Source organism: Spermophilus citellus, assembly GCF_964194105.1.
Source record: "Spermophilus citellus genome assembly, chromosome: 7".
NCBI classification, from domain to species: domain Eukaryota; kingdom Metazoa; phylum Chordata; class Mammalia; order Rodentia; family Sciuridae; genus Spermophilus; species Spermophilus citellus.
This window is the reverse complement of record NC_138188.1, coordinates 92,341,588-92,485,766: the sequence shown is the minus strand read 5'-3', so window position 1 is coordinate 92,485,766 and position 144,179 is coordinate 92,341,588. Positions and strand designations below refer to the sequence as shown.

Here is a 144,179-nt window from a genome sequence, read left to right as displayed (position 1 = left end):
GGAAGAAGCCTGAATCCTGGAGCTACTTATGTCGACTTGAACAACAACAGCAGCAGAGAAGAGCCAGGAAATTAGAAAGGAAGGGTCCTTATGCATGACTGCCTAGTAAGTAATTATCACAAAGATGGTAGGCAGCAACCTCACATAAAAGTCACCAGAACCTCATGCTTAAAGTATTTTTGCAAGGACATGGGCCCAACTGTTCAACCTAGGATTGAGGCCATTCTTGTTTTCAATCATTGTGACCAAGGATTATTGTTTCAGAATATCTGATGTCATCCTCCTCATTTCTATCCTTACAAACTTCCCCTTGTGTCAACTTCTTTGAATACGTCTGTGGTTTACTACAGTACATGTACTATCATGCAATGCTCTGCTACTCCCAAATAAATACCTTTTTTTTTTTTAGAATATGTCTCTGTTTGTTTTAGGCTAACACACTTAGAAGAGAGTGTGCCATACTGGTTACCCAGCTCTCATCAGACAATGACCTGAATGAGAAATAAGCTGTGTGTGTGTGTGTGTGTGTGTGTGTGTGAGTGTGTGTGTGTGTGTGTGTGTGTGTGTGTGTGTGAGAGAGAGAGAGAGAGAGAGAGAGAGAGAGAGAGAGAGAGAATTCATGGATATTTTGGCTTGTTTTGTTTTAGCAGTTAGTGTTAATTTATTGGTCTAAGAAAGTCAATAGTGGTATCTTACAGAAGACCAATAGTTTCCTGATTCTTACTACACTTAGGTTATTGAGGAAATTGTTAGTTATCACCTCTTTATCTTTTTAAAATTTATTTTTTAAATTTTCAAATTTTTATTTATTTTTTTACCTCTTTATCTTATAGGCATGTGATGAAAGTTGACAGAATCATCTTTGTGGTTTGCTTTTAGCCTTTCATGGAGTAGGAAGTGATCAGGGTGAAGCAGGAGTCTCATCTTTTCTAGATAACTGAGTCTCTTCCTCCTAGTCAGGGAGAATTGCCCATTTCTATCTTATACTTGCTGAACACAACTGAGAAATACTCTTTCACAATCCCCAGATAATAAACACAAGAGAAAGAACTAGCACGTTTTCTCTTTTATCATGAATGGCCAAGAATATACTGGATATAATAAACATGAATCAATGAAAGACAAGTAGATAAATCACTCAGATTTTAGATGAATATAAAGTAGCTTGCCTCATATTTAATAATATATCTTATTATTTTTAAAGAAACGTAGGGATAATGTCTATTCAGTATCAGAGACAGACAATGACAAAGAAGTAAGAATACTCCCTCTTGTGGTTCTTTAGAAAAATAATCCCTGTTCTGGGAGCATATTGAGAAAATAGAAATACCGATTCAAAGATATTATCAATGATAACTACAGCTTATCACTATTAAGAATTATCAATGTATAATTGAGCTTATCCACTTCTCTTTGGTCTGTTTTTATGAATCTGAGTAACCACATCAGGCTGTGTTAATGGGGACCCTCTGGAGCGTGTTTGTGAGCTTGTACTGCTAACCTCAGGGAAAAACTGAGAATATGACATGAGGAAAGGACTCTTCAGTCTGAACCAGAAAAAGCCAGCTTTCCACTTGGATTCTCCCCCTGAAGAATAAAAGAGAAGCAGTAATTGTGACTAAGTTTCCTCTTTTTTAAAGTTGCATCTGACTCCCCAGCATGGCCTTGTACTATTGGTCTTGGAGACACTTTGACTTAAAAAGAGAGATTCTGGTGTAGGGACACTCACTCCTTCTAAAACACATTCCTCAGCATTATTTTGTGTGGGGTTTTAATGTAATTCTCTGATATAGGTGTTTTTCCCTGGTTTGTTTTGAATATTACTCAGAAGCTTTGTTTTTCTCAAGGGAAAATTGGCTGCAAAGGTTGGAAATAGGAATTTACTCATTTCTTAAGAAGGAAATAGGACAGCATTGCAATTAGAAGACAATACACATCTGAAGTCAGCAGTGGCTCCATGTGAAACTGCCATTTGTTTTCTCATAATTGATGTTCCCTGCTTTCCTCTTCTGCTGCTTCATCATTAGAAAGGTGATATCCCCCGGTTCCGAGGCAGGCTGACATCTGTGTGTGAAATTAATACATCCCTATATCTGTCTTTCTCTCTCTGGTTCTCTAGTTAGGATGTACATATTGTTCTAGTTTTCCCAGAAAATTCCTGGTATATACTGCTGTCTCAGTGTTCCACTGGATTTAGAAGTTGTTCCTTTTTCAATAAAGATTTTAACAATTTCAATAGTCATAAGATATAGCTTTAAGAACATTAGAGGAAATTTTACAAAAAGATTTAAATATTATTACATTGAAAAAAAAACCCAGATTTTTTAGAGAAATATCTGTGACACATTAGAAGAAATTCTAAAAGGTACATGAAAATGTACCAAGAATATTTATCCTACTTTTGTAGAATAATATTCAACCCACTGATAAAAATGTTTTTAAATTTTTGTCTTATGTTGTTTTAAGAAAGAATTTTGCTTTTGGAAACAATTTTAGGAGGATTGTTTTATTTGTACACTGATATAATTCAAATAATTCCACTCTGTGGTTAAGAAGCACATACTTTGAATTATATACATTATTTTAAACATCCTTTGCATTCTCAACAGTATACATCAGTGGTGCCAGAGGACAATAGTCCTCTGGAGGAAAAGCAGAGAGATGTTTTTCTTCTGCTGCACCAGAATCTTTCAGTGGAACTTTCCCTGACTGTGGAAGAAACATATGAGGAGGTGTCTGTGGTCTCCTGAAATTTTGGCTGTTGAGAAGAGTAAATCCCAATCAATGCCTGCCATCTACCAGTGGAAATGAGAAGGGAAGGTGAACCAAAACCAAACCAAACCAAACACAATAACAACAACAGAACCATGTATAACATGTATCCCCTTAATCAAGAAAACAGCTGAGGAATAGAAGAGCAGGGGCAGTGAGGACCAGACACGTGAGGTCAAGTGTCACTCCAGGATGCCATCATATCTTCTGCTTGACACACTGTGATGAGAAATGCTCAGAATGATTCCATAAGTGGGAACTTTGTCCCACTGGCACACACTCTGAATGTCTGAACCCATGGGGCCTGTCAATGGGCAGAATTATCCAAGTCCTAATGGAAAAATCAGATTTTTTTTCAGTAGGTAACATGAATGTGTGAGTTAGCTAAAGCCAAAACATTCTTCATATTGGTGGAAGATATTTCTTCATAGTGATAGAAAAAGCTAAAATAGAAGGATCAAGAAACAGATGTTGATAGATAGAAATGCTTGGTGGCCACAAACCATGTATTTCTATATTAACTTCTCTGACACTTGCTTAAAATTCAAAAGGTCAGAAGAAATGCAGTGCACTTCCCTATCTACTCAAAGTAGAGAGCAAGATCAAGTTACATTTTGCTTTTCTGTCCTATTAGTGGCTTTGTTCTTCTGGCTTTCCTGACCTCTGCCGAATAGGTTTCAAAGTGTGAAGGACTGAGTACCATGTGTCTTTAGAAGAGAACCCATTATCACTCCACATGCCTTTAGAACAGTGAAAACAACAACAACAATGAATCAATGGAACTTTAACACTGGTTAACATAAAACTACCCTACCCCATCTTCCTGTTGCGCAAAGGGAGGAAATTGTCATGGACCTGGAACTAATACCTCTTTGCTGTAGTTTCCTTGGTAGCAGCATCAGAAATCTGCAGAGGCAATTATATGTATCACTGATTATGCAGCTTTCAACCATCTTAAAGGAGCCATGGTTACTTGTCTTTCATCCACTTTCAATAAATTTCTTTACTTTGGCATTCAAAGCATTGGGTGTCAAGACCTTGGAGGCCTTTAGGATGTTTTGCTTTATTTCTCTAGTCCTCACTTGTATTTAAGCCTGCTTCTAGGCAAAAGTATAGCGTCCATGGCTTGTAAAACTGCAGCCAAGGGGTGGGTATACAAGGGGATCATTTTTCTCAGACATGTGGGATTCACATCCAAGCTCACTTAATTCTTGACAACTAATTGGCTGCTGTACTGAGGGCCTCAGTTCCTCACTGGCTGTTGGCCAGAGGCTGCCATCATCCGTTCCTTACTCTGTGGACCTCTGTAACGTGGCACCTCACTTCATTAAAGGCTGCAAGCTGAGAACTCAACTAAGAGAGTCAACTAGCAGGATGAAGTTCCCAATCTTTTGTAAGTTAATCACAGAAGTCATATGCTCTCAATGCTTTCATATTCTATTGATTATATTGAGGAGGAGGTGGAAATTATACAAGAACTGAGCACCCGGAGGTAGGGACCACATTGGGGTTATCTCAGAGTACCAAGAAAAGGAACTCTATTGTGGAATGTGATCACAACTTCCAGTTTTAATATGACTTACTGATATGCATGGTGTTATTACATAAGCATATTCCATATAATCACTTCACACTTTGAAACTGGTTACTCAGCCTTAAAGGGTTCTTAACCCACATATGGACATAGCCAAGGAGAGACTCAGATGACCCAGTTGGCCATGTGTAGATTCAAGACCCACAGAAATTTTGAGTTAATTAATATGTGTTGTTCTGAGCTTCTAAGTTTTAGGTAATTTATTGCCTAGGAATAGATAACTAATACTAACTCCATTCCATTTTTCAGTCCTAATTCATTTTATACTCTAACCCCATTAGGATGAGGATTGAGCCCAAAGTGAGGCACAAACAATTCTCAATTACTCAATAGGTATATTGAGCATGTGTTTAAAGTTCAAGTAAATTAGGGATGTTTGGGGGGGGGATGTAATAATTCAAAATTTCATATTTTAAAAAGTAATCACAATCAAAATTATCAAGATAGTCATTATCATACCATCAGAATTTTGTTGAAATTCTTCAGATCTATTTTAAGATTAAAAGTTGTTTATATTTACAATTACAGATAGGGCCACCATAATCTTTTTAATACCTAGGGCCTTTAAACGTCTTAATTTGATTTCAGGCTTATAAAGCAGGAAAGCAACACTGAAATCAACTTAGAAGGGCTAGAGGTTTATTTGGAGAGCATGCCTATGAGAGATAAAATAGAGAGGAACAAAGAAAGGACAGGAAAAACCATTAGGTCATGATGCTGATCTGTCCCTCCTGAAAGAAAATGATAAAGTCAGAAAGGGCACAGGGAGCCTCAAACCATGGGGCGGATCTGACAGTCTTAAACAATCCAGCTGGGGCCCCCGGAGGAGAAGTCTCACATTAGGCATAAATGGCAGTTCCTTCTACCCAGTGTGCTCAGCCATTGACCAATGTTACTGAGAAGAGCATGACCTCAGTTCCAAGGCTGAGGCACATCCTGGAGACACTAACAGTCCACAAGTTCTTTTTTAATGAGAGATCTACACAGAGCGTCTCCATGGTTGCCACATAGGGCTGTATATTTATGGCTCCCCTCTTCTCTTCAAGTTTGACCTGTTTTCCTGCTTATCCCTGCAAACTTATCTTCTTTCTTATTTTTGTTTTTGTCTGTTTATTTTTCATGGCTTTTCTGCTTCTCTGTAACTTAATCTTCCTTATAGTACTGAATTGTCATTTAAGGCCCCTTGTAACAAATCAATTTATAGCTTGGCTTTTCTTGGCAAATTGACTTATTACATGTTCTACCTTCAAATTTGTAGAAAAGAGAATTTGGTCAGGGAACTATCCTGGGGCCATCAACTCTGATGGGGATAAAGCCATCCTTTACAGAGACTACTAGCAGAATAATGGACAATTTGCTACTCTCCATGGCATAGCGCAATAAAAGTTGTTGTTTTAGTCAGTTTTTTTTCCCTTCTGTGACCAAAAGACCTCGAAAGAACAGTGTAGAAGTGGAAAAGTTTATTTGGGGGCTTACAGTTTTAGAGGTCTCAGTTCATAGATGTCTAACTTCATTCCTCAGGGTCTGAGGTGAGGCAGAATATCATGGCCGAAATGTGTGATAAAAAAAAAAAAAAAAAAAAAAAGCAGCTCAGGACATGGCACCAGGAAGTACAGAGAGCTCTGCCTAGAACAAAAGACAGAGGCATGCCCCACCCCCCAAGACTCACCTCTTCCAGTTACACCCTACCTGCTTATAGTTGCCATCCACTGATTAGGTTAAGGTTCTCCTTTCCCAATCATTGCCCCCTCTGAATGTTCTTGCATTATCTTAAACACGAGCTTTTGGGGGACACCTCACATCTAAACCATAACAGTTTTTTCATTCATATAACTCTAATGCAGATGTTGGGCAGTTTTCCTGGATGACTCTCCTCCAAGACATAGCAGGGATCCAGGCCTTTTCTCCCTCATAGTGTTGATATCTCTACCAAGGGATTCCACTGTCACTCAGAGGCATAGATAGTATAAAGAAGAAACATGTGCTTTCAATTGCCTCTGGTGGGAAGAGGCACATCACTTTTCTTGACATTACACTGGTGGAAGCTAGCCATATGTTACCATCTTACATGCAAAAGGACTGGGAAGTATAGTTAGTTCTATGTCCAGGAGAAAAAAAAGTATTTGATGTGTTCCGAGTCAGTTTCTGCAGTCTGTACTTCTGGTCTTCAAATATAGGTTTCATGCTTTCTCTCACACATACAAGATATTCACTCTTTTCCCTGGCGGAAAATCCAAGATTTCATCCAGTCACTGCTTCTAACTAAAAGATCAGGATGTCCAGGCGATGGGAAATTTTCTCCTTTAGTCCTGTAGCCCATGATCTAAAAGGACAAGTTATTAGTTTGCTGTTCTCCTCCTCTAACACTCAGTAGTAGGATAATTATATAAACACTCTTGTTAAAAAAAAAAAAAACTGGTAGAACGGAAGACAAATGAAAACCATTAAGCCATAGCAATTCTAAACTCTCACTGAACCAATCCTGTGAGGATCTGCTTCTGTGGGGTGAAAAAGTCTATCCATTGGAGCCAATTTCCATTGTTCTTGAGGATCTCCTGTCTATTGCTTTCTATGGCCCCTGGCTTTTCTTTCTAGCAAGTTCCTCCAAGTTTATTATTTTCCCTGGCCTCCTCTGAACTTGGTATTAGGAGAGAGCACTCCTCAGCTATTACACAACTTTCAGAACTTCACTTGCTTGGGGAAGTTGGAAACCCAAGCTTTTTATAAGACTTAAAAGTCAAACATTTCTATTTCTGACTCCTGATACATGGTAATATATTTCTTTCAAAAATTTAGTAGCTTCCTACCTATTCATTTTTAGTCATTTCCATGTACCCACCAACCCCCCGATTTTTTCCTAGATATAGTTCTCAAGTGTATTTTCCCTACCCCTCAACCCACCCACTCAGCTTGACGGTGGAGCTATCAGCCTTGAGTGGGAAGACCTCGCTCTAGATATGCTCTTTGCTGGGAGGCTGAGTCATTCTATTCAATAGGGCACTAGGCTTCGTCTCTCATTTTAAATCTAATCTTCTATGATTTGGAGTACAAAAATAGTTTTTTTCTACCCAGCAAGCCCATGGCTTTCTGTACTTTCCTTATTCCCTTTAATTTTCTTTTTCCAAACTGATTAGTCTTTCCCTGAACTCACTTCTTTCTTGAATTATCTTGCTTGCAGCAGTCAGTAACAACCAATAAACGTGAGCAATTCTCTCTTTTCCAACCTCTTCCCCTATATCCATATGCTAAGTGGTTACATGGGGTGCTTCCCACTTCGTGGCAGATATTATGTCACCGTATAATATGGCTCTCTAGGCACTTCACCTGTCACAGCTGTGTTCTTACTCCCCACTGTCCAACTGGTGAGCTAGTGACACATATTTCATATTTTTCTTACAGCCATGTCTCAGTTTGTCTTGGCAGTTTCTGTGGCAGGGAAAATAATACTGCTGTAAGAAACAACCCCCAAATCTCAGTGACTTATGATGGTATAAGTTTATTTTCCACCTGGGCAGAGTCATTATAGATGTTCCTGGTCAGGCAGCTCTCTTCTAAATGGTGACCCAAGGACTCAGGCTTTCTCTATGATATCTCTGCCCTCTTCGATATATGGTTGCTAAGATTACCCTGAAAAGGGAAAAGAAATTGCTTTGGTCTGTATGAGACACATCACTTCTGCTTATGTGTCTTCAGAGAAGCAGGTCACAAGGAACACCCAGACATATGGCTGCTGGGAAATGTAGTTGAGCTGTTAGCCCAGCAATAAGAAACACATTTGGGGAAATATCTAGCCAGTCTCTGCCATACTATTTTAAAACAGAATGAATGAAGGGAGGCCATGAAAGACAAAAGCAATAAAAGAACAAGAAAGGTGTTATTTTTACCTTACTGATAAAGGAACTGAGACCCAGAGAAGCTAAGAAAAGTGCCCATGGCCATGAAGTCTAAAAGGATATGAATTAAGTACCAAATATGGGTGTACTTGACTCAAGTCCTAACATTTAACATTATATCCCAGAGTTCTCTTTGTAGTTTTCAGAAGTCACACTTATAGCACTATTTTTATCTTCATGATTAACAGAAGCTAAGACTTACGTGATTTGGGTTATCTCTCATTTTACCCAAAATATAATACTTGCATATATTTTTGGAAGCCATGGCTAAATATAAATATGGAAAGGATTTATATATATATTTATCTGCCAATGATTTAGATTTGATTCGAACTTTCTTTTTATGAAAGTTCATTTTATTACCTTAATTATATGTAGGGAGAAATAGTCTCCCTTTTTCCATGTATCCATTTATTTTAATTTATTTCTGACTTGAGATGATGGAATTCAAAACAAAGTCTTATTAAGATTCTTTCATTTTTCCTGAGTTGAGCATAAAAATATAGCCTATTTCTTGCTCAGAATCCTTTATTAGTTATTTTTTTTGGGGGGGGGAGGGGAGGTGGATAATATAAACCTAAAAGACGTTTCTCTTTATTTTCAAACAAATATTTTTAGTTGCAGATAGACACAATACCTTTATGTTATTTATTTTTATGTGTTGCTGAGGATCGAACCAAGAGCCTCACACATGGCAAGCTGTCTACCATGGAGCTACAACCTCAGCCCAGATGTTTCTCTTTATATTAATCGTTTTCTCCCACCTAAATAATCTTAAGATACAAAAAAGGAAAAATAAAAACCTGAAATTAAATTCCCCATTGCTTTTGTTGGTTCATTTTATCAACTGTTTGTTGAGTGGTTGGTTTAATGGAACAACTCCCTAAGAATATATAAAACTTGGACCAACCTATTTTGGCCATTTTCCACATCTTTTTCGGAAGTCAAGACACAAGATAAAGTTTTTCTTATTGTTAAACAATGAACAGAATGATGTGGATATTAGACTGTGAAGAAAAAAAAAATACCCTGATGTATATTAGGTAGCTTGGATGCTAGTACTAAGTCCTGCATTTTGGAATTACTTTCTGCCAATAGTGAGTTTACCTTATAATCTGTGACCAAAGTTGAAAAAAGTTGGTGGCCTTCAACTTTCCCTCTTACATTTTTTCCTAGCTCCTTAATAATTCAGTCAGAGTTCACAGGCTGTCCATGTGTTTAGAGCAAATTGGAAAAAAACGTGAAAGGAGATGACGAATGTGTCCCTTCCCATAATGCAAACACGAGAATTCCTGCTTTCATTCTTCCATTGTCTGTGCCATACTTTGAAAATAAGGCCTACTTTTTACTTTTATTTTTAAATTTGATTCTGGACCTGTGGACCTTGCGGGTAGAACACTGGAAATTGCTCACCTTGTTCTTTCGGGAAATATATTTGGTTAAATGGTACTTTGCCTTTACCCTTTCTAAGCACAAAAAACCCCGAGGCTTGTCCTTTGAGGAAGCACATAAACTAGGGAAGCATAAATCCCCATTTATCTCAAACTACAAGTCAGACATTTAGCTGCTCAGACATTTAGCTGCTTCTCAGAGAGCAGCAGCTCGGTATAGTCAATGTTCGGATGGACAAAACGCTTGGAGACTCCATATCAATAGTACATAAATGTAGCAAGAAAACAGGCTGTAGGCCAAACTAGAATTCAGTCACATCTGGCACATTTGCTGTTCTGGTAAGGCCAACTCCCCAAAAGACTATTTCCTGAAAGACTGAAGAGATTTCTCTTAGGAAGTATTTGTCCTAAGAGAGGAGTTGTTTAGCCCTGTAACAAAGCCTTAGTTGTTAGGGTGGATATGATTCCAAAATAGCATCAAAATTTGCACTTTGATTTAACTTGTAGTCAACACCCCATTGGATTTGGATTTTGATGCTGTGGAGAACAATGGGTCTTTGCATAAACCTCCAAGATTTGATTTTTCCAACAACTCTCTAGATGTACAAATGATCCTTCCCTAGAGTGGGATATTGGGGTTGGGATAGTGGGATATTGGTGGTGGGTCAGAATCTAAAGATGTCCCTCACCTCAAGATTTCTGGCCTTTGGTTACTCATTTAAAAAAAACTAATCTAGATACTCCTTTGAAGGAATTTTGCAGATGTAATTCAAATCCCAAGTTAATTACCCTTAAAGTATGGTGATTATCCATGTGGGGCTAATTCAATCAGATCAGCTCTTTTAAGGCAGAGAGTTTCCTGTAGGTAGGAGCAAAAGAGGAAGTCACAGGGGGAATTGATGCAATATTGCTAGATTGAAGATGAAGGATCCTTGTGCCCAGGAATGCAGGAGGGTTAAGGAGCTGACAGCAGCCCCTGCCTGACAGTCAGCAAGGAAAGATGGATATCAGTTCATATTTGGCCAACCACCTGATTGAGCAGATTCTTTTCTAGGGCCTCCAAATAAAAGCCTGGTCCATCCAGTGGACACCTTGATTTCAGCCTTAGGAAACTCTAAGCCTGTAACTTAATAGAGGTATGCCAAACTTTCAACCTACAGAAGCATGAGAAAGTTTGTGTTAATTTGTTGTGCAGCAGTAGAAAGCTAATACAGTCACACAATATGAGGAAGCTTTGTATTTGGGGGATCCAGGTCTTGGGCTGTGGTGAGAGGCTCAGTGTTCTAGCGGGTGCCCAGAGGTAAGAGATGGCACACAGTAAGACAGGAGTTGGAGAGTATTTGTGAAACATCTTCCAGTACTCCTAGAAATGCTCCTGGTTGGAGTGAGGAAAACAATGATATTTGGGTTATTACAGTTAATATGAGCCATTAGAATCTATAGGCTGATCCAAACTCAGGGAAACTGTCCACATTTCCATAAGTTCCCATTTAATATCTAGCATCAACTTCATCCACCAAGAACACAATTCTTCTTTGTCTTATTTCTGATTCTCTCCTCCCCATTCCTAAATTCAGGGCCCTAGCCTCTTTTGGTAAATGCAAGATAAGAGATTAGTGAGTATATTCTTGGATGATCAAGACAGTAGAAACAAATATCTCTTGATTAGTAAGTCTTCAGTACTGAGAAAAAATAACAACTTATTCTTGAGAGATAGGTTATATTATGTTTTGGAGGTGAGGTTTCCCCCAAAATCTCATGTGTGAAACAACACAAGAAAGTTTAAAGGAAAAATGATTGGATCATGACAGCCTTAATCCAATCAGTGAATTAATCACCTAAGGGGATTAAATGAGTGGTAATTGAAGGCAGGTGAGGTGTGGCTGGAGGAGGTAGGGCATGAGGGCATGGCCTTGGGATGGATATATATATATATATATATATTTGTATTTGGCAAGTGGAATTCTCACTCTGCTTCTTGATAGTCATGTGAATCACTTCCCTCCACCAAACTCCTCTACCATGTTATTCTGCCTCACCTTGAGCCCCAAGGAATGGAGACTACTGTCTATGAATTGAGACCTCTGAAACTGTGAGCCCTGCAAAAAACACTTTTCTTTCTCTACAATTGTTCTAGTTGGGTCATTTAGTCACAGCAGTGAAAAATCAACTAAAATAGATTATCTCTTTCAGTATAATTAGGAGGTTTTTTCACAAACTTCCTACTAAAAAATAATGAGCAAACATTTTATACTGGTTTTTGAAATTAACTAATTTATTTATTTTAATTAGATATACTTTTTTTTAAAGAGAGAGAGAGAATTTTTTATATTTATTTTTTAGTTTTCAGTGGACACAACATCTTTATTTTATTTTTATGTGGTGCTGAGGGTCGAACCCAGCGCCCCGTGCGTGCCAGGTGAGCATGTTACCGCTTGAGCCACATCCCCAGCCCAATATATGGGGTTTTTAACAAGAGAAACTTGTTCCAACTATGAAAGAACATGGGATTTTCATTTTCAAAGCCAGGATACAGATTAGTAAAGGGATGATTGTTCTATAGTTGTACTATAATTTTATTTACTTTTTGCACTGTAATTTTATAAAAAGTATTGTTGGGAGGCAATTCTCCACAGATCTCTTGTATTTCTGCATATCTTTTAAGCAGACACATTGACAGTTTTTGTTCTGGAATGTCTTTTCAAGTGTGTTTACATGGTAAACTGCCTTGGAAGATAAAAGGTCTCCATCCAAGGTAAAGTGCAGATTTGTTTGCCATCCAGGGCAATAAAGGTAATGTCTCTTTCCAGGACAGAGGGTAGGTAGCTTTGCTGGCAGACGCCTTTAAAAGTCTGTTGTTCCCCAAATTCGGAGTTTCTCACCTACCATCTAATCCCTGTGTGCACAGGCTAACCAGTTCTAGTTTCTAGTTTGCCTGAGGCTGGCATGATTATAGCACAGAAAATTCTGAATTCCAGAAAATGCTTTAGTCTTGGGAAATGGAGGAAGTGGTCACCCTAGTGAGTTATGATTACCTGAGATGCTCCATGTCATCCCTGGGGGATTTGGGAGGCAGGGGAATCAATGCAAGCTAGAAGTTCATGCTGACTGCGGTGGTATGAGAAATCAAGGTTTGTTTTTGTTGTTGTTATTTGTTTTGTTTTGGTTTGTTTGGTTTCTTTCTTTTTTTTTTTTTTTTTCTTTCTCTGATTCTGAAATCTTGTGTTCTCATCTAGCATGCTTAAAGCTGTGGCCGGCTAAGGTGTTGGACAGCAAATAGACAAAAGTCTTAGCTATTTCACAGTTCTTTACAAATATAAACCCAGTAGTTGCTGGAAATGTAGTTGGAAAAAAAGTCTATTTTAGATTGAAAAAAAGGAGCACACCCATAAGCTTCCTCTCAAGTTTTCCAAATGCTGTTCTATGAAGTGGGTAACTCAAAAAAAAATTAACTTATGAGTGCAATTTGTAAGAACTTGTATTTCTTTTACTCATAAGTTACTTAGAAGTATATTTCTTGTATAAGGAATTTTTCTAATTATCTTTATGTCACTGACCTTTTGTTTAATCCCAGTCTGGTCACAAAATATCTTCTGTGATTTCAACTTTTTAAACTTGTTAAGATTTGCTTTTGTCTCTTTTTATAAATGTCTACATGTGTTTGAAAAAAAAAGTGTGCTCTGTGGTTGTTGGCTGTAATGTTATCCATATATCAATTAAGTTAAGGTGGTTTATAGTGTCATTTAAATTTTCTGTATTCTTATATTTTTATTTTTTTGTCTGCTTTTTCTGTCTACTATAATAGTTCCAATTATGATTGTGGATATGTTTCCTTTGCCTTTATATATTAGATTATTCTGAGTTAGGAATGTTTTATCTTCCTATACAGTGGAATCATTTTGGAATATCCATCTCTTTCTAGTTATTCTTATCTTAAAGTCTACTTTTCTTGGTATTCAAGCTAATACTAACTTTAAAATTTTTGTTTTAACTTTTACATGGTATCTACTTTCCCATTTTACTTTTTTCCCTGTGTCTTTGTGTTTAAAATGCATTTCTTATAAGAGCATATAGTTAGATCTTAGTACTTTTTCATTTGTCTTTTAATTCTTTAGTCCATTTACATTTCATATAACTTCAAATAGTTGGGTCAACATACTGTTTGATTTTCATGTCTCCTATCTGTTCTTGATCCTTAATTTTCCCATCCTTTAATTACTTTAAATTAACAAGGTTTTGTTTATTACTCTACTTTCCCACTATTGGGTTTTTTAATTGTCAGTTTAAAAATCATTATTTTAGTGCTTTCCATTTAATTATAATCTATACGTCTATATCCCATTGCAATCTATCTTAAATTAGTAACTACCAGTTACAGTCTAAAAGCCTTCAACTGTTTAATTCCATTTATCCACCTGCCACTATTTGTGCTAGTGTTATCTTATATCTTAACACCATGAGACATTAAGATGAGTTGAGGGAAATTTGAATGTAGCTTTTGTATCCTTCTTTCAATTCCTTTCCTGTCTGAGATTTTGAGGCTCAATTCCAAACCACTTTGGCAGCCCTCAACTCAGACCTTTTTATCCTCAGTCCAATAAGACTGTCATTTCTAGTTTGAGCTATATTCCCCTTCATCATAATTTGAAAAAAAAAAGCCACTGCATGAATGTAGAGCTCACCATATGTGTTTCCCTTCTCTCAGGGACTGAGAAAGCCCGGTCTGTACTGGTTTCTTGCCAATGCCTTCAACCAGTTGATTTATATATGTTACCCAGGTTTTATAGTTGTTTTTGGCAGAAGTATTAGTTCAATGCCAGTTACTTTATCATGCAAGGCCAAGATTGGAGATTTCTTACAACATTTTTATAAACAGAAATTTCCTGACATCTAATGTTTGGTGCTCTGGTGGTAGAGTTCATGTAAATGCATGATTATTCTTGAAATCATATTTTTAAAGTAATAAAATAATTCCCTAGCTTCCCCTAATGTTGACCAGTTATTATTTTTAGTATAGTTATGAACTCATGAATTTTTGTTGTGCTTCAGTCCATTATAGGTATTATTAAAATTCCCCTATTGTTGACTACTGGGCGTTTCTTTATGTCAGTTTCTGACTTAATGACCCTGCCTGCCCTTGGTTCCTTTGTTGGTTAGATATGTGACAGGACAGTCCAGACCTATGTTTTGTGCTTTCTCCCCCAGGCCTGGAGTCATCCATATTTCATGGGATGATGGTGGAGTATGAGAGAAGCATCACAGGTCAGTAGTGTTTTCAGAGCACTGTCAGTGTCAGCCAAAGCTGGAAGGTACAGAGAACAACCAGAGGAAGGAGCTGAAACCAACAGGTGGTAGTTCCAACTGGCAATTTGTGATTTCTACAAGGCAGAGAGAAAAATTCATGGAGACAGGAAAAGGATGAGAGATTAGGTAAAATGAATTGAGGAAAAGGAGAAAAGTAGATGGAGAATGAAAGCCTGATAAATACTGTTAAACAAAAGGGATGGAGATGTGGCTCAAGAGGTAGCGCGCTTGCCTGGCATGCATGCGGCCCAGGTTTGATCCTAAGCATCACATTACAAACAAAGATGTTGTGTCTGCCGAAAACTAAACTAAAATAAAATAAAATAAAAAAGTCATAGGAATCTATTGCTTCAGACTAAGCTCCTGCATGGGAGCCCCAACAGACCAGACTGAAAATCAAAGCAAAGTCACCAAAACCAAAGATCCATGTTCCCAAACTGAGGCTAAATTGTTATGTGATTGAGAAATCAGGAGATAGAGATAATAGCCAAATTTTCCAAACAGGCCAGTTTCAAATGGCATAATGAAGAAGTTTCCTCTGCTTTTATACTTAGGGAAAAAAAGTGACCCAAAGTGAACAAATCAGTTATTTTTCTAATGCTCTGTCTCCTCGCCCACACCTTATGAGGATAATAACTGTGAAACAATCAATCCACTTTTTGTTCCTTGTTTCTGCTTTCTGTAGCCCTTCTGTCTATAAAACCAACCTCTTTCTGCTCAGCCCTGTTGAACTCTGATTCCAATTTAAAGAATGAAGTGCTGCTTGATTTTAGAGTTGCAAATAAAGCCAATTATTACATTTGAACTAAATTTGTTGTGATTTGTCTTTTAACAAGATTAACATTTTAAACAAATCAGTACATATGTTATTATTTCTTGTTCTAAAACATTTCAGTATACCAAAATTATTATTAATTCTTATGTCATTAGTAGCTACATAAACTCGAGCAAAGGAATTGAATGTTTGAGGCCTTTATTTTGATCAAAGATTACTTGGAAAATATTTCTTTATAGAGCTCAGAAAATGTGATGATTTACTTCAACTTGTTATCTAAGTAAAATGTTCCCTTTACTAGTGGAAAGAATTGTCAGACACCGTAAAGAAAGAATGAGTACAATGTACTCTAATTAACTTGTATATTTATTAGTGATAAATCTCTTTCATCTGTGATCACACTATTATTATTATCAGTGTAATATATTTAAACATTTATTTAATGAACATTTACTGTTTACAGTCTTAGGATATGAACTGTTGGGTAATAGTTTCCACTGAAGTTCCTGGGATAGACAATATTATCACTTGCAATGTAATTTTCCTGGGCAGGAGCTATCTGAATGATAAAGTCATGACAATTCTGATTAGCTAATGAGACAAGTTAAATAGTAAAATTATGTTAATATTGACAATAAATTGTGTGTGTTGTAGATGGTTTTGATTACTTTCTTTAGGAAAGTGTCTTCACCCCAAAATAGGACAGATTCCCAGTTAGAGGGATATGCCTTAATAGTTGCAGCTATGAAAGGAATTCAGCACTTGTCAGCTGATCTCACTCTGTGATAGATGAGGCAGTGTCTCCGAATCCAAGAACTTTATTAAGCCTAGTGGTAGAGACCAGTAAGTTCAGAGAAACTATTTAGGATATGAAGTAAGTGCTTTAAGAAAGTACATGTAGCTTCATGTAGTACATGTACTTTCTTAAAGCACTTACTTCATACCTGCAATCCCAGCACTTACTGCATACCTGTAATTCCAGCAACTCAGGAAGCTAAGGCAGGAGTTAAAAGCTAGCCTCAGCAATTTGGTGAGGCCCTGAGCAAATTATCAAGACCTTGTCTCAAAATAAAATATAAAAAAGGCTGGGGATGTGACTCAGTGGTTAAGTGCCCCTGGGTTCAATCCCCAGTATAAGAAAAAGAAAAAAAAAAAGTATGTAGCAGCAGGAGTACTGCAGGCTTCCTAGAGGATATGACCCCTGAGCCTTCTTGTTGGCATTCATCCACAGTGGAAGCATTCCAAGCAGAGGGAACAGCGAACGTGGGGAAGCATGGGGTCAGAGGAATAGGAGAGAAGGCTGTACTGTGCCTGTGACTAATGGGCCTTTGTGCCATGAGGTGGAGTTTGCATGTATCCCCTACCAGAGGGGAGGGGATAAAACACAAAAACCAAAAGCAGTGGGTGATATTAGGAAAGTGGAAGGGAAATTTAGCTAGTAGAATCTACCCAGAAATGTTTTACTAATTAGGTATGAGAGATTAAGGGAATGGATGAATTAAGTGTGCTTTCCAGGTTCCTGATTTTATTAACTGAATGAATAATAGAGTCTAGTCAGGGTGGGGTAGAGATGATCAGGCTGTGGGGGAATGTAAATATGATGAATCTGGTGTTTATATCTCTATATATTATCTATAGTCTTGTGTGAGTGTATCTCTCATGGTATTTTTTTGAACCTTAGAGATCTTGTAAGAAAAACCTCTGTATCTCACAGGTAATGAAGTGTATTGCATGTTTTTATTAGGAAACATTTGTCTTGTCTTGCTGCCCTTTAGGCTGTTTACTTATTCTGCAAGCTTTCATGTGTTCCTTGGATATTGTTATGTAGTCAGTGGATGTCTCTGTAGTGAAAAGATACACATAGAGCTATTTCTCATAGAGCTAATATTACTTTCTTTAGGAAAGTGTCTTCACCCCAAAATAGGACAGATTCCCAGTTAGAAGGATATGCCTTGATAGTTGCAGCTATGAAAGGAATTCAGTACTTGTCAGCAGATTTCAAGTTTAGGGGAGGGAGTTAACTAAAAACCCAGGGGTGGGGGGCGGGGGAAGACCCAGGCAATCTGGAGGCAGACAGGCAGTATATTGAAATGGAAAAGAATACACAGTTTAGGAGACTGTGCACATCCATTTTTTGCTTGCATGAGAATCTGCCAGATTAACTGTGTTTTCAGTCACTTTGCCATTTATATCAGGTTTATTTTCAAGACTGAAATGTTTACCCCTCTGGAAGTACAAATATGGATAGGGATATGGATTTAATTCTTTTTATTTTTTTAACCTGTTTTTGTGGGAGGTAGAAAAACCTCATGGAGAGTCCTGGGGCATCACCGTGGAACCTCACTTGTCTCTTTCTGCCTCGGGGCAGGCTTTCATTACCCTACTTCAGACCCATTGAAATAACCTCCAACCTTGTCGGGGTTCCAGACTTTCTTCTTTCTGATCATTTCAAACACTGCTAGAAAGAACTGTAGGCATTCATCTAAGTTTTTAACAACATGCATGCTCTCTGCGTTTGTATTTACAGCCATACCTCTAGGTTTTATTTTTAACTTCAGTATGGGATAGTGTTTTTGAAATTTCTCTTCAAAAGGCTTGAATGAAGTGTAAATATTTAACCTCAACATTTAAAGCCTTCTATGATCTGATCCACCCACCTTTCCCTTCAGTTGTCATGTTTATTGTTTACATTACCAGGAAGGCTGATCTGCAAGGATTAAAGCAATGAGAAAGTTTTGAAATGAACAAATGAAGGAATCACTTATGCATCATCCATCTATTTGACTATTTCCTCCTCAGTCTCTCTGCATGTCTAAATTCTGTGCTAATTTAAGGTTGGGATCAAATGCCACCTCCTCTATGATACTTTCCCAGGTTCTTTCACACAGAAGAATCATCTTCTCTAAATTCCTATAATATTTTATTTATGTCTCTTTTATTATGCTTACTTTATTCTTGAACTTATTTTTATATCTCTATAATCTATAATATAATCTGTAATATTTATTTTTGAACCTTCCCTAGATGCTAGACTCATGAGATTTAGAACATAAAAGGTGCTTAGTAAATGTTCCTTGGGTCTATTGATTAATAAAGTTGAACAAGAACTTAGAGGTGTGCTATAGTTTGGATGTCTGTCCCCTCCAAAGCTTATGTTGAAATTTAATTGTCACTTTAACACTGTTAAGAGGTGGGACTTTTGGCCTGGGGATGTGGCTCAAGCGGTAGCGCGCTCGCCTGGCATGCGTGCGGCCGGGTTTGATCCTCAGCACCACATACCAACAAAGATGATGTGTCCGCCGAGAACTAAAAATAAATATTAAAAAAAAATTCTCTCTCTCTCTCTCTCTCTCTCTCTCTCTCTTAAAAAAAAAAAGAGGTGGGGCTTTCAAAATCGATTAGGACATGAGGGCCCCACCCTTATGGGTGGGATTAGTGTGGCCTCTTCCTGCTCTTTCATCTTCTACGATGTGATGATGCAGCAAAAAGTCCCTTGAGACATGCTGGCACCTTGATCTTGGACATTCTGACCTCTAGAACTGTGAGAAATAAATTTGTGTTCATAATAAATTAATTACCCAGTCTCAGTTATTCTGTTATAGCAGCACAAAAATAGACTAAGACAAGATGATTGTGGATGAATTCCTAAATCTCTAGAATAGGTTCTGTTTGTACATATATGGATCTCTTTTTTTGTAAATGGAAACCAATGAAAACAAAATTACAGGCAATTTTGTTATAAACACCTCAGTGACTAACAACTTTGACAATAATAACAGTCATGCGTTGTTGAAAACTGACTTAGTGCCAGACAATCTAATCATTTTAAGTCAATTGTTACAGTATCTTCAAAACTACCTTGCAAGGACTATCTCCATTTAGATAATGAGCATATTGAGACTGAGGCTGAGTCTTTTATTTGCCAAGAAACTGAACTGAGAGTATAAATATTGATGTGATTCCAAAGCTCTAGCCACTAGGCCAGCTCTCTGCACTCTTTTTGACTAGGAAATATTTTTGATTAACTAAGTTAAATGTCTTGTGTGAAACTGATGTGGACATAAACGTGACTCAGAAACCTGGGTACCTGCAGTGGCAAGCATTATTCTCCCTAATAGAGACGTGATGGCTTTTTTTACGATAGGTGGAAGAAGGTGCCTTTGGTAAAACTTTTGGGTGAAATCTGAGAATTAAAGTTCATCTTGATCACCATTTTCTATAAGAATTAAATATTGAAACCTGGAATTCAATGGTGAAAGTGAATCTTGAGGGTATTCCTAACTGTGCTACCTGATTATAGCTGCATCCCTAGCTCATGGTCACTAGAATTCTGTTGTCAAATATAATACTCACCTCCTAGGTGTGTGGCTGACTGACTCAAGCTGAGCATCTGTAGTACTGCTATCACTGTGCCTACTTACCTTCAAGTCTTTTTCATCACAACAGAATACCTGGAAGCATGTCCTTTAAACTGGCCTGCCCATGGCTGGTTTTCTTTTATACTCACCACTGAGTACAGCCTAATGTGCAGGACAAATGTTTACCATCCTATTTTCCTAATATCTAGCATTTCATAAAACAGAGATATTGGTGGTCTCATAGATCGTTCAATATTTTAAGAGCTTTCACCCTTTTAAAGAATTCATATGCCATCATTTTCGGACTTCCTTTTAGCACATGACACTTAATTTCCCATGCAAAACAAGATGTGGATATCTTATCTTCTGACACTGGTTTAATTTATTTCTTGTAAAATAACTAGGAGACAAGCAACAAGTAGATCTCTTGTTGATTTGTTTTCTTGGTCTCAAATGTTAAAGTATATGATGGGTTCTGGCATCCAATTTCTTGTTTGGGGAGACTACTGAGAGATCTGAGTGGTGATGTTTGAGCTTGCTTTTGAGCTTTACTGTCAGGGATAGGGTGGCTAACTATGGAAGAGAATCACCCTCATATTTGAAGCAAGGACACAAGCACTCTCTCTAGACATTCTAAATGATAATGATACTTCAGCCTGGATTGGTGTGTCAAATTGCTAAAGTCAAAGAGAATCTATTCATAGTGATTTTAAGGCTTCTTTGAAAAAAGCGTTTAAATTATGCTTCCATTTAAAAATGACCTTTTACATATGGAAAAATAAAAGACCCAGAATAGCAAAGGCAACTCTAAGCAGGAAGTGTGAATCAGGCGGTATAGCGATACTAGATTTCAAACTATATTACAGAGCAATAGTGACAAAAACAGCATGGTACTGGTACCAAAATAGGCAGGTGGACCAATGGTATAGAATAGAGGACACAGAGACTAATCCACAAAGCTACAACTATCTTATATTTGATAAAGGAGCTAAAAGCATGCAATGGAGGAAGGATAGCATCTTCAACAAATGGTGCTGGGAAAACTGGAAATCCATATGCAACAAAATGAAACTGAATCCCCTTCTCTCGCCATGCACAGAAGTTAACTCAAAATGGATCAAGGAGCTTGATATCAAATCAGAGACTCTGTGTCTGATAGAAGAAAAAGTTGGCTCCGATCTACATATTGTGGGGTCGGGCTCCAAATTCCTTAATAGGACACCCATAGCACAAGAGTTAATAACAAGAATCAACAAATGGGACTTCCTTAAACTGAAAAGTTTGTTCTCAGCAAGAGAAACAATAAGAGAGGTAAATAGGGAGCCTACATCCTGGGAACAAATTTTTACTCCTCACACTTCAGATAGAGCCCTAATATCCAGAGTATACAAAGACCTCAAAAAATTAAACAATAAGATAACAAATAACCTAATCAACAAATGGGCCAAGGACCTGAACAGACACTTCTCAGAGGAGGACATACAATCAATCAACAAGTACATGAAAAAATGCTCACCATCTCTAGCAGTCAGAGAAATGCAAATCAAAACCACCCTAAGATACCATCTCACTCCAGTAAGATTGGCAGCCATTATGAAGTCAAACAACAACAAGTGCTGGCGAGGATGTGGGGAAAAGGGTACTCTTGTACATTGCTGGTGGGACTGCAAATTGGTGCGGCCAATTTGGAAAGCAGTATGGAGATTCCTGGGAAAGCTGGGAATGGAACCACCATTTGACCCAGCTATTGCCCTTCTCGGACTATTCCCTGAATACCTTAAAAGAGCGTACTACAGGGATACTGCTGAATCAATGTTCATAGCAGCACAATTCACAATAGCTAGACTGTGGAACCAACCTAGATGCCCTTCAATAGATGAATGGATAAAAAAATGTGGCATTTATACACAATGGAGTATTACGTAGCACTGAAAAATGACAAAATCATGGAATTTGCAGGGAAATGGATGGCATTAGAGCAGATTATGCTAAGTGAAGCTAGCCAATCCCTAAAAAACAAATGCCAAATGTCTTCTTTGATATAATGAGAGCAACTAAGAACAGAGCAGGGAGGAAGAGCAGGAAGAAAAGATTAACATTAAACAGAGACATGAGGTGGGAGGGAAAGGGAGAGAAAAGGGAAATTGCATGGAAATGGAAGGAGACCCTCATTGTTATACAAAATTACATATAAGAGGTTATGAGGGAAATGGGAAAAAAAAACAAGGAGAGAAATGAATTACAGTAGGTGGGGTAGAGAGAGAAGATGGGAGGGGAGGGGAGGGGGGATAGTAGAGAATAGGAAAGGTAGTAGAATACAACAGTTACTAATATGGCATTATGTAAAAATGTGGATGTGTAACTGATGTGATTCTGCAATCTGTATTTGGGGTAAAAATGGGAGTTCATAACCCATTTGAATCTAATGTATGAAATATGATATGTCAAGAGCTTTGTAATGTTTTGAACAACCAATAAAAATAATTAAAAAAAAATAAAAATGACCTTTTAAAGAATATATAATAATATCTGTGATTTAAACATGTGGAACACTTGATGTTTGTGTATGGTGTTTTCTCCTTGTTAAGCACATCAAGCAAGCCTACTATCTTTATTTAGAAAGAAAATTTAATGCTTACTTAGAGAACAGCTAGGATTTTTAAAAATTTTAAGTGCAAATAATTTTTAAGTGAATGAATAAGTTTTACTGTGAAGCTTCTTAGTTAATATATAGAGACATAGAAATTGAATTTATTGGTTACAAATAACAAAATTTTCAACATTTGAAAAGAAAAAATCCTATTTACACAGAAAGTTTGATTTGTAAAGATGGAAATTTTAAAATGAATACCTTCAAGATTTCTTTTTTTTTTTTTTAGTGAGAGAGAGAGAGAGAGAGAGAGAGAGAGAGAGAATTTTTAATATTTATTTTTTAGTTTTCGGCGGACACAACATCTTTGTTTGTATGTGGTGCTGAGGATCGAACCTGGGCCGCACTCATGCCAGGTGAGCGCGCTACCGCTTGAGCCACATCCCCAGCCCCTCAAGATTTCTTTTCTTGTGGAAAGGTTCCTACATGAGAACAGTTTTCTAAAGCTAGTGGTTCTGTTAATCTGCTTTTCTAACCAAGTGTGTTTATAACAAGCTTTTCATCCAGGGACCAGTTACCTGCCTCAGGTGGATGGACCATGAACAATTTAGGTCACTGCTTCATAATACTCAGGCAGAATATGTTCAGTTATTATAAGTTATTATATCCATGAGAACATTTACACAGAACCTTTATTTAAAGAATCTGGGAGTGCTTACTTCTCATTGAATATTTGCCACAAGTCTATAGGGTAAATGCTGTGAGGCTATTTCCTTCAAGTAAAAGCTATTCACTAGATAGAGAAGTCACAGCTCTCGTGTTTCAAGGTATACGAGTATATTGTAAAGGAATGGGACTTCTAGTTCACATATCATGCCATTTCTTCATGTAGATGACCTTGGGGAATCATATTTTTAAAAATATATGTCGTATCCGGAGTAGATAGGAATAACAGATCATTTGCTTCTTGCTGCTCACATTTGCTGAGACTCTTATGAAGATTTTCCCTGGGCACATGAATCAGTTTAATAATGATTGCTGCCAGTTGGTGGCTAGACATCAGACTGCCAGCCTACTCCACAGCATTGCCATCTGCTATTTGGATTCACAGTGTGTTGCTGCTATGCACCACCTCATTAAGAACAGGACCCTTGTGAGCCATAGACAGTAGCTTATTCAAGTGAACTGAAGCCAGCTCCTCCCCAAGCCAAATTTGTAGAGGCTGCATGCATCTCATCTTATTTGGAAATTGCTCTGCGCTGATCATGCAGTCTGATAGCTCATTGTCTCTGATCATTTAGGTGTTAGTCTTTTGGGCCAACTCCTTGTTTCAATGCAACATCAAAATACAAATATGATTATTTCAAAGACTTGTAAAAATATTCAATCCAGTTTTTTTTTTTTTGGTAATAGAGTCACATCTTGAAATGATTAGTTGCTATTGGCTTGCCAAGTACAAATATTTTTGTAAGTTAAGTGTATCATAATCCACTGGACTTTTTTGGATAGATCTCCCAGTTTTGAGAATATGTTTTTTTTTTTTTTTTTTAGTTTTGTGGGATTCCTACTGCACAGTTTTTATTTCTTGGAAACAGATTTTCAAAGGCTTTTGTCATACTTTCTTTTTTTTTTCTACTACATTTCCAAAGGCAGCAGTGAAATGCAAAATATTTTTATTTGTTAGACAGAAAAGAAAGCATTTCATCCAGCAAACACTGATCACCTTAGAGGTTTAAAATTTTTTTTTTCAGAGAAAAGAGAATTTGCACAGATCATATTATATTTAGTTCCTCTCAATTTACCTCAATAGGTAAGGGTACTATGAGTACTGGAGAGTCATTTCTCAAAATTGGGCTGGTTTCAAATTTCAAAGGAATTCATGGGCAAAGATTCAAGGCCCAGACACCCCCACCCCAGACCCCATTCCCCACATAAGGACTTAGCCCAGTTCTCATATCTGCACTTTCTGGCAGCCAGAATGTGTTTCTTAAATGCTATGCTTGTTGGGTACTCAATGAGAAAATGCTTTTGCTGGCAAACAGCATCAGGAAATGGGGGCTCTCAGACTGAGACTCTGAGATATAGTGTAACCTGCTGGATGTTTATTTCAAAGTATCTTTTAGGGCTGGGGGGTAGAGTTCAGTGGTAGAGTGCTTGTCTAACAGGCACAAGGTCCTGGGTTCAATCCTCAGTAATGAAAGAGAAAAAAAAAGTGCCCTTTGGGTAAACACTTGTCGACAAGAGAAGAGACAGGATTTGGTGGAGTGAGAAGCTAGGTCTTAATGCAGGTCCAACAAACATGGAGCACACCACGGGAAGCTCTGGGCTTGGAATGGCCTTCAGAGGAAAACACTGAGCAAGAAAACAACTTTGTATTCCTGCAGGGATCAATCACTGGATATGGACCACCTCTCCAAGGAGTGTGACCTTAGATAAGGTGATTCTCTGCAGCTGAGGCAATTCTGGAAAAGGCTTGACAGCTGTACCTTGCTTGCTAACAGTTCACCTAGCAAACAGGGAACAAGTCCCTGTTTGAAGGGGGATCTGGGATACTCTTCATAATGCTACCACATGGGACAGATTGCAACATCTTTTTGGGAGAGGTGCATGAAACATTCACATGTGAATAACTGAGAATCTGGCAGCGAAGAAACTTTCCAATTTTGTTTCTCTTTTAACATTGACTCTTATCCTATAAACTAATGTTCCATACAACATAATTTGATAAATATCTGTAACTGTACAGTACCTCAAAGGCTGTGCAAAAAGAACTTCATACAGATGGTTTTCTCCTGGCTCACTCGCCCTTCACAGCCATCTATCATTCCTGCCTGAAACTTTGGTGTTGCCATATTAGTAATGGACTTGTAAGTCAAATGCTCAGGTGTAGAAAATTGGCTTTATTTTTCAATAACTGAGTTTATTTTTTAAGTTCTTATTCTGTCTATTGGCAAACACACATACATACTCCCAAATCCTTAACCTCAGATATTTTCCAGATAAATGTAGTCATTACATTTTAAAATAAGTTAATACAATATTTTCTCTTTGTTTTAGTTTGTTGGGAATATTATAACAAAATCTGTACACTGGATAGATTATAAATAATGAAATTTATTTCTCATACTTCTGGAGCCTGGGAAATCTAGATCAAAATGCTTGCAGATTCTATGTCTGCGAGCTCACCTAATTGTTCATGAACATTTTTCACTGTGTTCTCCCATGGTAGAAGGGGTGAACATACCACCTTAGGTTTCTTTTATAACTACACAAATCTAATTCACCTCCCAAAGGGCTCAACTTCTACAACTGTCACCTTGGGGGGCAGAATTTCAACATATGTATTTAGTGGGGGTGTTCATATAAACATTCAGACCGTAGTTCTCTTCTTCTACCCAGAGTTGCACCTAAGCTCCAGGGAACAAGATGATGTCACAGCATCTGATTCTTGGTTGGCATCTATCCATGTTTGGCATCAACTGAGATGAACAGGGTCCTTTCTGGAATTCACTCATATCTCCCTCCCTGCTGACATGTGATGCATTCCAGGACCCCTACAAAGGGTTCACACTGCATCTCTGCCAAGAGTCTCTTGGGTCTGTCAGCTGTTAGGATAATTCTTATGTTCTTAACTATACCAAGAAAATCATTTTCTTGACCTCCCTCCCCCTACTCCACGGTGATTAAGAGGCAGTATAGGATCCATGTCCCAGGGCACTCAGTGCAGGTGTTTCTACCTCAGTATCCACTGCCACCGTGTCAAGGCCAACTATCTCTAATCAGACAGGAGCTAGGCCACAAGTCTCTCCATTGTTAGATAATGCACATTTTCTCTAGGTTTCTTTTAAGTTCTACTTTTGAATACTGAACTCCTCTTCAGGAACTTTCACCAGTAATCACCTCTCCTGTTTTTTTCCAACTGTGATTTATATTTTACCCACTTTAGTGCTGAGATTTTTTTCCCCTTTTTTTTCCTCCTGAGTGAGTTTGGAGGAGTAGGGCCTGGAGAAAATCATCTAGCCAAATATTCTTCCAACCCTGAATTTGAATGCCATGATTTTGGTCCTTGAAACTAAAAAGCCAATAACTAACTTTTCTTTATTTTTTATTTTTGAAGTGAAAAATTAATTTTTTAAAAATTTATTTACTCTAATTTGTTACACATGACAGCAGAATTCATAGAATAATTCATGTGTACTATTCATGCTACACATATAGAGCATAATTTTTCACATCTCTGGTGGTATACAAAATATATTCACACCAATTTGTGTCTTCATACATGTACTTAGGGTAATGATGTCCATCTCATTCCATCATCTTTCCTACCCCATACCCCCTCCCTTCCTCTCCCTTCCTTTTGCCCTATCTAAAGTTCTTCCATTCCTCCCATGCTCCCCTCCCCCACCCTCATATGGATTAGCATCCACATATGAGAGAAAACATTCAGCCTTTGGTTTTATGGGATTGGCTTACTTTACTTAACCTAATGTTCTCCATCCATTTACCTGAAAATGCCATGATTTTATTCTCTTGTAATGCTGAGTAATATTCTACTGTGTATATATACCACATTTTCTTTATTCATTCATCTGCTGAAGGGAATATAGGTTGGTTCCACAGGTTAGCAATTGTGAATTGTGCTGCTATAACACTGATGTGGCTGCATCATTATAGTATGCTGTTTTTAAGTCCTTTGGGTATAAACTGAGGAGTGGGATAGCTGGGTCAAATGGTGGTTCTATTCCAAGTTTTCCAAGGAATCTCTATACTGCTTTTCAGATTGGTTGCACCAATTTGCAGTCCCACCAGCAATTTATGAGTGTGCCTTTTCCCCACATCCTCGCCAACACTTATTGTTGTCTTCATAATAGCTGCCATTCTGACTAGAGTGAGATAAAATCTTAGTTTTGATTTGCATTTCTCTAATTACTAGAGATGTTGAACATTTTTTCATATGTTTGTCGATTGATTATATATCTTCTTCTGAGAAGTATCTGTTCAGTTTCTTCGCCCATTTACTGATTGGGTTGTTTTTTTGGTGTTAAGTTTTTTGAGTTCTTCATGTATCCTAGAGATTAGTGCTCTATCTGATGTGCATGTGGTTAAAAATTTGCTCCCATTCTGTAGGCTCTCTCGTCACCTCGCTGATTGTTTCTTTTGCTGAGAAGAAGCTTTTCAGTGTGAATCCATCCCATTTATTGATTCTTGATTTTATTTCTTGTGCTATACGAGTCTTATTATGAAAATTTGGGTCTACTTTTTCATCTATTAGGTGAAATATTGCAAGCCATCCATGGGCTGTGTGTGTGTGAGCTATGCACATTGTAGCCTTATGAGGGGACAGATCTGGCATTGCATGCTGAATGGGCTGTGTGATGCAAGTGCGCCTCTCCTCTCACTGCCTGTAATCCCACACAGCACCTGAGTTGGGTATGACTTGCCAAGATGTCAATCAATGTACTGACCACAAGACATCATGAAGTAAGACTCCACCCTTGAAACCTTATCCCCTGTGTTATTTGATGAAGAATATACTATTGAAAATCCTTTGTCTTCTTTCCCCTATAAATAAAGGGATTCCAGGTACACTCGCTCTCTTGCCTTCCAGTGTGGAAGAGGACACTTGTGATAGCAGAACAGTCCCACCTTCAATATGAAAATTACTTATGTGCGCTGTGCTTTTTTGCCATTTTCTTAGCTTAATGTTGCAGCTGGCCCTTTTGAATTCAGTTCATCTCATCATCATGAGTCACTGCCGAGAGCACAGGGTCTCTGGTTTAATTCCTAGGTCCTTCTTCCACTTTGAGTTGAGTTTTGTGCATGGTGAGAGATAGGGACTTAATTTGGTGGCTCTTCTGTGGTTTCTCTTTCCCAAAACATTCTTCTTACAGTTTAGTTTGAATGGGAGAGTGAGCTTGGGCAGGGGATACACACTGAAGTAAGGAACAAAGTATTTGCCTCTAGAGAAAAATACCCAGTTTTATGCCTCTATTTTATCCCATCAGTCTGTTATTATATCATTGTACCAAGACTACATGTTCTTAATTTCTGTAGCTTTGTGATAGGTCGTGATATCTGGTGTTAGTAAGCCCTATTGTTCTTATCCAAGACTGGCTTGGCCATTGTAGGTTCTATTTCCATACACATTTTATATTGAGCTTATAGATTTCCTTTAAAAAAGTCTCCTGGGATTTTGATTTGGATTACATTGACTCTTGTCTATAAATTAAGAAGTAAATTCGAGACATTGATCTTGAACTATTGAGTCTTCCATCCATTAACACTGTTTGTACTCTATTCATTTAAATCTTCTTTAATGTCTCAGTAATATTTTCTGGTTTCCAGTGTAGAAAAAAAACGTAAATCTTACAATAGGTTTACTCTTAGGTATTTGTTGCTTTTGATACTATTGCAAATATTAAATATTTGAATTTGTTCAACTGATCCAATGTAAGGATGTGCAATAATTTGATATTTTGACCTTGTTAAAGTTATACAGTCATTCTTATGGCTTGCAGAATATTTTGAGTTTTTACATTCGTAATCATGTGGTCAGTGACACATTTCATTATTTCTTTCCTAATATTTATTCCTGCTTTTTCTTTTATCCTACTTCTTCATTGCCCTGCTAGGACATCAAATGAAATGCTGAAGGGAGGTGATAAGAGTGAACATACTTGTCTTAATCTCAGTGTGGGGTTGGTATGAAGATTCCTTATTTTACTTTTTATTTTTTCTTGTGACATTGGGAGTACACCCAGGGGTGCTTTACCACTGAGCTATACCCCCAGGTACTTTTATTTTGATACACAGTCTTGCTCCATTGTCTAGGCCAGCTTTAAACTTGAATCTCCTGCCTTATTAGCCTTCTATGTTGCTAGGATTACAGGCATATGCCCCTGTGCCTGGCTACCTGTAGGGTTTTAATAGGTTATTAACCTTACCAGGTTAGAAATGTTCCCTTCTGTTTCTAGTTTGCTGATAATTTATATTGTCAGACTGTTGACTCATTGGCTTTCTCTGCATCTACTGATATTATCATATGTTTTTTCTTATTTTATTTCTGCTATATATGAATTAATTTTCAAATGTTAAATCAACTTTATGATGTATTAGTCTCTATTATAGATTTCATTTGATAATATTTTATTCAGTATCTGAGCATCTATATTTGTGATCTTTACAGTCTTCTAAGTAGGAAAGAGTTAAGCAGCTAGCCTCTGATTAATTTCTCTCTGAGACATCTTGGGTGATGTTTCAGGCAAGAAAAAAGTCGTGCAACCTAGGTGAATCTTCTTCTGCATGTATTGATAACAGACTTCATGCAAATAAGGTAACATTAATTCTAGGAGGTAAAATTTTATCTATAAAGTGTTTTCACAGGATATCCCTATTATAGGACTTATTATGAAAATAAAACCAGAATGTATGAACTTATAGAGCATGGTTCTCAAGAAAATATTGTATAAGTTACTTTAATACCTCAATATGAGGAAAAGAAACATCCTAACATCCGAAGATGCTATATGTTACGGAAGGTGAAGAGGCTCATATCATTACATCTTGGACAAAAAGTTCATCCAATACAAGAAAGGACCTTGGAGTCCATGACACTGTTCAAGACCTTTGTCTGCTTTGCCTGTGCTCTATGACTTATATAATCTTAAGATGAGTGTAACCTTATAATGAATAAAATTCCTATTCTTGTGTGTTTTTGAGTCTGATTTGCCAGTCCTTATACGTTGGCTCCATCAATATTCTTTTTTGCAATGTGTCTGTCAGAATTGGGTATCAAAGTTATGCTTGTCTTCCAAAACAAGCTGAGAAATGTTTGTATTTTCCTATTAGGTTGGAAAATCAGTAAACTTGTTATTTTTCCTTCTTAAATGTTAGAACAACTTACCAATAAAGTCATATGTCTAGATAGCACTTTTTGGAAGGCTATATGCTCCCCCCCTCATGGATGATGCCAGAAAGGCCCCTTATTCACAAGGCAATAGGTGGGTGTGTGCTCCTGAGATGCCTCTATCTTCTTTCCTAGTTGCTAGGAAGATGACTACAGTTAAATTCAGCATGAAGTTGGTAGAGAAGTGACTTTTAACATTCCTTTATTTAAGGAGCCAGAACATTTAGTTAGAAAATCAGAATTTATTTATTTACAGGAACTTTGACATGGCACAGTATTTATCAAATATGTGGTAGACTTGAATGCCCCCCCCCCCCGAATTCACTGTCAAAACCCAATTGTCAATGTAATAGTATTAAGAAGTGGTGTGTTTAGGAGTTGATTAAGCCATAAGGCTGGAACCCTCATGAATGGGACCATGACCATTCAAAGGGCAAAGCCCCCTTTGCCCTTCTAACTCTTCAGTCGTGAGAGAACACAATGTTTGTCCCCTCTGAACACTGGTTCTTTGACCTTGGATTTCTATCCTCCTGAATTGGGAGAAATCAATTTATGTTCTTTATCAATTATCTAGTCTCAGACACTTGTTGTTCCTAGCAAGAACCCCAGGGGATAGAGCAAATCCAATGCTACAGCAGGTCTTGGAAGCCTAAAAACAGAGATGGTCAACACTGAAATGCCCACACTGATCTGGTAAAGGGCAGGAGAAGGAATAAAGAGGCTGAGCGAAATGGTCATCCTGGAATGGATAACATGAGGCTAGAAAACCTACAAGATTTTGTTCCAAGGGAGGTCCCAGAAGACACACAATTAACTGAGACCACCAACAATGTGCCTATGTGAGGGTCCCAGTATCACTAGGATAAGTGGATGGCTCTTCTTTTTAGACAGGTCTGATGATGAGGCAGTCACAGAGCTGGGCTTGTTAATATCATTCAGGGGGTAATGGACCCTGAAGTAATAGAGGGCCCTGAAGACTGGAACTTAATACCACAAGCCAAGAGGCCGTAATTAGTCTAACAACTGGTGAAATTGGAGGGGTAGTTAAGTGGGCTTGACTCACAGCATGTTTGTGAGATGATTAATTGAAGGTATCACCCTTACAGGCAGAACACACGAGCAAATAACAAGGATGTTACTTAATACCTGTAACCAAATAACTATAGCCAAATAAGGTAAAAATGGAAAAGAGTTTGAAGATACCACACCAATGAAATATCATGATTTTTTGCACAATTCCCAAACTCGAGAGAATTTTCAGATAAAGAATACACAGATGGAAGAGGTGCTATGTTCCTAGAAGAAAAAGGAAAAGACCTTGTTACAAATGGTGTGTGTGTGTGTGTGTAGTGATGAATCCTCAAGTTCTTCCCCAAATGGACTCATGGTCATTATTAGAGTGACTAAATAAAACACTGGCAAAAGAGAATATCCAAACATTTCTAGGATTATTTGGCCTAGGGTTCAAGTTGACACTGGTGTCTATTCATCTTCCTGGCAGCCAGGCTCAAATGAAGATGTACAGAACAAGGGATTAACTGAGTCATGAAAATTTACCAGTCAGATCTCTTGCTAAGGGGAGCTTATATGACTAAGTGTCCCAGCTACTGCTCTCTGAACCCACTGATATTTTCTTGCCAAGGCTACATCAGAACAATCATTGAGAAAGCAGGTATACTAATGCAAGCTTATCCCTACTATAATTCCTCCAATAAGAAACTTTGGCTTCAGTGTTCTTCATCAGCTGACCTGAAACTTGACTGTAATTGTGCGGCAGCATAATGTCCCACTATTCAATGGTCCTTTCTCCCTTTTCCTTCTATATTAGTCAGGGTTCTCCAGAGAAACAAACAATAGGATCTGTCTGTCCCTATCTATCCATCCATTCACCCACCCATTCATTCACCCACCCATCTAGATATTTACCATAAAGAACTGGCTCTTGCAATTATTGAGACTAAGTCCCATAATCTGCCCTCTGAAGACCTGAGAGCCAAGAGCACTGAGGCTGTTAGTCCAGTCCAAGAGCAGAAGATGGAGTCCCACCTCAACAGTCAGGCAAAGAAAAAAATGTTTCCTCTATCTTTTTTGTTTTATTCAGGCCCTCAGCAGATGGGATGATACCCACCCACACTGGGGATTGGACTGTTTACTCAGTGTGTTCAAATACCATGCTCTGCCAGAAATGCCCTCATGGACACCCCAGAAATGTTTAAGCAGATATCTGGGTCTTCTGTGGCCCAGTGAAGCTGACACACATAAAGCTAAACCTTGTACCTTCACAGGTACTTCTTCTCCATTTCAACTCCCAGAGGCATTTCTCCAAAGAAATCTCTTAGAAATCAAATCCTATCTATATGTGCTTCTTGGAGAACTAGAACTAATGAATTTGGATTTTGTTCTGGCAGGTAGTTACTTGAGGATTGGTTTCATACCATTCAACTTGCTTGTGTGTGTGTGTGTGTGTGTGTGTAGGGGGGCAGAGCAGTTTTAGATAGGACAGTTAGCCCTACCAACATTATATGTAACCTTTCAGGGATCTTGGGTGAATCCCTGGAGCTCTCAGAGAGGACTCTCCAAGATAGCTAGATGGAAATTAAATATTTCCTAATCTCATGTTAACTTTTGAGTATTGACAGGCTTAATACTCAGCAATGGGCACAATGGGATCTCTATGTTTATTTTTTGCAGTTTTTTTCTCTGCATACCATCCACTTCACTGACACTGAAAATTCAAGCCATGCCAGTCTCAACTCGTCTTTTTCTCCTTAACTCGACAAAATTGCTCTGCTTATGTTCCTTCTCTTGCATTGATCCAGAGTGTTCACCTGCAGAAACTGAAGACCACGGTAGGTTTTGCCTTGTATACCTCTCTCAGTTATCAATCCTTTGCTGCCAGGTGTCCAATGTTTGAAAAGTTGCTCCATTTATTTTCCCCTCTGGCTTCTTTAAACAGCAACAGCTAAGATTTGTACGATTTCTAATGTGTGCATTTAGGGCTATAATTTCCTGTAAGCATTTGCTTTCATGGCATTTGGTTTTGATACTGTTTTTTCATTCGAATTCACTTTGAAATATTTTCTAAATTTTGGTCTGATTTATTGTTTGATCCATTGGTCATCAGGCATATGCTCCTTAGTTTATAAGCATTTAGAAATTCTTTTGTTATCTTTATGTAATTAACTTCTGGTTTAATTCATACTAAATATGATTCAATCTTTTGAAATTTGTTGAGATTTGTGATTCAGCTTATGGTCAGTGTTTTTAAAAAATATTTTGGAGTATACTTTAAAAAAAACAGAAATTTTAATGTTTTTAGATGTAATGTTGTATGTCTTATTCATATGTTCAAAGTGCTAATAAATAGGAGCTCAACATATACTGAGTTGAATAACTAAAAAAATTATTAATGGAAATTCCAGACCAATAAAAGTAGATAAGATGATCCTCACAGAAGAAAGCCAAGTGAAATCATGCCATTTCCCCAGAATCCAACCAACATTAATGCCAACCCTATGTGTGATCCCAATTATTTTTCTTCTTATGTTTCTGCCTGTTTCTCTTCATTAGTTGTAAGCTTTGTATCATTAGTGTTGTATGACTGTAGAAAATAGTATCCTGTGAAAAGTTAATAACATTGATTTATAAAGTTCATGGTGATACAAGAAATGGTTAGTTTTATTCTTCATTTTTCTCTAAACAATTCATGACTATTTCTGATATGACAGAAGTTTAGACAGTATCTAATATCTCAATGGTCAAATTTTTTTAAGTACAATCATTTTCAGTTTTCCAAGTTCCACTGTCACTTTCTCTTTTTTATAAACCTGAGGTTAAAACTGGTATAAACATACAACCCCCAGTATGTTTAATCTTCGTATTTAACCCTTCTTTCAAATTTGTTCTGGATAACATATAATGGTTATAGAAAGAAGAGAGGAAACCAGTTTAGACAGTCTAACTGTGTATTATGCAGGCTTAAAAATACCTTTTGTATACTCTCAAATTTTTTTCAACCTGATTCTAGCTGAAGTTCTGGTGAACAGTCTGTAAGGTTTTACTCTGCTTCATGCTGACAGTGCCACATGTCAAGCATGCACCAAGAATCAAGCCTCCTGTCCCAAAGTTTCTCTGTTGCAGCAAGGTGTGATGTCCTGTACCAACCCAGACCGATGGGGGAGTTAATGCAGCTGTCAACACCAAGGAGATGGCTGCTGACATAAAAATACTTATCCCTTTCATCTCTCAGAAAGACAGTTTTGAGACAGATTCTTGAGAAGGTTCTGCATTATATAAGCATTACAGCAGTGTACCACTTGAAAGCATTACCTTGTTTTGCTTCGATCTTTTCCTTTTTCCCCTCTTGGTTTCTCTTTCACTCCTGCTCCCTGGGATCAATTCCCAAAAAGAATGTCATTACCTTTGTTTCAGGCTCTGCTTTTTAAAGAATAACCTAGACTAAAACAGTAGGAAAGTAGGCTGTTGGTAGATTATACAGTGCAGAAGTCTAATTTTCCTTGATTCTGCACATGCTACAAGGAAATACTCATTCAGTAGGCAGCATAGTTGGTGATTTCCATCTTTTTTCTTTTTGAAAGCTCATCATCCATAATGAGCCTGACCACCTAAAGAAAAAAAAAGGTGGTAAAAATTAGCTTATAATAGGCAAATTTCTTTGATGATGTCTCTGAGCATTTTTCTGTGTGAGAGGGTCCTCAGCAACTTGAATACTCATATGTATTATGGAAGAGCACTCAGTCAACTTAATCAGGTAAAGCTTTTTGTTGCTTTGGAAACAAGCATATCACATTTCTTATACTCCTTGGTAGAAAGCTGAATCTTTTACTATTATAAATACTTTTTGTAAGAAACTCAAACATAACTTAAAAATACATGCCTTATTGGACTACTAATAGGTCTTTCTTTATTCATGAAGAACTTAGAAGGAATGCCCTGAAAGATATAGCATTATTGGGAATAAATTTAAAGTTTTCCATATGTTAGCCTTGAGTAAAAACGTTAATAATTACAATTTCTTACTCATTTGAGACACTACAGAGATCAAAATTGATTAAAATTCCTCCCTTATAGAACCTATATTTTAGTAGAACAGAAGGTGAGATAATAAACAAATTAAATAATTAAAACATATTGTAATTAAAATAACGGGTATAGATAAAAATAAACTAGGGATGATATTCCGACTGAATCATATCCTTTCCACAAAATTCACATATTGAGTCATCAGTATCTCATAATAAAGTATATTTGGACATCAGGCTTTGAAGGTGGTAATTAAGTTATTGAGGCCTTAGGGTGGGGATCTAACCTAATCTAATACAAAAGGAAATTTGGACATAGTCAGAGAAAACAAGGGAGTTGTAAACACAGAAAAAAAACCACAGGAGGATACAGCTACCTGTGGCCAACTGCAAGCCAAGGCGAGAAGCCCCAGGAAAAACCAAACCAACCAACACCTTGATCATGGACTTCAGTCTCCACAACTGAGAAAGTACAATTCTGTTGTTTAAGTCATTCAGTCCATTAGCTCTGGCAGTGCAAGCGAGCTAATATATATGGGAGAGAATGTGGAAGCTTTTTTGCTTGCTTGTTTTCATAAATAGGTCTCACAGAGATAATGACATTTGCATGAAGACCCGAGGAAGAGAAAAGAGCATAGAATATTTAGGGGAGGAGCATTCTGAAAGGAGGAAAAGTAATCCTCAGATTCCTGAGTTGGAGAGAGGTCTGTATGGTTTAAGACATAATTATTAGAAGATGAGTTTGAAAAGGTGTAGAATAAGGAAATAGTGGTAGAGCCTGTGACAAAGATTCTCAAAGCAGGCAGGGCCATATTGTGCCCTGTGGGGATGTTCTGAAAAATTGTGAGGACATTTTGACATTAGATTGGGGTGGTACTACCGGTCTTAAGTAAATTTACAGTCATCCTCAGGATAGTTCTATCTAATGAGATATTTTCCCACATTCTATGTGACTTTATGCCCTACTGCTCATTTCAGATGATGAACATTTTCCAAAATTTGACTGTGGGTAATGGTTACACTCATCTGTGAATATACTAAAAAACCCATTCTGAATTGTATACTTCAAATGGATTAATGTATGGCATGTGAATTTTATCATAATAAAGCCATTAAGAAAAAAACGGCCATATAAAGGTTAAACTGCATATTCAAACAACTGAATACCGTGTAGCATAAAAACAATCAAAAAAATTTTAAAAGATTTCTTACATGAAATATGTACAAACTCAAATATAGCATGGAGTGAAAGAAACCAAATACTATAGAGTACTTATTGAATCAAGAATTTCGTGTAAAACTCAGGAACATAACAAAACTCACTTGTGTATCTAAGGTAATGGCTATATTTGGGGAGAAATCTGTGACTGGGCAGGGGCTTTTAACCGTTTATATCTTGATCTGGATTCTGATTGTCAGGGTATGCTTGTTTTAATTTGAAAGCTTACTGAAATATATTTACAATTTGTGTACTTTTTTCTATGCTGCACTTAAAAGTTCGTTTAAAATTTTTTAAAAATCTAGCTGTTCTATAACTTTCTTATTAGTATGCATTTAAAAAGGACTAAAAGAATGCATAAATGTTTTAAGTTATTTTATATGAATTGGGATTGTAAAGAATTTTTATTTTATTTATATTCTTTTCATTATTTTCCAAAAAGTACCACAGTGGACACACATCCCATTTCTCACAGGGGAAAAAAGCTATCAAAATACATAGTCTGAGAGTTCTTGAATTAGTTTTCCACTAAACAAATTTATTCAAAATGTAGGAACTTTGGCTTTTGCTCCCAGATGAGAAGTAACTGTCACTGGTGCATGTGTGTGTGTGTGTGTGTGTGTGTGTGTGTGTGTGTGTGTGTTTGTGTGCTTGCCTGGGGGTTCCTGGTGGCCTTGATGAATACCAGGAACTCATCATCTGCCTCCAGGAGAAAAGGCAGAGTGCAAGTGTAGTATTCAAGAGATGGTGAACTAAGCCTAGGGGTGACACCCAAGCACAACTAAGGGGTGTGTGTGTGGGGGGTCATATTCCTCACAGAACCTGGGTCCTTAAGGTGAGCAGGTCAGACGTGGGCAGTGGTGGGGGACCTCACTGAGTTCTCAGCCTCTGAGCCAGGCAATGCATGACTAGCTTCTGATCACTGTCATCTTCATGGTTTATAAGGCCAGACGCTAAGAGTGTTTTTTTCTCATTTTTACAAGCTTGTGAAAACTAACGAAGACGAATATGTGACAGAGGCAGCTCCTGATCTGCAAATCCTAAAATATTTGATATTTGGCTCGGAACAGAAGTTTGTCAACTCCTTAATTAGAATTGAAGAGGGTATGCAGAAAAATTTCTTAAAGTACTTAAAATTCTTACCTGGGAATGGGCTTGCTGGCGAGGAGCCGGGTGTGGAACGAGTGTGCCAGGCTGCACTTGTACCGTGCGGTACTGCCCAGGCTCGGCAGACTCGGAACTTAGAATCCACTTCAGAGAGTGTCAAACTGCACCTCTGAGGAGTCCAGCCTGGAAGTGGGGATGGCCAGGCCCTTCCTGGTCTGTCCAAAAGGATAAGGATGCTCACCGCGGCTCTCAAAGGACTGCAACGGAGGGTTCCGAGTCTCCCACCAGGAAGGCATCGTTGTCATTCCTGGAGAAGCCAGCGGAGCCTCCACCGGGAATTCTTTCCCGCTCTTGGTGGGTCGTGGTCACTGGCAGGTTGCGAGCGGTGTGCGGGGCAATAGATAACTTTGGGTGAAACGCTTCGAGGGTGGGGCGCGACTCCTTGCGCATGCGCAGGGTTGCAACGCGCCCCCCCCCAGCTCCCCGCGCAGGCTCCGCCCACGCGCAGGCCTGATGATCGTCCTTCCCGCGGGTGGGAAGAGCGCGCCGCTCCCTGGGCGCTAGAGGGCGGAAGGCTGTTTGCAAGATTTGGAGAGTTGTGAGCATTGTAATCCTTTACCCTTAAATCCTGCCCATGTTTGAGCTATACAAAAGACAATTACGTGTGATTCAGCCTAATAGTTCAGGGTGTATACCCTGAGTGTAAGGGGTTTCCTACCTCAGGGTTTCTCAACCACCGGGCTGTTGGCGTTTGGGGCAAGAAGGTTTTTAGAGCGTGCGGAGGGGTCATGTCGTGTAGTAAATAAACAATGTCTAGCGGCATCCTTGGGCTATACTTACTAAATGCCACCAGCATCCCCTCCTTCCCCAATTCTGACAATCCAAAACGTCCCCACACATTGCCACGTACCTGTGTGGTGGTGGCGAGGGGAGCAAAATCGCCAATATCGACATAAGCCATATAACATCGGATTCACGTACAAGGATCATCATTAGGAAATGTGACATTACTACATTACTGTAATCAGGATAGAGTTCGTATATTTTGACTTCCTCAATTGTCTCCAAAATGTCTTTGTTTACTGTTGGTAAAAGAGAAGCCTGGGATTAAGTAAACTGAGACACAGATTACATTTAGTTGTGAAATCTCTTTAGATTCCTTGACTTAGAGCAGTTCCACAGTCTTTGTTTGTTTGTTTGTTTCTTGTTTTTCCTGGAATTGACATTTTTAAAAAAATCTAAGATGGTCTGCCTATTCGTACAGAATATCCTTCACTTTGGACATGTCAGATTTGTTCCTCATTATCAAATTGACAATGATTATATATCACATATATATTTACATATATGTATACACACATATGCATTTTGGTGGTAAGAATACCTAGATAATTTTATATCCAATTTTATCTGTCTTCCTAGGACTATTTTCTATTTTAAATGCCTGCCTTACATTTTTAAAAAGTTCCCCCGCCCCCATGGGGCTGGGATTGTGGCTCAGTGGTAGAGCACTAACTTAGTAGGGGTGGGACCTGGTTCCATCCTCAGCACCACATAAAAATAAAGGCATTGTGTTGTGTCCATCTACACCGAAAAAATAAATATATTTTTAAAAAAAGTTCCCCCCCCAGTGATTTAATAAACTATTTTTTTGTCATACATATGTAAATTTTTACATTGTACTTGAGCCTACATATTTTTGGTTCTTTCCATTGATTATTCTATCCTTTTGCTAAATTTAAGCTATTTTGATTATACAGACTATGATACATAGATTTCAGTATCTGATGAGGCTGGTCCTGCCTCATTGCTTCTTTGTGTGTGTGCATGTGTGTTTGTGGGTGTTTTTTATTCTTGCTTATTTTTTTCTGATTTTGGAATCTAGCTACATACAAGTTAGATTAAAAATTGGCATCAATTTTTATGATATTGCATTTTTCTATTGAAAAACAGTATTTATTTTTCCTTTTACTCACGTCTCAATTTTCTCTTTCAGGAAAACCATAAAGTTTTTCTCCGATAATTTTTTCACATTGCTGAATTTATTGCTAAGTCTTTTGTGTTGTTAGTGTAAATGGATCATCTCTTTTATTTTCCCCTGTAATTGCTCATTGCCTAAAAAAATGAGCATATTGATTTTTACATGTAATTTTATATCTTGCTGCTATATTTAATCTCCTTTAATCGATTCTAGGAGTTTTCTGTTTGCATATCTATTTACACTTTTAAATAATTACTCACTTTGAAGTTCAAATCGCTCATTTTTAGACATCTTCAGTTCTTGTGCTTATTTGATACAACCTCAAGTGTCCCAATGGTGTCCTTGTGACATGTCTTTCACCTGTGTAGTATTGTACATTTACAATGCTTTATTGCTCAAGACTTAGAATCAACTGTTTCATTGCCTTCATGACAATAATAATTGGAGACTACCTTGTGTGCACTTAAGGATGTTCATGGCTAAATGGCTTGTGGTTACTTCTCAGCCTTTTAAATACAAGATCTAGAAACTATGTAGTTTTTAAAAGAAAAAGCAAGAATTTGTTATATGATTTAAGTTTTAATGAAAGACTATATGATTTTTACTTATTTGATTTTGTGTTGCACCTTTTCTCTCTTATGCTGAGAAGCGTGGTTCCAATGATTCTAACATGATTATTTACTTTTCTTCTTAATATTACAACTACTAGTAAAAATTCTAAGTGTAGTTGAATGTAACTAGGTTTGATTCATGCTGCTTTCAAATCTAGGTTTGCTTAATTAAAAGGAAATTAAATCCAAAGTGGGGGGAAAAAGCAAGTGGAATATTTAATTCATTTATTTAATCCTCTAATTTTTATTTCTATAAACACGTCTTTGAAATTTGTTCAAAATGTTTTTTGCTGTATTTTGTAGACTCTGATGCTACATTTTAATTTTTTCTAGATTTTCTCAATATCAGTTGATATTTTCATTGGATTCAAGCTCCATTTAATAGAAAAATTCAAAATTTAAAGGTGAGAAGTCTTTCTCATGTTTTGATAGTCATAAATTGCTAGTTTTATCATAATGGTGTGTGTGTGTGTGTGTGTGTGTGTGTGTGTGTGTTGCTAGGGATTGAATTTAGGGCCCTGTGCATGCTTAGCAAGTGTTCTACCTGTAAACTATACCTCTAGCTTATCATACTGTTAATAGATAATATTATTAAATATAATTTATTGAAGTAGTCATTTGTAAATTATGGAGTCACTTTTAATAAATTTTTTGTCTTGGATTAAGAGCCTGTTATTTGCATATTTCAATTTTTTGACTATCTCATAATTTTCACTAAGTGACTGCTATGTTATTTTATGAATACTTTTCCATAAATATTTTGTTTTCATTTGAATTGTAGCATTATAAGGTTTGTGCATGTGTGTTAGTAATGGTTTTTTGTCTCCACTCTTCTTTCTTGGATTTCAAAAATTTTGATTTATTTTCCTTTTAAATTTGCTTTTTCTTGTTATATCTTTGTCCATTCTTTCTCTTATTCATTCATTTCATTTCTTAATTGTTTTTTTGCTTTATGTATGTCTTGTCTTTGATATAGCAGTTAAGTTTTCCTTTGGGATTAACCTAGTTTTTTTCCCCTTTAAATAATGGGGTTGAGCCTTCTATTGGCTATTATATTTGGTCTGTTATCTCATAAATTATATTAACATGTAATATATGGCATATTAGCTGGTGATAAGTGCTATTGAGAAAAAGAAGAAAGGGAGGGATAGGATATGTTAAGGGGAAAATTCCATTTTAAATAGGTGATCAGGGGAGGTCTCACTGAAAACATGACTTTTGCACAAACACTTAAAGTGGATGAAGGATAACTCATTTGGATGACTGAGGTCAGATTGTTCTTGAGGAAAGAACAACTTGGGGAAAAGCCCCAGGGCACAAGAATACCCGGTGTGTTATCAAGAACGGGAAGGGAGCTGACTGGTGTGACTAGGAATTTCTCTTTCGATAGTGGGAGGAAAGGCCAGAAGGCCAGGCTTGTGGACATTGTATTCTGTGATGCACTAAAATAATACAGCAAAGTGCTTTCATATTTTCTGACTTCAAAAGTTATATTACTAAACACCTTTCCAAATCCATACCATTGCACTTATCTGTGAATATATTCTTCAAATTTTTGATGTTTCAGTTTGTACTTTGAATTCTACCTCCAAACACTTCAGATACAGATCACCGTTATAGCTTTTGGCTATTTATCTGAAGTTCTGTGTTTACAGGGAAAATTTCTGTCGAAACACAAGAATCAATGAAATGTATTTGACTAAATGTTGAGAATGCATAAAAACATTATACTTGGAAAGTTGATTAAAGGCCAGAAAATGACGGATTTTTTTTTTTTTGTAATTGTTTGGGAAAGACATATATTCTCCTTAGATTTAAAAAAAAAAACTTTTAAAAGAAGAAATCTAAGTTTTTACAGAAAAAATGAAATGAGTGTGTATGTGAGGGAGGAACAAAGATTAATTTAATCTGTAATTCAGAAAATCAGTGTACAAGACGGGAAGAGAGAAAGAACAAACTTTACTATCTATACGCAGGATTACTTCTTTCTTGTCTTCTGTTTCATTTGGGACCATTTTATCTTTCATTTTTCCCTTTTTCCCCTTACCTTTCTTTTTCTTAAGCAAGCTGTCATAGTGAAATACATCTCCTATAGAAAACTGAACCGTGCATTGTAAAATAGGACACAAAACAAAAGATTTCATCTGAGCTGAGATCATCTCGCTGGCGGGCGCACACAGACCCGGTGCAGCAATTCAACAATGTTTCCCAGAGCCGGGGAGCTGAAAGGGGTGGTGGTGATTGTGGGTTGTTGGTTGCTTTTCTCGGTGCGCTATTGCCCCCTGCTGTTCACATGGAAGCACTGACTCTACAGAAATTTAGGCTTTCCTAACTGCACATTTTAGCACAATGTTAGCTTAATTTTGGAGAAAGTTGGAGAAGTAGTTTAAGCAGAATAATTTAAGGAATTGCTTTCTAAAACGCCGAATATCAAGTAAATTCCAAAGTAGTTTTTTTCCTACTCCTTGATAGGGTGAAAGGAATGTGATTCCCTTTTTCTCTGACGAATCTAGTTTCATTTTTAAGTTTGCGAGGTTAGCAGAGTCCAAGGTAATTGAAGTAGCTCAGAGATAAATTGACAAAGGCAGAGCAGGGAGTACACAGAGAAAATGGAGGGCAAAATGTGCAAAAAGAGGAGAAAATGAATGCAAGTTTCTCAGGACCATTATGATATAGGTTAGAGCTTTAGAAATGGAGCAGCGACACAAAATCTGTGGAGCTGATTTACTGGTCCGTTCTGCAATGTTTAAAGAGGTGTCAGGGGCTATGTCCTAGACGGAAGTTCACTATGTGCAAATGTGTATATTTGAGCATGGGAGTTAGTGTTAAGTGCTTCCAGTTTCAGAACTCTGTCACCCATGGACTGCTAGCTAATTCTTAGATTCCAATGGGATTAAGGAGTAAAGGTACAGAGGATCTGTAAAAGCAGTCTAGAAACTAGGGTCTTCTTCAGCATTTTGTTTGTGCTTGGACACTTTGTGAGGGACACAATTAGAGAAGCGCTTTTTAATATTCAGAAAATTAAATGCATTCCCATTATGGTAAACCTATAAATGCAATCTGAACTGCTGCTGAGAGTTTTAGTTTTTGCCATACATACCACTAACAGTGTCATTTCTAAAATGTCTGAAGTCTCTACTTCAAAGGCACGAATTTAAGTCTCCTAAGCAAATCAGATACATATTTAATTTTAATAGAGAAAAGGAAGAATTAGGGATATTTGAGGTTTTTTACATATTCTTGAGGGCAATGAGAAATTTTGTTAATAAAAAAGCTATAAGAATACAAAATTCTGGGGCTGTGACTGTGACTCAGTGGCAGAGAGCCTGCCTAGTACATGTAAGGCACTGGGTTCAGTCTTTAGCACCACATAAAAATAAACAAACAAAATAAAGATATTTAAAAAAAAAGAACACAAAGTTCTGCCCTGTAATTACCTGAGGAAGTTGCTTTCTAATGGCTTTCTTATGTTACTAATATATGTTGATTTTTTACATTTCTGTGTGTTCCATTCCTTATCAGATCTGTGTGTGTATGCTTTTTAAAAACAGGGTGGAAACTTGTGTTTTTTCTTAAGTTCCAGAGAACAGATGAATGAGGCCCAATTTTCAAAAGGAAGCTTAAATTTAGTTATTCTTTTAGAATAATGAAGAATGAATTTACCACTCTTTTCATAGCTTATTGGAATCTGTTTTTGCCTTTTTAATTGTTGCAACCCAAGTTGCTCCTATTTAATTGTTTTAAATTATACACTGATCTCAAACAAACTACCAACACCATTCTCTAACAAAACTGTAACTATAAATGATTGCAAAATTTCATTGAGTCATTAAGAAGTGAGTCTCCTCTAGAGGTGTACTATGTGATATACTATAGAGTTATAGTCACAGACTATTCTATACCCTTCTAAAATTCCAGGGATTCATATAGAAAGCTTGGAATTATTTTCAGTTAAATGGTAGTGGTGGGAGTTAGTATAGTGGAAGCTCACAGGGTTGAAGAAATATGTTGACAATAGTTTTAAGGCCTGTTTTATTTCTCATATTTTGTGATTTTCTGAATATAAAACATGCCTAAAGTATATTTTTAAAAAGGGACAACATTTGAGTTTTGTATGTGAGATGGCTCACTGTCTAATATGATTATCAGGAAGCATGCTGTCAAGGCTTCATTGTGTAGGGTGCTAGGTCAGGTGCTGATTAGAATCAGCACCAACTGTGTCCTCATCTCCAAGATGTTTATAATAGAATGTGAGATGAATAAAAAAAAAGTCCAAAACAGAATTAAAAGCAAACGTGAGTAAGGTGTTTAACATTTTAGTAAAATGTCTTATAGGAGCCTTGGTTAGTGCAGGGTAGAGGTTTAAAACTGTTGAAGAAGTAAACATTTGTCTCAAATTATCTACCTTAAAAACTGAAACTCATTATGTGTAGCTCCCCTGCTCAGATAGAGCAAAGAATGAGCATTTTTCCACCGTCCACCCCAATTTCTAGTTCAAGCCCAGATCTTCTCTGTCTGAATGACTGAAAAACAATGGCATCATTAGACTGCCTCACAATTTATCACCTGTGCAAAGCCAGGTGGATAGGTAGTTGAAATGTAGAAAAGAATAGTTCATGCAACTGAAAAAACAAAACCAAGTAACAACAGAAAAACCAATGTGCTTCAAAGACACTGAAAAATATCATGAAATAGCTCTAATATATATAACAAATAATTTGCTTATCTTAATCTGATTCAGGGGAGATTTATATTTAAATAGCATCTTCCTTCAATTCAAATTGCCTTAGGCTTCTGGGTATTTTAAAACATTTTGTATTCATTAAACTTCTTTTATAATTGATGTGGCTGTTTGCATATAGTCCAAGTCTAATTTGTAAGCTGGAAAGTTCATTTATTTTTTCATTGCACATCTGTTACATATTTACTGTGAGTCAGGTATGATGGTAGCAATTGGTTTTTCAGTTAATTTCAAAGCTTATTTATATCATTGTGAGTTCTATTTGCCTTAATTCCAAGAAATACAGTGTGCAGAACAGACCGTGTCTCCATCAAATGAGCCTTTCCCAATTTACGTAAATCTCTAGTGTAGAATTTTTTTTTTAACATTAATTTTGCTGGAATGAGAGCAGAGAAGGGTCTGGATTTGGTCTTCACTGTGTCTCAGCATCTAGTACAAAACCTGCAACAGACTTAGATCCAAAAAGGATGGACTGGCTAAACAGAGCAACACATGCACAGGCATTGCTCTTTCAGAGATGTCTTTGTTAGGTGCTAACGCCATTTCACACTGTAGGATATCTTCTATCATAAGGCAAAACCTTTATAAAACTCTGTTGTATCTTTCACCCAGAATTAGACTGAATATTGATCTGAAATACCTTAATATAATGAAATATGATTCAAATCATATTTTGTAATAATTGGATGTTCGGGTTAGATTTGAGTGTTGGGTTGAACAACTACTTTATACTAATCTTGAGAATATTTTCCAATTTGCTTGGTAGGTAAAACAAGGCTTGTGCTGGGGAGATGGTGACAATGAGTTCTCTAAGAAATCCTTCATACCATCCAGCATTAGTTGCTTTCTATGTATTCAGTGGGTTTATGTCCACATAAACACTTTTTACTTGTGTGTTGAGTAGAAAACAGTGCTGAAAGGAGATAGTATTCATATATTGCCAGAAGTTTATGCAATTCATGTGAAATTCCTGGTCATTTTCATTTAGAGTAGAAGTAATGGTACTAGAACAAAATGTCTGGCTTCACACTTATTGCAGGATGTCATCTACTGTTGAGTAAACTGTGCACTGCAAAAAGAAACACATCTAAAGTACATACTATTATATCAGGCATTACAAATTTGAATGTTTGTTGAGACAATTTTATGGGCAGTAAAATTTTTCATTTTAATAATATCAGCATATCAAGACATATTTTATATGGCAAAGGGAAGCAAAATGTCTTGAAAAAGGGGTATCTTGTTTAAAAAATTTGCATAAAGGCTTGATATGGTTTAGTGGTGGTCTGAACGTGGATAAATTACATAATTCCTTTTTAAAATTAGCTTTGTGTAACTGCAATAAAATATCTGAGGCAGCTAACTTAAAAAAGAAAATTTTTCTTTGGTTTACAGTTTTTGAGGTTCAAAGTCTGAGATTGTATGACCCCATTAGTTTGCCTTCTGGTTAGGGGAGTGACATAGTATGGGGAGAGTGCATGTGGGAATAAATGGTCACATCTTGAACTGGAGCAGAGAGAGCAAGAGATACTGGGGTCCCATAATCCTCTTTGAGGCACACCCCTAGTGACCTAATGGCTTCTCGTTTGACTCTACATCTTAAAGGCCCACGGCACTTCCAAATATGACCACTCTGAGGACCAGGCCTTTATGAATGGTCTTTTGGGGACACCCAACATCCAAATCATAGCTGCCTTCAAGTGGAGTTGTTATTACCTACCTTGTGAAATTACTTACACATTAGATAGGCCTGGCAACAAAGCATTCAGAAAATACTTCTGAATGACTATGAAAGTTCTGAGCACAAGGCCTGTGACAAGGTTTGATAAATTTAAGTTCACTTTTGCCTTAAATAAGGAAAACTTTAGAGGGATTAATACTGTTGGTATAAATATATACCTCTGAAAATTGTTGCTTTGCATTTTATACTTAATTATTGCATAGTACCACCTACAATGTCCCTAACAAGATGTACAGTTTTCTGATGTATTTTTGCAAGGACTACAAATCCAGCATAACCAAAATTATGACTCTATGACACATTGAAACGTAAAATTAGTGATTCATAATCAAGCTTCTTTTGGTATCCTAAAATCCTGGATAATTTGTAATGCCTCATATAATAGTATGCACTTCCTAGGTTCAGAAGGAACCATTTAATCTAAACCACCATCAGGTACTTGAATTTCTCTATATTTATAAAATACATTATTCAGTTATATCATAGAACTGTACCATGGACTAGGACTCCAAAGGTAGATAAAATATACTTGCTGCAAAGTTATAAGTCTTTGCATCAACATTTATTTCCAGGGGAAACTCAGGATTCCTAACTTTATTTTTAGAAATCTCTCATGATTATCCAAAACTTGTCTTCCTAAAATTTTTACTTTTTTTAAAAAAGTATTTTTTAGTTGTAGATAAACACAATACCTTTATTTTATTTATTTGTTTTTACATGGTGCTGAGAATTGTCCCAGTGCCTCACACATGCTAGGCAAGTTCTCTACCACTGAGCTACAACCCCAGCTCAAATTTTTACTTTTTGATTTAGAGTTTTCTTTGGGGCACAAAGAAGTAATGTAATTCTTTACTAGAAAAGGCTTTCTTTTATGGGAAAGTAATTGAGTTTATTCTGAAACTTCTGTTTTCAAAGTTAAATATTGCTGAGTTCCTTTACTATTTCTCAGGCCTCTTCACCTTCTTGCTCACTGCCCTGAACACCTGCCAGGTCATGGGTGATTGCTTCCTGTATCCTAGATACTGTCACATGATTATATTCATAATCATCTGACTAATATGTATTATAAGATGTCTCATATCTACTGTTATTTAAAAATTATATTTATTTTGCACAGGTTGCCATATAAGATATTGTTTTGGAAAAGGATAGATGAATTCTCTGACTCCTTGAGGAGTTTATCATACACTGTTTCCAAAAATCAAAATGGGAACAATAGTGAGGGCAACTTTGCTAGAGCTTTCTGTTATTTAATTTTCACTTAGAAGACATTTTTGGTTCAGTTAATTAAAGTAACTATAATTCCTACAGTGACGGACAGCTAAGTTATGGGTAGCCAAAAAGGGACTTCTGTAGTTTTCTTTCCATGATGTTTCTATAAATAACTATCTCAATTTTTTTCCCTTTTGATTAACAAGGTTGTGATACCAAGCACTTATGAAAAATCCTTAATATCTGTTTACCTGCTTTTTAATTTTTTTCCTTAACAAATGCATGAAACTCTGCACCAGGTGTACTCTGAAACAGCATTTGGGACAAGAAGCTCTGCAAAGTAGAACACTAGAAGATGCCAGATTAACACAGCCACAATTTATAGGTGTATACACTGCTTTGCTTTGTGTCTCTTAGCAGAATGAAAGAACAAAGGTGTAGTAATCAATTGGAAGATAAAGACAGGGAAAAGATTTCTGAGTAAAGAGTGAATGTTTGGAAGCAGTGGGAAGGGCAGTAGAATTGGATAAGTAGTATATTAGTTTCTCAGGGCTGCCATAACTAATTACCTCAAACTTTGTGGCTTAGAACAATAGAAATTTGTTCTCTTGTAGTCAAGCGCCTGGAAGTCCAACATCAAGGTGTTGCCAGGATGGTTCACCCTCTGAAGGCTGGAGAGAGGAATTCTTCCTTGTCTCTTGCTGGCTTTGGTGGCTGGTGGCAATCTCTGGAGTTCTTTGCCGAACATATGTGTCATTATGTCTGCCTTTGTTTTCAAAGGCTTTCTTTTCTGTGTATCTCTGTGTCTACATCTCTCCCTCTTCTTTATGAAGACACCACTCATTGGATTAGGTCCTGACCTACTCCAGTATGACCTCACATTAACTTGATTATACCTACAAAGACCATATTTCCAAGAAGGTAACATGGACGTCAGTCTATTTATGCTGATAAATAAAAGGCCACATGCTGGATAATTTTTAAGGAAAAAAAGGAGGCTAGGAAATCTGAGATTAAAGCACCAGCAGGTTTGGTGTCTGATGAGGGTCTGCTTATCTACTTCCGAGATGACATCTTGCAGAGGGGGGAAATGCTGTGCCCACACAGGACAGAGGCAGAAGGGAAAAGAAAAGATAAATTACTTCTTAAAGCCCTTTTATCAGGGCACCTAATGCCATATGGAAGGGAAGATTCATCTAATTGCCTCTTAGAGGATCTACCTCTTGATACTTTCATATTAGTGGCACTTGAATTTTGGAGAGGACATATTTAAATGATAGCAAGGGGCGAGGATGAGAACTTACATTTTTAGGAGACATACTTGATCCCATAACAGGTGGAATTGCATCAAATCATGAGTGTGGGCTTTATTTATAAGAAAGGGGGACTGCTGGAAACTTTAAGCATGGGTACTAGATAGTTATTACAAGAGGGTCTAGTGGTTCCACGTGGGGACAAATGCATGGAGTACTGCATACCTGGCATATGTTAAGGGTGTCTGAGTGGCAAACCACTTCCCTGTGCTAGGCATGTGAGCAACAAACTGCTTACCCCATAGACACAGCCCTGGGAGTGAGGCTGCGTGTTGCAGTTCCTGCACTTGCTCCACGGCCCACTCCTCTACTGGTCGCTGCAAGGACAGTTAGCCAGAAATTGTATTGGTGACTGCCTGTAATCTCCTTAGCTACTGCCTGAGTATATATACATGGTAACTGCACAGTAAAATCAGACCTGCTTTCTGCTTGGTTTTTGCCAGTCTTGATTAGTGACTCTGCAGCCACACTCTCCTCTACCCTGTTCCATGGACCTCCTTGCTGAAGGAGAGAGAACCCAACGGTCCACACTGTTGAAGAGCAAACTGAGAATGAGGTTTGCATGCTAGCATATTAATGAGGAGAGTATTACAGTGGCCCAGGAATAAAGTGAAGGCAAGTTTATAAGGGAAGATATGGAAGAATGTATTTTCCAAAGATGGTTACAGCAATGTCTCTCTTACCACTTGCTCTTCTACAGTGAAATCTTTCATACTATCATTGGTAGGTAGTGTCTATTTCTTACCTGTGAATCTTGTCAGATCCAGTAATGCTTTGACCAACAGAATATGGTGAAAGTGATACCTTGCCAGTTCTATACTACTATGGTTTGAATATGTCCACCTAATTTGTGTGATGGGAACTTGATTCCCAAGAAGCATTGTTGGGAAATGAGGCCTAGTGAGAGGTGACTGGGTCATGAAGGGAGGGCCTTCAGTGAGTGGATTAATGTAGTCATCATGGAGTGGATCAGTTATCCTCAGAGTGGATTGTCCATGATACAGCCTGAAGGCTCTCACTAAATGCCCTAGGACTTCTCAAACCCTGGAACTCTTAGAAATAACCTTTTTCTCTTTATAAATTACTTAGTCTAAATCATTTTGTTATAGCATCAGAAAATGGACTAAGGCACATAAACCTTTTCTGCCCCTTTCTTGTCTTGAGACCACCATGCTGTAAGATCTGAGCTATAGAACCAGGTGGAGAGACCCCGAAGGCAAGACCAAGACTAGGGTGAGGCAAAAGAAGTACCCTAGGTACAAATTTTGAGGAGACACTGTCAGGTGAATAGGTCCTTAAGTTTTGCACCCAAGGCATTTATCTTGCCTCTACCTGGTCCTGGCAATGTGTGGAGGATGATCACTCTTATCATAGAGTATAAGCAGGTGTTGTGAACAAGTGGTACAAAATGCAACAGAAGCAAACCACCAAGCCAAGCTTTCCTTGAACTTCTGATGTACAAAATCATGAGTGAAACAAAAGGGTCATTTTAAACCATGAGGTATTGGGGTAGTTTTGCCACTATCGATTACCCAAAACACCTCCGGTCTTGCTAGTATTATGCAGAGAAATACCAAGTTCTCTATTTACTGAATTTTGATAGAGCTGGATATGTTTGATAGCTAGTTAGGATAAAAGAATGAAGAAAGCAAGGAGAGGGATTATAGTGAGTGGCAGTCTAGGAAATAGAATTTAATGCTTTACTTCTTCAGTTCACTGCTAAGCTACAGAACTGTACATCATTTAATGTTTGAGGTTGGCCAGAAAACATGACATGTACATTCCAAGTTTGAGTGTTCATAGAAATAAAAATCTATGTCTATTTTGATCTGTGCCTTGCAGAGTGAGGTGGAGTTCCCATTTTAAAGCAGATAGACTGAATTCTGATGCTAAATGAATAAAATTTTCATTGGATCTTATTAGCCTTCATGTGGGAAGGAGAGGGTCAGTATAGCTATTTTTTTCTTGTTTTTGTATGAACAAATCAATCTTTGAGGGAAATGTTTATTTTCACCGAGTACCTCTGTTTTATAGTAATTTATATGTTCTTTCCAATGGTGTTGGAGCGTTTATTTATTTCCCTTTGAGGCACTTTCTAATTATTTGTAAAGGGCTGAGGAAAAAAAAGCAAATCCAGAAGAAAAGAAACAGACTATTTGGTAGAGGTGTATTACACATAAAATCATAATGGCTATTTTTAAAAGATGTCAGTCTGCTTTATACCATCTCTGCTTGCTCCTACAAGTGCTTGGTAAGTGAAGATTTCCTGACCCATTATTCATTTCTACAGGATGTTAGACATTTTTATGACCTCCTAGAGTACTTATAATCTGCACTATACAATTTAGTACCTAATTATATTTTGTCTTATATTGTCATTATTATATCATTATAAGAATCTGTCCCCTCAAGTAGATTACATGGTTTTAAAACACAGGGACCATGTTTTATAAGTCTTCTGTATTCATATTTCAACTAGCATAGTGCTGAAATATAGCATCCACTTGAGGAAATTTTAATTGATAGAAGCACATTATATGATTCAAGTCCCTCATATATCAGTAAGTGTGTCTGTGGAGCACCTGTTGTGGTTTTGGACTTAGGTCAAAGACTGGCAATGCTTTTCATTTTCTTTGTCATTCAGTGGAAAGCCAAGGTGAGGGGTTGCTTTGACTGGAAAAGTGACTTTCTTTCTCTTTTTCCTTTATTGTCACCCAGGGCAGATGCAAAGCAGAGATCTGTGAGTCATTGTACTACCATTATGATTTTTTAAAAAATATTTACTTTAGTTGTAGACAGACATAATATCTTTATTTTATTTTTACATGGTGCTGAGGATAGAACCCATTGCCTTCTACATGTAAGGAGAGCATCACTGAGCTACAACCCCAGTCCCATTATTATTTTGATGTCTATGATTATATGTACTTTTTCTCTTCATTTCTGCCATTGGAAAAACCAACTGATGGTGTGTGACCCAGGGCATCTCATTTGGCTGAGCCACTAGCTAAACAGATTGGCAAGACTTAACCTTTTTATTGTTTAGATTAACATGTTTCTCAGAGTATCAGAGCCACTGTGTGTGTGTGTGTGTGTGTGTGTGTGTGTGTGTGTGTGTGTGTCTGTGTGTGTTATCAGGGATTGGACCCAGGGGCTTGCACATGGTAGGCAAGCACTCTACCATGGTCTTCTGTATTCACATTCCAGCCCCACACTTTTGTTCCTGTGGTGGTGGTAAAATATACATAACATAGAATTTACAATTTTAACCAGTCTTAAGTGTACAGTTTAGTAGCATGAAGTACATTCATATTGTTGTACAACCATTACCACCATCCACCTTTGTTTTAAATCATCCCAAGCTGAAACTTTGTACTCATTAAATAATAACTCCTTATATTTCCATGTATTCTACTCTGGTAGCCAATACCAGACTATGAATTTCACTACTCTGGGAACTTCATATACATGTAATCATGCAGAATTTGCCTTTTTATGTCTGGCTTATCTGACTTAGCTTGATGCTTCTTCCCAAGTTCATCCAGGTTGTAGCATATGCCACAATTCCATTCTCTTTTAAGGCTGAATAATATTCCATTGTGTGTATGTGTGTGTGCATCTATGTATCTATATAGTTTTTTAAAAATATTTTTTTAGTTGTAGATGGACACTATACATTTATTTATTTATTTATATGTGGTGCTGAGGATAGAACCCAGGGCCTCACACATGCTAGGCAAGTGCTCCACCACTGAGCCACAACCCCAGCCATATATACATATACTTTAACTTTTCATTTATTGGTGAGCATTTGGGTTGTGTCCATCTTTTGGCTATTATGAATAATTCTGCCATGAACTTTGATATAGAAATGCCTATCTATGTTATTATGAACATCAACTATTTAATACTCAAAAGCAAAGTACCATTTTTAGTTGTTAAAATACCTGGAAGAATGTATGAATCTCTGGAATTTCATAACTTGAATTCAGATTTAAGTACTCATCAAGAAAATGTGGTCTGGGAACTTTTTTTTTTAGATTAGGACCATAACCAATACTTAGATTTGTTTATTTATCCTTCAAAGTTTTTCCTGTCTTGTACCCTGTTGGGCTGCCAAGGTACGTCCTTATTGCTGTGCAGCCAGATTATAGAAATCATATTCCAACTGGTTCATCTAAATTATCTCTCCCTTCCCAATTTTTCTCATAAAGCACTGCTTTCGTCACTTTATGTTATTGAACAAAATCTTTTGGTGACTCCCCATCACCTACAGGAAGAAATGATAGCTTGTTCTTTTGAATATTTGTGCACTTACTAAGAGATTAATCATGGTAATATTTTTTGTAAGAGCTAACAGTTTTTTTGAGCCCTTTGGCTAGAGCTAATGCTTTACTTACATTATTTTATTATATATCTTTATATAGCAAACCTGTGAAATATGCTATTATTATGGATTCTACAGGTGTTGGTCTTGAGGACTTTGTATACTAATTTGTCCAAAATCAAACAACTAATAAGTAATAGATCTAAGTCTGTATCTCAAGTTTTATGTGCCAATGTATCATTTTATGTGTATATTTATTACCTTGATTAAATTGTAAAACTGGGAGTGAACAGTGGTTTTGCTGTTCTTAATATGTTCCCTGGCAACTATCTATGGGGATCAAAATTAGGAAAATATTTCCATTGAACAAAAACTTATTTTTAAAAAATTTGCTACTAGGGATGAGCACAGCATAATTTTCAGCTACTTATTGCATACTGCTTCCTCAAAATGAAGAAAGTTTTATGACCTCTCATGTCTGATTATATGCACTTCTGAGGTACTTCCACAGCCCTGACAACACTGACTTTTATTTATCTGCAACCTGTGTGCCTCTCCTACAACAACTTTGCTTGAAATTTGGTACCTAGAATAATATCCTACAAATATACTAAGCATATTAGTCAGTTAGTCTGTTAATGTGACTAAATACCTGAGAAAAATAAACTTAAAAGAGGAAAGGTTTGTTTTGATTCATGGTTTCTTGGTTTTAGTCAGCTGGCTCTATAGCTTTTGGGCCTGTGCCTGATATAGCAGGGAACATGTGAATGGACTAAGTTGCTCAACTCATGGAAATCAGGAAGCAAAGAGAGAGGAAGGGGCTAGGGTCTCAATAGTTTTTTCAAAGGCATGCCCCCAATGACCTAATTTCCTCCACTAGACCCCTACTTCTAAAGATTCTACCACTTTTCTATAATGTCACAGGCTGAACCAAGCCTTTTGCACATGAGCCTTTAGGGAACCATTTAAGATCCAAACTATAACACTCAGCAAATGCTTATTAAAAGAATTAACTGAGGGGGCCTGGGGTTGTGGCTCAGTGGTAAAGTGCTTGCCTCACACATGTGAGGCACTGGGTTAAATCCTTAGCACCACCTAAAAATAAATAAACAAAATAAAGGTATTTTTTTTTAAAGAATTAACTGAGGGGCTGGGGCTGGGGCTCAGTGGTAGAGCACTTACCTAGCATGTGTGAGGCATTGGGTTCCATTCTTAGCACCACATAAAAATAAATAAATAAAATAAAGTTTCATCCACAACTAAAACATATATATTAAAAAGAATAAGTAACTGAATCAGTGGTAATTATCCATTTTAAGAGTTAATTTTCAAATGTGTTCCTATTATAGAGTCTGACAATATGTAAGTCCAATAAAGTTGAACAGATTTATGTCCTCAAGAAGACAAAATGACAATATAAATGAAAATTATAATTTAATTGTTCTGCAACTGAACTTGCATGATGTAATTGTATTTGTGGTTGTTTTTAACAAAAGATGTTTGAATATAAGAAGCTGAGATCTATGTTCAAGGAAGAGATCCTGTGTATTACAAGCTTGAGTAGATTTGGTCTGTAGACAATTTGGGAACAGACATGGTTCAAAAAGTGTCAATACTCTTTTAAAATTAACAATTCTGTTTCTTTTTGGATATGTGCTCTCCAAACAACCTTGTGATTAATCATTGGATTATCCAACTGCTGCAACACTTAAAAATCAATGCCATAGAGAATAAATATTAATTCTTTGGTCCCTGAAAATGTATATTCTATATAAAAATAGAAAGTGATTCTTTACATTTTAATTATGTATGAGTCTGCTAACTGTCTTAAAAAACGAAGCAGGTAATTTGAGGACCTTAGTGCTGATGTTCCTAAAAAAATTTCCCCAGAGTTTTGAACCAAGAAACCAACAAAATTTCTCTTGATATCTTTGGGTAAGTAGGTGCAACAGCACCTGGCACAACCCTTTGCATGTAATAGGTATGGAACAAATACTTTTTAATTTTTTCAATCACTTGTCAGTTTTTGTTCCTTCATTACACACATGACAGATACTGCTCTAACCTTCTAATACATTTCCACATGCTTACTCAATTTTATGCCTACATTCATGCATAACAGCTGTAATTGTACTTTCTTTCCCCAATTCTAAAGGCACATGGAAATGTGTATGAGAACACATTTTGTAGAGGTGACAATAGTAATAACAATAATAATGGTAATGCAGTTAAAATATTTCAAACACTGACCTAATCAGTATTTTGTTTATAACCTTGCAATAGCTTCTTGCCTCATGCAAGTCCCCAGACTTTTCTTGGGGACATAGGACTCAGCTTGGTGGTACCACTGGTAGCAGCTGAGTTTCTATGCCATGCAGAGTAGAGATGCACTCTGTTGGAGGCCTCTATTCTCTATCACATTCCATACCACAGCACCATCTGACAAAAGCTAAGAGAAGTAGGAATTATAATTTGGCATTCATGGTGAGCTCAGCTCATTACATAGGGGTGTATGTGGATTCCTGGATGCTTAAGGATTATGAACTACTTACTCTAGGGACATCTCAAAGAAGCAATTTGATGCAAACCAGCTTCCTCTTTAGGAGCATGCTTTGTCCCATCTTATGACCAGAATTCCAAGGAACTAGTGTGCATGCAGGAAAGCAGCTTTCTACAGATAAAACTAACCCACCCTAATTCCCAGGATAAATGATAGAAAGTCAGTGTCCTTCAAGATAATTCATGTCTGCACATTTCATCCCAAGCCCACTGTCATTGTTCTGGGGACTAGAAAGGGATACTTCAGGGACATGGTGTTTTTCTGTTATCATTTTCTCTAAGGATGACATGGGTAGTTGACAAACAAGTCAGCAATTATAGTAGTGTTCTGGTTGAGTACCCTAATCTTAAATTCTGAAATCTGAAATATTCCCACATCCCAGAGTTTCTAAGCACTGACATGATGCCACAAGTGGGAAATTCTCCATGACCCCATGTGGTGGGTCACAGTTTAAACACATGACAAATGTGTGTAGAATTTCTTTCAGGCTATGTGTATTAAGTATATGTGAAACATAAAAAAAGTTGACTTGTGTTCCATCCTTACGACATTAATTACATTTGTAAATGTTCCAAGGTCTGTAAAATCCAAAATCTGAAACACTTCTGGCCCTAAGCATTTTGGATAAGGAATACTCAACCTGTATAAAGGAACTATATAGAAAGTTAGGGTCCTATGGAACTGAAAATGAGGTCATGTGAATTGGGCCTGAGGGGAGGCATTGAGGAGTGCTTATCTGGGAAGGCAGTGCTTAAGCTAAGTCTTCAAGTCAATAACAGATATAGAAAGAAGTTTCCAGCAGCAGGAGCAAAGCTGATAGAGAAACATGAAATAATAAACATGTTTACAGATCAATATTTACTATTCAGTATTACTCTTATGAAGGCTTCGTCTTGAGACAAAGGAGGAAAATCTAGATAAATGTTTCTATTTCCTTTCCTGGAAAATATAGATAATTTAATTGCCTTTACAGATTTGTTATAAGCACTAATCAGCTCAAAGACTCCAGACACAAATCAATGATAAGGAGATGGAAACATTAATTGCCTTGATTTGATCAGTGCTCATTATATACATGTTTTGAAATATCACACTGTACCTCATAAATATGTGGAATTATTCCATGTTAATAAAGAATTTTAAAAAATACTTAAGGAAATGGCAAAGCAACCACCCTGATTTGATTATTGCACACTGTATCCGTGTATCAATTTATCACATTATGCCCCGTAAATATGTACAATTAAAATAGTAATAAAAATAATTTTTAAAAGTGCCATCATATATAGAGTACCTAGCACATACAGATGCTCAATACTGTGAGCACCCCCACCCCCACCAACTACCCTGTCTTCTTCCCTTTCTTCTAATTTTCCAAAGTAGAAAATACCCTATGGTGGTCAAATTATCATTTTGGAAACGTTGACATGTTGAGAAATGTGGAGGAAATATGTTGTTTTTCTGGCCTGGATTATGGCTTTTGGTCATGTGACAAAATGCATGAGAGAAGTAATTAAAAGAAAAAAACATTTATTTTGGTTCATGGTTTCAGAGGTTTCAGTCCATGGTTGTTTAACCCCATTGTTTTGGGCCTGCGGCAAGGCAGAACATCATGGTGGAAGTATGTGGTAGAGCAAAAGTTCCCACCTTATGACAGTCAGAATGTAGAGCTGAAGAGAAGAAAAAGAGAGAGGAAGGGGCCAGGGTCCCAATAGTCCCTTCTAGAGCGTATCCCCAATGACCTAACTACCTTCCACTAGGCCCCACTTCTTTAAAGCTTCCACCACCTTCCATTAGAATCATGGGCTGGAGAACCACACCTTTAGCATATAGGCTTTGGGGGACATTTCAAATGCAAACTATAACAGTGACATGTTGAATTGAATGGAGACAGTCCTCAGCAGCAGCAGCACTTCTTTGGAGACTACTTAGTTTCCTCTGTCATCACAATGGTATTCAAGGAAGGCACAGTTCCCAAAGGGCACTATATGATTCATCTGCCTGTTTGCTCTGCTGAGTTCCTTGTTGAACATGGGTCATATGCACTAAAGCACCTGTGTGTGTGTGGGGGGGGGGAACTTTGATAGATACTCTTTTGTCTGCAATCTTTTCTTTTGCTACTTTGAAGTCTCTGAATTTGGATGTGTTTTAGGGAGCAGTTTTTAAGTGTGTATTTTTTTTTCCTGAGGAGCAGATCCATAGCTTCCATGACCCAGTAAGTATCAAGTATCATTCCTTTTGGAGGGTTTGGCATACATTTTGGTATTTCAAGGAGCTCTGCTTCAAATACTGAACTGAGTAACTGGAAAGAGTTACTTAGTTTGGAGAGATTTTCTTACTCCTATGGTTTATTGTTAGTAAGAAGCTGTTATTTATGTTCAAATGCAGTTTTCTCAAATGTTTGCCACTTGCAAATACCTTTGTCATGTTCAAATATCTTCTATTTTGTAATTTGCTTAATATTTTTTTGAAAAATCTCCAACCTTTTAAATATGTTCATAAATTTAGCCTCATCTTAATAAGTTACTGTTATGGTTTAGATGTGGTGTCCCCCAAAGCTCACGTGTGAGACAATGCAAGAAGGTTTGGAGGAGAAATGATTGGATTATAGCCTTAACCTAATCAAGTGAATTAATCTCTGATAGAATTAACTGAAATGGTAGGGTATGGCTGGAGAAGACGTGATTTGGGGCATGGCTTTGGGTATATATTTGTATCTAGTGAGTGGAGACTCTCTCTGCTTCTTGATCACTGTGATGTGAGCTGCTTCCCTCTGCCACATACTCCACCATGATGTTCAGCCTCACCTCTAGCCCTGAGTAATGGAGCCAACCTTCTATGGACTAAGACCTCTGAAACTGTGAGCCATGAATAATCTCTTCCTTCCCTACAATTGCTCTGGTCAGGTCCTTCTAGTCACAGCAGAGAAAAGGCTGACTAAAATAGTTATGAATTCATAGGCATGATGTGCTAGATTTACTAATATTTATGTGTGTGTGTGTGTGTGTGTGTACATCTATACTTTTTTCAAGCAAACCTTAAAAAAATTTTCATTCATCACTAATGAATGGAGTTGGGAATCATAGCCAAGTCATTTTTTCATGTATTCTTTCTGGATGCTTTCAAGCCACGTTAACACAGTTGTTAAGACAAGAAAATATAGTTTGCAAAGACTACCACAGTTAGGAGTTAGATTTTCTATTTAAGAAAAGTTTTGCCAAACACTGACCTGAAATTATCTCCATGCTATCAATATAATATATGAACACTCTGTGAACATTGCTCTAGTGAATTTTTCAAGAGACAGTGCATATTAAATTCTAATAATATTTTTTCCAGAACCAGAAAATAGCCTTTTATTCCATAATTCAAATATTTAATTATAAATAATTTATGTTCTGACAACTTTGGTGACAAGCCTGTTTGGGACCAAAAGACACAGTCATAAAAAATAAATTTAAAAAAATTAAAAAAATCCCAAGAAAGCAGGAAAAACAAAAAATAAAATAAACAAGATAAGATATTAAATTCTATTTGTTCAACCTCCCCTCATCCCCCTCAAAAAAAGAATAATTGATGCAGCTTCGGAGGCTGAGGCAGGAGGATCACAAGATCAAACCCAGCCTCAGCAATTGTGCAACTTATTGAGACCATATCGCTAAATAAAATACAAAATAGGGCTGGGGATGTGGGTCAGTGGTCGAGTGCCCCTGGGTTCAATCCCTGGTACCCACACCCTGCCAAAAAAATAAAAATGACTGATTTGGGTTGAGGTTGTGGCTCAGTGGTAGAGTGCTTGCCTAGCATGTGTGAGGCACTGTGTTTGATTCTCAGCACCACATATGAGTAAGTAAATAAAGGTCAATCAACAATTAAGACTTTTTTTAAAAAAAAGAATAATTGATGTATTTTTAAATAAAGGGAATGTTTGCTTACCAAAACTTCTAATGGCACAAAAGTGTGTAAAGCAAGAAGTAAACATTTCCCTGTGAGGAAACTCCAATCTCATCCACTAAGAGCATTCTTTTTATTTCAACTTAATCATTTTATATGCATTTTCAAGATTAAATTCATTCCTTTTGTTATTTAAAATATCAATTCTTTTTTAAGTTAAGAGAGTATCAATATATATACAACCCACTTTTTAGAACTTGGATATATTTCAGTTTAGACATTTAAGCAATATGTCTAAAATTACAAATTATTATCTTCCATTTTATTGAAATATAATTTACATATTATAAAATCACCCACATTAAATGTACAATTCTACAAATTTTAGTAAATTTGTAGACTTATACAACCATTAGCACAGTCCAATTTTAGAACATTTCCATCCCCCACATCCATTGTAGAAGATTTCCTCATGTTCATTTGCTATCAATCTCTATTTTCATCCCCAACCCTAGGCAACTGCACATCTACTTTTTGTTTCTATGAATTTACTTTTTCTGAACACTCACATATGTAAACAGAATTGTATATTGCATGCCTTTTGTGCCTGGTTTCTTTCACTTAGCTTTTCAAAGTGACTTTAAGAAGTGTTCCAATAGCCCAAGGTATCTTCATTCTTTTGCTTAGGATTCTCTAGTTGATGTTTGTTTCTTGTCCTTTGGAAATTTGCTTTGGAGAGAAGCATGATAACAATTAGGTAATCCTTACAGTCCTGGTAACCCTTCACCTCCCCCTCTGTGATGACAGGGCAAAACAAGTAGACCTGCTGGATCACAGGCTGGGCTTATTTCATTTTGGTATATGTTACCCGAGTGGCAGGTTGGCTAGCGGGATCCTGACCACAGCTGATGGTGCAGCTTGTGCAAGGTGGTAACTACTAGGGCAGTGGTTCTCAGTGGAGGTGCAGATGGGTGAGGATGAATGTACAGAGTATCTGGGGGTGTAGTGGTGATCATGTGTAACTGACCAGTCTCTCCATGAGATTCTAATATGGGCACCACTATGTTTTCTGCTCACAAGATTGAAGGTTGCATTGATGAGGGTTACATTTAGTGTTGAGCTAATTGCACTACTGCAAGAAGCACCACAGTTTTGGGGTTGTTCTTGACAACTTTAAGGAAAGTAGCCAGGGTAGGAGAAGAAAGTACCCCTACAAACTGATGCTAAAATATTTCTGGTCTAGTAGAGAAAATACACACAAACCTCTTATGACTGTTCTTAAAAAAATAGAATAATTCTTCCTGCCTTTCAAACATTTGGTTCATATTGTCCTTTGATGATGGGCTTTTTTTTCTCTTCTAATCTATACTTACTGCTTATTTTAAACTGTTGGAATGAGGGAAGGTTGGGAGTGGGGTAGCTCATGGCACCATGTTTGTGATTGTACAGCACTGAGTAACAGGCAGAAGCCTATGGATCCCTGGATATTTACTTTTCTACTTTAATGAAATAATTACAGGATACACTTTCAAGTTATAGGACAGTAACATCCTGTAAGTTTCAAGGAGAGGATAGAAGTGAAAGAGGATTTTTAAAATGGGTATAGAAATACTTGCAAAATTAAATAGCAATGAATTGAATTCTGAATTTCAGTGTACTGTGGAATAAAGAGGTAGTTGTCAGTCAACTTCAAAATTATGGTATTTCCATCTCTCTTGGAATTTCTTGGCAGTGACTCCCACTTGAAAGTTTATAGTGAATATAATACACCATTTCTCCTGATCAAAGAAAGTTACTTGGTGTCAGGAAGCTATTTGGGAACGAGAGTGTTTACTGAGTAATTTTTTAATTAATTCTGGCACATGGTTCTCATCGTTTTAAGAAGGAAGAATGTACCTCAGCAGCCCAAAGTCAAACCATAAGCATTTTGGCAAATGTAAAGATTCAGCACAGCTGGAGAAAAACTCCTTTTTTCCCCCTCAAACAAAACATCAGTTTCCAAGTGTGTTCTATTGCTAGTTCAGGTCTTAATATGAGCAGGAAGTGAGGATGGCTTATTGGTTTAGCAAGAAAACAAAATTGGAATCTACTTATTGGGTTGTCCTCTCTTTTCTCCACAAATAATTTATTGCCCTCGTCCTGTGCATGGGAAATGGAATGGGTTCCCCTTTGTTGGTATGGGCTGGCTAAGAGATAAAAGCTAGGAAAAATAGAATGGCAAAATAACCACAGAACACAGAAAGTAGTTTCAAAAGTGAGGGCAGGACGGGAAATCTGACCAAATAGGTCCAGCTTCTCACCAAGAATGGAGCCCTTATTTGCTTTATTTATATTGGAAAGCATCCAGATTCTATGGAAAGTTCTTCACAAAGAAGGTTAGAGGTGGGAGCAGATAGGATGCTCAGTTCCTAAGGGGTTATGCCCATCTCTTGTGTTTCTGCCTGGGACCTTTCTAGCAGAGCAGAGGGGAAGGCCACATGCTTTGGGCGTTCTGTCTCAGTGGGAGTGCATGGGAAGTTCCCAGTACCAACCTACCCCTCAATGGTTGCGATGCTGTGAAAGTCCTCACACATTTCATGGATGGCTTCCCACAATAATTAGTGAGGACAACAGGTGAGGAATGATGAAGGAGAAGAATACTCTGCTTTGGTGTTGTTCTATTGGCAGAAACCCTGGCACAGGGCATGTGATCATACCCACTGGCATGATCTTCACTGCTGAATCAATGTTCCTCTGGTTAATTAGAGGTGCACAAGGCATGGATAATTATTTTTTAAAAATGCCTTTCATTTTTAATTGTCATGTAATACATATTCTTTCCATAGAATATAGGAAATAAGGGGAAAACTGGGAAAGATATTGCTGGTGTAGTTCCCAGTTTTCTGTTTTTAATACATGATTTTCCCTCTGGTCTAATATGACTTGAATAAAGACCTCAATCCTCCAAGCAATATAATCTCATCCTTCCACGGCTGTCAACAAGCATTTATCAAATTGCATTCCCTGAGTCAGGAACTGGACTAGGTACTGAAAATACAAAGGGAACACAGATTTTTCTCCCTGATGTATAAATCTTAATGATTAGCTGAAAAAAATGAATGATTAAACTAGTGATTAAATTTGAGAAATCACAGTATATTCTGATGCTGAGTGAATCTGTATAAAGGCTCAAACAGAAAAAGTGTAGAAGTGGCACAAGTCAATATTGCATGACCTTTGTGTGTCTTTTATGTGCCTTCGCTCCCTTACCTGTGAAATGAAGGGTTAGTTAGAGTATATGACATATAGAATGACTTGACCCAGTTTGTCTGGTGTTTTCCCAGTTTTAGCACCAAAAGTCCCAAGTTCCAGGAAACACTAGTTAAAAACTTTTAGTTCAGGGACTTCTCCTGAGAGTCCCCAAAGTCCCTGGAAAGCTGGGAGGGTTGGTTATCCTACTTATATAGTTCCTCTGAGACTAATATTCTGTGATTATGTATTGAGAAAGAATATGTGGCAGTGTTTATGAGACAGGACCACATAAGACACTTAGACTGAAACACTGAATGTATATTAACAATGCTATTGTTTTCCTCTTTATAAACAAACAAATCCTAAAGGTGAGTTATTTAAGTACATTTTGGGTGAAAACAGGCTTTGTGTACTAGCTTGTGGAAAGTATGCTAATATTTCATTTGTGGGAAAATGGGTTTTGTTCTTTCAAGAAAATATCTCACAAATAATTACTTGCCAATGCTCTGTAGAGTCAGAGTTTTATGCAAGCAGTCCTTGATTGTGAGCCTCACTTGTCTCCTCAAATTAAGTCCAGTGTCGTGGAGAGCCCTGGCTTTGCAGTCAAGCAGCTATTGCTCTTTGAGATACTAGCCTCGAGAACTGGAGAAATAACTTCTCTGTAATCCAATTTCTTTGTTTATAAAATATGAGTAATAATAGGCCCCTGGTGGGGTTGTTGAGGGACCAGAGCACCCTGGCATTTAGTAAGAGCCCAACAGGTATTTGTCTTTTTCTCTAAAAAAGGTGCTTTCTGTTCTTAAATACAGGGGATTTGGATCAGATTGGGATACAGATGAGAAAGACACTTTTTACAGGAATGTATCAATGAAATCTTTAACACAGACACACATATATTTATATATGCATACTACAAATATGTGCATGTTTATATACAATTATATATTCCCCATTAATAATCTCAAGAGAGCCAAGGCATCTTCTAAGTGCTAAGGATCCACCCTAGGTCTTAAAGTTTTGAAGAGGTAAAAACTGACTTAACTTGCCCAATATCCATTAAGTCTAATAATTTATTTGTCTTTTAAATACAAAAGAGAACAAAAAAGCTACAATTTGCAGGTGATACCTTCCTGAGTGCTGATGCATAGGTTACTCTAAGAAGATAATCTTAGATTAAAAAGAAATAGTTTAGGTCAAAATTCTTGAGTGTATATAAAAAACAATGACTAATGAGTGATAACAGTATATATGTCAAGTCAGAGCATCATTATCCTGTGTTCTAGAATAATATAACCCCCCTCACCAGTTCTACATATATACATTTCCCAGCTAGGAGACTCACCTCAGTTTGTATCTCACAAGTCAAGCCATTTTAATATCCTTGTTTTTCAATTGTCCATATAGACAAAAACCTTGGCCACCCAAATCACTGTCTTTGAGAGTTGAATTCCCTAGTTCAATGCGTGTTAACCACAATGCTGCTGTGCACCCACTGTGTGTATGGAGCTGTGGGAGGTGTCAAGAGGAATGGTTATCATGATGTTTAGATGAATGAACAGGCAAACACATGGCAGACATATTTCTTGTCCTCTAAGAGTTTATATTTTTACTGAGGAGGTGTAATTTTATGAAATAAAATAAGCAATTTAGCTAAGATTATTTAGACATCAGCCTTTGGAACATTTTCTCCTAGAATCCAAAAAAATAGGATCAGGGCCAAAGCAGCCAGCTCCAAAGTGATGCTCTCAAACTTTTTCCTTGGAGGAGCAAAAACTTCCCAGGAAGTGAAGCAGTTTATAAATAGCTTCAGATCACTGTGTAAATATACTGAGAAACTGGCAGAAAATGAATCAATGGAGCGTTTGACAAGACTCACCTAAACTAAATCTCAGAACAAAATCAAATGGAGCTGTCTGTGGATTTTGTACTATTTACCAGAGACATTCATGCAAAATAATAGGGTTGGTGGTGACAAGATTACACACCAAGAGAGACCCAGAGAAATTCTAAAGGTCTATCTTAGGATGAATTAACTCTAAGAAAGAACACAAACACTCTGTTTTTATAACAGAGGAAGAAAGCCTAGGAAAGAATCATGTACTATGGTAAGACTGCAAATCTCCCTCAGAAACAGTAAAGGCTCTGATTTATGGGCCAGGGCTTCCATAAGGATAATGGGTGTAACAAGCAGTATTAGAACTGTTTTTTTTCTAAATACCTTTATTTTACTTATTTATTTGTTTTATATGATGTTGAGGCTTTAACTCAGTGCCTCACATGTGCTAGGTGAGCGCTCTACCCCTGAGCCACAACCCCAGCCCCTAGAACTGTTTTTTGGAGTAAATACACCAGGCATCTGTGGAAAAGATTTCAGTGTTTCAGAAAACTGTACCTCCAATAAGTCTCAATGGTGTGATTTGAGGGCTTTTAGGAAGCCCATTTGCAATTCTCTATGAGATTTTTGAACAGAAAAGCCTGTTACTAGGGATTTCTGTGTGATGAACATCATTTCCCTTTATCTCTTTCTGATTTTGCCTGGAGAATACTGTAATGTTGTTACGATAAAAAGAATAATGAAATAACACTAATAACACAACAACAACCAACTTTTAAAGTTCTTTGAGCACTGATGAAAATATGATTAGAATAATGTAGTAGTTGACAAATTATCAATACTAACTTCCATGAAAGTTGAGGTCAAAGAAAGTCCACCCACAGGGTTTGGCAGGGGTGGGGACTAAATTCATGAGATTTCCTTTAGCAAGGTCATGGAGCAAAATAGTTTCCAGCCCTGAGAAGCTGTGATATCCTTCCTGTTTCTTTTCATCTGTGTCCATTCTATATTGTGCTACTTTGTTTCTAATGTTCCCCTCCTCACCATATACCTTCTGCAGTAAGGCTGTTTTTTATTCAAGACCTGAGGATATTGTCACCAATTTGGTTATTGCTTTTGCATTCATGTAGCTGCTTTTAAATTCTCCTCTTTTTAGCAGCTGCAGTCAGACAAACATGAGTCAGTGGGAGGGGCTTAGAGGAACTGGCTCAGTTCTCCAGGGAGCAGTAACCTTTTGGCAGTCTAACAAACAGAACATTTAAAGTCCAGTGACTCCAAAAGCTCACTCAGTCTGTGTGATAGCAACTGCAGTTTTCCCAAGATCTGCTTTTTTTCAGAGGGAGTCAGGTTTCTGCCTATAGAGAGAGAGACATTCCTGTAGGCTTAACTCTGACCTCATAGCTAAAGTGGATACAAAATAAAATCTGGAGACAGCTGGGAAATGATAAAGTTGGGAGGGGTAGGAGGAGGAAGTTTGCAGATATGAAAGTGAAAAGGTTTTATTAAATGTTAATAGCTTTTGTTTCCTGTATAATGTACAGCCCAAATAGTGAAACCAACTTAATCATTTCCCTCCCCACACAGTAAGGAGTTCAGGGTATCATATCTTTCTTTTTACTGTATTCTCATAGATTATTTTCAAAGTGTGGTTTCCCTACCTATTGGTTCTAGGGATACTCCTGAAGGATGGGTATTGTCAATTCAGTTTTTTTTTCACCTGCCCATCCTCTAGCAATGACAGTGATCCATAGGCTCTCATGTGTCTGTATTCAAAACTCCTACTTCTAGCACCTGATTGTTTATATTTGACAAAGATGTCAATTTGATCAATCTAATATTAAGAAGAAAACAAAGATAGGCATGGGTTATTGACTGTACAAAACAAAACAACAAAAAACAAACAAAACCCTCCAAAACAGTAAATGATTCGTATTTCTCCATTTCCTTGCATGTTCTTCCCAGTATATGTTTTTCTTTCTTCTTCATTGCTTGTCATAAAATCAAGAGTGAAGGGTAAGAGAGTATTGTTTGGAAGGAATGAGTCATAAAGGGTTTGCATATGGGTGTGTGGCAAGTAGGAACAATCTATTCTTTTGCTAAATGAAAATTAAACAATATGTTCCTTGATAGAAATTTTGCAAAGATCAAGCGTCACAATCAAGAAATCTGTTTATACTGAAAAAGGCAACAAAAACGTTAATATCTTACTTTACATGAAAGAAAGTGGCAATTAGAGGTCAGTTGATATCCACAGGCATAGTCCCTATGAGACGGGAAAGATTTACTTGATGAACCAGGTACCAGTTGAAATTCTGAGTTGCGAAGAACAGAAAACCTCTCAGATATGAAGAAAAATAATTTGTTGGAAGGATATTGGGTTTCTTAGAAATTGAAGAGAGGGTTAGAGATCAGATTCAGAAAGAGACTGGGAAACAAGGGAGGGGAAACAGCTGCAAACACAGCTGAGACTGCCTACTGCAGTAGCCTGCTTGAGTCAGTCACTGCTGCCCTACCAGCTCACCACTAGCCCTGGCCTCATGCATGGGGGCCAAGAATATTCTCTGATTCTTCCAGCAACTTGATCTCTGAAGAATCAAAGGCTTACAGAAGAGCATCTAATCGAATGAACCCAGGCCAAGTGCCTTTGTCTGAACAGCTAAGAGTCATCAAGGTGTGTGTGTGTGTGTGTGTGTGTGTGTGTGTGTGTGTGTGTGTGAGAGAGAGAGAGAGAGAGAGAGAGAGAGAGAATATTAGGAAGTGGGCATTTTCATTTCCAACTCAATTGTTTTCCATTTACTTGACAAGATGACTCCTCTCCTTTTCTTTAATCCTATTGGAGGTAATAACATCCCCCTTCTTTGTACTTTGCAGTACTTTGTACTTTGGTTTTATTGTGTTGTTCTATTCATAATTTACATGTCTGCTTTTCCCCTGCTGACTGTGAATTTATGGAGAAGAGGGACTATGTTGAGTTTTTAGCATTATCACCTACAGTGCCTAACAGGAATCAGATGCTTAAAATATATAAGTTCAATAAATTATATTTAATGAGCTATCACAGGACAAGCTAGCATAATGCTTATAAATAAAATAATAATAGCAATAAGTGTGGATGGACACATGCTGTAATTGTCCATTCTGTCATCTCATCCTTATAACAATCTTGCAAAGTCAGTTCTATTCTTTTCTTCATTTTATGTATGAGGAACTAAGGCTCAGGTTAAATAAATTGTCCTAGTTTATACAAGGGAAACTGGAAGGGCAGGGACTCCAGCCAGAGCAATCAGAGGCCACAGCCCATCATCAGAACTATACTGCCACCTGGAGGAGAATCAGTGAGAGGAGGAAAATGGAACCAATCTCAGAAAACAGACCAGACCCCTAGCTGGCTATTCTCTGTTTTTAGATGTTCACCAAAAGGGGATGGTATTTATTTGATGGTCAATGAACAAAGGAAGAGTTTTTATTGATAAAAATTAAATATTCTTTTGGATTTAAAATTATCCTGATAGAGCTGGCATATCAAAGCATTCCTTATTCATAGCATTCTTGGCTAGGTGTTTGCCTGTAATACAAATAAAATATAAATAAATGCAAGAAAAATATGAAAATAGCGTCTTTGAATTTTGTATCTCATATAAAAATATTTTTCTTATTTAATTAATTGAAGTCAGAAATGGAACTTCATATTTTACCTTAAAACTTAAGAATTTTAAATATATTTTCTTTCTCATCAAAGATGAACTAAGATCATAACTAAGTTTTCTGCTTTTGAGAAGAATTCTTGGTCAAATATGAATAAGCTTATTGTATAAAATAATAGTCATCCACATGTTTATATATTTATTTTTAAGGTGTTTTATAACTGAGAGGGAGCACATACATGCTTTTATTACAAATGATAAAGACATGGTTTGGAGAAATGTTACCACAAAATGGCAGAAGGCCTGGCTTTCACATATCCTAAACTTTTAAGATATTGCCTCATATGGAGTGAGCATAGATTAAGGGTTGGTCTTCAGGAATGCTGAAGGCAGCTTCTTCATAATACTTGGGGAGACAAAAACCAGTGAATTTATAGAGTTACCAGCCAAACTTAAAAACATTTACAGGCAACTATTTTGTATTTGGATAATGCATTGCTGGAGTAAAGATGTATTCATATCATCATTTTATTCCTGTATAAGTTTCAAGTACATGAGCTAGTAGTCAATTGGGACATAAAGGAATAGTTTAAATTAAAGTAGGCTTGTGGTAAAGACTTTGTAGGTCATGGAACATCGAGCATGTTTGTAGTGGAGGGAAAAGAGATGAGGAGAAAGAAAGAGCAAAGATATGAGAGAGGCAGGTGATTGTGTATAAGCCTATAGATTGTTGAAGAAACAGTGGACTAAAAATGATTAGGTTCACTAACAGAGAGATTAGGAGTAGAAGTAGAATAAGGTGGCAGAGAAGGGACATACAAAGATCAAAACCTTTAGGGTGGGAGAGTTCTCAGAGATGATAGGCTTCCAGGTGACTGGAGTGGATCACAGTTTGCACTTGTTTCCCACTGAGAAGTTCAAAGACAGTGGCATTGCAGATGGAGGGCTGTAGGTTTTATCTTGGTTACTAAGGGTCCTTCATTGAACCTGGAAATGTGTCTTGGAGGTCATCAGATGGTGGTGATCAAGATGTAGGAAAGTGTATAAATGAGTATGCCACAAAAGGGGATGCTGAGAGTGGAGGGCACTTGTTTGGAAGCAGCAGTGAGGGTATATAAGGCTACTCCTCCAGCAAACTGAATTAAGAGAAGTGGGAGTGAGTGGCTTCTACTTGAGAGAAGACTGGGAGTGACTATTAAAAGGAAAGCTGGGATGTCCAATGTGGGCAGGAGAAAGCAATTAAAATTCTCAGGATAATTTTAATTTTAATTTCCTTTTGGTTCTTTAAAAATTATTAACACACTCTGAATGTGCAACAACCATGTGGTAAGTGTCACATTGGACATTGGGAATTTTGAGATTTAAAATAACAAACTATCATGAAAAAGGGTGGACTTTGAATATAACTGGAGTTAACTTTCTAATCTGCTATTATCTACTGCCCCGTGGCTCTGTGAAAGTTCTTAGCTTCCCTGAGTCTGTTTCCTCATGTATAAAATAAGAATACCAGTAACTTGTAGAGATATTGTAAGGATAAAAATATTGTATAATTATATAGTCTATGAAAATGCTACCTCATAGTTTCTATTACAGTAGTCCCTCCTTATCTTGGTTTAACTTTCTGTAGTTTTGTTTACCTATGGTTGGTTGCAGTTTGCAAATATTAAATAAAAATTGTAGAAATACACAATGCATAAGTTTTAAATGACACATCATTCTGAGTAGCATAAATGAAACCTTATGCCATCTCACTTCCATCTGCCCAAGATGCAAATCATCCCTTTGTTCAGCATATCCACTAGTCACCCATCAGTTATCAGATTGACTGTTGTGGTATCTCAGGGCTTACATATAGGATTTGGTACTCTCTAAGGTTTCAGGCATCTGTTGGAGTGCTGAACATATCCCCAGTAGACAAGGAGGAACTTCTGTATTATTATTTTGGTTTCTAATGTTATCATATACTAGAGCAGATGAACACACATAACCAACAATGAGTTGGAAGAAAGCCCAAGTTTAAACACCACTTGATGACCTTATAAGCTTTGGAACTCTGGGTTAAGTTGACTGCGCTACCCAGGCCAGTACACATTAACACACTGCAACCTGGAAGTAAGGCCCAGTGTCCATCTTGGGAGCACATTGTGGTAGATGAAGCAATTGAATCATAAATAAGAGAAATCATCTATTTGGGCTTCAGACTGTTTATTTGTTGGGACAATAGACCTCTCCCTCCTATTGGGTTGTTGTGAAGATTGCAAGAGATTTTTGAGAGTTCTTTGACAGCTGTGAAGGATGTATCCACAGAGGGTGTTATGTTTATGAACACTGTGGGCAGAATTTCTAGTGATTGCTGTTTCTACTATCCCAATAAGACAGTGTTGCACTATCTCTGCAATAGAGTAATAAACCCAAGAGGAAAAAAAGAAAAACAAAACAAAACAAACAAACAAAAAACCAACAACAAAACAAAAGGAAAAAAAGTATTTCCTATATAATTGAAATATTTATGAGTCATCAGAACAACAAATTTTGTAGCTCTGTGGAGAGGGCTTATTTAATAACTTCCAGAGTTATAAGTCATTAGAGAATATTTTTCTTAGCAACCAATACTGTAAAATGGTGAAATATGACATATTTCTCAGACATTCTTGGATTCTTAAAAAGGAAAAAGCAACTTCCATTTTTTATTTGGAAGACTATCAGAAAATGGGGATTTCTTGGCCACTATTATTTCTATGCACTCTATTCATGCTAACCAACCAGCGCTTTCTAGCACATAGCCATCCTGACACCCCACCCTACTCCACACTGCTGTTGTCTGGTTGGAGCAATTTCTTTTGATCCTTGGACTCAGTTTATGGTTTTATTTGGTCTCCAAATGATTGAATTTATCTAAAGTTTTTTTTTATATTCAGCCAGTAATAATAGTAAAAGCAATAATGGTAATATTATTATGATAGTAATAATAGGTAAAAGTGAATAAGTGGGAAGGATTAGATTCCCCAGAAAACAGCACCCATTTGAGATCAGATGAAGAGATTAACAATAATACTGGTTGATGTACAGTGAATGTAACCATGTGTCAGGTGCTGTTCTTGAATATTGACATATTTGAACCCGCTTAGAATCAGTATATTACAATCTTCTTGCTCTTACTGTCTCGTTTTGTGCTGATAGCCCAAGTATCTTTACTCTTGGGGGACATGTATCCTCAAGTTTTTAGGCTTATTTCATGGTGAATCATGAAGCTGGTCACCTTTCATTCTTGTGGTCTTGTTGACAGAACCATAGGCTGTAAGAAGCTTAAAAAAATGTATAAATTTAAGGTGTACAACAGGATGTTTTGAAATACATATTTATGCTGAAATGATTACTACAGTCAAACAAAATATCATATACATGTATGGAAAACTTTTTATTCCCAGGGTTGTGAAAACTTGTTAACTTCCTCCTGTCGGTTGGACTTTATTCTCATGTCAGTGTCTCCACAGGGAACTTTCTCCTAGTTTTTCAAAATCTCTTGACAAGGTGTTAGAAATAAATTGCTCTCCCTTTGACTTTAGAGACTGATTTTGGGTGACAACCATATAACAATAAAGGGAACAATAACATTGTGGTCATTAAGAGGCAGGGGCTTGGGTTGCTAGTAGTTTGTATAATGACTGTGAATTTACTGTTAACTTATAAAGTACTTTTCATTTTGAAACTAGCATGATAGATTTTTAGATTCTTAAATCTGTCTTTGCAGAATTATTCTGTTCTAATTTGTTGAAATGTGACAGTGAATCTTTCATTCAGAAATATGGTACTGACATTTGTAGGTCTGAATTTTTATGAGTTCTCCACTTTATTTCAGATTGTTTAAAAGAAATGATTACTTTTTAAAAAGTTTTCTAAAAATTTATTTTCTTTGACCAAATTTATGAATTAAAAAAACCACAAAGATTTTTTAAAAAATATTGTATTTCTAGACCCAAAACTGTGGTGTATTATTATTTTATCTAAATAAAGAGCCAAATAAGGAATGTGATCTTTCCATTAGCTCATAGAGAGAAGTGTAATAAATAGTACACTCTCAATGCAGCCACTCCTGGGGCATTTCTCAATAATAAGAATTGTTTCTCTGGATCATACAACTTAGAAATACCAAATTACCCTTCCAAATACCCTTTATTGAGATATACTACATGAGACAAATGCTGTGGTGTTTTATTTAGAGACTGGAAAGTGGAGATGCTCCAGTGACAGCTGGGCATTTACTAGGTGACTTGAGGGAAATGGGGTAGTGTAGTTCTTGGCTTCCATGATGATCAGACAAGAGCCCAGCTGCCAGGGGAGTTGGGCAAGAAGCCTGGCCCAGGGGAAGTATCCTGGCCTCTTGAGCACAGCTCTATCACCCTCTGGGCCTGTCTGTTGTTTTCCCTCAGGCATGCTTCATGCTAACATGAGAGGAAAATGCCCTTATTGGCACATTAAAGTACCAAGGGCTTTAACAAGTGTCATTTCTGACAGCTTCTGAAGGGGCTTTTCAGCTGTCACCATAATCCCTGCTGGGCTAAACATATGTTTTAAACATGTGGAGGAATGGTCAGGCTTACAGCCTCTGCTTGCTACTCTGTGCTGCTCCTGGCCCTGTTTTCTGCTTGGCTGCCAGCATTCTTATCCTGTGGGGCTCGCAGCTGCCGCACAGTCATACCAGTTTCAATTTGGTGTTTCCAAGCTCTGGAAGATTCCGCCACTTCTACCAGAAGTCCTTCCAGTTGTTACCACCTGGATGGCTTCCAGTTCAGAGACAAAGCTGGGGAGACTGCCCCCCTTCTCTTAATTACATGGTATAAGTTTGTGGAGGACAGCTCTGTTAACTGCTTGAGCCATGCCACTGTAGGTCGCTGTGCAGAGGAACACATAGGGTCACTCACCCATGTTTTTCTAGTCCCCTCGGTTGCTTCTTGCTAAAAGGGTATCTGGGTTAACTTGAATTTCCTATTAAGCAGGAGATCTTTCCTTTGTAAGGACCACAGTATAAACTGATGATGGTGAGGAGATCAGTCATGACTTTTAATTCCAGCAGCTTTTCATAAGGGATCTACCATGTATATTTGAGTGAACCCTTCAATTTCTTGCTCTTTCCAGTCTCTTAACTCTGGGGTCCAAATTTGTCAGGGTAAAGTATCTCTCCCAGAAATCATGTTTGGATCTTTCCAAATATTTTATCATTTAATCCTGGCAAAACCATATAATCTAGTTATTTTACTTCTATTTTGAAAATAGACAGCTCAGAGGGCTGAGTATCATATCATGGATACATATTTGGTAAGTGATAGAAATAGTTTCAAAACCAGGTGAGTGTAATTCCAAAGCTAGTGTTCCTTCACTTGAACATAATTCTCCCACGATTAGTTCACACTTTTTTAAAAAATCATTTTAAATATATACATATTTTTAAGTTGTAGTTGGATACAATACCTTTATTTATTTATTTGTTTATTTATATGTGGTGCTGAGGATCGAACCCAGCATCTAGCACGTGCTAGGCAAGTACTGTACCACTAAGCCACAACCCCAGCTCTTAGTTCATACTTTTAAAAGCATATAAATGTATAAGTGTTCATGTGTGAAGGGTATTTACCTGTCTTGTTATATTCTGCCAAAACCATTGGCCAAAGTTATTACCTAGTTGATGAGATGTAATATAGATTACTGAAGCTCATTTAAAATATCTTTTCCTTATTTGTGCCAAATGAGAGCTGTCCCTTAATATCATATGCCTTATGAGGCTATGAAATGATACCAAAACCTGTGCCTGCAAGTGGCATTTTAGGAAGTTCTCCTTGGGTATTGCTTTCAAAGCTGATTTATAATCCATACCTTGCTGAGTGTTTAAGATGAGTCAGAATTTTCTAAAAGGGTACAAGTAAGAAAGGACATTTTGGTAGAGGTTTGGACATGCATGTTGGGATCTTCTAAAAGACTTGGCATGACTAGAGTGGAGAGTATTAGCAAGTGATGGATCTGGAGTAAAAAAGGAGGTAAGAGAGCAGCATAGATAAGACCATGGGTTTGGAATGCAGTGAACCCCATCTCTGTCACTTAGTTGCTGTGTGACTTTAAACAATTAATTTCTTTGATTCTCCATTTCATCATCTTTAAGATCGGTATAACATTTCCACTCCCTTCCCCACAGATTTATTGAAATTAAGCAGTAAGTTGTATTCTTTGTGCAAATAGCTGGTATGCAGTAAGATTTGATGAAGTGTAGTTATTATTTCCTATGAGTAGCAATGAAATGCCTTCTATAACTTGAAGTGTTTAGATATTTTGCTGAGGTCTTCATAAACAATGTAATCAGTAAGCACCACATTAAATTCATGTTTATGGCAAATAATACTGAGGTGAATGGATCAGAAGTTTGTGAAAGTAGAGAGAGTAAGTTTCAGGAAAAATATAAGAAATAACAAGGTACTAGAAATGTATAGAATAAATGACAAGTAATCTAAAAGGGACTGAATTGATTTGCACTGAGTAGTTTGCAAAAGTAGGAACTATGATAATTCTGGTGTGGGCCAGATTGAATGGGTGACGTCAATATCCAAGGAAATGAATCTAAGAGTAAGAAGACTTAAGGAAAAATATTATTTTTGAGATATGGGATTTGAGATGCCTTTGAAAACATGTGAGCAGGACCCAGAAGAAAACCAAGTATCTAGAAGTTGCTTGAAAATATTTGGTAAATAAATGAGAGAATAAAGATGGGAGTCAAATATATGGTAAATGAAGGTGTAGAAGTTAACGATGTTCCTCGGAAAGAGAAGAAATCCAGAGAATAGACCTGTTGGGGTCTACTAACATTTAAGCACTCAGAAAAATAAGAGCATCTCAAAGAAGTTGGAGAAGAAATTGTCAAAGAGCAAGAAGGGAAAAATAAATTAAGGTAGAGTTTTGCAAGTGCAAGGAAGTGTTCCAATTTCTGTTCCAAGCTGTCTTCTACAATGTTAACATTTACAGGGTGGACAAATAAGATGCACTATAAAAGGAATCCACATTTAATGATGGGATTAATCATTTTTTCACCCTTGTCAAAGTACCTTCAGTGGCGGTAGGGGCAATCAATGACTTGAAAATAATTGGAGTTTAGGATTTGGGTATAGCAAATGGTGACTGGATATAACTGGGTTTTCAATGAACATGGTTTGTCAAGAGAGGGGGAGATGAGGTGGTAGGTAAAAGAGGATTAAAATAGGCTGTACTACCCGACTATGTGAATGTGGGAGCAAAAGCAAAGAGGGAAATTTCAGGATAGAATATCTTGTTCAGTAGAGAATTGAAGAGATTGGAAGGGGTCATATAAAGAGCATGTGCAGTGGAATTAACCTCGAATAACAGGAAGGCCAGGTTTCTGGCTGTTATTGGTAAAAAAGGGATGAGATGGGTCAGAAAGCTGAGTGATTCCATGTTTACTAGCCTCATTGTCTGAGCATGGGAGATGAAGTTTTCTGATGAGTACAAAATGGTTTATAGCAAGAAGGGGACTTGAAGAGACATTGGAAATAGCTGCTGTGGGAAATTACACCAGAGTTACATAGCAGTGGTTTGGAGATCCACCTGAATTTGGAAACAGATTTATTCTGTCTGATTTATTCTACAAAGGATAAATGGTTGTATTGATAAATATATAGTGTAACTTTGGAAAAGGAATGGTGGTACTGAGGATAATGACAAGAGTTAGGTATGATGAAAGCATCCTGGGTCTGGATTAGGGAAGGAACAAGTCATAGGAGGGGGCTTGCTAAACAAGGAATGGACTAAACATCACAAATGCAGTATGGTATGAATATATAGCAGACACTGCTAGGTGCTAGGCAGCAGGCTGCCTGACTCCATCCTTTTCTGCTGCTATGAATATTGTAATGGGAGGATCTCCTGACCAAGTTGAAAGACCTCAAAATGTGTTTAATAAAAGGTATAGATATTCTTTGTTTGCAACTCTAGCCCAATGTAGAACACCACTTACTCTGTAATTTTAAACATTCAGTTATTTCTAGTGATAATTTTGGGGTGACAAAAGCAAATAAAATCAACTTGTGGCTAATTATTATATTTATATTCAATTTCAAAAGTAAAATGGTCAGTTGAAGTCAATAAGAAACCCCTGATCTGAGGTCTTTCAGATTTTATTTATTTTTTTTATTCCATAGGTACCTGAACCAGGGCTTCCAGGTTTTAAGGACAGAAATTGTTTTTTCCTATGCTAGGACAGAATATATAAAGATCTTTAGATCAAGGAAATTTAGCTTATAATATTCCAGTTTATAATGACAATGCACATTCAGTCTCAAAAGGAAAAATGGGCTATATATTTGTCTTTCAAAAAACAATTAACTTCAGGGGCTAGGGTTGTGGCTCAGAGGTAGAGCACTTGCCTAGCATATGTGAGGCACTGGGTTCGATTCTCAGCACCACATAAATAAAATAAAATATTGTGTCCACCTATAAACTAAAAAATAAATACTAAAAACAAAAATAATTAACTTCAGGGCTGGAGTTGTGGCTCAGTGGTGGAGCACTCACTTAGCACTTTCGGGGCCTTGGGTTTGATGTTCATCACCACATAAAAATAAATAAAATAAAGGTATTGTGTCCAACTACAACTAAAAGATAAATATTAAAAAAACAATTAACTTTAGTTACATTAGAGGCAATTTCAAAGCTAAACTAGCATGAAATTTCATGAATGTCTATCTTCGTATAAATTGAACCTTACAAACAAAAATGAAGTCTTTTAGAATAAATTTATAACCTATATATACTGATATGTTGGGGAATTTTTAAGTGCCACAAAATTGTCATAAGCAATATCTATTGGAATTGCTTTTCACAAGAGGGTGCTTGCCTTTATTACTTCTGAATAATTATTATATATATTTTGGAAACACTGTGTGTTGATTTGTGTGAAAACTAATAATGCTATTTATTTGAAAGGTCTATTTTTTTGAGAATGAACTGATGCTTCTTAATCTTTTGTCTAATATACAAATATTGTAGGTATAAATCAAGTTACAAATTAAATTAGACACAGGTTGATTTTGACAATTGTGGCAATAAAATAGCCTGGACCCAGTAAAATTGTATTGATTTTCAGAAATGGCATTTGGGATGGCCTTGTAGTACTAATGTGATGGTCATGGCTGAGTATTTGTACTCAGCTGTGATAGTAGGATTAAACAAAAATTGCATAAATAGCATTCTTCAGATGTTCTGGATAATGGCTTATCTAAGTAATTGTATTTGTCTGCTAGTTTCTCTGTGTTGAAGCAAAAAGGATTTTGAACCATATATAATTTTTTTGGTGCCTATTGTTTATTGAACCTCTTTTTTCATTGTTTGATCATGAAAACAAAACTGTGAAAGGTAAGGAATTCTCATTCAATTTTCAGATGAGAACACTATGGGAGAAAGTTGATCCTGTGTGTCACTGATTGAGCTACAAGGAATACCCACACTTCTGGAAAATAAATGCAGTACTTGACTGTATTCAAGAGTGTGGGCACCCTAAAACCACTACAAAGAAGAACAGAACAGGCTGCTTTCATTAATATTTCCTAAGGCAATCTTATTTGCTGAGCAAGACCTTCCACTGAGAACTCAAGGATTTGGTTTGAGGTTTTCTTTTTGGCTCATCCTATAAGTCCAACTCATCCAAACATAACCTCTCCCTACCACTGCTCCCCTTTCTTCAGTAAACTATTATGCTCATTATATCTACATTCATGCTATTGAAAACAATTAGTATATGTACTAGTCTTGAGGGCTTGAATTTTAAAAAGTATTATCAATCTGTTTGTTTACATGGGATTATTGCTGTAGAACTTTGGTGGCTTTTTTTTTTCATAGCAGAAATCCCAACTTTATTCTATGGTACTGAATACAGTGCATAGGCATATAACATTGTGATATAACTGACTCAGGAAGTGCAGATGGAGAGATGCAGCAACAGCATTCTCTATGCTACTGAAGTTACCCTGCCATATATTTGCATCAGGGTGGTGTCCCTTTCTCTTGTTAAATGCATTCCCCCATGGGAACTACCAAAAAATACCTATGGGACATAACCAACATAACCAAAATGAGATGTAAGGGAATTAAATGTTTCACTACAAACATCAACTAAATAGAAGTGAAGATAGTCCTATAATGACATAAGTCACACTGAATCACAACATTTTCTGCTCTCCTTTCAAGGATGCAAGCCACACCAAACCAAGAGTCTGCCCCACTCTCCTTATAAGATGGTAAACCAGACCCAGCTATTGCCCTTCTCGGACTATTTCCTGAAGACCTTAAAAGAGCATGCTACAGGGATACTGCCACGTCGATGTTCATAGCAGCACAATTCACAATTGCTAGACCGTGGAATCAACCCAGATGCCCTTCAATAGATGAATGAATAAAAAAATGTGGCATTTATACACCATGGAGTATTACACAGCACTAAAAAATGACAAAATCACGGAATTTGCAGGGAAATGGATGGCACTAGAGCAGATTATGCTTAGTGAAGCTAGCCAGTCCCTAAAAAACAAATGCCAAATGTCTTCTTTGATATAAGGAGAGTAACTAAGAACAGAGTTGGGAGGAAGAGCATGAGAAGAAGATTAACATTAAACAGAGGTGAGAGGTGGGAGGGAAAAGGAAAGAGAAGGGAAATTGCATGGAAATGGAAGGAGACCCTCATGGATATACAAAATTACATATAAGAGGTTATGAGGGGAATGGGATAACAAACATGGAGGGAAATGAATTACAGTAGATGGGGTAGAGAGAGAAGATGGGAGGGGAGGGGAGGGGGGATAGTAGAGGATAGGAAAGGTAGCAGAATACAACAGTCACTAATATGGCAGTATGTAAAAATGTGATGTGTAACCGATGTGATTCTGCAATCTGTATTTGGGGTAAAAATGGGAGTTCATAACCCACTTGATTCTAATGTATGAAATATGATATGTCAAGAGCTTTGTAATGTTGTGAACAACCAATTTTTTTAAAAAAAGATGGTATACCAGACTGAACTGTGAGCTCATTTTATTCCCTCATCACCTGATCTTAGGTCATCATACCATAATAATGTCATTTCTCAAAAACGGACCTTATTCTTAGGTGTGGAGTTTTGATCTTACACCTGTATTTGGGGTTATAATTTAATCCATAACACTCCCTGGTCCTTCTTACCTGAGAGATTTTATCAATAGGTGTTGAATTTTGTCCTGTAATTATTCTATATCAATCTATACAATCATATGTCTGTCCTATGAGCTTTTCCTTCTTTTTTTAACTTTTTTCTTCTTTTTTGCCTTTATTACTTCTGAATAATTAATATATTTTAGAAACACAGTGTGTTGATTTCTCTGAAAAATAATAATGCTATTTATTTGAAAAGTCCTTTTTTTTCCTGAGAATAAATTGATGCTTCTTAATCTTTTGTCTAATATACAAGCATTGTAGGTATAAATCAAGTTACAAATTAAATTAGACACAAGTTGATTTTGACAATTGTGTTCAATAAAATAGCCTACACCCAGTAAAATTCTATTGATTTTCAGAAATGGCATTTGGGATGACCTTGTGGTACTAATGTGATGGTCATGGCTGACCAAAAGCTTTCAAAAACTATTAACAAAAAGTTTTACTCTACTTCTTCCAGTCTTAAAATATATCAAACACTTCTAAATATATAAAAGGACCAGATATTCCACATAGGAATGTATCCACTATGCACACAGCACTGGTAAATAAAATTGCACATGTAGCAGTGGTTATATTCTGAGGTACCTTCTAATATGACCATTTTTGTCCTTGATCCTTTCCCTTCTTCCTTCTACTTGTCCAGTGGACAAGCCCAGGCAAAGCAACACTTAGAAATGGTTTAACCAATTCATATCCAAAAGTCATTTACAGAGGACAAGCTTTCCTATGAATTTCAACACAAAATATACAAAATGTGTTAATTTCACTAACTACTTGGTCATACACTGACAACCTCTTTAACATCTAGAGACTAGATATTGCATGTTTTGGACTCATTTGTCCATTATATACACTATCTACACAGCAAAACAAAATGCACAAAACATACAGAAAACTGATGTCTGAAAATGTATAAGTATGAACACACTAACATATTACCTTTTGAAATTGCTTCCCTCATCTCCTCCACATAACTGAACAAGTACAAATAGTACTATACTGCTTGCAGAGGTGGTTTAACAGTTCCATTCCCCAAAGACAATATTTCACATGAATTATAGCAAAAATATATTTACAAAGTTATATTTCACTATCTCTACATTTAACATATATCGGGTACTTCTACTGTCTAGACAGACTAAATGTTTCAAGGACTCAGTTTGTCCACTACGTACATGATAGTTTTGAATAAACTGCACACATATAAAAATACTTCTCTTTTGAAAATATCTTAAAAATATGAGCATTCTCTCCCTTCATGGACCCAGTGGGCTATGATGATCAAATTTTCAGAAAACAATCCTTCCTAGGAATTTTAACAAAAAAACATAGAAAATCTGTTTATTTATTCTACTTTTGTCATACACTGACAACCTCTTTAACCCCTAGAAAGATGAAATATAGATTAAGAGTTGACTGTCCTTTATGTTCACTATGTGCAACAGCAAAGTAAAACAAAACCCACAGACATAAGGAAGGATTCTTGCCTCATCATAAGCACACTTGGATGGTGTTCCCAAGAACCAGCACACAACTGTGTACTACTCAACAGGGGGTTGGCTATTGCCCCCTGCCCTTGGGCAAAAAACAAACAAACAAAACAAAACAAAATTTCATAACAATTTTAACAAAAAATTTACAAAATGTGTTATGTGTTATATTTTACCACTTCTACTTTTAACATATCCCTGGTACTTTGAAACATCTATAAAGTCTAGATAGTTCAAAAAAAGTACTTAGCATTTTCAACTCTATATACAGTAACGAGGAATAAAATGCACATACAAAAAATGGTTATAATAGGAAAATGTCTTTTACATAAAACCTATCTGGCACAGGACTCCTCCTTCTCATGGTCAAAGTCTTCTCTATGTCCTCTACGTGGACAAGTGCCGCTGGTAGAGGTGGTCTAACAAATCCATTTCAAAGTAAATTCCAAAAAGACACTTCTGATTTTTTAAAACAAATGGGCATTTACAAGATGCTATTTTCTGACTCTATCAAACGTTCGCGACCTCTTTACATTTAGAATGTCTAGATGTAGCAAAAATTTTAAAAGACTTGGTGGGGGGGGCAAGTTGAGAGCAGCTTTTTCATATAATATACACAGGGCTTCTACAAATGACCACTTAATCTTCCCAAAGGGCGGTGGGCATTTCCAAGTGGTCAAATATAGTATGTTACTGTATCTTTTCTCTCTTTGGTAGAAGGACCACCCACTGCCCGAGGGCCGCTAACCTTTCCACTAGTAGTCTAGTTTCCACTAAGTAGTCAAGTCTTTGCTTACCTTCCAGGATGGCAAAGGTCTTTTTTTGACTTGTAGGACAAGTTGCGGGTCTTCCAGGCTGAGGTGAAGCATCCCAGGTCGAAGTGCCAGTCCGGGGGTAGAGGTGAGGTCTCACGAGCTGGGTTGAAGTGCTGATCTCGTGGGCTGAGTTCGGTCTGTGGGTCCTCACGGGTCCAGGTGTCGTCTCATGGAGCTGGCGAGCCGGTCGCTTGGAGCCAGCGAGATGGACCGCTAACCATTAAACCGGTCGTTGTCAGGGCTTTGCTCACCTTCCAGGTCAGTTTACTCCTTTCTTTCTTTTCTTTGCGGGACCAGGAAGGGTCCTCCAGGCCGAGGTGCAGCCTCGTGGGACTAGGTGTGGTCAAGGTGAGGTCTCAGGGTCCACGTGCGGGTCTGGAGGAGGGCTGAGGTGTGGTGTCGCTGGTCTAAGTGCCAGTCTCGCGCGCTGATGGACAGTCTCAGGGAGGAAGTGCGGTATGGCAGGACAAGGTGTGTTCTCAAGGGTCAAGGTGTGGTCTCCCTGGTCTTCACGGATCAAGGTGCCGTCTCACAGGCTTGAGGTGCGGGTCTCCCGTGTATAATTTTGATAGAGGAATTCAATTCATTTACTTCTATAATATGCTACAGATTATAAGTTTTCATTACAATGATTCAATCACTTGAGAAGATGATGCATTTTAAATCAGGTTCCATGCCAAATACCTCATTTGTGAAGCTATGCTGCTTAAAATTGGACAAACCCATTACCTTACTAAATTTGAAAATATTCATTGAAAGTATTAAAGCCATCTTTATTTATTAGCACTGGGATCTAGTGATACATACACTCGTGTAATAAATATTAAGAGCTACTAATAGAACAGCTTTTAAAGTGGGAGAATTCTCATTTACTGACTTGTGGTGAATTGTTAGGATATGATTTTGAAGGCCTGGGTACTGAAACATGATTAAACATTCAAGAACCCTATCAGCCTCTCTAGGCAGATAATTACTATCTCTTTTAGATAGTCCAATGAGATGTCCTGGGCTCTAAAGCCCAGGCACAATGGTGACTTATGCCTACATTTATTACAAGATTGTGAAAGGCTATGTGGTCACTCACTAATTGATTGCAACAATCTCCTTATGAGTTAAATGGCTGGTATTTATTTATTGTTCTTTTTGTATCTGGTCACTGTTCAAGAGGCTAACACTTGAATCAATCTCTTTTGGACCCAGTAACTATATAACTCAAATGTATGATTCTGAGTTGAAACTATAATACTTAGAAATTCATTGATATTCTACTTCAAAAGATAACTCATTTTATCAAAAGTTTTATTCCTAACCCTATGTACTCATCTCTTTCTTTTTAATTTTAAGTTTAACTCTGTGGCTTTGCCAGGGTTTCTGATTTCTGTCAGGCAGAATCACAGAATCATAATTATAAGCAACCTTTAAAGTTTCAGGTTCTGTCAGTAAGCATGGCATTTCTGAAAGATGGGCACTGGGCCAGGATCATAAATATGTTCTATACTCTGCATTTTGTAGCAAGAACACCCTAATAAGTGTGTCTACTTAATGAACCTGGTGGGGGTAATTGCAGTTTTTCAAAATCAACTTTTCAGTTAAGAGGCAGATTTAATGATTATAGCTTTATTTTTATAGTAATGTAAAACTTCTTTTGCAATGGCCCTAGGAATTAATAGAGTATGTAACTTTTATTATTTCATCACTCTTAATAAATGAAATGTACAGCTTTGGAAAATTCTAAGCCTATCCACATTGTAAAGAGTGAGGAAGTGTGTTTGGAAGAGAACACAAAGGGGGATGACCACAGACTTATTTGATAAGATTAGTCATTTGTCTAAACAGAAGCCAGTACCTATTGTCCAAGAAAATAGGAGAATGACCCTGAAGGTAACTTAGAAAGCATCAGAGCTGCCACTCCTACCACACACCCAGAATACAAGGACCAGTGGTACCTGCAGGGTCTCAGTGCACCCTGCCTGGTACTGCCTAACATCATAGTCTCTGCTCACAGCACTCCAGTTACCACACTCTTTTGCTGCCCCGGTTATGGCTCTGGAGATCCCTGATGCAATGCAGGCTGTACCCAGCAGAATCAGTGGGGCATGCTTTCGTATCCTAAATTTTACAAGACAGGGCCTCTGCAAAGTCATAGGTATGGGGCCCCAGTCCCAGGATCCATGGGGCCCAGACAGAGAGCTGTGAGGGTAGGGCAAAGACACAGAGATACTGGGGGACAGGGTCACTCATTGGGGTTAGTTGCTTGGAAACATGGGAGACCCCTGCCTAAATGGCAAAGATGTCAGGGAAGGAACACTTCCCCAATGGTTTAGGAGGACAGGACCCTCTCCAGGGCAGCCAGAACATTCATCCAAGGAGGATTATTCTTGAACTTTGAGGTCTAATGGATTTTGTTCCATTTGTTTCGGACTTGAAACCTGTTATGCCTTCCTTCTTGCCTGTTTCTCCTCTTGAAATCTTTTCTATGTATGTCCTCTCCCATTCATTGTACTTTAAAAGCAGTTAACTTGTTGGTTTAACAAATCACAGATGGCAAGCAATTTGCCTCAGGATGAAGTGTACCTTGAGTCCTATCCATATCTAATTTAGATGATACTTAGACTTTGAACTTAGATTTTAAGGTTGATGCTGGAACAAGTTAAGATTTTTTTTTGTGCCATTGGAATGGAATAAATGTATTTTGCAAGTGAGAAGGATGTGAATTTTGGTGAGCTGGGGAGGAATGCTATAGACAACGTTTGCATCTTCTCCAAATTCATAACTTAGTCTCTAATGTGGATGATATTAGGTAGAGCCTTAGGTAGGCAATTGGGTCATGAAGGTGGGACTTTCCAGAGTGCGATTAATGCCTTTATAATAAAAACCTCAGAGACATCCCTTACCCCTTCTACCATGTGAGAACACAGCAAAAAGTAGGCCTTTTGTGAACTAGAAAGTGGACCCTCATGAACACCAAACCTGCCAGCATGCTGGTTTTGGACTGTAAGAAACAAATTTAACAAACAAATTTAAGTTGTGGATAAGCCATCTAGTATTTTTGTCAGAACAACACAAATGGACTAAGACAGATATTGATCAATTGAGGGATAATGACATCTTTACTATGTGACTAGGAACATAGTATATTTCTTCTATTTAGATGTTCTTGGGTTTCTTTCATCAGCATTTACTTGGAACTTTTTAGTATACAGATCCTGTGCGTGTTAGGTAAGATTATACCTGAGTACTTCAGTTTCTTTGGAATGATTGTAAAGGTACTATGTTTCCCCTTCCTTCTTCTCCCCTCCTCTCCCCTCTTCTCCCCTCCCTTCTTGTACCCTCCCTCTCTTGTACCGGGAATTAAACCTGTGGGTTTTTAACCACTGAGGTAAATTTCCAAACCCTTTCTTATTTTGAGACAGGGTCTCACTAAGTTACTTAGGGCCTTGCTAAGTTGCTGAGACTGGTCTTGAACTTGCATTCCTCCTGCCTCCGTCTCCTCAGTTGCTGGGATTACTGGCATTTGCTCTTTTTATCTTCAGTTGTCGTATTCACTGTTGTATATAAAATGCTATTGACTTTTATGTGTTGATCTTGTATCTTGCAACCTTACTGAACTTACTTATGGTTCTAGGAGTATTTATATTTGTAGATTTCTTGGGATTTTTCCATGCAAACAATAATGTCATCTGCAGATAGGGAATCTTATGTCTTGCATTTCAAGCCATATGACTTTTCCCTCTTTCTTTTTCTTGTTTTATTGCAGTTGAGTTGGAGTAGGGAGAAAAGGCTTTCTTTCCTTGTTCTGCTTTAGGAGGAAACATTCAGTTGTTTTATCATTAAGAACATTGTTAGTTATAGGTTATATGGTAGATTCCCTTTATCAAATTAAGGTAGTAGCCCTCTATTCCTAATCTCCTGAGAGTTTTCTTTTTAAATAATAATGATGGATGTTGAGTTTTTGTCAAATACTATCTCTACACCAATTGATCTGATTGTGTAATTTTTCTTCTTTAGATGTCAGTTTGGTGGATTACATTGATTGATTTTCAAATGTTGAAACAGCCTTTTATAACTAGAATAAATACTAGTTGGTTGTGGTATTTAATTCTTTATATACATTACTAAATTTGATTTGCTTAAATAGTTAAGGATTTTTATGTGAAAATTTATTAGAAAATTGGTCTATAGTTTTGTTTTTTGTCTTGTATTCATATAACTTTGATATTTAAGTAATATTAGCCTCATAAAGTAAGCACTGGAGTGTTCCTTATTTGCTGGAAGAGATAGTATAGAATTAGTAGTGTTCATTATTCTTTAAGCATTGGGTAGAGTTTGCCAGTGGAACCATTTGACCTAGAGATTTTTTTAAGAAGCCTTTAAGTTATAAATTCAATTTCTTTTATGGTTATAGGACTATTCAGGTTATTTGCTTCATCTTAATATTTGGTAGATTTTGGTGTTCAAGGAATTGGTACATTTCTTCAAACTTGTTGAATTTATAAGCATAAAGTTGATTGTAGTATTCCTTTATATTTTTTTAATATTTATTTTTTAGTTGTAGTTGGATACAATACCTTTATTTATTTTTACATGGTGCTGAGGATCAAACCCACGGCCTCACACGTGCTAGGCAAGCACTCTACTGCTGAGCCACAACCCCAGCCCTCCTTTATAATTTTTTAAATGACTGCAGGATCTGTTACAGTAGCCTCTGTTTCATCTTTTACATTGGTAATTTCTGTCTTTTCCTTATTTTTTTTTAAATTGTGTTTTTAAAAAATTAGCTAGTGGTTTGACAATTTTATTAACATTTTTGGACAAGCAGTGTTTTGCCTCATTGATTTTTTCTGTCTTGTTTTCCTGTTTCCAATCACACACATTTCTGTTCTTATCTTTATTACTTTTATTTTGCTTACTTCGTGTGTATTTTTCTTTCATTTCTAGTTTCTGGAGACAGCAACTTATTAATTTGAGACTTTTCCTCTTCTCTGATGAAAATTGTTTTCTCTCAATCATACTTTTTTTACATATTTTGATATATTTTAATTTTCATTTAGTTCTTTCTATTTTTAAAACTTTCTTTGAGGCTATTTGGCCCATGGATTATTTAGGCATGTGTTGTTTAATTCCCATATGTTTAAAGATTTTCTGTTATGGATTTCTAGTTTGAGTCTATAGAGTAAAAAAATAAATTAATTTCAATTTAATAAAATTGTTAAAGTTTGTGTTGGGATTCAGATTGATGAATGATTCATGAGCACTTCAGTAAAACAGTATATTCTATGTAACTAGGCATAGGTATCCTTTTGGTTGTATTGTTTAGATGTGTATATCATTGCTGATCTTTGGTAGTTTTTTTCAGTTGATGAATGTTAGATATTGAAATCCTCAACTATGATTTATCTATTCTTTTAACTCTACTAATTTTGCTTGAAACTATTTTCTTGTTTAGTGTGTACACATTTGAATTATTATTTTCTCTTGATGGATTGATCCCTTCATCATTAAATAATATCATTCTGTAGTAGCTTTTCATGGCTGTGAGAAAATCCTTGAGAAAATCAACTTAAAAGGGGAAAGATTTATTTTGTCTCATGGTTTCAGAAATTTCAGTCCATGGTTGGCTGGCTGCATTGCTTTGGGTCTGAGGTGAGGCAGAACACTATAGAGGAAGGCAGCCAGGAAGAAGTGTGAGGGTGTGTCGAGAGAGAGAGAGAGAGAGAGAGAGAGAGAGAGAGAGAGAGAGAGAGAGATAAAGGGCTAGGGACAAAACATACCATCCAGGGCACACTTCCCGTGACTGACTTCTTCCAACTAGGCCTCACCTCCTATAGTTTCTACCACCTCCCAATAATGTCATAGATGTATGAATTCCTCAATAGATTAATACACTGATGAGGTTAGAGCTCTCATGATCTAATCACCTTCCCAAAGGCCCCACCTCTGCACATTCCTGAATTGGGGACCAAGCCTTCAACATATGAGCCTTGGGAGGTATTCCACATCCAAACTATAACACATTCTTTGTCCCTAGTGAATTCCTATTAATTACTTGAAAAAAAATGTAGTTTATCAGATATTTATACATCCCTTTACATTTCTTGAAAATGAATTTTCTATTCTTTTATTGTCAACCAACCTATATTGAATTTTCTATGAGTTTCATGTAAGCAGCATAGAATTGGATCATATTTTTTTAAATTCACTTTGACAAGACCATCTTAGTTTGCAGGTCCTGACCTCATTTTGTTAATTTGATTCTGGTGGAAGCTTAATTTTTAAGAACTTTGTGCTGCTGTTTTCATTTATTAGCTGTTGAGTGCTTCTTGGGCTCCCACGGGTCTCCCCAGTGCAGGCTCCTGGTGCTTCTGGCTGGAAGAAGGGAGGGTATGGTCTAAGGTGATGACAAGCACTTCTTTCTGCCTGCTTTGGTTCTGTCTAGGAGAAGAGATTCTCTGGCCCTTGTGGACCAAAAGGCAGCTTGAGCTGGGCTACTTGATGTCCTGGATTCCCGTTTGCTGGTACTGTATGGTAACCCTCAGTTGGGAGGATGGTCTCGGGCCCACATAAGAGGAGAGTGCTTTCTTGGCCTTTATGTCAGTGGAACTTCTGATCAGTCTTCAGTACTGCTAGGCCTTCTGGGTTTGGGCAGGACTCCCACTGATTTAGGGAAAAATAAATGAGTCTTTCTGGGTTGCCTTCTGTTGTTAGCTTGATGTCAGGAGATACCAGAACTGAGTAACTATCTTCTGTTCAGTGAGAGATCATGAAAAAGTCTAGTGCTCTACCCTTACAGTCCTGGGGTCCCTAATCAGTTTGTCTTCCTGTCTCTATACTTCTGTGTTTTCCTTTAGTTGCCTCTTGCATTATTTCCAAGAGTTGTATTTGTACTTACTACACATTGTCAAGGAGCAATGAAACAAATTTATGCCATGTTTTCCACTGTGCACTGTATGTCTTAATTCTAGGAATTGTCCTATGACATGGGAACAATTGCTTCCCCGACTGCCTACTACACAAGATGTTTTACCTCAGTTGTTGCTGTTATGACTATCAAAATGTTTTAAAAATATTAAAAGGAGATTTTATTATTATTTAATTCATAGTCTAGTAAAAATGAAAACCATGCATTTGGGATGATTACATTTCACTTTTTTCCAGTGATTTTGCATTCCTTCTAGTTTTTCTTTTTTTAAATTAACAAGCCACTTTTGAGTTGTTCTCCACATTAATGTCAAATCTTATAGTTTCTGGTATGTAGTTTTTGCTCATTTAATAAGTTTATTTGTATTTAATTTATTTTGTCATTTTAGATCTTTAAAGATGACATGAATTTTGTGTCTTATGTTCTGAGGTATAATATGCGAATATGGAGACTTACATCATTTAAATAATTTAGATATAGTGTTATTATATACATTTTGTACTATTTTTCCTTCTAATAGTATTTTACAGGGATTTCAATACTCTCATAATTTTATTGGTAAAATGGATGAAAAACAGGATTTGAACAGAGCTATGATCTCTGTTGTTTGCTAACATTGCACTCTTTTCTTCCCCAAAGGGTCTATCCATCAAATACAGGTTTTGTTCTCTCTCATATTCCCTATGATTTTTTCCTTTTATGTTTACTCTAAAACTTCTTCCTTCGGGTTCACACAATTCTCATTAGTTCTTTAAAATGGGGAAAATTAATTATAAGAAAAATGGTTAATTTTTTCCTGAAATATGAAAGAAATACTAGTACATGAAGACGATACATTGTTTTATTTGCTATCTATCATGATGATAAAACTGATCTGTTATATTATCAGTCTGAGATACCTTTGGATTTCTTTTGTGTGTGTGTGTCAGTGGTTCTGTTTTTTATCCATTTTTTATCTTTTTATCTCCTTTGTAATCAAAGACATAATTTTGACATGGCTGTCAGGGAGAGGAGTACAATTAAGATTTGCCAACTAGTCATATGAGATTTGAACCCAGAAATTAGCCTTTGGGCTGTATGACACTATCATAAATCATAATATGCAGAATTTTTGTCAATAAAATGGGCTTTTTAGAATTACGAAGTCATTTTGGGTATACATATAAGATGAACATTTCAGTTTCTGACTACCAAGTGTTTTGTTCTAACTATTCAGCCCTAGGAATGCATGATTATGTAAGATATAAGTATATAAGTATGACTGAGTGTTATGGTTTGGATGTAAGGTGTCCCCCAAAAGCTTATGTGGGAGACAATGTAAGACAGTTCAGAGGAGAAGTGATTGGGTTGTAAGAGTCTTAACCTAATTAGTGATTTAATCCGCTGATAAGAATTAACTGAGTGGTAACTGAAGTGGTAGGGTGTGGGTGCAGAAGGTGGGAATTGGGGTGTGGATTTGGGTATATATTTGTATCTGGTGAGAGGAGTCTTGCTCTTTGCTTCCTGATCACCATGATTTGAGTTGCTTACCTCTATAAGCCTCTTGCTCCATGATGTTTGGCCTAACCTCCACCCTGATCAATGAAGCTGGCCTTCTATGGACTAAAACCTCTGAAACTGTGAGTCCTCAAATAAAATTTTCCTCCTCTGTAATTGTTCTGATTAGGTCATTTAGTCACAGTGGTGAAAAAGTTGACTGAACATTGACTTACTCAGATGAAACTTATTTTGTTGATCACTCTTACTTTTAGATAACTATTATGGCCCAATGTAGTTCTCACACTTATTTTTCTAATAAACAAACCTACCTCCATTATTTTTAATATTTTCTCTGTCTCCTTCCATTTCTCTGGACAGTAATGAAATTGTGTGATATGAGGAACTATTTTAACACTCAGACCAGAGGAAAGGGAGATGTCACAGTTAAGTCTATGACTTTGTAATCTGAATGTGTCTAAACTCCACAAATGAGTAGTTTAACTATGTAAACTTGAGCCAGTTAATTGAAGTCTTTATACTTCAAAACAAATTGAAATGATGATGGTTTATATTTGGGGTTGTCAGAATTTAAGATTCATATAATTTATCTTTATCTTGCCTGGGTCTCACCTTGTGGGCCTTACCATGATTGATTTATTTCCTTCCTTCCTGGTGTAATTCACATGCCATTAAATTCACCCTTTTGATTGTACAATTTACCATTATTCTGCATATCCATAAGGTTGTGCAACCATTACCATTATCAGAATTCCAGAACATTTTCATCAATGCCAAAAGAAACACTGAACCATCCCCCTAGATCCCCTAGAAACCATTGTTTACTTTCTATGCATTGTGTTCTGTGTATATAATTTAGAAGAACCATAAAAAAATATGGTCTTTCATGTTTGACTTCTTGCACTTAGCCTGATGTTTCAAGACTCACCCATGTTGCAACAGTATTTCATTCTTTGTTGAAGTGGGATAATATTCTGTTGCATGGATGTATCATCTTTTGATTATCTGTTCGTCAGTTCATGGTATTTGGATGGTTTCCACTTTTTCTTGCTACAAGTTTTTGTGTGAGCCTATTTCAATTCTCTTGCTTATGCACATGAGAGGAAAATTCCTGGGTCATATGGTAACTCTGTTTCTATGTTTCACTCTTTGAGAAACTGCCAAGTGGTTTTCCCAAATTGCTCTATTATTTATTTTACACTCCATTAGCAGTGTATGGGGGTTCTGATTTCTCTCTACACATTGCTACATAATATATTATTATTAATGTTATCACAGTCATCTTTATTAAAGTGAAGTGGTATCTATTACTTCATAGAGGTATTGTTTTAATATTAATGACTAAAGATGTTGAAAATCTTTTTATAGGCTTATTGGCCATATGACTATCTTTTGAGAAATGTTTGTTTCCAAGCCATTAGTTCTTTTTATTTATTTTTTGTATTTTTTGGTACTGGAGATTGAACCCAGGGTTGCTTAACCACTGAGCTACATCCTCAGCCCTTTTTATTTTTTTATTTTGAGATGGGTCTCTTTGAGTTGCTTAGGGCCTTGCTAAATTGCTGAGGCTGGCTTTGAACTTGTAATCCTCCTGCCTCAGCCTCCTGAGTTGCTGGGTTTATAGGCATGAGTGACTGCACCCAGCTCATTTGTCCATTTTTAAGTTGGGTTGTTTCTTTTTATCATTGAACCTTAGAACTTCTTTTTTTAAATTTTTTTTTTTTAGTTTTTAATGAACCTTTATTTATTTATATGTGGTGCTGAGAATCGAACCCTGTGCCTCACACATGCTAGTCAAGTGCTCTACCACTGAGCCATGACTCCAGCCCAGAACTTCTTATTTTTGATTATGATTAAATATATCATTTGCAGATATTATCTTGCATTTTTGGCTGTTCTTTCACTGACTTTATAGTGTCCTTTGATGCACAACAATGACTTTACTGTCATTCATTTTTTCTATATTTATTATTCTCTATATTATTAATTTATGCTGTAATTTTTATTATTTATTTACTTATGATTTTTCAGGGTTGGTTTGTTTACCTTCTCTAGTTTGTTAAGGCTAAGAATTAGCTTAATGATTTCACTTTTAGCAAAAGTAGGTGTTTATAGTTATAAATTTCCTTCTAAGACTTGTTTTTGCTGTCTCCTACACATTTTTGTTTGTTGTATCTTCATTTATCTCAAAGCATTTTATCTTTTCCCTTGAGGCTTCTATTTTTATCTGTTATGTAAGAGTGTGTTGGTTTATTTTCACATTTTTTTTGATTCCTTGTTTTCCTTCTTCTGATTGGTTTTAAATTTTAATTCATTGTTATTGGAGAATATAATTTTATGATTTCAGTCATTTCAAATGTATTGATACTTATTTTATGGCTTACCAATCTTTCCTTCCTTCCTTCCTTCCTTCCTTCCTTCCTTCCTTCCTTCCTTCCTCCCTCCCTCCCTGAGGAGTGTGAGGCAAGTGCTGTTACCACAGAGCCCCAGCCCCAGCCTGGCTTACCAAACCTTGTAAGGTAAGTATTGAGACTTGTTTTGTGGCCTGTCCTGGAGAGTATTCCATGTGCAATTGAGAAGAATGTGTATTCTACTGTTACTATATGGAGTTTTTGGTAGATACCTCTTAGGTTAAGTTGGTTTATAGTGTTATTCAAGTCTATTTTCTTGTTGATCTTCTTCCTAATTTGTCATGTCTACTACTGAAAATGAGGTCTTAAAATCTCCAACTACTATTATTAAACTAATTCTTGGGCTCAGTTATTAGGTGAGTATATACTTATAAATGTATGTCTTCTTGATTTTATTATTGTAAATTTCCTTCCCTATCCTGGTAACCTATTTTGCCTTAAAGTCAATTTTGTCTTATATTAACATAGGCATATCAGGTTCCTTTTGATTACTATTTTCATGGTATGCATTTTCCTGTACTTTCACTTTCAACCTATTTTTATTTTGTAGGCAGCATATAGTTAGATCATGTTTTTGTTCCACTTTTCCAAATCCTGCCTTTTAATGGGAGTGTTAAATGATTTGCAAAATCCTCATTTTTATGCACAAATCTTTGTACATTTATTTCTTTAGGATAAATTTCTACAAGTGTAATTAATAGGTTAAAGTAAATTTATTTCTTCCCATAAAGTTTGCACAGTTTCTTGTCCCATCAAAAAGAACATGTGAAGCTGGGGATCTTAATGTATTAGAAGTAAGCATATATCAGCTTTCTTGGGTACCTGGCAAGCCCAAACTTCTTCAGTGTTCCTACTTCATTTCTTTAATATTCAAATTTGAGTAGTGAATTCACTATTCACTTCCTTAAGTATCAACTTTCCTTCCCCTGACATTTAAGTATTTATCAGTATTTATATCTTCAAGTTGATCTCCTAGTCTTTCCAACTACATCAAACTGTTAACTCAGAATAAACTCACTACCTTTTTCTTTCAAGTCTATTTTGTTTCCTATTCTTGGACTACCCTTATCTACATCACTTTTGCCAATATTTTTTCCTCCTTGAAGGCTCTTGAATAAACCAATAATTCATAAAAATCCTGATTCTTCCATATAAAAGTGAACTTGCATCATTTAAACTTCTTCTCTTATTATAATTATTTTATCACTTATTATAATTTTATAATGGTCTTTTATCTCTGCATAAAAGATTTTAATAAAGGGCAGTCTGCAATTTTTGTTTTCTACAAAGTGACCATATATCCTTGTATATTGTAGGCAGTAAGATATTGAGTTGAAATGATTTTCATGCAGTAAGATATTGAGTTGAAATGATTTTCATGCAGTAAGATAATGAGTTGAAATGATTTTCATGCAACTCTCATCTTTTTTTGTTCCATAGTGGTTTGAGTTCTTAATACTTTCTGTTTATCTTAATTTCATAATATCCTAACTTATTTGCCTGACCCCTCTGTTTTCACTTTAAACCAATGTATATATTGTGTATTCATAATTTTATAACCCGAGGCAAATTATACCTGCTTTTCTTCCTCAGACACCATATTGCCTTCAAAATAAAATCTAGTCTACTGATCATGGAAACTAAAATTCTCTCATCTCTTAAACTTATGTACACGATGTCTAATCCTAAACTATATCTGTATGTCTTGGCCCCTTGGACAAGCTCTGTCATGCCATGGTACACAAAGGAATAATATTAATAAATCACAACTCCTATGACATGGGTAATTGTCTAAGAGTTTCTGGCTGTTTCATTCTTGAGTCTGCTCTTAAGTCTGCTCCCCAGACTTGAGAACTTATTTAATCACATCTCTAACTTATTAATGACACAACTTGAGGAAGCTTTGTGTTGTAATAACATGCACTTTGAGCCTTGTTCCTGTCTCCTTTTGTGGGAAACCTTACCCTCCACCATAGGCTCTCCTCCACCTGCCCCACCTACCACTTTATTTCCATTGTCAAAATGTGTACGTGTATTTTACAGTCTGACTCTGATGTTGATTCAAAACCTTATACTACTTTTTTTTTGTTTTTCCCTTCCTTAGCATCTTTTTTTATATATTTAAAAATGAAATTGCAAATATGCTCTAGCAAATATGCTCTAACAAATATGTATTAGTTATATCCTTGTCACCATCTCTCTCTTCATCTCCATAGATTGCAGATTTTTATTTGCATTCTATTCACTGTTTAATCTACTCACTTTTAAATCTTCCTTGGCAGACAAATAGTAACTTACAATATAGACATAAAATAATTTTTTAGTTGAACTGCAAGCATATAAAAGTAATACTTCATGCTACAAATAGAAGAAAACAATTAGAGTAATAGAATTTGTAGTCATTTCTTTAAAAAAATTAATCCTGTTTTTCTTACCTCATTTTCTTATGATCATTAGTTCAGTGTTTCTTAAACATTAGTGTGCCTAGAATAACCAAGAGGACTTGTGAAACAGATTTGTAGGCCCCAAGTCATAGTGTTTCTGATTCTGCAATTTCAGGGCAGTGTCTAGGATTAGCCTTCCTAATAAGTTTGCATGGGATATTGATGCTGCTGATCAAGGAATTATGTTTTGAAAAATGCTGTGTTAGTTTACAAATATGATTATTTTGCTTTATGAGGTCTTGTAAAAATATAATTTTGGGAGGATTTTTTTGCATATGTATAACAGGTAGAATTATTGGGCAGTACATCAAAATTAGAGGCTATTGTCTTGACCTCCACCATTCTTCATTAGTCTTATGTGTAGGTAATAATGACATTCCTTTGGCATTTACTTTTTTGCATGTAATGGTATTCTCAATTCACAAACATGCAATGCTGTGCCAGAAGAGCCTCTGTATTTTACTTATTATCCACTAGATGTCATAAGTCATGAAGTCTACATTATGGTTGTGTCCTAGTTCTGGAGCAAAGAGGGGAGAAGATCCAGGTGCAGACTCTGATTCCATATTGAAAATGAGTGATGACAGCAAATGTGTGAAAGAGAGATGAAAACAACTAGGAGTGAGATAGACACATATTCCTTATGCCACATGATTCTCCTGTGCACTGAGAAGGGCATTTTCCCCATAAATAACAGTCCATTATTAAAGGCAGTGTCATTTTAATTATGTTGTGAATTTACCAGGACTTTATGGATGACAATTGTGAAGCTGGCCGTCATTTATAACACTGTTTCTTTGGATGATGCATTCACAATTCCAAAATAGCTAATTTGCAAATCAACTCAGGGAGCACAACTCGCCTTCAAATTGGGTACTCTTTGTACTACAGTTTCTAGAGCATATTTACTCTGCTCATTTTCTAAAATGGCCCATTTGTATATAGTACGGCAATAATAGGAGCAGGTGTTTAGTCTATGTAGAGGATCTGACAATTTCTTTCTTTTTTAAAAATTTTTTTTAAAGAGAGAGAGAGAGAGAGAGAGAGAGAGAGAGAGAGAGAGAGAGAGAATTTTAATATTTATTTTTTTAGTTATCGGCAGACACAACATCTTTGTTTGTATGTGGTGCTGAGGATCGAACCCGGGCCGCACGCATGCCAGGTGAGCACGCTACCGCTTGAGCCACATCCCCAGCCCCTCTGACAATTTCTTACAGACATCTTTTATTCACATGGAGTGGTGACAATAATGTAAAAACCTTCTTTGTGGCATTTACAGATTCTTGTTCTTGGAAGAAGCAAAAGCTAAAGGCTATCTACATTAGTCAATGTGATGAGCATCCTAAAGCTATTTTGTAAGTATTCTTCTACTGGAAGTGTTTGGTTGGTAGTCAGAATGAGGAGGACATTTAGGAATGAAGGAGTAAGGTGATTTGATTGGCCAGGGCATGCAGTGACAGTTGGAAAAGACAGTGTTTGAGAAAACTTATTTTACCAAATTTGAGTTAACTGTACAGTGTCAACAGTAATAGCTAGGTGAGTGATTTTGAATAGGAGACCTAGTGACTGATTTTTAAGTAATGGATTCCTGAAAGTGACTGAGCCAGGAAATCAGCATGTAGGGTGTTTATGAGAGAGGGCTCTTAGACCAAAATCTGTATTACTCAGGCTTCTTCAGAGAAACAGAACCAATATGATATATGTAGGTATTTATAAGAACAGATGCATTATAGGAACTGACTCATACAGTTATGGAAGCCAATAAGTCCCATAATCTATCATCTTCAAGTTGGAGACCGGAAGAGCTGGCAGAGTAATTTGGTCTGAGTCTAAAGGATCAAGAACCAGGCGTGATATCTTAGGACAGAAGATGGATGTCTCAGCTCAAAAAGAAGCAAAAGGAGAAGTACTCTTCCTCTGCTTGTTTGTTCTATTGTGGCCCTCAGTGGATTAGATGGTGCCCACTTACATCCATGAGGGTGACCTTTATTCAGTCTACTGATCCAGATGCTAGTCTCTTCTAGAAACGTGCTCATAAACAACCCTAGAAATATTTTGCTGGTTACCTGGGCATCCCTTATCCCAGTCCAGCTAACACATACAAGCAATGAGCATAGTATTGGGTAAGGAAAAGGTAAGGAAGAGGGACTGGATTGAGGGAGAAGCTGTGTTGTAATGCAGTATTTTCAAAGTTCTCCTCAGCCAGGCCTGTGGGGAGCATTGAGGCTGGGATGACGTTGAAGATTTCCCTGGTTGGGTCCACTGAGACTGGCCTTCATTTCTTTGCATCCGCTAGACTTTGGCTATAAGCTTCCCTTTGAGAAAGGGTGTGACTTTGAGGTAATTTCCAAAGAAGATGGACAGTGTCTTCCATCTGTGGAAAAGGGCATCCATCAGTCCTGGAGGGTGGGCTGAGTGTGAAAGCAGAGCATGACCCGTCTTCAGGAAGCAGGACAGTTTGTGGGTGACCAGGAGTATATGGGATAGGCTGTCTGTATGAGGGAGGAAAGCAGAGGTCTATGGTCACAGGTGAATAAGCAATTACATGGCTCTGGGCAGAGAGGAAGTCACTAGAAAAATATAATATGGTCCTAGTTGATGGAGCATCATCTATGTTTCCATCAACTCATACACAGTATTGTTAATTTGCATGGTAGCCTTGAACATAAGCATTAATGCCACTTTACAGAGAGAGGCTTAAAAGGAAAAGTGGCTTGCTTGCTGGAAGATAAATAAATGCCCCAAGCAGACTCTCTCTAAAGCTTGCTCTTTGACTTTTCCCTGAACACATTCAGGAAATTTAGTTACACAAATTTTCACAAGCAGAAAAAATCCTGTAGTGGCCTCAGACTGCATGAGCACAGGCTTCTGGAAACCACTCCAGGTGTGAAGCTTTAAGAACTCTAAGAATTAGCAGCAGAAGCTGACTGGAGGTTGGCTCACACTTAGGCAGAGATGGGGGAGAAACCAGGACAGACAGTAGAAGCTAAATTTGGTGTTTCTCGTCATAATGAGATTGCTTACTGACTGAACCATAGGAGTTTGTTAGTGAGGAATCAGGGTTGCAAGTAAAACTCACACTACACTGAATTGTACAAAGGACTTACAGCTTTCTTAAGTTTTCTTTCTAATTGATGAAAATAATTGTAGATGTTTTGGGCATAGAGTGTAATGTTTCAATACATGTAGACCATATGTAATGATGAAATCTGAGTAATTAGCATCTCCATCACATATCTTTTTGTGATGAGAACACTAAAAATTCACTCTTCTACTTATTTTGAAATATGTAACACATTACTATCACCTGTAACCACTCTACTTTGGAATATAACACAAAAACTTATTACTCTTACAACTTTGTACTCATTGACCAGTGTCTTTCCTTTCCCCTTTCCCCTCCTTCCTCACAGCCTCTGTTAAACACCACTTTACTCTATACTTCTGTGAGTTCACCTTTTTTAGATTCCACATATGAGCAAGATGGTATAGTTTCTTTCTTTCTATGCCTGGCTGATTTAACTTAACCCAATGTCTTCCAAATTCATCTCTGTTGTCACAAATGACAAGATTTCCATCTTTTAAAATGATTGAATCATATTTACATTGTTTATGTAGACCACATTTTAAAATCCATTCATCTGTTAGTGGACATTGAAATCTATTCCATGTCTTGGCCACTGTGGCTACAGCTTCACTAAGCATGGGAGGGCAGACATTTTTTTAGCTTACTGGTTTTAATTCTTTGGGTCTATAAACTATAGTGGGATTGGTGGATCATATGGGAATTCTAGTTCTAGTTTTTTTCAGTAACCTTTATACTGTTTTCACTATGGCTGTCAGTACCAATAGTGGTATCTCACATCCTCCACAAAGACTCGTTATCTTTCATCATTTTGATAGTAGTTAATCTCACTTGAATGAGGTGATATCTCATTGTGGATTTAGTTTGCATTTCTTTGGTGATTGGAGATATTGAACATTTTTTTCAAGTATCTATTGGCCATTTGTATGTCTTTTTTGGAAAATGTTTATAAGTCCCATTTCTTAATAGGGTCCTGTTTTCTAACTGAGGAGTTTTGAGGTTTTTTTTGTGTATTATAGATACTAGCTTCTTATCCAATGTATAATTTACAAATATTTAATCCCATTCTGAAGATTGTCTCTTCACTCTGTTGTTTCCTTTGCTGTGAAAAATCTTTTATATTTTATATAATTCCATATGTCAAGCTGGGCATGGTAGCACCTACCTATAATCCCAACTATTCAGAGACTGAGGCAGGAGGATCACAAATTTGAGGCCAGTCTGGGCAAAGTTGGGAGAACTTGTCTCAAAAAATAAAAACTGGGGATGTAGCTCAGTGGTAAAGCACCCTAGGTTCAGTCCCCAGTACCAAATCACACCACACCTTACCATACCAAACCAAATCAAACAAACCTCATTTGTCTATTTTTGCTTTGGTTGTCTGTGCTTTTGACATCTAAGAAGTTCTTGCCCAGACCTATGTCATGAAGATTTTCCATTGTGTTTTCTATCCAAAAAAGATCTATGGATTCAAAACAGTCCCAAAATACCATTTTCATTCTTCACAGAAACAGAAAACAACAAGCCTAATATTCATATGAAACCACAGAGACCTATTATGGTTTAGATATGAGGTGTCCTCCAGACTTTTATGTGTGAGACAATGCAAGAGTTTTCAGAAGTAAATGACTAGGTTAAGAGAGCCTTTCCTTATCAGTGGATTAATTCACTAATATGGATTCATTGGTCATGATTGTAGGCAGGTAGCGTGTGCCTTGAGGAGATAGGTCACTGTGGGTGAACCTTTGGGCTTTATATTTTGTCCCTAGTTAGCAAAGCTCTCTGCTACCTGATTGCCATATCTGGAGCTGATTTCTGCCATGATGTTCTGCCTCCGCTCAGGCCTAGAGTGAATGGAAAATAGACTCTACTTCTGAAATCTTGAGCCAAAATAAACATTTCCTCCTCTGATTTGTTTTGGTTGAGTATTTTGATCATTGCAATGCAAAAACTGATTAAAGCAATCTTAAGCAAAATGAACAAAGCTGGAAGTATTCTACTACCTGACTTCAAAATTTATTACAAAGCTATAGTATCTAAGACAATGTGATACTTGTGAAAAGACAGAGACATAGGCCAGTAGAACAGAGTGCCCAGAAATAAATCATTGCATTCATAGACAACTAATTTAAAAAGGTGCCAAGAGCACACAATAGAGAAAGGATAATTTCTTCAATAAATTATATAGGAAAAACTGGATATTCCCATAGAGAAGAATGAAATTCAACCTTTATATCTTACTGTATAAACAAATGAACTCATAATGGATTAAATATTTATATTTCAGACCAGAAACTATGAAACTTATACCTTTATGTTCTGTAAAAGATTTGTTCTTTTTTGAGGTCTACTTTCTAATTTGTGTGTGTCGGGGGAAGCAACTGAATTTAGTCATTTTAATCTGATAATTTATATGAGCTTTTGAGGTAAGTCAGTTCTTTTAGAAAAAGTCCTGGTCTTTCAGATTTTTACTTCCTCCCTCAGACCTATGGGAAATTACTGTCCAGTATTGAGATGGCAGTATCCGGACCTTCTCACAGCGCCTTGGGCTCCATCATCCTTCCCAAGCACCATCTTTCAAAATCATTTGTATCTTCACATCCTCCAATATCATAAGTACAAGGTCAAGTGGAAATCTCTTTGCTCATTTTCAATTATCCTAAAACAGTTTCCTGAAGACTGAACCGGTTAACCTTTCTTTTGACAGTCCCATGGGTCTCCCTGAAATCTACTTGTGAGATTTGATTCCTAACTCTGGTCTTTCCTGTTTCTTCTAGTCTCTGGGCCACTTGACCTCTTCAGCAGGTATTTCTTTTGCCAGACAGAACTATCAGCTACCTGTGTGTCCGTCCACAGTGCATATGGAAATACATACCTATTGTCTTTGCCTTTTAGGAGCTGAAGAGATGTCCAGAAAGGGTTGGGCCTACTGTCTCTAACTAACAGCAGTGCTCCACCTCTCTGATTCTAGAATGGCCATTCCTTTCTGGTCTGAGCATAGTTTTTAAATCATCACCTCACCATCCCAGACAAAAATGGTGCTAAAACATGCTGACTTTGGCTTGACCCTTAAAGTCTTTACCATGCTTCCTGCCTTAGATGAAGGGGAGAACAGGACAGTGTTTGATTCTACCCCTTTCTTCCTTTCACAGACTTCCCACAGTTTCAGGTTTTCATGTTCCTCCTTCCTCATGGTGCTTTTCACCTTCTCTTTTCCAGAATAACAATGGTGGAATTGCTGCAGTGGGTTGGGGTTGGGGTTGGAAGGACCGAAAACACATCAGCTTCATATTCCCAAGTGTTTCTTTTCTGTTAGCTATGGCACACACAATGAATCATCTTTGCACTCTCCCTCAGCATCCCAGTTTTCTCTGTGCAATGCCTTCCCACTATTTGCCTTAATTTCTACTGATTTATAATGCCTTTGAATTAAACATTTTGCCAAAGTGGATGAAAAGCCTTTCTTAAACTTTGCAAATCAGTTGCTGAATTCAATAATTTAAAGAATCTCTTGGTTTCTTCTTGGTCAAAGTAAAAAAAAAAAGTAGTTAAATTTCTCAGAAATTGAAATATTCATACACTGAGTTATTTCTGATATAATTGTAACCAATATTTTTAAACCCATGGTATATGATCAGAAGTCTAAGAGGTCACAAGAGTAATTTTAAATCATTAACATTAATGACTTCTTACTCATTCAATTTCCTTTAAAATCTCATCAATATGTAGTTTACTTTCATTTCCTACTAATAGACCATTTCTTTTTTCAGGTCTCTAACCTTCAGAGCTTTATTTACTATCAAGATATTTACTGCCATCCACTGAGATAAAATCAAGGGAGAAAGAATTTTAAAAAGCAAAACAATATAAATCATGACTACAAAATCCATTTTGAAACATTTCATGTGGAACTACTAATTTTGAAAAGAAAAATAAAGTGAATGACTAATTTAAAGGTCCATTTTTTAAAAGACTTCTTGGCAACATTTCTTTGGTTGGCCTTTAAAAATTAGGTCCTTACCATAATTTCTTTTTTTATTGATTTTATTTTTTAAATACATGACAGTGGAATGCATTACAATTCTTATTACACATATAGAGCACATTTTTCATATCTCTGCTTGTATATAAAGTATGATCACACCAATTCATGTCTTCATACATGTACTTTGGATAGTGATGTCTATCACATTCCACCATCATTGCTAAACCCCTGCCCCCTCCCTTCCCCTCCCACCCTTTTGTCCTATCTAGAGTTCCTCTATTCCTCCCATGCTCTCCCTCCCTACCCCATTATGGGTCAGTCACCTTATATCAGAGAAAACATTTGGCATTTTTTTTGACATTGGCTAACTTCACTTAGCATTATTTTCTCCAACATCATTTACCTGCAAATGCCATGATTTTATTCTCTTTTATTGCTGAGTAATATTCCCTTGTGTATATATGCCACAGTTTTTTAATCCATTCATCTCCTGAAGGGCATCTAGGTTGGTTCCACAGTGTAGCTATTGTGAATTGTGCTGCTATAAACATTGATGTGGCTGTGTCCCTGTAGTATGCTGTTTTTAAGTCCTTTGGGTATAGATCCAGGAAAAGGATAGCTCAGTCAAATGGTGGTTCCATTCCCAGTTTTCCAAGGAATCTCCATACTTCTTTCCTGTGGGAAAGAACCAGTTCGCAGTGTGGATGACAGCTATGGAATAGGTATAGCTGAGAAACATCTCAGTGTGAGTGAATAGGAACACCTGTTTGCTCTAGGACAGGCCATTGGAAACTTCCAGTCGTGACCCTTCCTGCGTCCCCAACTGCTTAGCAGGCTCCCATAGTATGGTTAGTTTTGATCTTTATGATGATTGACTTCAAGATATTGTACTGCTGGCTTATACAATTATGATTGGTAGACATGCACTATATAAACTGTAGCTCTTCCGCAATAAATCGAGTTCAGCACCACCAAACCTGACTCCCGGAGTCTGTTCATGCATGTTGTTGACTTCATCGCCTCACCTCCCCGCTGAACACAACCCACCTCACACTCCAACACTTTCCATATTGGCTGCACCAATTTGTAGTCCCACAAGAAATGTATGAGTGTGCCTTTTCCCCCACATTCTCACCAACACTTTTTGTTTGTCTTCATAATAGCTGCCATTCTGACTGGAGTGAGATGATATCTTAGAGTAGTTTTGATTTGCATTTCTCTGATTGCAAGAGATGATGAACATTTTTTCATATGTTTGTCAATTGATTGTATATCCTCTTCTGAAAAGTGTCTGTTCATGTCCTTGGCCCATTTATTGATTGGGTTATTTGTTTTTTTGGTGCTTAGCTTTTTGAGTTCTTTATATACCCTAGAGATTAATGCTCTATCTGATGTGTGAGGGATAAAGATTTGCTCCCAAGATGTAGGCTCTTTACCTCACAGATTGTTTCTTTTGCTGAGAAGAAACTTTTTAGTTTGAGTCCATCCTATTTATTGATTCTTGGTTTTAATTCTTGTGCTATGGGAGTCTTATTAAGGAAGTTGGGGCCTAATCTAATAGACCATTTCTAAAATTTGACAGCTTAACAGTGTTTTTACAATGCTTGTATTCTAAAATGCTGTGTAGTTGACAGTCTTGCTACTCAGAGTTTCCTCCTGGCCCAGAACAACTGGCATCATGTAGAGCTTGTCATGCAGAATCTTAGGCTCACTCAAACCAACTGCAGCAGAATCTGCACTTTAATCACATCTTCCAGTAACCTGTATGCACATTAAAGTATCAGAAGACTGGTCGTGAACATGGCAGAATACCCTCTAAAGAGACATCATTAATTTGCTTAGTGTGTTTTAATAAACCACTGATAACAAATAAAATGGAGTATAAGTAAATCATACCTTTGCACTCTGGCTCTTATAATTTTTTTTTTCCAAATCTGTGCACATCTCTTCCCCTAATTAAAAAAGACAGTTGTTTACTTGGTGTACCTGGGTTATGCCTTGTGCAGGCTCAGTTAGGTTTCTGTTAGTCCAGCCAGCTAAGCACAGCTGTGGCATAGCTACAGAGTCAGCAGTTCTTCTGGCCACCTGTTACAACAAACTACATTAGAACACTCCCAAACAATCTTGTCTCCAATTCTTTCCTCCTTGTTCCCCCAATAAAAGCTTATAGTAATTGAAAGCAGCATAAATTACTTGCAAAGGTAAATCTCTATGAAGAAAATCAGTGGGGTATATGGAAGGGACCTAATTTTACTGAGCAGTTCCATTCCTCCATACCAGTTAAAACCTCAGGTCAGAGAGGGATGGAGGTGTGTGGGTTATATAATTCCCTTAGAATTCACCAGGAGAGGCCTCTACAGACAAAGCAATGTAAGGACTTAAACAAAGATCTTACTAATGCAGACCAAGCTCAGAACAGCCAGTATAGTTGGAGATAAGAGCTGCTTTGTTTTCCCTCCCTGTTCCTGCTGTTTCCTCTTGTCTCAATCTTCCATTTAGCTTTTCCTTCTTCTATTACTCTACCTTTTTAACATCCCTCTGATCATCTACCTTTTTCTGTGTACACCCATCCTTTCCTGTTCAATAGTCTTTTGTTACTTGATTAGCTCAGTAGCGAGACTGATTTCTAATCCTAGCCTAAAGCTCATACTTTTGATGTCAGGTGATCAGAATCCCTAAATGGGCACACTCAATATTATGGAGCAGACATTTAGGGAAAAAAAAGGGTGGTTAGGTCTCAGAATCCAATATGCCTGGTGAACAGATGTAAGCATCTGACCTTTATTATAGAAGTCCAGCAGATATTCTAAAGATGACAATAATAGTTATGTTTGAATTTCTATGTCATGTTCACTTTTCTTATTAGAGAGCTTTGAGGCAAGTGTCCTTATCACCACCATCATCATTAATTTAGGAAACTAAGGTTCAGATGAAAACCATTTCCATTGTTAGTGAACTACTGTATCAGAATTCACACCTATGTTTGACTCTCAAACCACTGCTCTTGCTCTAATGGCCTGCTTCCCTTCTGGGTGTCTCAGCAGATGAGCACAGCATGAATACAGACATGTTTGGCAGCAAGACTATGTGTGGCTATGCAGCCAGGTTGCCATATGGTGGGCATTAAGAAAGTCTGTTTATAAGTAAGAGAACATCTGCTGTGGGCCCAGGGTTCAGGTGCAGGATTTGAATGCTGAAAGTGTGGGCAGAAACCAAGTAGGGACCATTCTTAGGAGAATTGGGATTCCTGCCAGTTATCAACTGGAGACCCTCAGTTCAGGTAGAAGTGGTCATCTGGAGAAAACATAGTGGCTACTTACTGAGAACTAGGGACAATGACCAAGGAGGAAAAACAAGGAGGTAGAAAAAACATCTCATTTGTATAGGATATGGACAAGTAAATTTTATTATATTGTGGAATTCCCTCTAATGAACATAGAACATAGAACTGGCTTCAGAGAATGGTGTATGAAGATGAAGATTAAAACAAGAAGGGACAGACATTTTTTTTGGGGTAGCATCCTTTTGCAGTATTAAGAGAATTAAGTGGAAATTGCAGAGTGAGGCTTAAGCTGAATATAAAAGGTATGAACCAAGACTCAGGACTCCAAAGGGGAACAGATAACTCTGTGAAGTCCTTGTGCTTCTGACCCCTAGAACTTATGAAATATTTTTCTTGCTTCAAAGGATTCTGTTTCCTAATAACAATCTATTATTCTTACTGTGTTCCCTGTCTAGCTCTCTGACCTTCACTCTGTCAGTTTCCCCTTCATTCACTGTTCTTTTAGGGTTGCTCAAAGAGGTGTTGGTATTTTGGTCAAAAAAATTCTTTCTGGAAGCAGAAGTGTTTAATACAGAATTAGATATTTAGTGTCCCAGGCTCCTGTTCATGAAATACCAGCAACACCCTCATGCTATCACATGACACTCAAAAATGCCCCCACATATTTCTGACAGTCCAGTGGAGACCTGACCTGTGGCTTTCTGCCATCCCTTCTCTTTAATATGCCAGCTCATTACTACCTCAGGGTTATCATGTTTGCTTGGTGTCTTCTTCCCAGTATGTTTCTTATTCTCATTTTCTGGTCTCCATATCACTTTCTCTAAAAGCTTTTATCAGAGAATTTATCATGATTGGAGATGACTTTCTTTTCTTTGCCTTTTTCTTCTCTTTTCCCCTCACTCACTAGGATGAAGTTTTTATGAGCAGTTTTTATATTTCACATGCACCACTGTCCACTGGCACAAAAAAAGATTGCTTGGTGCACAATAGGTTATCCAATGTTGTTTTGAATCTTATAAATTAAAAAAAATGCATTTACATATTATGTATCATGGGAAAGACAATCACTTTCCAAGAATTTCTACATTGGATAGAAAACTGAACTGCATATCAACTGTAAGTGTCTCTGCATCTTTTCTGTAGCTTCTGAAGTGTTTGAAGGAGAAGGAATTCTCTCCCATGAGCTTTTAGTTTTGTATTAGCATTAATTTACCAAAAGATAAATGAACCTGTATAGCTAATAGCATAATTAAATCTCTCTCTTGGAAAGCATATTTTAATAATGAAAGGAATCTTTACTTCATTAAGACAAACTGTAGGACACAGATTCATAAATATGGAATCAAGAGACTAAATGGGCCCTAGTCTTTTTAGTCTTCGAATTATTGGGAAGATAATAGAATCAGTAGAACGTCCCAAAGGAAGCTTCTTGATATTGAATAATAAAAACCCTAAGCCCTGCAAAATCAAAGTGTTGTTCATCCCCTTTTATTACTGCAAATCCTCTGCAATCCTGGCTTTCTAATGGGCCCTGGGAATGGTAGGTTTTGTGGTGCAGTTCATTCAGCTGCCCCCATAAGGCTTATTTGGTTCAGAAGCATCTCAACCCAAGCCTGCAGGTAACCAGAGTGATGTTGTTTCATGAGTACCAGTATTTCTAGGTACCACACAGTGTTTCTACCCCAATCTTTAGGGGTTCTTTGAGAGAAGATAACTCCAGTCTTTTGAGAACATAAATGAAGTTGCTCTAGTTTGCTCTTTGGGTGTTTTCAGTTTACATACCAGATTTTTCCTGGTCAAACTGGATCTGGTTTCAGAAATATAACACTTCAGGGACCTAGAACTCCTCTGGTTGCTGTGCCAGTCCTTCATAGTATTTTTTGCGCACACCCTTGCCCATCCTTCCTTACTCTCTTTTGTATAAAGGGAGCTGGGCCTTGAATAGGACATTTCCCCAAAGTGTTGCCAACTAGCTCCAGTTAGGTTAGGGCAACGTTAGGTGCTGGAACTGCTGGAGAACAGGAATGGGGGCTATTGGAGTGTTGTCCATTTCTCTCTGCTTTGGCATCTGGCACTGGCTATGTTTTCTGTGATTCTAGGGCTTGCCAGGGTACTCTGAGCTCCAGCAATGTTACCCATGTTGGTTAATTTCACGTGTCAACTTTTCTTGGCTCTGGTACCCTGTTAGTTAGGTCAAATTCTATTCCATATGCTGCTGAAAAGGTATTTGTTCACATGATGAGCAACTCCAATATCCACAAATTTCACTGGACACATACATCAAAGAGGTTTGGCAAGCAGGCTGATCTTTGCAGGCTTCCTACCCTCCCATGTCTTGGCAGTGTATGCTCTAGGCTTTCCTGTTTCTGTTTTTTAGGTAGCAGTACTGATCTTTTATTGTTAAAAATAAAAGGGAGATTATTTGATAAGGAAGAAAAATTAAATGGAAAGCCTGCATCATACTTGCATCAGAATTGTTCATTGTAAGTTATATAAAGGTGATTTAGAGAGAAGGTGTGCCTTTCATATACAATAAATGTCCAAAATAGGTATGTGGCTGATAACTACAAATGATAGTTGAAGGTTAGTCAAGTTCGATAACCACGGGTAGATTTGAAGGGGTGCCCAAGAGCCCTCCAAAATCACATTCAAAAATGTTATTTAGACAGGGGAGTGAAGGGAGGGGCAGGGGTGTGGGGGTAGGAAAGATAGTAGAATGAGTCAGACATGATTACTCTGTGTGCATACATGATTACACAATAGGTATAACTCCATGTCATGTACAACCAGAGAAATGAGAAGTTATTCTCCAGTTATGTATGATGTGTCAAAATGCATTCTACTGTCATGTATAACTAATTAGAACAAACACAACATTTAAAAGAATAAAAATTTAAAAAATGTGATTATGCATTTTTTCTAGATGGAGGATTCATACTATTCATTAGAATCCCAAAAGGAGACTCTGAATCCCCATTCTAGGAACCACAGTTTTAGAGTTCCTTTCCCTTTGTAGACATTGAGTTCCTTGTGAGATTTCTGACTTAGTGATTTCACTAAGGCTGCTCCTGGTACTTTTGCCAGTGTTGATTCTATTGGAAGCACCTGGGCCTTGACCTTCAATTGATTGCTGTTATAGGAACTTATAATCCTTAAAATCAACCATGAAGGGTGCTGGGGAATGAAGAGGGGGACGTTTGCCAAATACTCATATTAAAAGCAATATAAATAAATTAAATTTATCTGTATATATATAATTTATGTTGTAGCAGTTTCCCTGGCAACTAGTTCCTTAAAAAGTATTATCTTTTAGCATTTAGGTTTTTTTATTTGATCACCTTACTTTCAGGTATTCTTATGACCACAATTTTTGCTTGTTTTAGATAATGGTCCTTCAAATTGAAGAAAAGTCCAGCTCTCTTTCTGTGGCCACTGTTTTTCTCTGTTGTGATTACCAAGAGGAAGTTGTGTCTATTTTAATAGTATATATGAGGGTAGATTGAGATTTTTGTGGAGCTTGAGGCTTATAAATTTGGGGCTCCTCTTTAAGAATAATTAAATATTATGAACTCAGTAATGCTAGGGACTCTTTCTGGGCCTTGAACAAGTGAGGATCCCTGGAGTTTAGTTTCATTAGCACCATACATCGAGGATCCATTCACTAGGGGACCAGATCTGTTTAACTTTTAAATGTTGGGGTTCGAGGTTAACTTTGCCCATTTGCTTTAATTTGAAATTAGAACAATCTTTAGAAAAGCTGCCTGGCCAAATTATTTGTTCAACGTTAGCTTGAGGTGCTATACAAATTGAGAGTATGCCTGTATCCACAAGAATACAACTACCATAAGAATTCAGTACCAGAAGGGCATCTCAGAGCAAACTGATTGAATTTTCAGGTTCCGAAGAATAGAGGAAACTAACCCTAGAAATCCATTCCCATGAGATGCTTAGAGAAGTGCCCTAGTTTAGGGAGAAAAAATAAAATGGAAGCTTTGTTCTAAAAGGTTCTTTTTTTCTTTAAGAAGGCAGCTATTTCATACTCATTGGCTCTGAATAAATTTGTAAGGAGAAAACCAATATTATCATGGAATATTATTGATGGATGCCACTATTTCAAAAATAATTGTGAAGGGGCTGAGAATAAGAATGAACAAGAGACAATGGACAATCGAAAAATAATGTTGTATACAAAAAAATTGGTATGAGCATACAAATAAAATTTCCAAATGTACCATTAATGATTTTGTATAATAGAAACCAGTTCTTACCCCCTTGGTTATAGCATAGGCAATGCTCATTTTCCTTAACAAAGATTAAGCCTCAACTAACTATAACCTTGATTTATAACATGTACTAACATGATGCGAACTTGATAACTTTGTGTTTTGGGTCTCTCACTGAACACATTTTATTGGTTTCAGAGTTGGACAGCTAAAGGTACTCTAGAGAGTTCTAGAAGATGCCTGAAAATGCTGAGCTAGTTGGGAGATTATAAATGACTTTTCATTTCCAACAGAGTGTCACTTTTTTTTTTTTTTGAGGCAGGAGCTAAATATTATATTGTTTTAAGTAAGTTCCCTGAAAGAGCATATAATTTATTTTTCTGCTTTCTGACATTCTGTCATAAATCTTTAGTTGCCATTCCCACCCCGTATCTGCTCTAGAAAAGGTTTCTTTCTCATTAACTTCAAGTCACTAAGATCTTTGGATATATTTCAGTAATATATTTTTATTTCTCTGAGGCTAGAGAAACTGACTGTGATGTGTAATTTTATGTGTCAGTTTGGTCCCATGGTGCCCATATATTTGGCTAAACACTATTTATGAGTTTTCCTGTAAGGTTGTTTCCAGGTGAGATTAACATTCAGTTTGGTAGACTAAAGTAAGCAGATTGCCCTTCTCAATGTGAGTATGCATCAGACAATACACCGAAGGCCTGAAAAAGGGGAGAATTTACTCTGACTTGTGGACATGGGATGTTGGTTTCCCCTGCCCTTGAACTGGTTATCCCATGGGTACTCTTGATTCTTAGGCTCTCTGACTTCAACTAGAACTAGAGCACTGGCCTTCTCACTTCTCTAGGTTGCAGATTATGGGATTTCTCAGTCTTTGTAATCACATAAGCCAATTCCTCAAAATGATTCCTTCCTCTCCTTTTGTCCCTCCTTTCTCATCTATCATCTGTTTAATCTCCTACTCTGTTTCTCTGGAGGACCCTGACTAATCACTTCCTTCCTTAAACCTCTCTACCTATATTTGTTTCTGGACATCAGTCCACCTTGGAGGTTCTACTTGAACCACAGAGAGAGAGAGAGAGAGAGAGAGAGAGAGAGAGAGAGAGAGAGAGAGATCTTTGGGCTCCTCTTTCTCTTTTTATCATTGAGATATTGGTTAATATTATCTTCTTACTCTGCAACTCATATGCTAATGACTTACAAATCTTTAAAGCTCAATCATAGGCATAAGAACCATATTAAAAATATTCGGATGGCGGCGGGAAGTGAGTAAGCCGCTCTGTGCTCCGCGCCACCGTGTCTGAAAAGATGAGGTAAAGATCATTAAAGGAGATCTGTCGACAAAAACCCAGCACTGTGTCAAGAAAGGGGCCTAGGTGGAGTGAATCCGCCACGACTCCAGCCAAGGTGGAGTGAGTCCATCACGACTTCAGCGCGAGCAGTAAGGCTGCAGCCCCAGCCGCCCGGCTCCCTTGGCCCCCCCTCCTTCTCCTCTCCACCTTTCCGCTTTGCTTCTCCCCAGCTGTCTCTCCTCCCAAGCTCAGTCCCTAAATCTAGATCTCAATCTCTTTCCCCCACCCCGCCCGCTCTCCCTCGTGTCCGGTACCCAGCTCGCATGGCCCCGAGGCGCTGCCTCCCCTCCCCCAGCTCACACCCCCTCCCCGGGGTCCCAAAGGCCACAGCTGAGCCGCCACCGCGCCGCCGCCGCCGCCTCCCGCAGAGCACCATAGAGCAGATTCTTCACCGCGCGAGTGAGCTGCTGAGTTAAATGAAACAGCTGATAAGATGAGTGACAATTTAAAATCTAAGTGATCCAACATGGCGGCAGACGCGGAGAGATCAAGTCTCTAACCCCTTCAGCTGCGCGAGCATAGGGAGAAGTAAACTGTCAAAATACTGTTCGCTCAGGACCACTAGGCACTGTTGAGCTGAAGGGGACCCCGGGCGAACAGTCTGCCCCTCTCAGAACACACCGAGCCCGGATTGGGCTGCATTGTAGTTCTGGTTCGCCTGCTTCTAGTGACTCAGCACTAATGATCCCGCTGAAATAACTAGTCAGCCCACCTGAACTCACAGAGGTAAAAGCCAACTGAGCATGATAGTCAGACCCAGGGTATCCCTCTGCTGACAACAGAGGTCCCTTGCACCAGCTACCAGGGGAGTTGCTACCTGAGGGCAAACAAATTCGCTGGGGGTCCTCAGCCCCAAGCCCTACAAACTTAGGGTCTGAGGGAGGCAAAGAGAACACAATAATCATGGGTGACTTCAACACACCTCTCTCACCATTGGACAGATCTTCCAAACCAAAGTTGAATAAAGAAACTATTGACCTCAATATCACAATCAATAACCTAGACTTAACTGACATATATAGAATATATCAACCATCATCAAGTGGATATACTTTTTTCTCAGCAGCACATGGAACCTTCTCAAAAATAGATCATATATTATGCCATAGGGCAACCCTCAGTAAATACAAAGGTGTGGAGATAATACCATGCACTTTATCAGATCATAATGGAATGAAACTGGAAATCAATGATAAAAGAAGGTAGGAAAAATCCTACATCACATGGAAAATGAACAATACGTTACTGAATGCTCAATGGGTTACAGAAGACATAAAGGAGGAAATCAAAAAATTCTTAGAGATAAATGAAAATACAGACACAACATATTGGAATCTATGGGACACAATGAAAGCAGTTTTAAGAGGGAAATTCATCGCCTGGAGGTCATTCCTCAAAAAAAGGAAAAACCAACAAATAAATGAACTCACACTTCATCTCAAAGCCCTAGAAAAGGAAGAGCAAAACAACAGCAAATGTAGCAGAAGGCAAGAATTAATTAAAATCAGAGCAGAAATCAATGAAATTGAAACAAAAGAAACTATTGAAAAAATTAACAAAACTAAAAGTTGGTTCTTTGAAAAAATAAATAAGATCGACAGACCCCTAGCCATGCTAACGAAGAGAAGAAGAGAGAGAACTCAAATTACTAACATACGGGATGAAAAAGGCAATATTACAACAGACGCTTCAGAAATACAGAAGACAATTAGAAATTATTTTGAAAACCTATATTCCAACAAAATAGAAGATAGTGAAGACATGGATAAATTCCTTAAGTCATATGATTTGCCCAGACTGAGTCAGGAGGATACTCACAACTTAAACAGAACAATATCAATAGATGAAATAGAAGAAGCAATCAAAAGACTTCCAACCAAGAAAAGCCCAGGACTGGATGGGTATACAGCGGAGTTTTACAAAACCTTTAAAGAAGAATTAATACCAATACTTTTCAAGTTATTTCAGGAAATAGAAAAAGAGGGAGCTCTTCCAAATTCATTCTACGAGGCCAACATCACCCTGATTCCGAAACCAGACAAAGACACCTCAAAGAAAGAAAACTACAGACCTATATCTCTGTTGAACCTAGATGCAAAAATCCTCAATAAAATTCTGGCGAATAGGATACAAAGGCACATAAAAAAATTGTGCACCATGATCAAGTAGGATTCATCCCTGGGATGCAAGGATGGTTCAATATACGGAAATCAATAAATGTTATTCACCACATCAATAGACTTAAATATAAGAACCATATGATCATCTCGATAGACGCAGAAAAAGCATTTGACAAAGTACAGCATCCCTTTATGTTCAAAACATTAGAAAAACTAGGGATAACAGGAACTTACCTCGACATTGTAAAAGCTATCTATGCTAAGCCTCAGGCTAGCATCATTCTGAATGGAGAAAAATTGAAGGCATTCCCTCTAAAATCTGGAACAAGACAGGGATGCCCCCTATCACCACTTCTATTCAATATAGTTCTCGAAACACTGGCCAGAGCAATTAGACAGACGAAAGAAATTAAAGGCATAAAAATAGGAAAAGAAGAACTTAAATTATCACTATTTGCAGATGACATGATTCTATACCTAGAAGACCCAAAAGGGTCTACAAAAAAACTACTAGAACTTATAAATGAATTCTGCAAAGTGGCAGGATATAAAATCAACACACATAAATCAAAGGCATTTTTGTATATCAGCGACAAAACTTCTGAAACAGAAATGAGGAAAAACAGTCCATTCACAATATCCTCAAAAAAAAAAATAAAATACTTGGGAATTAACCTAACAAAAGAGGTGAAAGACCTATACAATGAAAACTACAGAACCCTAAAGAGAGAAATAGAAGAGGATCTTAGAAGATGGAAAAATATACCTTGTTCATGGATAGGCAGAACTAACATCATCAAAATGGCGATATTACCAAAAGTTCTCTATAGGTTTAATGCAATGCCAATCAAAATCCCAATGGCATTTCTTGTAGAAATAGATAAAGCAATCGTGAAATTCATATGGAAAAATAAAAGACCCAGAATAGCAAAAACAATTCTAAGCAGGAAGTGTGAATCAGGTGGTATAGCGATACCAGATTTCAAATTATATTACAGAGCAATAGTAATAAAAACAGCATGGTACTGGTACCAGAACAGGCGGGTGGACCAATGGTACAGAATAGAGGACAAAGAGACTAATCCACAAAGCTACAACTATCTTATATTTGATAAAGGAGCTAAAAACATGCAATGGAGAAAGGATAGCATCTTCAACAAATGGTGTTGGGAAAACTGGAAATCCATATGCAACAAAATGAAACTGAATCCCCTCCTCTCGCCATGCACAAAAGTCAACTCAAAGTGGATCAAGGAGCTAGGTATCAAATCAGAGACTCTCCGTCTGATAGAAGAAAAAGTTGGCTCTGATATACAGATTGTGGGGTCAGGCTCAAAATTCCTTAATAGGACACCCATAGCACAAGAGTTAACAACTAGAATCAACAAATGGGACTTTCTTAAACTGAAAAGTTTTTTTCTCAGCAAGAGAAACAATAAGAGAGGTAAATAGGGAGCCTACATCCTGGGAACAAATTTTTACTCCTCACACTTCAGATAGAGCCCTAATATCCAGAATATACAAAGAACTCAAAAAATTAGACAATAAGAAAACAAATAACCCAATCAACAAATGGGCCAAGGACATGAACAAACACTTCACAGAGGAGGACATACAATCAATCAACAAATACATGAAAAAATGCTCACCATCTCTAGCAGTCAAGGAAATGCAAATCCAAACCACCCTAAGATACCACCTCACCCCAGTAAGATTGGCAGCCATGATGAATCCAAACAACAATGAGTGCTGGCGAGGATGTAGGGAAAAGGGTACTCTTGTACACTGCTGGTGGGACTGCAAAAGGGTGCGGCCAATTTGGAAAGCAGTATGGAGATTCCTGGGAAAGCTGGGAATGGAACCACCATTTGACCCAGCTATTGCCCTTCTCGGACTATTTCCTGAAGACCTTAAAAGAGCACACTACAGGGATACTGCCACATCGATGTTCATAGCAGCACAATTCACAATTGCTAGACTGTGGAATCAACCCAGATGCCCTTCAATAGATGAATGGATAAAAAAAATGTGGCATTTATACACCATGGAGTATTACGCAGCACTAAAAAATGACAAAATCACGGAATTTGCAGGGAAATGGATGGCACTAGAGCAGATTATGCTTAGTGAAGCTAGCCAATCCCTAAAAAACAAATACCAAATGTCTTCTTTGATATAATGAGAGCAACTAAGAACAGAACAGGGAGGAAGAGCAGGGAGAAAAAACTAACATTAAACAGAGTCATGAGGTGGGAAGGAAAGGGAGAAAAAAAGGGAAATCACATGGAAATGGAGGGAGCCCCTCATTGTTATACAAAATTACATATAAGAGGTTATGGGGGGAATGGGATAACAAACATGGAGGGAAATGAATTACAGTAGATGGGGTAGAGAGAGAAGATGGGAGGGGAGGGGAGGGGGATAGTAGAGGATAGGAAAGGTAGCAGAATACAACAGTCACTAATATGGCAGTATGTAAAAATGTGATGTGTAACCGATGTGATTCTGCAATCTGTATTTGGGGTAAAAATGGGAGTTCATAACCCACTTGATTCTAATGTATGAAATATGATATGTCAAGAGCTTTGTAATGTTGTGAACAACCAATAAAAAAAAATATTCACCTTCTTCTACTTAGTTTGGGATATTCCATGGGGGTTCCTTGTATGACCTTTCCCTCACCAGATGCCTCCACTTGAAACCTGGTCTTTCTTTTACATTTCTATTCTTGATGAATAAAACCTCCATCTGCTGAGCTATTAAATCAGAAACATGGGAGTAATTATAGGTTCTTTCACATATAAGTGTTTAAATCCTATTGTTCTGCCTAAATATTTCTTGAATTTATTAGAATTAATTTATTAAAATTAATTTATAACTCCTCAGCTAGTTATTTTCTCCTATCTTACCTTTTTAATTTATCTTTCATAGGACAGTCAGAATAATCTTTCTAAAGACAAATCAGAATATTTCACTGCTTTGAGCAAAACCCATCAGTGGCTCTCCATTGATTTAGGATTATATTTCAAACTCTTTTTATGGCATATAATACCCCTTAGAATTAGTAGTGTCCTATATTTTCATTCGTGGTCCAAATATATATGTTTTATTTTACTTTTAGTCAGGCTGTTTCTTTTACTGAGATCTTTCTCAGTGTGCCTGGAAGTTTCCTGGCTTTAGCTCTAAAATGATGGGTTTTGTCACTCCATCAGGCAACCCAGTAATCCTGGGTAAGCTGGGAAGGTTTATCACCAAACTGACTTAGTCTTCAAGGGTCTGCTTAAACTGATTTCTCTTAAAAGTGATATTTCAATTTTTTAAAACCCAGATCAAAACATATATGTGTGTATTCTTTTCAGGAAGGGATTACTATATCCTACTTCAATCTGGTCCTGCTAGTGCACTTTGCACTCTTTGAGAAGATATGTTCTGTGTTGTTAATGTCTACATTTCTTCATTTGAAGCATGTCTAGCACAGTGTTTAGCACACAATTGACCACTAATAATTATAAATATTTCTAGTATTGTATGGTACAACCAGATGTCTATCTTGTGCTCTTTGCAGTAAAGCATTGTAAATATTTCTCTTAGTAGGTATTTCCAAATGTTTCCATTATTTTCGCCTTGAAAGAAGATGTTGTAGTTTTCCTCATTTGAATTTACTGCTATTAATTAAAAAATACTTATTATTTTTACTCTTATAATAGATACCTCTATTATGATTGACATTCATTTGAATATCTCCTGCCTGCTGCCTCCGTCCTTGAAGATTTAGAGGGGTTTGGAGTACTTAAGAATATTTCAAAAAGGATTTATTACAACACTTAATGAAGCCCTCATATATACAAAGGTGGTATGAAATCTAGATATAAAGCAAAGAAGTTTGACTTCTGCTCTCCAAAACTTTTCCATCCAGGTGATAAGGCAAGCATGTAGAATTAACTATAGGATAAGTTTCTTTTAGCACTGAGAACTACAGAAGAAAATTATAAATATACAACCTAATGATAGGGAATTTCTTCACCTAATATACAAAATGTAGAAATAAAGAGAAGTAGGGTATTTAACTTGTTAGTTGTCATATACAACCAAAGAAGCATAATATTTGAAACACAAAACAGAATCTCTCCCTTTTCCTTTTGTTGATTTAATTTGTAGCTACCCTCGTTTTAATTTTAAAGAGCTCCTCATGTACCATTTTTTTCTTTTTAATAGAATTCTGTTCTTTGTTAATGGTGTAATCTCATTTCTAGCAGGATATGAATAATACTTTAAAAAATGATTTCTTGTATACTACAGTGCACATAGTTTCTCTGTATTCCAATTTTTTTCCTGTTTATTTATTCTGTTAGAGGTTTCTTTCAAACAGTTGTGATACTTGGCTGTCTGAAAAGAGTAAGGAAAGAGGAAGTTGGTGGAAAGCTGTGGGTGAGGATCATATATCTGCTGATAACTTTGTTGTGTTTGAATGTGTCTTCTCCAAGGGTCAAGTATTGCCAATGTGGTGGTTTTAAGAGAGAAGACCTATAGAAGGCCGTGAGGGCTCCTTTTTAATGAATATAATTAAACCCCTTATATAAGAGTTTGCTCACAGCTTTTGACTTACTTGCCCTTCTTTCATGAGGACACAGCCTTCTCCTCTCTGGAGGGTGTGGCCCCAAGGCACCATCTTGGAAGCAGAGAGCAGTGAAACTTGCCAGTTTCTTACACTTAGATTACTTCAGCTTCTAGAACTGTGAAGAAATAAATTTCTACTCCTTATCAATTACCCAGTTTGAAGATTTTGTTATAACCGCACAAATGAACCGAAAACAGACTTACTATAAAATAATCTGATAAAAGCTCATCTTCTTCATCAGGAACCTTCAAATTTTGGGTGACATTTCTTTGAGATTAATTGATTTTTTTTTTAATTCCTAGGAAGGAACCTTCTAATATACTACCCTAGGATGGAGTTTAATCCCCTCTGTAATCAAAGAAGAGGAAGAGAGCAGGGGACTACTGTTCATTGTGAGACTTCACAGTCCTGTAGTGAGCTCCATGTTCTTATCTTTGCATTCTCTACTTAGGCCTGGTGGTTTAATTCCACAGCCTTCAGATTCAATTTTCCCAGAGAGTAAATCTTGTATTCTTTAGGGGAGAAGAAATGGTGGTGTGGGGTGGAGGAAGGATAACTACCAGGATGTGAGGGGTGGTTGGGAAAGTTCTACAGACCTTACCTCTTCAAATGGAGGGTTTCAATTAAAACTCTGGTTTCAATCATACAATGTTACTCCTAGTCCACATTATCCTGACATTTCAAATCTCAGTGACTGAAGCCAACTGACACATTTTTAGTTGTGTTCTTTGCAGAACATTTGGTTCATAGCTTCTTTCATATATTTAAAGTCTGTAATTAATCTTACATCTCTTTTCTATATTAAAAAAAAACTATAGAAATCTCAACTTCTTTTCCCTTGTGGCTTCTACCTTTAATTTTTTAATTCCTAATTTTTATTTGGAAGGAATTTCAGTACAGAGAAAAATAGATGTACATGTTCAATCTACTGTTGTTTCAAATAAATTCACTTTGGAGTCATAAATTTATTAAGCTTTTATTTGTTAATTTTTCTTATGATATTTATTAGTTTTAATCCCTTTCATACTCTTTGCTTCTTATTTCTTCTAGGGCAGAGACTCTTTCAATCATTTTCTAGTTATTATATGTGTAATGAAGTGTGTTGTTGGCTGCATAAAGTATGGATTCCAAAAAAACACAGCCTGTGGACTAATTGGAAGCTAACCATTTTTAGAAATTCTAGAAAATACCAGATTGTAAATACAGTATCCCCCTTTTTATGGGGTTTTGATTTCCACAGTTTCTGTTACTGCAATCAACTGTGGTCTGAAAATATTAGGTGAGAAATTACAGAAATAAACAATTTTCATGTTTTAATTGTACTGTTCTGAATAGTGTGATGAAATATCATGCTGTCCCATTTGGTTCTAGACATGACATAATTCAACCTTTTGTTCAGTGTATCTGTGCTGTATATGTTACCTACCTGTTAGTCACTTAATAGCTGTCTCTGTTATCTGGTTGATTGTCACAGTATGATTGTGCTTGTATAAAGGGTTTAGTACAGTCTGTGGTTTCAGGTATCCTGTGGAAGTCTTATAACATGGACCCTGTGGATGAGGGGGGCTACTCTGTACCTTATCCCTAAAAATATTATGCACAAAGTAATATTTTTACTAGTGTGTAAAAACTTATTTTCTTATAAAACAAAGTTATAAAAGAAAAAGTCTTACATTTTTTGAAGTGCCAGTTTTCTACTTGATCTTTTTTTTTAATGTCAGACATTACTAACAAATAAGGTATTTTTCTTTTCTTTGTACATTGATGTAAAAAAACCTCTTTCCATATCCAGATTTTATTGATTTTCTTTCCTATATTTGAATGTTCTATTATCTCAGTCCTGGTCAGACTACCCTGGCCACTCGCTTGTTCTAATGAAAGTAGCAAACCCTTTCTACTCTTTCCCTGCAGCCTCCTTGCCTTATCCCAGCCTGTTCTCCAGACTGGAGAACCTAACAATGATTTAAAAATAGTTGCATTCATAATCCTAGAGCAGAAATTATTAACCTGAAGTCATCCATGTTGCTGAAATTTAGAGGTCTGGGAATCCTTTGAATTATAGACCCCAAATGTTTATAATTATTTATAATTATTTTATTTAAGAGGATATGCCTATTCAGAGATATATTATCATATCATTTAGTGTCTGCAGTACTCTCAACTATTAAAGTTTACTCCATAGAGAGCTAAGTTGGGGAATAACCATGAGAATAGCTGATGATCTCAGTACTTACATCCACAGATTGTCTCCATTATTTTTCAGGAAATATGATTACTAAAATCCAAATGGCATCTGTGATCAGTTGCCATTCTCTTTTTCCTACATAAGGATGGAAAAAGATGATATATCATGAGCTATGTAATGCTTTAAATAATCAATAAAAAAAAGAATAACTTAGTGAACTGTCTGTCAACACAAACTACACATATATTCATTAGAAAACAGAAAAATGGATCAGTTGTGAATATAATTTGGATATCACAAAAGTGTCTAAATTAAGGACAGCTCTGGAAGAGCAGATAGCCATTTTTTAATTATATATGACCAATGTGGCACTTTTTGACATCTTAGTAACTCAAAGGTCTGGAAATGTCATAACTACCTATATAATTTGGGTTCATTGCTTTTAAACATAGGTAGTGAGTCTAGAAATTCCTATCCCCCTCAGAACAGCCATGCTTTGGTATTCTTCTCTCTGTGCAATTACCAAGATTTCACCTCATTTAACACTTTTATGTTTATGCACATGCACATTTATTGGGAAATAGACCAGAATATTAAAAAAAAAAGTCATTCAGCTTATTTGACTTCATCAGGTTGTTTGTGGAGAGGCTATTTCTCTCTCTCTCTCTCTCTCTCTCTCTCTCTCTCTCTCTCTCACACACACACACACACACACACACACACACACCACAAATCAAAGAGATGTGACACCTTTTTATATTATTGGGCAACAGAGAAATGGGAGTTTGTGAATTTTATTACTCAAGGTGACAATTTAATATGTGGGTGATAGTGTGCAGCTCTCAAATGAGATTTGTTGCATCCTCAGAATTGTGTTAAGTGTTTGAAGGGAGAGAGAAGTTTCCATACTCCAGACAGACTCATTGGATCTCCTGAGGAAGTTAGATTGGAAGCTTACAAATCCACAGTTGTTTGCAGATAATAAAGTGTGTGAAGTGGAAAGTGGAGAGAGGTTGTGCTTACATGAAGAATTTTTCTTTTCTTCTTATTAATTTTAGTAGGGGGCCACTGAGAGAAGGAAGTCATATGTCATTTAGATGTCTTTTTTCCCCACAAAAGACAATGAATGGTTAATTTGGTATAAGCATCATAGAGCAGGAGGCTAAAAAATAGAATCAAGTCAAAATGATTTTATACTTGTTATTATTCCTAAGTATATCTGCATTCCCATAAGTGTGTATCGTAGATAGGAGAATGCTACTGGAAATTCCTGGTCTCTGCAAAGAGGAGCTATTAGTTATTGGGAAAGGTGTGCTTATTGAATGGGACAGGCCTGTACCAAGAGGCCTTGGCTGGGGCTGCTGCCACAATACTCATGATTCAAGGCTGTGCATTTATTCTTTTCAGGTAAGACAAGGTGAGGTACATTACTTGCTGGGTAAGACAGAGGGGAGGATATTAGTTACTAGGAGCCATCAATTCATTATTATCCCATTTAGTATGTACATACTAAAAGGATCATAAGAGGATCACTGAACTAGATAGGCCTAAATCATTCTTTCAACCTGTCCATTAGAGCCTTGTCCATCCTGCAGTGCTGGAGTATATGGTGAAGGTGGAGACCAGATAAACTCAAACCACTTCTGTGATTAAATGAGGCCAACCATTTCTGTCCTGGCCCAAGTAAATGATGTTTCTGTGTCAATTTTCACATGCATACTTTGGAGGAAATTAGTATCTCATATTCTCATCTCATATTTTCCATAGCATTCTTAGAAATGTTGGAGAACTATTTTGAAATCTTTGCTAAAATCTAGGATTTGGGTTCAAGATATTTTTTTCCTTTACATGGGTCTTCTCAGTTTAAATTGTTTCACATCTTTACCTTTTTATTTTACAAATACAAAGCAAGTTATTTGTTCCTCTTTGGGAGGGCTAAAGTAATATCACCAATTGGAACGTTATAGCTGTCCACTTGGACCAGAATTCCTTTTTTCTTTTTTTTAAATTAAGTGACTAATGTATTCTAATTATCTACCTTTTTCCCTAAGATTGCACTACAATTTTTTAATCTAAAACAACACTAGATTTACAATATCAGATCTTTATTTACTAAGAAAAATTACTTAGCTATGAAAAATCAGAACTTATATTTGGGGACTACTATTTCCCTGTTAAATCAGCGAGTGAAATAGCCTTAAAAGGAATTCAAGAATGCATTATTTGAGACCCCATTACATGTCAAACTCTGTGACAGGCATTGGGGAGAAAAAGGCAAAAGTTACATCATCTAGAAAAGTAAGTAAAGATATTTGACAAACAACTCTAACACAACGTGATAAGTGCTGTGATAGAGAATTTGATTCTGTGATTTCAGTGTCAGTAGATTTCTGATTCAGTTAATGTCATCTGCCCAAGAAAATATTATGTAATGAGGAATTGTCACCTCTGTGCCCCACTGAAAATTACTGTTTATAAAGTTGTCATTTACTTAGATAATTTTAGTGGGTATTGCCTAACACATGATGTTGAGGAAAAATAAAAGTATTTTCAGTAGAGCCTCCTTTGACCTGCAAACTATGATATTCATATGTTTAGTACATAGTGCAAATTCAGCCACCTTCCCCTCTGGTCTTCTGGTGAAGGATGAAATAATTGGTTTCTATAAGATTTAGTATGAATGCAAGTCCTCAGTGTGCTTAATTTTATTACTTTCTTCCTTGGGGCTCATTTAAAACTCATCCTTGGGATAAGGAATGAATATACATGTTCTTAAGGTGATGATCTGTTCTTTTTTTCCTTGGTGATCCCCCAGCCCCTTGAGAATATTTACTGGGTACAAATAGAATTGCTTTAGAGGTTTTGAGCAAAAGTGTTATGTATATGCTTCTGTATATACATTAGAAATAATTCATTGTGTGTTTCAATCCAGAAGATCCTTGAATTTCAGAACTCTGAAGAAAGGAAGGAAGAATTAGGATGTTTTATACACTACTCTTATTTATTTGTACCTACAGCTTTAAGAGCTGGGTTGAATACCTAAAACCCTGTACAATGGCTGCCTCCAGAGTAATTTACCTGTGGGCCACAAGTAGCTTCTTTGGCTCTTCACAGCTTGTCATCTTGTCCTGTTAGGATCCAGTGTACTTAGCACTGCTCCGGAGACACCACAGGGCCCATGTCTGATACTTGCTCTGCCTTTCTCTCTCAGTAACTGTGAACATGAGTTGTCCCATCCCCTTTCCCATTCCTTAATGACATAAACTGGAAACCCTTGTATATGCTGTTCCCAACAGAGATCAGACCATGTTGACCCAACATAAGGGGCATGGTAATATCAGAGGAGCCACCACTGTGAAAGAGGCCTTGGGTTATGGACACCCACTCAGGGATTCTGGAAGCATTCTGGAACTGGTTATGGCTTGGATCTCTTTAGTTAAAACTCCTATGAGACTTGGGCAAAGGTGAGTGAATAACTTGAAATGATGGAATCCTGTGATTTTAATAAGTAATATTGTTTAACCTGAGTTCTGGATACAGATTTCAGCTTCCTGAGCTTCTGTCTGAATTTTACAGACACCTTATTCCATTGAGCAGAACCCAGATGGGCCTAGTTGTCTTCACTGTGAAGAGCTGATAGAGTTTCCTCTCCTTGGGGGATGTTTAAAAATACATAAAGAAAAATTATATCACCTTAAATACATTGAGTTTAAAAGCAGTCATCCCTGACAAATTTTCTTTCACCTTGGAGAATTGGAATAATTATCAAGAGTACAAACAAAACTAGGTTTCTCTTGCAGGCAGATTTTTGTGATTCTGGCTTCGACTTTTTTTTTTAAAAGAATATAATATTTATTTTATATATTTTGCAAAAGACTTCACTAGAATCTTTTTTTTATTGGTTGTTCACAACATTACAAAGCTCTTGACATATCATATTTCATACATTAGATTGAAGTGGGTTATGAACCCCCAATTTTACCCCAAATGCAGATTGCAGAATCACGTCGGTTACACATCCACAATTTTACATAATGCCCTATTAGTAATTGTTGTATTCTGCTACCTTTCCTATCCCCTACTATCCCCCCTCCCCTCCCCTCCCATCTTCTCTCTCTACCCCATCTACTGTAATTCATTTCTCTCCTTGTTTATTTTCCCATTCCCCTCACAACCTCTTATATGTAATTTTGTATAGCAATGAGGGTCTCCCTTCATTTCCATGCAATTTCCCTTTTCTCTCCCTTTCCCTCCCATCTCATGTCTCTGTTTAATGTTAATCTTTTCTTCCTGCTCTTCCTCCCTGCTCTGTTCATAGTTGCTCTCATTATATCAAAGAAGACATTTGGTATTTGTTTTTTAGGGATTGGCTAGCTTCACTAAGCATAATCTGCTCTAGTGCCATCCATTTCCCTGCACATTCTATGATTTTGTCATTTTTTATTGCTGCACAGTATTCCATTGTGTATAGATGCCACATTTTTTTAATCCATTCATCTATTGAAGGGCATCTGGGTTGGTTCCACAGTCTAGCTATTGTAAATTGTGCTGCTATGAACATCGATGTGGCAGTATCCCTGTAGCATGCTCTTTTAAGGTCTTCAGGGAATAGTCCGAGAAGGGCAATAGCAGGGTCAAATGGTGGTTCCATTGCCAGCTTTCCCAGGAATCTCCAAACTGCTTTCCAAATTGGCCGCACCAATTTGCAGTCCCACCAGCAATGGATGTTTTTCTCGTGATTTTTTACCAGCCTATCTGAGTTGGCTAGACTCTTTTCAAGATGATATATTTTGTCTTCATTATCTGACGTTCTGGCTTCTACTTGCTCCACTCTGTTACTGATACTCTCAATTGAATTTTTAATTTGGTTTATCGTTTCCTTCATTTCTAGAATTATTGTTTGATTATTTTTTATACTCTCTATCTCCTGATAAAGATGCTTAACTTCTTCTTTTATCTGTTTATGTAATTCATTCTCAATGTGTTCTTTCGCTGCTTGAATTTGCTGTCTTGTATCCTCTTTAAGGTTCCATTCCATCTGTCTAAGGTGTTCCTTGAGTTCTTTATATGACCATTTTTCTGATGACTCTAGGTCCTCCTGAATATTTAGGCTGTCCTGCATTGTTTGCACTCCTTTTCTTCCTTGCTTTTTGAAGCTGCTCATGTTACTTCTTGTTCTGTTTGACTGCTGAGTTACTGTTTACTCCTATAAATTTATTTGATGCTTGGGAGGAAAGGTATTAGAAGGGAAGGGAAGAGAATGAGAGTAAGCAGGTAGAATTCAAGGAAGGGGGGATAAGATAATTGAAAAGAAATGAAAAGACAAAAGAAGAAAAACATAGGAAATAAAAAAAGAAAAAAATTAAAAAAATAATAAAAAAATTAAAATTAAAAGTAGAAGAAAAAAATTTTTAAAAAAATTGTAAAAAAATTTAAAAAACAACAAGAAAGAAAAATGAAAATGAAAGAAAAACCCAAATCAAAAAAAAAAGAGAAAAGATAAAAGAAAAAAAAACTAACAAATGCAGTCTTAGAGTTTGATTAACTTCTCTTCCAGTAGGTGGCGCTGTGCCCACCAGGCCAAGTTTCTCCTGTCAGTACGCGGGAACCAATCACTGTGCAGCAGCTCCTCCCAGACTGGGCAAGTCTCCAATCCTGAGTGCCTAGGGCCTCCTCTTGTGTCTAGTCACTTCCCATTTTTCCTCTAGCCAGGCCCCTCTCACGGGTGCCGCTCACCACAATACTGGCTACACGCCAGGTCTGCTGCTCCCGGGAGCCCTGTTTTCATGAAGGACTGGGCACACTCTTCCAGTTTGCCATTCCCTCAGACCCTAAGTTTGTAGAGCTTGGGGCTGAGAATCCTCAGCGAATTTTACTTGCCCTCCGGTAGCTGGTGCAAGAGACCTCAGCTGTCAGCACTGGTGGGAGCGGCAGTTCCGCGCCGCGGGTCCCGCGCCACCTCTGATTCCCTCGTGCTGGCTATCGTGCTCACGGGAGAGCTGGGAGGGGCCCTTAATGTTTCCCCGATGTGTGGAGAGGGAAGGCTAGGGAATTACACACCTGTAGCCGCAGGTTTCAATGACGTTATCTCCTCCGCCGCAGTCTGATGACGTCAGTTCTCTGCCATGGTGGTATCTCTTGCAAATGGTGACAGTTCGTTTCCCTTTGCCGGGCAACCAATGCAACGGGTGGGTCCTTACTGTCTCTCCCAAGCCCCGTTTCAAACCTGTGGCCACTACCTATGAAGGCTTGGTAGGCATTTACCTCCGTAGGATGAGAAGGGCTGACCAGTTGTTTCAGTCGGATGGATTAGTGCTGAGTCACAGCTGTTTGTCTGCGGGAAGCAGGCGAACGGGAGCTTGAATTCAGCCGATCCGGGCTCAGTGTGTGTTCTGAGAGGCCCAGACTGTTCGCCCCACATCCACGTCAGGTCAGCATTGCCTAGAGATCCTGAGCAAACAGATTTAGGTTGTTTACGACTCCCTATGCCTGCACAGCTGAAGAGGTCAGAGACTTGATCTCTCCACACCCGCTGCCATGTTGGAATCTATGGCTTCGACTTTTGTTCAAGAATCCTTTTCAATTTCTTAGTGTAGCTAAATGAAGTTGCTGCAGGAAGGCCAGAGGGGGGCACCAAATCATCATGATTGATAGAGCAGTTTGAGTATTCCTGGGAGGCTCCGGCATCAGGCTTGTGAAGCCTGTGTCTGCAATGAGCATTTTGGGGGAAAACAGATCGATGTGTCACTGTTTATCAAGTCATTGTTAACCCCAGAGCTAACCCCCCAGCTTTGGTGACCCCAAATGTGCTCAACTGCTAGGGAAGCAGCCGTTGGCAGCTGTGTGTTTCTAAACATGTCAGGAAGCCTCTGCATTCTTCTGCTCCTTCCTTCTTTCCTCCATTCATTGGATGGAAGTGAACTGTGGGAAGAATTGAGACAGGAGCTGCTTAGACCTTGGAAGGTAGGAGCACAGGGATGGATCTTGATCTTTCTCAATAATGTAGAGAAATTATTGGCAGTTATCCAGGTTTAGTTGTTCTTGATATGTTGTTGAAGTATTTGGTTTTTGGGAAAGGGCATGCAGTGAACAACACTTAATGTTCCCTTCTTTCTTGGCCTTTCAGAAGAGTTGGATTTGTTTGCCATATTTCCTAAAGTAGGGTTTCTATATCACAGATGACTTTCAAAATGGTTCCACCACAATTATTGGAACTTATCTACTATGGAAAAATATTTCATGTTTGTTGGTTGTTACTACCCCTTTGTGATCTGTAGTTTGCTACCTGTCTTACATTCACAGTGGATTAATTTAGGGCAGGGGGTAAGGGTTAGGGTAAAGAAGGCAAAATAGCCTCTGTCTTAGTAAGGAGGGTCTGAGTTTGCTAACTCTGTTAATATGTGTTGGATTTCAAGTCTTTTTGCAAGCATGTCTGAACTTAAGAGTCATTTAAGTCCTGAACTCTGATTTGTTCTCTTCTTTTCGACTTTGTGTATGGTTTAGGGAGACTTCAAAATGTTCTTCAATGGTCTAGTTTTGTAATGTAAAATCTATGGGTTTTTCTACCCATTATGGTGGTTCATGGCAAGTAAATATGCAAAGGTAACAATTGTTATTTTTTTGGGGGCAAGGGTACCGGGGATTGAACTCATGGGTATTTGACCACTGAGCCCAGCCATATTTGGTATTTTATCTAGAGACAAGATCTCACTGAGTTGCTAGTACCTCGCTTTTGCTGAGGCTGGCTTTGAACTTTTGATTCTCCTGCCTCAGCCTTCCGAGCTCCTTGGATTATAGGCATGTATTATCATATCCGGCATAGGTAACAATTCTGACTAAGGGAAACAGAGCCTTAAAAAAGTTTGTCCTTTTATGTGTGAACATCATAACCTAGTGTTTGAGAACTTGACTAGTCTAGCAGAGCTAGACTGCTTGTGTGTCGATGTAGCCCTTGATACTTAGTAGCTGAATGACCCTGGCAAATAGTCTCCCAGTGCCTCAGTTTCCTCATCTTTGTGTGCAGAAATGATAGTATCATAGTTTTAGTGTGAGAATTTAAAAAGTTATTTTTTGTAAAGAAGTTAGACTAGACCTCGGGTATATTATTTCATGAGTACATGAGAAATAAATGTTTAAAGGTGATGTAAAACCCATTATGGTAGGTGAAGACATTTTTTATTTTTTCATAGACTCTGACAATCAGGTGACTTGATCCTGTGCTCAGCTCCCTGGCTGGTATTTCAGGACTGTACCACCATCTCTTATGCTAATAGAAACCTTTAAGAGAGAAGAATTGGAATAACAAAAATCTTACATGAAGATCATATTAGAACTCTCTTTAACATAATTTATTTAACATTTATATAGCACTTACTATGTGCCTTAGACTATTTTAAACACTATACAAATATTAACTCATTTAATCCTCATAATAACGTGAGAATACTTGTTGAATTTCAATTAAGTGATGTGAGAAAATTTTCTAGCCTAGTGTCTGACATAAAAATCCTTCAGCAAATATTTGTTGGAGGAATGAATTCCTGTGAGTGACTCAATCAATCAGTCTATCTTGTTTGACTATCAAAAAAGCAAACAATACATCAGGATGTTATATTAAGTGGCTGATGTATTATCAGAAACTGGAAGAAACTGAGCCTCTTTTTCTACAGTTTTGATCAATTTGTACTGAGGGGACTAAAGTGGTTTAAATGTTCCAACCACTTTCTCAGTACTAAATAACTTATATTTTGTTTGTTATAAAATTGATGAAGTCTTTGGTGATCTGTGGACTATTAGATTCTACCTATATTGAATATCTGAGACCATGATTCATAAGTTTCTATTTGTATTTTTATTTTGGATTTTGAGCACAAAGTATTTTCCTTCTATTTAAAACAGTAAGTTTTGTCAGTTTTCCTTACTCTTTGAATTGTGTCTTTTATGTTTGTTCTATTTTAGAAAACATAGTTGTATCAAATTGCTTTATTTGTCACTGCCTGAAGAAGACTAGTAAATAGTACTTAATGTTTTGTAGTGCTTTATCATAATTAAAAATTCACATATTAATCCTGATACATAGGTTATTTTTTTAAAATAATGGATTTATTCAAACAGCATTGGGAAAACTTAACAGGTAAATGCTATAATGAGGCTATAATAAAAGTTTTTATTAATAGACTTTTGCTTCACTCACTATAGATTCCTTTTATACTCATTAAATTAGCTTTAAATTCTACTACTGTTCTATCATATTAACTGTGTGAAAGCACCTTTAACATAATAGAATCAATGTAAAAACAACTGAAGATGTTAATAGCCTCTGTACTGCTTTTCTCTCACTTTCCAGTTCTCAATCAAAATCTTATCTCTTCCTAATCCATGATAATCTTCTGGTGAAGTGAAATTTATTTATTTTTTAAATGAAACTATTGAGAACTACAGGGTACTTGGAAAAGTACAGGTAAATTTGCAGGAGGAATTCCAGTCCCTTTGTTGGTCATAAAGAAGGGGAGAGGAAGAATCAGATCTGTAACCTCTTTTTTAAAAAATTATAATTCTTATTACATATATATATATATATATATACATATATATACCACAATTTTTCATATCTCTGTATATAAAATATGTTGACACCCAATTCGTGTCTTCATACATGTACTTTGGATATTGATGTTCATCACATTCCACCATCCTTGCTAATCTCCTGCCCCTCTAATCTCTGAAAAGAAATGTTACTGATACTGCTGGAGCAGACATGGGTAATTGTGGGCAAGGGGGATCAGGGGTGTCAGTAAGTCTAAAGTCACAATGTTGTTAAAAGTAACAGTTGAGGAATGGGGTTGCCCTGTGTCTCATTCAGTGGTCAGTTGAAGTTTATGAATTGAGAGTAAAATCTGTCCCAACCCAGGTGATAGCCTAATTAAATCCTGGGGAAGTGACTTTTTGAGTGACCTAAGAATTCCAGTGTAACTCCTACACCTTAGTTTGGGGTAGCCTGAGATAGAGGTGGAGGCCATCCTCCTCACTGTATGTTGTAGGTTTACTGAAGGGGTGAAGGACAGCGTGCTGAAGAGTTATCTTTGAGAAGTCTTGGTGTCAGCTACAAACTGAAGCCTCAAGTTGGCAGCTGTGGCAGTGGGCAGCTTCTCAGATCAGAGCAATAGGTTGTGATAGGGTTTGTTGTGCCTTGCAGCTTTAAGTGACACAACCAAATTCTGTCTCCTGAGACGAGAGGTATGAGCTATGGGTCTTAGAAACCAGTAAATATTTTAGAGGATTCCTAGACATATCAGTATGAGGTAGCGGGCAGGCTGTCTGCAGAACACATACTGGGCTTGTTTATTTGATTATAAACTTATCCATCTTATAAGGTCTTCTTTGATTTCTTTCTTTAAGGTTCTGTAGTTTTCATTGTATAGATCTTTCACCTCTTTCATTAAGTTGATTCCCAAGTATTTTATTTTTTTGAGGCTATTGTAAGTGGGGTAGTTTTCCTCATTTCCCTCTCAGAGGATTTGTCCCTGATATACAGAAATGTCTTTGATTTATGGGTGTTGATTTTATAACCTGCTACTTTGCTGAATTCATTTACTAGTTCTAGAAGTTTTCTGGTGGAGCTTTTCGGGTCTTTTAGGTATAGAATCATATCGTCAGCAAATAGTGCTAATTTAAGTTCTTCTTAAATGCCCTTCAGTAAATGAGTGGATTAAAAAATGTGGCATATATACACAATGGAACATTACTCAGCAATAAAAGAGAATAAAATCATGGCATTTGCAGGTAAATGGATGCAGTTGGAGAAGATAATGCTAAGTGAAGTTAGTCAATCTCAAAAAAAATAAATGGCGAATGTTTTCTCTGATATAAGGTGACTGACTCATAGTGGGGTAGGGAGAGGGAGCATGGGAGGAATAGATGAACTCTAGATAGGGCAGAGGGGTGGGAGGGAAAGGGAGGGGGCAGGAGATTAGCAATGATGGTGGAATGTGATAGACATCATTATCCAAAGTACACGTATGAAGACATGAATTGGTGTGACATACTTTATATACAGAGATATGAAAAACTGTGTTCTATATGTGTTATAAAAATTGTGATGCATTCTGCTGTCATGTTTTTAAAAAATAAAAGCAATTTAAAAAACCAAATTTATCCATGAAGGTACTTAATGAAAATCTTGGTAGCTTATCAAATATTTGTGAAAATATTGAAAGAAAATAGGATCTTAAGTATTGTACTTCAAAACACCATGGATGTCTCATTATTCACATGCCATTATGTGAAATAGGACCCTCACATGCATGTGAATAAAACTAATTTGATTCTGGTGTGGTTTGAATGTATGTGTCCCTCTGAAATTTGTTACGTTGGAATTTAAATTCCAAGGTGATGGTAGTACCATGTGGGGCCTTAAGGAGGTAATTAGGCGGAGTGGGATTAATGTCCTTGTAGAAGAGGCTTCGGTGAGCTGCCTGGCTCTTCCATCTCTTCTCCATGTGAGGAAATATTGATTGTCTTTCTGCCATGTGAAGATGCAGAGACAAAGGTGTTACCTTGGAAGCAGAGAGCAGACTTCACTGGACGTTGACTCTGCCAGCACTTTGATCTTGGATTCCCAATCTCCAGAACTGTGAGCAGTAAATTTCTACTCTTTTATATGTTACCCAGGCCTGGGCATTTTGTTTTAGCAGCATGACCAGAACAGGACAGATTCTGAGAGTCATATTAAACTTCAAGTACTTTATAAAATATTCTAGTGAATGGTTAGAGATTAGTAATGGAGGACTTGGCAGTGAAGAAAAGCTATGAGTTGTGAAATGGAGGGATATTCAGCGATACAACTGGCTTAGTGAACTCTCTCTAGGGCAGGTTTTAAATGACTGAAAATTCAAGTGCCCCTCTGATCTTTAGCCTGTTTTTGTGTAGGTCCTATAGTAAAGAATGCTCAGCTTCAAGATCTTCTTAAGAATATGATTCGTATGACTGAAATCCTAGTGGCTCAGTGAGTCAGGAGGGTCATAAATGCAAAGCCAGCCTCAGTAATTTAGCAAGGCACTAAGCAACTTAGTGAGATTCTGAATAAACATAAAAAGTAAAATAGGCTGCGGATGTGGCTCAATGGGCGAGCACCCCTGGGTTCCCTGTCCCTGGTAGTTAAAAAAAATCCTCGCACATACACAAAAAACATACACCCCAAAAAACCCAACACACATACACAAACAATCAAAAAGAATATGGTTCCTAGGGCTTGGAGGTCCCTAGCTATACTGTCATGGTGTAAATTAGTAACTTTCAAAATTAAAAGAATTCTTTTAAAAGTATTAGTTCTTCTAGAAAATACCAAAACATTCAAGATTACCATTGCCTTTCATTAATAACTGGATAATAATTGGCCTACAAGTTTTATTAGTGATTTCGTGATGGTAAACATCAACATTTTCCTACACAGTTTAAATTCCTTTGTCTTGCACCAAATGGAGGCAACCCTGGATATTTGGTAGTGATTGACTGGGAGTGCTAGGAGGAGACTCAAGAATTTCCATGGCCTTAGTATCTTAGAATAATAAGAGAATAGAAATAATAAGAGAAATAGCTAAAGTGAAAACTGCAAGGTGATTACTCCTTGGAATTATTTAATGCCCATAAATAGAATATTTTCTAGATTTTAACTGATCAAGGAGAGGATTTCTTTTTCCTGAATAACTGCAACCTGAAAATTCTACCAAAGTACAAGTTGGATAAAAATCTTTTCATTGACAACTTATAGTGGATAAGGGATGTAATACAGCAGAAAAGAAAAATAGGCACACAGTGGAGATTACTCAGAATTGGAGAAATTTTCTGAGGTAATAAATAGTTGCAGTGAGGATTTTCCGGGGTGTTCTAGAAGAAAACACCTGCCATGGAAATGCAGCTGGGATAGATAATATTGAAATTATGGATTGTAGTATTTGTAATAAAGAGACCAAAATTATTTGTGAATGTATTGAAAACAAGTGATAAAAAGTAGTGATATTTTCAATAGATGTTTGTATATGATATAATCAGTGTCAAATGCAGACAGAGTTTGCACATGAAAAAGAATTAGGTGACTAACCAAACTTGGGACCAAACTAGGATAGTGCAGAGTTATTTTCTTGGCTTCCTTGATTCTCCTTCCTCCTTAGGAGCTGGGTGCTAATCCCAGGACCAATCAAGATTCTGTGAGTGAGAGAGTAAGTGTGTGAGAATGAATTTAGCTTAAATTTCTATATCACTATCAAAACATTTGCTATTCAAAATCTCCTCTTGATTTCTAATAAGGGTGGCCCCCCAGGAGGACCTTTATTTTGCTGAAGTGGAAGGCCAGGAAAGATACAACTTGCTGACCTTAAGGATGGGTTGAATTGTTTCACTTAAAGAAAACGGATGGAGAGGTGAAAAGTTTGTTCTTGGAGAAGAGGCTACACATGCAGAGGAGGTTTCTTGCAACTGAAGTGGAACAAGAAGTTTAGGGTCAATAAAAGCAGTTTAAAAAAGAGCATTTCTGATGTTTTGATGGGCAGGATATATTGGAAATCACTTTTTTGTTTCCACATGGGCCTTTCATTAAAGCGACGTTATGTTTGGTGGTATCAAAGAAATGTAAAACTTGTCAGAATCAAAATGAAGTCACTTGTGCTAACCCTAACAAGAAAAGGTAAATAAAACAGGATGTTATGGAGGAAGGGTTCTTATGCAGCAACGCCTGATAGGTAACTACAGAGTCCCTAAAGACTCCGTGAACTAACTTGCACAAAGGCCATCACATCTTCATAAAAGAAGTTGTTCTACAATGGCATCTGCCAAGCCACTGTGTAGGCAGCATACAACTAACACAACTCTTGTTATTAATCACTGTGGCCAAGGAGTATTGTTTCAAAATATGATGTAATTTTTCTCAATTTTGTCAGTAAAAACTCCCTCTGGCCTTAACCTCTTTGAATATGCACTGAGCTTTCTATGGCTCCCATATTCCCCTTGCAATACTCTGCTATTCCCAAATAAGTATCATTATTATTTGGAAAATCTCTGATTTGTTATTTTAAAATTTAGATTCATAGAAATGAGTGAGTGAGTGTGTGTGTGTTCTGAGAAATGACATATCAAGTTTAACTTCAAGACACTTTTAGGAGAAGGGAAGCACAAAATAGCCAGTCTCGTTTAGATCGAAAGAGAATAAATTGAATTTTAAACTACACCCAGTTATTTTTCTATAATCTATAGTGTGTATTTAATAATTTTCCTTTTTTATGTTTATAAAATATTTATACAATCTCCCTATTACACATAATTAACTGAATTGAGGGAATTTCTTTTAATAATTGCAGTCAGGAGTCTGTGGCTTGAGGGCCTAGGAGGTAATAGACATTTTTTTTTTTAAAAGAGAGAGTGATAGAGGGAGAGAGAGAGAGAGAGAGAGAGAGAGAATTTTTTTTTTAATATTTATTTTTTAGTTATCGGCAGACACAACATCTTTGTATGTGGTGCTGAGGATCGAACCCGGGCCGCACGCATGCCAGGCGAGCGCTCTACCGCTTGAGCCACATCCCCAGCCCCAAGTAATAGACATTTTTATAAAATGATTCCAGAGAAATTTTTATTTCTGTTGACATGAGCTCAACATAATGTATGCCTAGAAGTTATCATTATTTGCAGATTAATGAGATAGTTTATAAGCTTCTTATCCATTTTAGTTAAGATGTAATTCTTTATCCAACTAATGAGGGATTGTTAACACATAAATAACATTCTGAGAGCATGCCTTGCCCATTTCAGTAAGTCAAATACTTATTCAATTGGTGATAAAAGTAAGATCTAAACTCAAGAGCATTTTATGTCTTTCCTCAGATGAAGGCTTAACACAAAATAAATTCAGTTTCAATATAATTGATTAGATTTTTAAAAGCATTGTGCACTTTTCCTAAAAAATGCTTTAAGGCATTAATAATAAAATTAACTTGAGCATCTGCATCTACTTACAGCAATAATGATATATATTCAAACTGAAATCAAGAGCATGCAAATCAAGCATTATGCCCAGTAATCCTTAGAATATTGAAAGGTGCATTAAAGATAAATGGTTATTTTTATTAGGAAGTGTGAAAATCTTTCTTGTCTCCCTTAAACAAAACAAAGCAAAAAACCCCATATTCTATACTTCTTTCAGTAATGCAGCCATGAAAACAAACTACTGTTTGTCAATGATTATTTAGAAGTTATCATTTGAGAGAGTTCAGCTTAGCAAATGAATTTCCAAGGCTGCCTTTTCTGTCTGATCCCTTTCATAGCCCCTGCACTCTCAGAGTGTGTGGAGGATGGCTGTGCAGGTCTGTACCACAGGCATAAGCCACCCTCCATAGCATAGCTATCACATGTGGCTCCTTGGTGCACCTGTTGCTGGGCTGGGGGCATCCATTGTTTTATAAAACGAGTTTTTCATAGTTTGTTAGAGGATCCTCCACATTTATACTGTCTTCATTTTAAAAAATAATTCAAAATATAAGAGGGAGGTATAGAGATACATAGTACATCTTGGCTGGGGAATAAAAGGAGCTTTGAAATTTTGCTGCACCTCATTTTATCTTGCACTGTAATCCCTTTTATGCTGATGGAGTAAGAACTTGACAGTTAAAGATAATTAAGTCTCTTCTGGCTAAATCAGCCTCTTTTAGATAAATATTTAATCTGTCCAAAATTCTAACTCATGTACGGTCTGCTTCTTTTCTTACAAGTGGTACCACCATCTGTCACCTCCGTCTCTGCCTTGCCAGGATGGCAGGTAGGTGCAGGAGGAAACATAAGCTCTGACACAGTGAGGGTGAACATTAGAAGCCTGGAGGCCAGAGGAAGATACCATCCACCCAGCCTTCTAGACCAGTGTGTGTGCTGTGTCCCGCTTGTTAGAGGGCAGGGAACTCTGCCTTGGCTTCCTTGTTTGTGATGTGCCATCCTCTGTTCTTTCAGCGTGAAAGGCAGTGGGCTCTGAGTTGTTGGGCTTCTCTTGATTTCTCCTTCTCTTTCTCTATTTTTCTTATGCTCTGGATCCTGGAAGTTTGGCTGCGCTTCCCATTCAACCCTAGCTCAACTACAAGTCCTTCTGGTCTCCATCTCAAGATCACTTCTTTCTGCCAGGCATTTGAAGTCCTCAGCAAGAAACCACAACCATTCCTTCTGGGACAGAGGATCCTTTTGTATTGCCTAAAGTCACACAGGCCCTAGAGAATGAGGTTACTGACTTGGGCCTTTTCTCCATTGATACGTCTTCACCATAGATGCCCCTGATTGGCAAGGCTGATTTGACCAGTTTCCTTTTAGAATTCCAAATAGCACTTCATCTGTAGGTCTTTCTAACCTCTCATCTTAGTGCTATTTTCCTCTTGTTTTTTCACTGTAGAGAAAAATATATTATAAAGGAGCTGGAGAAGAAATAGGTGATCAATTCTCTGTAATCCTTAGTCAAATATGTATCTCATCCCAGACCTCCAGGCCTTGTTGTGTGCTGTGACATCAGATTCTTTGATGCCTCTGAGTTCAGATGTAGGGCCAGTGGCTGTGTTAGCAGGTTAATTTGTAGGGAGAAAAGCAGCCCCAGAGAGCATGCAAGGAGGGTCTGTCACAGAAATATAAGTCAATAACTTCATAGCGTCAGCAACAAGACTATAAGAAAGTTGTCAACTAGGAGTATGGATTTGTTTTTACTCACTCATCTCAGTTTGAGAGATAAAATGAGTTTGATAGCTTTTGTTTGCTTCTATGCTTAACCCTTCATGTTGAGGTAAGAACCATTAGTTTTATGTGTACTATATTCTTAAACAGAAACTATATTAACTTTTAAGAGCTACAGTAAAAAAAAATTCCATTAGATGGTGTAAACAACAGACATTGATTTTCTCACAACTCTGAGAATAGAGGTTAAGGTCATCATGTGGCAGGTTTCTTTTGAGGCTTCTCTCCTTAGCTTGATGATGGCTATAAGCTTACTATATCTTCTCATGGCGTATCTTCAGTGTGCACTCATTCCTGATGCCTCCCTACTTCTTAGGAGGACATGTCATCTTGGATTAGTATCCCACCTAAGAGCCTCTTTTTAAGTTAACCACTTCTTTAAAGACTCCATCTCCAAATATGGTCTTATTCGGAGGTACTAGGAAATGGAACTGCATTGTGTTCATAGGAATAATTTTGCATTGTCTGGATTGACCAAAGATAATTTATCTATTCACCAACTGATAGACATCTTGATTGTTCTCAAGTTTTGGTAATTATGAATAAAACTCCTATAAACATCATAGTACAGGTTTATGTGTGGTCTTATTTTCAACTCCTTTGGTAAATACAAAGGAGGATTATTGCTGGGTCCTGTGATAAGTATATGTTTAGTTTTATAAGAAATTGCTACACTGTGTTCCAAAGTGGCTATACCATTTTGCATTCCCGCTAGCAATTAATGAGAGTTCTGTTTGGGGGAGAGTTCTGTTTGTCAATGTTTGGGGGTGTGTCTGTGTTCTCACTGTGGTAATTCCAATATATTTGTGGTGTTATCTCATTGTTTTAATTTGCCTTTCTTTGATGGCATATAATATAGAGGCTTTTTCCATATACTTATTTGCCAGCTGCATATCTTCCTTGGTGAGGTGAATGTTAAGGGGTTTGGTCCATCTTTTAATTGTGTGATTTGTTTTCTTACTGTTGAGTATTGAGAGTTATTTGTATAGTGTGGATAATAGCTCTTTATCAGAAATGTTTTTGCAAATATTTTTTTCCAATCCGTGGCTTGTCTTCTCAATCTCCTGCTTTTGTGTTTCGCACAGCAGAAGTTTTTATAATTTAATGAAGTTCAACTTATCAGTTATTTCTTTCATGGATGGTGACTTCAGTGTTAAAAGACAGTTGCTCTTTCCACAGTTAGATTTTCTCCTATGTTATCTTGTAGGATTTCTTAATTTTGCACTTTATATTTAGTTCTGTGGTCTCTTTTGTGTGAATTTTCATAAAGGATGATCTAGATTTTTTTTTTTTGCCTGTCAATGTTCACTAGTTTCAGCACCATTTTTATAAAGACTATGATTGGTTCATTGTATTGCCTTTGCTTCTTTGTTGAAGATCAGTTGACTATGTGGGTCTATTGCAAGGTTCTCTAATCTCTTCCATTTATCTACTCTTTCATCAATACCACACTGTCTTGATTACCATAACTTCATGGTAAATCTTAAAGTCAATTGCTCTCAGTCTTCCAACTTTGTTTTTCTCTTTAAATAAAGCATTGGCTCTTCTGGATATTTTATCTCTCTGTATAAATTCTAGAATCAATTTGTTGAAATTCACAAAATCACTGATAGGGTTTCAACTGAGATTTCTTTGACTCTATAAGTCAAGTTGGGAAGAACTGACATTTTTGATAATAATGAGTCTTCTAGTCATGAGCATTAAATACTGTCCATTTATTTAGTTCTATAATTTTGTTCATCAGAGATTTGTAAGACGTTCCCTGGGCACCATCTTGTCCAATAATATGCCTCTTAACCATCTGGCCTGGATTTCTTTCTTTGAAGCACTTGATATCTTCTGCTGTGCTACGTATTTTCACTTGTGCCCATTGATTATTTGTTGTCTGTTTCTTCCACCGAAATGGAAATTGCAAGAGGGATTTTTTTTTCTTTCTTTGGTTCATGCTTTATCTTCAGTGTCTGGAACAGTGACTGGTGCTCATTATGTATTTGTGAGAGATTGGGATTACTTAGCTAAAATGTGGGGAAGATAAGACATGAGTGACATCATCTGATTACTGATTCTTTCTTCATAGGGGCCTCAAGTATTTTGACTAAGACTCATAAGGATATTCCAGGATAAAGTCAATATACTTTTAGTGTATGTTTGGTTTGTATCATGTAGGGGATATGTAACTTGTGATCACTGAAAGGGCATATCATATGTGTTGAAATAAATGTTGTTGTCAGTAATTTCTGAGTTTTGTGAGATCAGGAAACAGGAACCAAGGGAGGCAGTGTTACTGTGATAGATTTCCACTTTGCCCGTTGCTAGTTTGTACCTCTCTATGAGGTCATCCAGTCAAATCTTTCTATTTCAGACTCCTTTCAGTAAGGTGCACTTTTAGGCAGAGATTTCTCCTTTTTTGAAAAATGGATCAATAAAATATTAGTGGGGTGTTCCTTGAAAACTAATAAGTCAGCCAAAAGAGTTCATGCCTATATTTGGGTAAAGATATACTTTTTCTTTCATAGTACCTGATTCTCAATAATTATAACTTTTTTCTCTTCACCTTATGATGAAGATACTGGAAAACATAATTGAGTATTAACAATTTTTTATTTTTATTTTTTTTGGTGCTGGGGTTTGAACCCAGGGCCTCCCACCTGTTAAACATGCCTTCTGTCACTGAGCTACACCTTCAGCCCTCCCTACCTTTTTGGAACTAAACATAAGCTTAATGAGTGGTGTATGTGTGGAGGGGGCCAGATAAAACCTTTGAATCCTGCATTCCCACCTTGAATATTTTGATAAGATGTCTGCATCATTTTATAATATAAAATAAAAAATATAAAGTGACTAGAGATTACTACATTGCAATCAAATCCATTTTCAAATCCTATCTCATAGTCTCATGAGACCAACCTGAGCCTCTCAACCCTTTTTGAGTTTTCCTGTTTTAGTATGAAGAAGTACTTTGGACATTCCCGAAAACACTTGTTGGCTTTGTATTCTAATAAAGCATATATATATTCCCACTTGCTCAATGAGATTACACTGCTAAAATTTATAGTTTAAATTGAGATAGACCTGTTAAAATTATAAATGTTAACAAATTTCAGTTTTGTAATAAGAAAAAATGGAATTTTTCAATTTAATTATATGTAAGGCACTCCAAATATTTATTTATAATAAAAATATATTTTAACATTGATTAAACTGTATCACCCAATTCTAGGAAATTAGAGACTACTATCGTCCCCAAAGATATTTAAAATATGTATCTGGAATACATGGGAAAATATGAAGAGAGATAGTGGTCAAAATTGAATTCTTAATTCTAATACTTAGGTCTTGTGCTAGTTCTGTAGTTTTGAGAATTTGAGAATATACTGAGAGACAATGAACTTTACTTTGAATGAACAGTGCAATTGCTATGATTACTAAGCTGAATGTTTAAGCTATATGGAAGAGCTCATGTTTATTGCTTTTATACACAGTGGCACATGACTGCCAAGACTGTTCCAACATGTAGTTCCTACTGTTATTAATGATGTTAAGGGTGGAGAAAGAATTGACTTTGATTATTTAACAAGTAGCTTCCAATTTCAACTTGTTATTTTTTCTTGAAATCCTTTGCCTGTTTCTGGATATTTTGCTTTAATATCAGTTCTAACAGAATTGTCTCCTACAGGGCTTCTTTTGCAGGGATAGCACCCAGGAATAGATTAATTGATGCTTTCTCAGAAATGTTCTTTCTAATAAAACTGTTAATGCTGTGACACTTTGGTCCAATTTAAGACTCAGGGGTATAAGAGCTTAATTCACCTAATGAAATAGTACTCAACAACTATTGAGAACCCACCTGTTCAGTAGGAATCCTTAGCAATAAGTGTATTGCTGTTATTTAAAAGCAGACAGCATTGCTGTGGATCCAAAGATATTACTCATTCACAGATGTTTGTGAAATGAAATAGAACTGGTTTCCAGTGAACATAGATATAAGCCAGGGCTAACGATGATATTTATAGAAAAAAAGTGCCCATAAAACTGTCAGAAAAATAAAATTTCCTTTGGTTAAAAACAGAACATCCTTTAAGAAAATTTTTCTAGGCATCCCAAATTTATATGACTTATGTGGTGGTCATTTTCAAGGCCCATGTTCTTTTTAAAAATTTTTGTTTTAACTTTTTTGTGTTTTTCCCCCTTCTACAAGTGGCAACTAGGTTATTTTGATAAGCAGTGGAAACTAAGTATTTATTTTTGAAAAGAGCTAAAGAACAGCTTAGGAGCTGGAGTGGTTTTTCTCTTTCTTTTTCCTATCTAAATATTTATGCAGTTGATCTTCTTACTGCCAGGTACATGGTATTGGATATCAGCGTACTAGCAAGGAATATATCAGGATTGCATACTTCTTTCTTCATGTCACATTTCTTTCTGCTTTTATAGGATGCTGACTCTGGAAATAATCATTGACAATTATTGCTTTTCATTATACAGTGTGACAGAGACCCTTGGACTATTATCTTTCCATGGCGTTTTCATTACAAAGGCCATTAAAATATAATTTATTGTCTCAGGTATCCCATATGTTATCCAGAATCACTGTTCATTTTTTTTTGGTGCTAGGGATTGAACTCAGGGACACTCAATTACTGAGCCATATCCCCAGCCCTATTTTGTATTTTATTTATAGACAGGGTCTCACAGAGTTGCTTAGCATCTTATTTTTGCTGAGGCTGTATTTGAACTTGGGATCCTCCTTTCTCAGCCTCCCAGGCCACTGGGATTTCAGGTGTGTGCCACTACATCTGGCTTAGAGTCACTGTTCAAAGCTGACATTATAAACTACTTCATCTCTTTTTCTTTTGATCTATCAAATAAAACTAAGGTTCTGTTGTCCAAAGGCTGTGTATGTTATGGTAAAAAAAAATACCTATTGAATCTCTAAAAGAAACTAACCATTGTATAATACTTCCTTTAATGGGGGCTCCTATCCATTAGGTTATTTTATTATCATTGGCATCAATAAGTACATTCTTTGAGAGCTTTTCCCTGGTTGTATGCATGTTTGTAAAATGTGAGTAGTTTTAGAACAGAAGTAACATCTTCTGAACATGTGTTTGAGTTCATACTATTTAATATCTGTGGATAAAAAGTAGTAAGAGACCATGAGCATAAGGAAGATGATTTAAGTTTTGTTTAATTCTAATTTACTGTGGGGACCATAACAATTCCAGTGTTTTCCATCTGGAAACAGTCGTTGCCTCATAGATAATTTTATAAGCTGTTTCAGAATTTGTCCCTTTGCCCTAGGTTAGTTTCATTGTGCATGCAATGGCTACCAGGATCAATTTCTTTAGGTAAGATAGAAATCAGAAGAGTTACCTAGAAAAGAACTTTTCAGAGTCCCAAATATTTCCCAACCCCTCTTCAAGAGACCATGGCTCTTAGGACTGTGTAAAAGAACAACCAAAGTCAGCTTGTTTTCACCCTTGCTAGTTCCCGCTGAATAGTAGATGATGAGTCTGGCTCTTGGAAAGAAACTAAGTGTGATTTTTCAAGTTTGATCATGAGAAATTACAAGGGTTTTACCTGTCAGACTTTATGGGGAAAGCACTCATCTCACACCAGATTTGGTGAATAAACCAGTGCATTAATAAACCAGTGTGTGAAGAGAGGGATATGGATGGCCATATTTTCATGCATATCTGCATTCTTAGCCCAGACACTCTCTTATGGTTTGTATATAAGTGTCCTCTCAAAGCTGCTGTTAATGCAGAAATGTTCAGAGGTGAAATGGTTTAATTGTGAGAGCTATAACCTAAACAGTCTATCCTAGTTAGAATGAACTAACTGGGTGGTAATTGTAGGTGGGTGGGGCATGGCTGAAGGAGGTGGGTCACTGGGGGTATCCTGGAAGGGTTGTTCTTCCTGCACCCCCTCTCCCCCTACTTTCTGACCCCATCTTAAGCTGACCAGTTTTCCTCTGCTGGGCCCTGCCCTCATGATGTTCTGCCCTTACCTTGGGGCCAGAGTAATGGAGTCAGCTGTCTATAGACTAAGACCTCTGATTCCATGAGTTCCAAGTAAGTTTTCCTCCTCTAAGTTGTTCTTTTCAAGTGTTTAGGTCACCATAAAATAAAAGCTAACTAAAACAGAGATTGGTACCAAGAAGTGGATTGTTGCTGATATTAACCTGACCATGTGATTCAGAATCCTTTGGAGTTGGTTTGCAGGGGAGAAATTTTGGAAAATTTAGAGATTGAAGATGGAAAAACTTTAGAATGTTGTAAGTAGAACTTAATGGGTGATGCTGGTGAAACTAGGAGTAGACTAGGATGCTGAAAGGCATGTTGATTGTGCATGTGAGGTTTCAGAGGAAACAAGGACACTACTGGAAATGGGTCTAGAGGCCACTTGTGTTATATTCTGGTAAAAGATTTGGTATATTTTTCTCATGTCTTGTGACTTTGAGCTTGAGTTTAAAAGTAATGGACTACTTAATCTGGTGAAGCACAAGGCAGCACAACATTCAGTCAGGGGCATGAACATTACTGGCAGCTTTCAGCCAGGTTTACTGTGAAAATCAATAGCAGAAAACAGAGCAAAAGGATTTTTAAAACTTTCAATATGTCCAGAAAGGTGCATGTAAAGCTGAGGCTAAGGAAGTTGTGCTTGTTGAAGAGATTACAGCATTTAAGGAGATATTAAATTGTTTT

General features: G+C 37.1%; 1 long non-coding RNA gene across 1 annotated transcript; it reads left to right on the top strand.

Annotated features, from left to right (window-relative positions):
* Positions 1 to 38,486: 38,486 nt before the first annotated feature.
* Positions 38,487 to 93,489, top strand: LOC308653942. The gene is made up of 3 exons (XR_014023142.1): positions 38,487 to 38,552; positions 40,880 to 40,950; positions 93,463 to 93,489. It is a non-coding gene; the product is annotated as an uncharacterized lncRNA (long non-coding RNA).
* Positions 93,490 to 144,179: the final 50,690 nt, after the last annotated feature.